We start from the raw sequence: 118,858 nt of genomic DNA, 5'->3' as shown, positions 1-118,858 counted from the left end.
GGTTTTACGAACATTCCTGTCTGGCTTAACCCTTGCACTGCCAAGCATGTACAAATTTGGGTATCTGACAAGTACCAGCTATTTTACCGAAATTTGCCGATATTGCTTCATGATATGTAACCAGTATTTTTTCCAATTTCAATCTCTATCTAGAACATTTTTGTTACATATTTTAATTTGCCTACATTTTAACTAACATTGCTATGCAAAAATTCAATGGATCTATACTTTGTGCAATGATAAAGCCGTGTGAAGCTACGATCGATGCGAAGCTAAAACGATCCTCCATAATTTTCCTTACTCTTACAAAATTATTACTTTCACCACTATCAGAGACAGTGCTGCTGCTTTAATTATCTGTATAATCACAAACATCTGAATTGGCTACGATGTCATCAACATAACTAATTACCTGTTTTCTGACTCGCGCGGTAATTAATGACCTCACACAAAAAAATCTTCGTTATTAAATTAGAAGTTCTCTAACAAAAGTTTAAAATTGCTTTGTTATTTTAGGCTAATTTTTTAGACAAGTCTCCGAACAACACAGTCAATTTCATAAAAGTCATGAAGACCGTGGGTTATTCTGTCAACGAATAATAAAATTAGGTAACTACGCAATTGCTGGGAAAGTCGCAATAATCCGTCTACGGCAGGCATCCCACGAAAACGCATTTATGCGTCTACGGCAGTAAAAGGGTTAAGGCAGAAATTCTAAAGTTCATTAAACTGAAAAACTTAAAAAAGAGTCGCATGAAAACCAACATTGTGCTGGAGCTCGAGTCTTATTCCTTCTTTACACAAACCTTTATCTATCTTTTTAATTATTAGTAATATATGTGTTTTAATGCATGTTCTGCGTTAAGGATATGCTATCATCTAGGATGTTTCTTGCCAACTCAGAAATCTAATGGCAACGCTATTTGCTAATTTATTGGAAAGCTGTTATTCTTATTTGGCTAATATATCCTTTAGAAATGTTGATATGTTGAGAATCATCAGTGAACTGCAAACCAATAAATACTCCTTTGACATTAGTTTGCAAATGTGTGATAATTTACTTTTGAAGTTCTGATATGAAACTACATTAGGAAAAAAGATTTCCTTACAACAATTGTCTTCCTATGAACATGTGCATTGATCCAATAGGAAAACACGACTCACTATCATTTACAAACATAAATTCACGAAATGGGGCAATCCATGACTTACGGTAACCGTTTTTTAAATTTAAAAAAAATTATTTTTTAATTTTTCTATCAAACGGTGATCACTTTTGAAAGATTCTACTTGAATGAAAGGGTCTTGACGGGGTGAGAGCGGTTGTTTGCAGGAGTAGAAGAATCAATTGTGAAGACAAAGAAAGTGTATTTATCGTCACAACAACTTGCCTATGTGAATACGAATTTTCATCTCTGGTATATATCGAGAAATAAATATTGTCCCGCTATCAAACCTAAAAATGATCTGTGCATTTCCCTTACCAACAAAGAAACACGTCTCGATCAGATAGCAGAGAAGAGGCAGGTTAAAGTCAAAGATCATAAAGTGAGTCGTTTTTATATGTTGCTGCTGAGTGAAAACATTAGACTCTTCTTAGAATGACATTCAAATAACATACTGTCCCCATATACTCCAAGTATGTATGTTTTTCTTTACATTTTGAGCCGTTTTGTTGCATTTTAAACAAAGGGTGAGCGATTGCTCTCGTCAGCCATAGGGGGTTCAGCAATGAAAACCGATTGGGAAGAACTGACATGCAGAATTTTTTTTAAATGTGTATATTTGAGTTTTTTGTGTGGTAAATGTTGCTAAACTGGTTCAGTGTGATCCCTTGTGAAACAAAATATAAATAGTGAGTTATTTTAGTTCTTAATGGAGATAATCTTTTCCTATGACACATCCTGAGCTGTCAAGTTCACATCACTTATTTCTATGTCAAAAAATTCATGCTTCCAGCAACACTCTTCTCTCAGATCACTATCTATTGATCGCTTCAATATTTGCTGTGTCTATAGACAACTAGGGATCATTCATAAAGCATTACGCTTTTGTACAATCGTGATACACTTCTACATTTATTTATATAATCTTAATGTTGGTCTGTAGTTCTTCTGTCCAATTATAGAGATAAAGTTTAAGCAATGAAAAATTACCTTCAACTGGATTTGAACTCGCGACAGTCAAACCGCAAGTTTACTAATCATCGCGCAACCATGAGGCTAGCAGTTTTTGTCACACCCATCGCTCTTACCATATACTGTGTATATGGTAAGAGCGATGTTACGTATGTACATTGCAATGTGCCTTCTGATTATGAGGCCTATGTTATAAGATTTTTTTGCCTTACCCGATGGAACACGATGTTTTCACGTCCTCGTCATGCGAGGACGAAAGTTGTTCGACATTTTTTCGCCATGAATAAACAAAATTCTCTTGAAATTGAAATTTGGCAGTCGGTGGACCGACTTTGACGAAGTAACGAAAATATTGATATGTTTTTTGCCAAAATCCGTTCCACAACGCCAGAAAGAGATGAGATGCGTGCTTGCTCTATATCCCAGTTTAGCATTATTCGTTGTAAACTTATAAGTTATATTGAAAACAAAATTGAAAGCAGATAATTGATAAAATTTTAGCCTTATTAACCTTGATAGAAGTTTAGTTTAGTAAAATACATACTAAAACTTAGCTTTAAGCATGTGTTTAGGAAGCTGAATTGATTTAAGTTAAATTCAACGCGTATGTTATATGTCTATCTTGAAGGTAAGAATTCTCCAAGGTATGTACTGCACGTAAGACATTGCAATGTTACATTTCCTTGCAGATCATAACCACAGAATACACTGAAGTTATGGTAGGTAACTATAGTTACTAAGGTTAACATATTGTTTTGTTACTAATTTTTAATATGTACAGCACCTATATAAAATTTTGATGATTGTTACCAGAGGGTGTTTGCATTAGATAATTACCATGGGTCTCTATACTACTCTATGCGACATTGTTGCTTTTGAATGCCAACACTGAAACTAATTAAAATCATATAATTGCATAACAAATAATTTTTTATTGTAATCGTAGCAAAACCAACTTAATTTAGCCATTACCTGCTAATTATTTCACATTTACATTTAAACACCTTTACATTTGTTTTATTTGTTCTCTTAACTTATTTCAACTACATAAAATACTTTTTTCATTATGTGAAATTTAAAAGCTACAGTTGTTTGAAAAAGTTTGAAAACCTTTACAGCTCTTATATTTTTTCTATTGATTTATTTGAACACATTTCTCATGATATGAAGTTTGAACACTAGAATGGTAACAGTTGTTATATGTTAAATAAAAATAAATTTTCAGTGCTAAGATTTTTTATTATCCAGACAAAGTCGAGCATTCATCTAGTGTACATATACATATATATTAAAATATTACTAGGTTCAGCCTGTATATGATACAATGTACATATATATTAAAATATTACTAGGATCAGCCTGTATATGATACAATGTACATATATATTAAAATATTACTAGGTTCAGCCTGTATATGATACAATGTACATATATATTAAAACACTACTAGGATCAGCCTGTATATGATACAATGTACATATATATTAAAATATTACTAGGATCAACCTGTATATGATACAATGTACATATATATTAAAATATTATGAGAACCAGTGGGCAAATAATGAATAATTCCCATGGTATTTACGTGGTCTGATTATCTTGTTGGAAATGGCGTGTTGAGAGACTCAACGGAGACGCAAAGCTATTGCGACATGGCTGCATCAGCTGTCATAATGCATTGTACTCATTATTGCTACCCTGGCACAAGTATTCATGATTGCTACCCTTGCCCAAGCTAGTCCTAACATCCGTGATCGTTTACATGTTCACTAATAATTGTAGTACACTAAATGTCACATAGACTAGACGTGGCCTTAATATAGAGAGCTAGCCAGGTAGTTTGAATGCAATTACTGATAAGCGCTGGTCTGTGTGTAGCCACAAATATTAGAGTGGTCACCTGTTAATAGTTCTAAGAAAGTAAAACCAATTTTAGTGCTATTGTTGTGTAGTGGTACAGAAGTTCACGTGTGTAAAAAATTTGACGTAGGTCTGGAAAGTTGACGTAGGTGATGGAGGTTGCGGTCGACAATGAAAACAACTATCAGTTCTGATTCAGTACACTTCGAAAACATCTGCATTAGTGTTTTCTGCTGGAGCGAAATATATGCGCGTTAAGAATTGCTTCAATAGAGCAAAGCTAGTGCTACCATAGTGTGAGGTCTACCATGCTATAGCGCGAGGTCCACTGCTGAATTATTCATCCTTCATAGATAAAACACATTTCATACATTTGTTTAAGCAATAAACACTTAATTTGTACTTATTTTAAAAATTGTGAAACTTGTAAAAATAATTGGATTTCTAATTACATCAAAAGAAACAGAATAATAGTAAAAATAAACATGTTATCAACATATATTTCCATACATTTATTCTAGCAATACACTCTTGGTACATATTCTATGATATCTATTTTAGGTCGAGGAAAAAAACTGATTTAAGAGCTCGATTTGCTTCAATTTGTATATGCAGGTAACATTTGTATATGCAGGTAACATTTGCATATGCAGGTAACATTTTTTGATGGATTTGTGATTTACTGGGTCGCAAGTTAGCTGTAAAATTTTCCAGCCTCCCCTTCGATTAGGTAACTTGTTACTTAATTGAAACTGATCATAGTTGTAGACCTCATCCTTCACCTGGGTAAACCCCATGTGGTGGTGGACCTCACCCTTCCCCTGGGTAGACCACATATGGTGGTGGACCTCACCTTCATCTGGGTAGACTACATATATTGGTAGACCTCATATTTCACCTGGACAGACGACATATGGTGGTGGACCTCATCCTTCACCCGGGTAGACCACATATGGTTTTGGACCTCACACTCTAGTAGCAATGGACAAGATATATTGCTCTAGAATGTTCCTATGGACCAGGTCTATTGCTCTAGAAATTGTCCATGGACAAGGTATATTGCTGTTGAATGTTTCTATAGATAAGCTATATTGTTCTAGAACACTTCTATAGACAAATTATAATGCTCTAGAGTCTAGAATATGCCTATAGACAAGGCCTATTACAATAGAATATTCCTACAAATGAGGTATGGTGCTCTAGAGTCTAGAATGTTCCTAAATACAAGGTATATTTCTATAGAGTGTTCCTATGGACAATGTGTATTCCTATAGAATGTTCTTATGGACAAGGTAGATTTCTATAGAATTTTCTTATGGACAAGGTAGATTTCTATAGAATGTTTCTATAGACAAGGTATAATGCTCTAGAACAGTTATGGCCAATTGGCAGATCTGGATCAGCATCTGGATCTTTCTAGCCTCTATTGTGGACTTTTCAACTTACCAATAAAAAACATTTTTTTGAAGTATTTATTTTAAAATTTAATTTACAAATTTTTCTGTAACTTTTTCTGGTTATTTATTTAGTCATCACCTAAAAGCTTGGAAAAGTACTCAATAATTACTAGGCTAGCTAGAAGATTACTTACTCACTTTGCCTCAACCTACCTATGTGAATCTTTGTTTTCAGTGAGTCATTGAATTTCTTAAAAAACAATCACAGAACCTGACTTACAAATACTCATGTTAATGAACTAGTAAGAGTTGCTGTATGTAGCATAAACCGCCGTTTGATAGATTTGTGATGTCAAAGCCCACTCACGATTTTCTCACTGATCTCAGACAAAGTTATTACGGCATGTTCAATCACTGATCCTTAGTCATCTTACATGTATGTATAAAAATAAAGTGTTATAAATTGTATTTGGCGCCTTGTTTTAAGATGTGCACAAATATTTGCATGTTTTTGTATAAAGCTGTTTTTGTATATAAGCTCGCTGTAAATCTTTAATATGACATATTTGGCGGTGGTGGATCATTGCCAAAATCATTTGGCCATTCTTACTCTAGAATGTTTCTATGGACAAGATCTACTGTCCTAGAATGCTTTTACGGACAAGGTCTATTGTTTTAGAACTCTTGTATGGACAACATCGGATAAAAAAACCACTAGCCAACCAACTATGGTCTGCATCTCAACCACAGACAATAGAAACAATATTGAGATGACTGTGAATAGCACGTATGATGTGCAAGCTGCAAAGTTAATGTATTTACATGCAGCGGTACCAATTGCGTGGCTTCCATTCTAACAATGCCTTCATCTGACAACAAGAAAACCATATATGGTTTGCACTAACCCAGTGGTACATAAATATTCACACTCTCTATAAAACTGGTTCAGCCAAATCGGGAAAGAGTGACCAACATATTGTGAGTCTATGAACTAGTTATGACCTAATCTCTCAGGTTATCATGAAGTTGGGGAGCTAAAAATGCATGCAGCTTTAACTGGGTTAACTTTTGCTCAAGTCTGTTTTTATTACTGATATTTTATTCCCTATTACAGTTCTTTTCTAGCTGGTAGCCATATATGCACACTCGAGTACACATACTCTATCATACAGAGACTCATGTGTTTACATGTATATCTATATATATAAATATATACTGATGAAGAAGAAAGTTGCAGTTCACTAGAAGAGAGTGCTCACTATTAAAATAGACCATTTATATAAAATATATTAAGAACTGAAAACTTTTAAAACTGTTTGCTACTTAAAGTTTCATGATTGTTACTATTCATCAGGAAAAACTAAAATGATCATTTTAGTTTTACCTGATGAATGGTAACTACCATGAAACTTTAAGTAGCAAACAGTTTTTACAGTTTTCAGTTCTTAATATATTTTATATAGATATATAAGCATTTATATACATAGAGTATTCATGTTTTTAAACTTTTTATGTATATAAATGTTTATAGTTAGTATATATAATATATATAATTTGGTGTATATGTATATGAATATACATATTGTTATATATACAAATATATATGCATATATATACGTAGGCCTATATATTGTAATATATATAATTGTTTTTTCACCCTAATTTACTCAAGTAGTTGATAATGTCTACTCAAGCACCAGTGTCCTATTAAAGACCTGAAAGTTTGAGCCTTAAAATCTTAATCATTCCTAATAACAGGCTTTTCTGCAACTCACTTGTGTTGGCTTCTGCCAGTAAAACAAATTATAATCTATATTTAGAAATATAAATCAACATGTGTGTTTATTTTAATTAGAAACGCTAGTTTACTAAGTGACTCAAATTAGCCATATTACTAATTTTGCCGTTTGCTAATTGGTAAGCGTACCTAATGCACCATCTACATTACCTGCCACTGTCTGTAAGCTGTTTTTTTATTAACCGTGCAAGCCTCATCGGGCATGCATCTAGTCTAAATATATAAATTTCCAAAATTTTTGTTGGTTGGTGGTCATTTGTCGTCCGTATTTCAAGTTATAGCAATTAATTGTTAAGAGGGAAAAATCCACTTTGCATTGGATATTAAATTGGAACCTCCAAATTCTCCAGATAAGTATTCTACCCCTTATACTGCGCATCCAACTGGCCATATTAATGAAAAATCGCGCAAATGCTCATTACACCAGTTAAAATATGCACACATAAAGCGCTTGCAAAAATACTATTGGTTACTACTAGCACCTTTGAAGATCATGATTGATTGCGTGATCAAGCGGCGTCACTGCTCTAGCTTAAGTTACCCCAGCTCATCGGGTATAAAAATTGTCAATGACCACTGCATTTCTGTCATTGTTTATAAGCTGTTTTTATTACCCATGCAATGCTGGGCGTTCAACTAGTACTATGGTATATACATATATTAAAAGAACCCATATCAATAATGTGGTATTCTGAACTCCTGGTATTACAATGAGTACAGGTTCTGCCCTTCAGAGATAAGCCCAAAGTAGGTTATCATAGAGTTATAGAGTTGTAACGGGCTACTATCTGTAGGTTACTATAGAGTTGTAAAGGGCTACTATCTGTAGGTTTCCATAGAGTCGTAAAGGACTACTCTCTGTAAGTTACCATTGAGTTATAAATGGTTACTATCTGTAGGTTACCATAGAGTTGTAAACTGCCAGAACAACAATTGAAAGTCCTTCAAAAATGAAACCAGAATCAAACAGTTGTTTTAAATGCCAAGATAGCACATTTCGCTGACCCGATTGTGATTAATAAAAAGGTCAAGTATTTTTTCTTTACAAGCCAGAAGACCAGCCACTGTGAGTGCAACATGAGTATATGTATATTCACTACTATAATATTGTAATAATAACTAGCGTAAAATCACCTACATATATGTAACTCTGTATCAATAAGTAAGCACTTTCTCAAAAACTGACCTACTAAATGACATAATTCAAGATGGCACTGAGTGCTGATGAAAATGGCATTGACATTATATGTTGTTAACGCAAATCCCTCTATATAAATAAAATAATACAAAACACACAAATAGATAGAGTTGTCCTTTCTTCTAAATTATGTTTTAGAAAATCACACAGTTTTAAAAGCTTTACAGAATTTTTACTTATGCAAAATTATGACCCAGACTGGAGCAGCCAACGAGTATAACCTGCAGGGAAACATTTTTTCTTCTAGATCACTACATGAGTGGGTCCGCTTCATCTAATGAAAAAAAGTGGTGGGCTCCGCTGCTCTTTAATTTATAAGGCAGCTTTTTGCAATTAGATTACAGCTAATATCTTTTTTCATTTGGCTATTTTATTTAGCAACACACACAACTTCTTATTCCATCTAACCTAACTCACTATAATTGTGATATTTTTACAACATAATATAATACAATATAATAATGTAGAATAATAGAATAAAAAACTAAATACTGTAACTCTATGCAAGCTTACTCATTCAACTTGAATTTCTTTAAAAATGTAAAAATCATTGAAAAACATTAAAAGTCAATTTTTGTGTTGAGTACGCAGGCATTAGTAAAAAAGAATAAAAAGGCTACTCATGTGTAACTAAAAAACATTGGTATTTTTATGCTTTTGTAATTAAGCAACACTCAGACATAAAATTCTCCTTTAGATAATTTTAGCCAGTTTGAGAGGCTTAATGTCTGCGATGTGTGTAACATAGGCCAAAAATTACAACACCATCTCACTGTATATTTAAGCATAGAAATCAGTTTAGGGCGCATCCACCTGCATTCGACTATGTTTAAGGTATGAATAGTCTTTCTACCAACTTATGAACAGTTGCCTACATTCATAAAAGGTGCCTGAGATAATATTTTACTAATTTTATGAATTGCTCAAGATCTAGTGTCTGGAGAACTCTTAAATAACAAAAGTAAAGCATCGACAGTTCTTTCTCAATTAAGCTAGATCGAGTAACGCAATGTTTTTCTGCATCATTGTAGACCTAGTTGGTTTAGGATGTGGTGCTTTACTAACAAGTTGGCATCCGTGGTGCACTCTGGTGAATCCTTCTATATCTAGTGCCTTACTGCTCTTAGCAAATCATTGCACTCAAATAGCATCCTGTTTCAACCACATGTAGATGACTCTAATTATGAACTGATTAATAAAACATAGACATAGAGACTAGTACAATAGGATCTGACCATAAATCCTTTTCATTGATGTCTTTTGAGTCTTTAGAACGATTTAATAAAAAATCATAAAATGTGAAACAGATGATTATGTTTTCGATATATTTACTATATGAAGTACAGCCTAATAAGTTGAGTACTTGATTACCCGGTGAAAAATAACTGACAAAATCAATAACAACTGGCAATAATAATAATAACTGACAATAATAATAACTGACAATAATAATAACTGACAATAATAATAACTGACAATAATAATAACTGACAATTATAATAACTGATAATAATAATAACTGTCAATAATAATAACTGACAATAATAATAACTGACAATAATAATAACTGACAATAATAATAACTGACAATAATAATAACTGACAATAATAATTACTTTCAATAATAATAACTGCCAATAATAATAACTGACAATAATAATAACTGTCAATAATAATAACTGACAATAATAATAACTGACAATAATAATAACTGACAATAATAATAACTGACAATAATAATAACTGACAATAATAATAACTGACAATAATAATAACTGACAATAATAATAACTGACAATAATAATAACTGACAATTATAATAACTGACAATAATAATAACTGACAATAATAATAACTGATAATAGTAATAACTGACAATAATAATAACTGACAATAATAATAACTGACAATAATAATAACTGACAATAATAATAACTGACAATAATAATAACTGACAATAATAATAACTGACAATAATAATAACTGACAATAATAATAACTAACAATAATAATAACTGACAATAATAATAACTGACAATAACAATAACTGACAATAATAATAACTGACAATAATAATAACTGACAATAATAATAACTGACAATAATAATAACTGACAATAATAATAACTGACAATAATAATAACTGACAATAATAATAACTGACAATAATAATAACTGACAATAATAATAACTGACAATAATAATAACTGTCAATAATAATAACTGTCAATAATAATAACTGACAATAATAATAACTGACAATAATAATAACTGACAATTATAATAACTGACAATAATAATAACTGACAATAATAATAACTGATAATAGTAATAACTGACAATAATAATAACTGACAATAATAATAACTGACAATAATAATAACTGACAATAATAATAACTGACAATAATAATAACTGACAATAATAATAACTGACAATAATAATAACTGACAATAATAATAACTAACAATAATAATAACTGACAATAATAATAACTGACAATAACAATAACTGACAATAATAATAACTGACAATAATAATAACTGACAATAATAATAACTGACAATAATAATAACTGACAATAATAATAACTGACAATAATAATAACTGACAATAATAATAACTGACAATAATAATAACTGACAATAATAATAACTGACAATAATAATAACTGACAATAATAATAACTGACAATAATAATAACTGACAATAATAATAACTGACAATAATAATAACTGACAATAATAATAACTGACACTAATAATAACTGACAATAATAATAACTGACAATAATAATAACTGACAATAATAATAACTGACAATAATAATAACTGTCAATAATAATAACTGATAATAATAATTACTGACAAGACATTTGCTGGTAATTTCTAACTGAGATGTTCAGTTTAGTAAACTAGGTCAAAGTTCTGATATAGCTTGTGAATCAGATGTATTTAAAATTTTTAATTTATTTTAATTTAGATGTCTATTTATAGATCAAAGTTCTAGTATATGAATGGGAGTAACAACTTTATGGGTTTTTATGATATTTTATCAAAACTTGGCTACAATGCTACCAACTCTAAGCATTGAATAGACAGCAATTAAATGCAGTGTACCAACCAATTAGTTTAATTTGTTGGGTCAATATCTGATTCCACATGCAACTTACAGAAAAATTCAATTACATAATCAAGACCTAACAGCTGACATAAAAATCGTACTTAATGAGAGTGCCAATAGCAGATAAATGAAGTTATAAGAAGTAATCCATGATAGCCAACCAATCAAACATGAATTTAAGAGCATTCACAGCAACAAGTGTGTATGATATTTGCCTGTAGCCATAGATATAGTAAACTGTATCTATGCCTGTAGCTGTTAATCATGAATTGGGAGTTGTGTGTTTTTGCGCACGCCTATTATGACTAATATGTATTACCCTAGGACACTTATATTTCGCTAGTATTTAGTTTCGTGAGTAGCATACAGAGTAAAATTTCGCTGCAACTTAATTTCGCAGCTCTGATGAGTGCGAAAATATAGTGATGTGAAAATAAATGCAGTGGAACAAACATCATTAGATTCCTCAGGTCCAGTTCACTGGTACGAAATATGTTTCAATTTGGGACTACAGTACTTTTCAGACTATAAAACGCACCTCTATATAAGCTGCATTTGCTTTATTTTTCAATAAACGATAATAAAACAATACATAAGCCGCACCTTTGAATAGGCCGCAGAACTAAAGACTATGCTTTTTAACGTGGCAGCAACTTTCCTGTTTAAAACGGAACAGTCGAGAACGGCACCGTTTCGTATTATCCGACGCTTTTTAACTTAATGCCTAATGGGACAGTACCGTGAGGCATTGTTTCGTATTTTCTTTCACCGCTAGAAGCCACTAATTGGAGATTCCCGCTAGTGCGCCCTAGCGGTTAAAGAAAAAGCCACAGATTAGCCGCACCCTTATATAAGCCGCATAGCTCAAATCATCAGAAAAAAGTAGCGGCTAATAGTCCGAAAAGAACGGTAGTTTTTATTTGTGAACCACAGGTAGAAATGTGTAGGCGATATCAATAATGCAATTTGATAGCTTGCTGCCATTTGTTTCCTGGACTATCAATGACATCAAGGTTCCTGACGCAGTGACCTATGTGGTACCGATATTAGAATTCAAGTATTTATAACACGCGGTGGCCATGGCTCCAGGTTGTTATTGCTTCGGGTTGGTAATAAAATTCATCACCACAATAATTATTATTCAATTTTATGACTTTCCCTATTAGACTGTCATCCTCATCAGTTACAAATTTAATGACTAAACTAATATCATCATCTTCCTAATTTGTCTAGGCTTTTCCAAAAAAACTTATTATCTTAATTTGTTTGGCCATGCTGCTCAGTCGGTGTATTAGCTATAATGAGTTTAGCAAAAATTACCCAATGAGCCAACCACACACGAAACTTGCCTGCATTTCTGATATGACGATTTTATTGTGAATATCAATGAACAAAGCCATTTAATTTCGCGTTTTCGCTTGTTCGTTATGATAGTTTAGTTTCGCTCATGAAATTTTCGCGAGAGTATGCTGCAGCGAAAATGCGAAAGTTAGATGCCGCGAATACATAAGTGTCCTAGGGTAGCAGACAACTACAAATAAATCTTACTATCATGTGTAGATCATTTCTAAATATGTATGTACATAGAAATATGTAATCGTAATAAGTTTACTTAATCACAATATGTTTGTCTGCACATCATAATGGTTGTGCATTATTAATTTCATCACTGCTGACAGTCTCATCTCTGACTGATCATTGTATGATACATTGGTGGTCCTCAATCAACATGTACGTCATTGATCCATTCTTACACTGCGTAGTAAGTCGAATCTCAGTTTAAGTCGGAATACCATAATTAAAGTACTCTATACGCCCTTTAATGTAAAGTATTGTATAGTATTATAATAAAATGCATCAAATGACATAGCAGAGTAATAGGGTAGCTGAAAGAAAACAACTCCTTACCACATCAATTGAAGTATATATTATTAAAAAAAAGAACCATTTCTTACCTTACTCCTATATGGTTAGCTTGCGCACTGTAAGGGATGTTTCTAGGGATAGAGAGGCAAGTTTATTGGAGAGAAGAAGTTGCTAAAGTAACTGGTGCAGGTGAGTTAGAGTTTATTAGAAGTGAGACAGACATTGGAGGAACCTACACATCACTGGTATACCATGTTGATTTTGATCCTCTAACCTCAACACTAACAATTTTTTATTTTAATGATTAAACCGCTACGCCGCTTGGTTATCTCTGCTGCTTTCATTGAAGCAGATCCTTCTACATGTTCAACTATGCGCTCTTGATCCATAAGGATAGTAGCCATTGTAGAACGACTAAGGCCAGTCAACTAGCCAATGTTTGTTGCAGTTTCACCATTTTTAGATCGCTTGATAATTTCTAATTCCACTTTCATGGTGGCCTTTATTTTCTTTGATGAACCATACCAATCTTTTCGATACCATCAGAAGAACCTAGCTTATGTTTTGGAGCATTAATGAAGGAAAAAGTTCACAGAAATGATAAAACTCATGAGAGAAATAAAGGCCAAACACGACCAAAATGGCGTGACTTTAAAATTAAGTGGCGCTTGGTTAAGTTTCATACAATGCTAAGCAATGTAAAACGGAAAGACATTGTAATGTTAGTTTAAATTTCTTATGGGGTGCATCGTAACCACAAAGCATCGCGTGTTGCAACCGTCATGAAGTAATGATCTACTGTATCACTCGACTCAATTGTAAAGGGTTTGTTTCTTTTAAATACACGATTATCATGGCTCAAAGATAATTCACAAATGCTAAGTCAATTAAATATTGAATATAGCAGAACAAATTTTCAAGCTTTCTATATGTAAACAAGGTGAAGTTTCAAGGGTCATCCAAGGGTCAACAGTAAGGATGATGAAGAGGTTTTGAGGAGCGGATTAGAACAGCTTATCCAGGTTTCCTTTTGATGTAAGAGATTATTGAGGCTAATCATAAATTATGATGAAAAAAGGAAAAAGAAGTGTTAAAAATGGTGAAACTGCACTAAAAGTTGTGTAAACACAGAGAAGCCAAGAGAACTGGCATTATATGAACAAATGACAGCACATTTGATGTGTCATCAAGAGTGTTTCACTACAAGACCGAAATAAAAAAGCTTGTTACAGGTCGCAATACAACAAGTGAGCAAATCCCCAAACACAATGCGGTGCTTTCAAAAGAGCTGCTTGGAGTCTTTGAACTAATTGTAATGGTTAATACATAACAGGGTTGTTGTCCATCAGAACTGTATTGCGTCATAGCAAGGGGGTTTGCAGCAATTTCGCAGTGCATTACAATTTTTTAAGGAGCAGTATACAGCTACGGCTATGGCTACCGCATTCCTATTGCAAACTGCCCACCATGATATACTGCAAACTTACTTCCATGCTGCGTTACCTGAAGCCCGACAGTTCATGCTACTGCGAATGCGCATTCTTCCAAACTTGAAACTGCATGTTTGTCACAACAGCACATCGGTATGAAGTTCATACTGTGGATCGGCTGACACTGCTGACTTTCCAAACATCTGTGCCGCATTCTACAAAATTGTCAGATTCCGTGTTCAGCAAGCTCATCAACTTGTGCTCAAATTCCCATGTCATCTCAAAATAGCGAGCCAGGCATTATCACCATTTCGATCAATGAAACTAGGGTCTTGGTAATGTATTTTTATTAACATTATATTTCAAAACCATAATAGATTTTTATTTCAACTTGATATTGTCATTCAATCGTGATCAATTTGTTTGTTCATTCAAACTCAAATTCGAACAGCATTTACATCTCGCAATCGTGTTGTGCTTGTGTCAAAGTGTATTCAATACTTGATTCTATGATGAGTTTTTACGAAAATGTGCTGTGCATACGTATATGTACAATGTAAGGCTAAGTTCCTACTGCATCTAGCACTGCGAAGTGCACACTAGTAACCCTCCTCCTGCACTCAACACTGCTCACTGGGCAGTAGGCAATACTGCCCCTGCACCAATACTGCTCACTATGCATTAGAACATAGTCTCATTGCATGTATACTGCGTACTGTGCATTAGTAAAATTTCATAATCCAGTTATGCCACATAGTATGTGATATAACAGTTATACCAGATAGTATGTGGTATAACTGTTATTAGTAACTTACTAATGCAGCTACATAGATATTTAGGCAAGAGTCTACTTCAACTGCAATGCATTTTACATCTAGGCGTCAGTGAGTACTTATCAATGAGCAGTTTTGTTTTTCCTGTAATGGTCGGAACCCTAATGCACAACTAAGCCAAGTGAAAGCTTTTTCGTAATCTAAACCCCAACCACAGATTTATATAAGCAAGTTAGCTATTACATGAGTGAACGCCAACATTTTATATAATCCAGCTAAACATATAACGACAGCAGATAGACCTGCTTAGCATGTGGTGATGGTCTCATAACTCCACAGTACTCGATAACCATAGACCTATTAACTATACTTATAGTTAATAGGTCTATGTAAATCACGATAGACTTATTAACTACATGTATACTTATAGTTAATAGGTCTATGTGATAACCTAAAATCTCGTAACTACATAGCAGGAAAATTTCACAAGACAATGTGTTTCACCAAGCAACACGATGAATGTAATGGCCTACAAACATCTGTGCAAGCTATGTCTGGAACTAACCCAAATTTATGCTGATTTAAATGAGAAGTTGTTGTAATGTGATGTTATGCATAAGTAATGTAATATCTCACAGTATTGTTTATAACTCTGTCACAATATCACGTGTCATAAACAACGTTATTGCGATAATGGGAGTTGTTCTCTTTTTTAAAGGTCGTAGCGCTGCAAAACACTGAAGCCTGTGGTCGCTCAAATAAGACATTGCCTGAACTTTGCTAATTTCCTTTCCGTGAGACAGTTGGTAGCGGCTAGTTAATCTGGTATATTATTACATTTCTAGCATCGCGAAGGCTAGACTTCGAGCTCTAACCGGCTCGCAAAGTTGCTCAACTATTTAACGGAGAGAGTTGCTGCTATCGCCTTGTGGTAAGGATCAGCCGATTGGCAAACATAGGATTAAACGCCGAACGCGAGCGCGTGCAACGAAAACACTGTAAAATACTATTTTATAGGCCACGCTCATAGCAAGCATTTATATGCTTTTAAAATAGCATATTCAGCATATCAAAGCTCTTTTCAAAACTATTGCGTTTTTCCCAATCGTTTAAGCTGGCTACTTGCGCTATTTTTGATGTCGTTTGCGATCTTTTTATTTGGGCTGTGAAGTATAACACTGGTGAACATGCCGATATCTGTTAGGTGAACTTAAAATTCGGATAGAGCTTACGCATACACTGTTAGCACGCTTTGATCTATCTTCCATGTATAAATCAGTTAAAGAAATCTTTTGGTCGTAATGGCTGTTGTACAAGGAGGGGAACATTTTATTTTGTCCAGTTCGTTGTTTCTTCTGAAGCATTGTGCTAAATGTGTGTAAATTGTTGACGCTCTTTGATTTGCAGGACTTTCTGCAGCTGTTATATGAAACACGAGCTTGACTTAGCCTTAACAACGCTCATCATACAATATACGCTTTTGCTATATGTTTTGGGCGATCCAAGGCCTGCCAAGAAGCTCAATTATGTTCATAATTGACCTAGAGCTACTTACCAGTAATCTAACCAGAATTTTCTCAAACTTCTCACTCAGATGTGGTAGAAATATGTTTTGTTTACTTTCAACTCGTTTTCAAGGACTGCCCTCCTAATATGTGAGAGGGTTGGAGTCCAGATGTAGCAGCAAATCACTGACCTGCCTACTCTCCTTGTTGCCAGAACATGACCATTGTCGCCAATGCTTCCATCGCCGCATAGCTAAGAAGTTGATAAATGCTGACTCTTCAACCACAACTTCTGGCTCATTTGTCTTTATTTTGCACTCATTAGGGTGTGCAGATGTGACATGCATACTGTGGGAAAGCATTTCCAGTGCCACACTCAACTATGAGGAGACGTTGCTGCAAACTTGGGTTCCGGTGTAGATGCAGACTAACATGTGCTTATACTAATCTCCATCTAAGAACTGACAGAGTAATGTTTAAGCGGAGGTTGTAGTTGCGAAAAGCAGCAGAAGTAACTGATGCATAATATTGTACAAAAAAACAATGTTTGTCATTTGGTTTTCTCTCATTTCATTGAACTGCATATTATTAGTGATTGCAATATTTATATATATAGTGCTTTATTGTTTTGTATATTTTTGTTTTATATATTTGTTTTGTTTTACCGCAAACGAACAATACATTTGTGATGCAGAATGTGGCACATGGAGTCACCCTGCCATAAAACTGGAAATAACTGTAATGGAGCTCATTTTTGAGCTCATTCTTACTCGTTTAGCTACTGTCAATACACTTCAGTTGCTTCCACTGAAATTTGCTCACTTCAAATAAAACTTCAAATTGTTGGCTGTGTGACAACTGCTTTGCTCACTGAAATCCTTTTCTGCTCCTCCGCCAGCAGCTCAATAGCCACCATAAATGCCTCAATTTGCTCAATCTTTTCAACCCTCAGCATTTTCATATTTGGTTCAAACCTTTCAACATATTTTTCTCATTTTTAATCCTATTAATTATTCTTTCAAGGCCACCTTTGGCCAGTATTTTTAATCCTATTAATTATTCTTTCAAGGCCATCTCTGGCCAGTATTTTTTTGCCAGAAGCTTCCACTAAAATAAGTGGCCTTCTTTTCAGCCACTACCACCAATTTTACCATGACTGCTGTTTTCGTTATCATGGTTTTTGTGTCTTGAAATACATTATCTTTTTGCTAGGTAACTGCACCTTTCATCTATTCAGCTATATTGCATACTCTAGGAATTTTTCTTTTTTTCATTGGTGGTGCTTCTAGTTCATACTGTAGTTGGAGATCTGCTAAACTTTTCTCTTATCACTAGGGCAGCTCCTAGTTCTGTACTTATCCATATGGTTGTTTACTACTCTACTGCCTTCGTGGCTACCATAACTGTTTTTGTTTCTAATATCTTTGTCTTCTGTGTCTGTTATACTGTAGTTATCGCCTTCTCTCAACTTCACATCTTGGTGTTTATGTTTCCAGAATACATAGCCTCACTCCTTTTACAAGAACTATTTAATAGCTGGAACATTTCCTCATCTCATGACCACAGAATTTGCATGTGTATCTGACTCTGGACTGTACTTCTTGCACCATATCTATGAGCGTTGCTTTCATCTTCATCATTTTTATAGTTTCTTCTGTCTCTAAGGCTATCCCTTGACAAACACTGTCTTTTTAAATGATAATATTAAAGCACTGCCCATCATGTCTTTTTTCTGTTACCCTGGCAACCTCAGTATTATTCTCTCTTCAAATGCCTCTATCACTTTCCGCTCTTGAAGTTGTGTTTAATTGCTGTTTTACAAGACTTCAATATCTTGGGTGACATTTCTCACATATAAATTTGCGTTTTTCACCAGTTTTCTAATTACTTTATCTCGAGCAATTTATTGCCTTAACTAAAGCGCATGTGCTTTAAGCAAGGCAATTAATGGCTTAAAAGATAAAGTATATTGATTTATAGATTATTTAGAGACGCATATTGATTTATTGGCATCATAACTAAAGCTTTATCACTCAAACTTTTGACCGAACTACCAACTCATATTGTCATCTACTTGCTTAGCAGCAATGAGTTATGCCATTTTTCAAGCATATCTGGTAGCAAAGCAGGACTGCAAAACATTGTTTTTTTTTATACGTGAAAATTATTGTTATGAAAATAAGCATGTTTGTAAATAATAAATATTTGTATTTACCTTACCAATACATGATAAAAGCAAATAAAAAGTTACATATATATAAAAGAAAATTTTTTTAGCTTTTATATTTCAGTGACAAATAAATGCAGCCAATGCAGGTGATGGTAAACAAGGTAGAGAGTTTTGTTTAACTTTAAGCATCAAAGCCCTTGTCTTTCATGATAAAAACAATGGTATTAGCGATGGATTCCTTATTTCGTCTATGCAAAATAAATTTTATTTGCAAAAACAAATACAATGGAATTATGTTGACTTTCAAACGAAACTTGGCATTCTTCATTTAGTCATCATTTGATTGTGCATTTTCAGCTACTCTGAGAAGTAGAGTACACTAGGTCTTGTTAGCCGTGTGCCCCATAATGGACTAGGTCTTGTTAGTCGTGTGCGCCATAATGGACCAGGTCTTGTTCGTCGTGTGCGCCATAGTTGACTAGGTCTTGTTAGCCGTGTGCGCCATAATGGACTAGGTCTTGTTAGTCGTGTGCGCCGTAATGGACTAGGTCTTGTTAGTCGTGTGTGCCATAATGGACTAGGTCTTGTTTGTCGTGTGTGCCATAATGGACTAGGTCTTGTTAGTCGTGTGCGCCATAATGGACTAGGTCTTGTTAGTCGTGTGCGCCATAATGGACTAGGTCTTGTTAGTCGTGTGCGCCATAATGGACTAGGTCTTGTTTGTCATGTGTGCCATAATGGACTAGGTCTTGTTAGTCATGTGCGCCATAATGGACTAGGTCTTGTTTGTCGTGTGCGCCATAACGAACTAGGTCTTGTTAGTCGTGTGCGCCATAATAGACTAGGCCTTGTTCGTCGTGTGCGCCATAGTGGAATGGGTCTTGTTAGTCATGTGCGCCATAATGGAATGGGTTTCCCCAAAATGACAGATTGTATTCCAAACATTGTCTTTTATGACAAACAGAAATTAGGATCTACTCATTGCTTAAAAACCAAAAAGTTATATTTCGGTGATCGTGTCATAATGTTTGACTGCACAAGTTTGCGTACCCATGCGCTTCTCATCTACTATTACTTCAATTGCCCAAATCATTTAATGTCCCATTAATTTTTCTTTCTCCATACCCCTACTGCTAAGTAGCAAGAGCTTTACTATTCAGTCTGACAGTTTCTGCTTTCTCGAGTTGGTGATTGCATGAAGCTCATACTCTGTGAAACATAATTACAATTACTTTTGGAAAAAAGGGTTAAAATTGTTGCAGTGGATTAGTGTTAGAGTGAAGGTAGGGTGAAGCTTTTCGAACAGTATAATTTTTCTGCTCATCTTTACTTGCAGATAAAACAGTTTGGCTCCGTATTACTGAATCGCAATGGCTCACCACCCAGTAAGTACTGGAGAGATTTCTTCTATATATATATATATCTATTATTTAGCAATGCTATTTTTGGCAGGTGAAATTAAATTTGCAAACTTATGCAAATATTTTGCATAAGTTTGCAAGTTGATGCGATTTAACTTAATTTGCATTAGGTTGAATTGCATAAATTTAGGTGGAGTATTGTTTACAGCATTACAAAAGTATGTATTGTAATTGTAGAGATCTTTCCTTGAGTAGTAAAGTATAGTTTACAGTCTTACAGAAGTATTGTATTTGTAGAGATATCTCTCCTTGGGTTATGTGGGGGAACTGTTTTCCTCTGAATAGGCTAGTGTTTTAATGGATACAGCCAAGCATACAAAGTGTAATTAAAATATCATTAAAAATAATGATAATTACTTTACAACTTCATAACATATAGAAACAAAACGAACGTATCTACAAAACCTCTGCAAAACAGTAAATGTAAAAACTAAATTATTAAAAAAATAGTCAATGAAAAAATATTTATATTAATACTTGACCTTGAAGACATGTAAACGGAATTGTAGATTCAGACATGCGTTGGCTTGCTGGTAGAGTGAGTGGTAGGAATAAGTGTTTTAACTTGTTCCAACTTACATAAGATATAGTTAAAACTAAATTTATTAAAATACTTTGCATAATCCTTACTTTATTTTTATTTCTATTAGCTTGTTTTATATTAGCGTACAGTGCGTATTTTAGCTGTAGTGCTTTAACTAATTTAGGGCGTAATGTGTTGGAAATCCTGTCATATTTTGGGATAACTTTTTGCTGAAATTTAATTTTGTATGTCTAAAAGATGGCATGTAGAGGTTTGCTCGCAATTAAATTTTCTCATCGGAATTCTTCGCAATCGTCAACGGCGTAATGGAACCTGTTTCCTCTGTTTGTAAATGGGCTTCTGACATCCTCATGCATCGGAATATTTTATTTGTAGCAATTGAAGCGGACATTCACACTGCAGCAGGAACATGAAGGGGACTACTATATTCAGAACCAGATGCAGTATTCAAGCTACAAAGCTGGAGGTCAAATCGAGCATAATGCTCTCTTAGATATAGACTCTGAGCCTCACACACTCCGTAATACTGGCATCATCTGCACCATTGGTTAGTTGATATAGATTATGAGCATCACACACCCCGTAATACTGGCATAATCTGCACCATTGGTTAGTTGATATAGATTATGAGCATCACACACTCCGTAATACTGGCATCATCTGCACCATTGGTTAGTTGATATCGTCTCTTGAGTTGATAGTTGATGGGCTCCTCCAGCCTGCCCTTTCTCTTTCTTCATACTTTGACTCTCCTATATAATACATAAATATACTTTAGAATATTTATATAATAATATGTTATGACCCATAACAACAGTTATCATTCTAACTTTCAAACTTCATATTCAACTTTTGTGCAGTTCAATTAATTTAAGAGAAAAAATGAAACAACTGAAAGTTTTCAAATAACTGTAATCTTCAAATTTCATATCATGAAAAGAATGTTTTGTTGAAATAAATAAAGAGAAAAAATAAAACAACCGTAAAGGTATAAAAATGTAAATGTGAAATAATTAGCAAGTAATGGCTAAACAAAGTCTGTTTTGCTACAATTATAATGAAAAATTATTTGGTATGCAGTTATATGATTTTAATTCATTTCAGTGTTGTAGCAAAAATATCGTATAAAGTGGTGTAGAAACCCATAGTAATTATCTAATTCAAACACCCCCTGGTAAAAATCATCAAAATGTTATATGTACTGTACATATTAAAAATTAGTAACAGAACAATATGCTAATCTTAGTAACCATAGCTCCCTATCAGGCCTGTATTCCCTGGTTGCAAGTTAGGTGGCAAATATTAGGCGACTAGTTATGAACACCTGGTGCTTTTGGGGGCGGTATAAGCCCCCAATGGGGTTCGGGGCAGCGCCTCGAAGCTCTGGCCCTTTTAAGTATCAACAACCCTCAAAGTATGCATAAATGGAATCAATTGTAAGCATCAAAATCCACATAAATGCATGTACAGTGAAACATGGATAACTCGCCCTCGGATATAGCGAACACATGGTTAACTTGAATGGATTTGCTTGGTCCGTTCCCACGCAATGATAAATGGCTCTATATAGCTCGAACTCAACACTGTTAATTCGAACTGTTTTTTGCCCAACGACTACCGAAACGGTTGCTATCGCTTTAGAAAATCACTTTATTCCAAGCCATAGAGGTAAACCTCAACTTTTTGTAATTCATAAGCGTCGTTATTACCACCATCGGCAAAATATTTTTGTCAACGACTTTTCTAAAGGTTTGGTGAAATTTGATTTATACCAAACATCCACGTAGCGATCGCCCTTCGGAAGCGAGGTAGAGTGAGGTAATCTTTGCATAAACTTCAAGAAAAATCGGCAAAATTGATCGTGGGTAAAACGCTCAAAAGAAAAAGATGTCTTCTCTTTTGAGCATTTCAACAACGATCAAGTTTTGCCAATGTCAATCTAAAAAACGTCCTGGCAATAACATCACCTCAAACAACGAACCAATCTCAAGTGATAGAAAAATCTCTATACTTTTTGATAAAAACGTTTTAAACTTTGCATTAGAAGCATTTAATTTGAAACAAGCCATTTGTGCTTTTGATTTATATTATAGTTTGTATATATACTGATGTCTTTTCTTTTGAGCATTTCAACAACGATCAAGTTTTGCCAATGTCAATCTAAAAAATGTCCTGGCAATAACATCACCTCAAACAACGAACCAATCTCAAGTGATAGAAAAATCTCTATACTTTTTGATAAAAACGTTTTAAACTTTACATTAGAAGCATTTAATTTGAAACAAGCCATTTGTGCTTTTGATTTATATTATAGATTGTATATGTACATGTATCTACTAATAAATAAGTAAATACAAGGACTTGTGACAGTGCTCTGATAACTTGAACGCTCTGATAATTCGAACACTTTTGCTCGGTCCCTTGAAGTTTGAGTTATCCGAGTTTCACTGTATATTGTTTATAGTTCATGGAAGACAAAACTTTTTTTATTCAACAAACAATAATAGAATTACGATATAAAACTCATGACACTACAGTTTTCTGTAAGGGACATTGACAGAACAAGAGCTATTACTTTTTTATTGCAATAGCTTTTGTTCTTTCAATGTGTCCATGGCAGAAATATTTTACAACGGATTGTGTACCTATTTCAACACCTTTATATATGTGTAATATTAGAATATTGTTTAGATGCGCCTGTCCCATTATAGCGCTCCTCGTCGATGTTTTAATTCAGTTATGATAAGGAAAATACCAGTTTGGGGGGTCTTCTTCACACCCCACTATAAGCTGTAAAGTTCAGTTTCCAAGTCTTAACAAAGTCTCACAAGATCACTCATTTGGCGAGACCACCACGAAGACAATGTCGAACGCTAGTTGCTAATATATTAGTTGTTGGAAATTCCAAGTTAATGAACTTAGACTGCAATTCGTAGTACATAGCCGCTGAAAATCGCTAAAATGTTGGGGCGGCTCAGCCGGCCCGCCGCTCCAGGGAATACGGGCCTGCTCCCTATGGTAACTTTAGTGTATTTAGTGTTTATGATCTGAAAGAAAATGTAACATTACAATGTACTACGTGCAGTATGTACTATAGGGATTACTTACCTTTGAGACAGATGCATAACATTAACGTTAAATTTAACTTAAATAAATTTAGCTTACACAACACATACTTAAAGCCATGTTCTAGTATGTATATTACTTAACTAAAATTCAATTTGTTGTTTTCACTGTAACAGATAATTAATAATGCTGAACTAAGATAGCAAGCAACGTATATCTCTTTCAGGCGTTGTGGGAGGGACTTTGGTGAATAGCATGGCGATATTTTTGTTATTTTGTCGTAATCAGTGGACCAACTGCCAAATTTTAAGAGAACTTTTTGTTGATATCGTATGGCAGAGCAAGTCGAAAAAAATTTTTTTGAGCGCGTATGGGGAAGACAGAAAAAACATCATGCTCCATATAGATGAAAAAAATGTTATAGTAGGGCATCGTGACTCGAGGGCGCACTGTATTAATTAATAATTGAGCGTGTGCAATCGCGAAAAGGGTATACGCTATATGGTAAGAGTGATGGGAATGCTAAAAACGGCTTAGCCTTGTAGAGGTGATCGTGTTTACAAACTTGCTGTTACAATCTTTGTGAGTTGAAATCCAGTACGCAGCGCATTGTTCATTCCCAGATTTTGATAGCTATTGCTGGACAGACGACAGACAAACTTTGAGATTTATATAGTTAGGTAGATGTATATATATTATTATATAAGTGTCTTATATATGTATATATATATGTACACATTAATGTATATATTATTATATGTAATATATTACTATATAACTATCCTATAGTATATTTATGTCTTCGTACTTTGGAGTCAAAGTATGAAGGACAATGAAAGAGCAGGCTGAAGGAGCTTATCAACTGTCAATATATAATGCCATTATACATAACGCCAGCATTGCCTTTGAGAAGTTCATGCCGCCCTGGCTCGTTTGTATGTGTACGTGCGTGTGTGTGTGCGTGCGTGTATGCATGTATGTGTGTAGACACGCTGACACTGTGTAAATGATTAACTTGAAGTGGAGGTGCAAGAATGCCAGGTTTTTTGACTTGCAAGGTTACTAGTTATCTTGATGAGGTGTTTGTATGTACATAACTAGAGATATACAAATAAGTTTGTGCAATGGAGTCCTTTAAACACTAGCAGCATATCTTTCAACCAGCTGCATATATTCTGATAGTGTTGTTGTGTTTCTTCGCTTAGGGCCTGTCTGCCGAAGTGTGGACATGCTACAGCAAATGATTCTCTCTGGAATGAACATAGCGAGGATGAATTTCTCTCACGGTACCCATGAGTATCATGCGGAGACAATCGCTAATGTTAGAGAGGCTGTTGATTCGTTCCATCACCCTCGGCCGACTGCCATTGCTCTTGATACTAAAGGGCCAGAAATTAGGACAGGCCTTCTCAAAGGGGTAGGTAAGACGCTGACAGCCAGAAGCGTGTTATGGTCTGTCATGTGTTAGAAGTGAAACATAATGAAAATAGCGGCTTTGTGCCTGCTGCATTGGAAAGGTTTCAATGGCTATATTATTACGGGCAATGAAAATTATACAACCCACTGCATAACTCCAATAATAACAGTTCTGAAATGCTAGCAAGAAGCCTGTGGGCCGGGTCACTAAGGCCCTTCCATCACTAATGGTGATCTCAAATTTCGGTCTAACGTAGCTGATGCTTCTAAGGTGTGCAGGTCTCATTCGAAGGGGATGAATTTTGCTCAGAGTGGAGCGGCCAGGTAGGTTCAAAGCGATGCACGTTTTAGTCGATAAACAATAGTGCATAAATAAAATGAAAAAGCTGATCATCTATTAGAAGGTTAGCTAGTGCGATAGCTAAGAGTAAGGGTCATCTATGGTAACTAAACTTGATAAAAACATTGCTATTTTTGGAATTAACGTTGCGTTTTAATTTTTTGTTTTGTTTTTTCGAGATTGAAATTTTGGTGACTATAAACAAAAATGAACTGGTAGTGAAAAAATGTAGAAATGTCATTCGCTAGCATTCAGTGGTCTAATCAAATGGTAGTTTTTATTTGTGTAGCCAAACTCGATTGAGCCCAAAGCTGTTCCGTAACAAGTTTGTCAGCTTCAGTTTCTTTGACTGATTCTACAACCAAATCTTCTGATGACGATGGATTTAGTATGATTGTCATTTGCCCCATGCTTTGTGTGGATTTCCTATGGATTACTAAGATTCTTCAATCTAGATTGGAAAGTTAATAAAAAAAAATCATAAATTGGGATTGTATTTTAGGTGAGTGGCCCAGCTTATAAAGGACAGTTATAAAACATACAAATTAGGGCGCAGCTAGCTGTGAATGTAGAGTTTCCCCTTCTTATTCTACAGCAATTAATTTATAAATAGATGTAGTCTTGTTGCCAGCTTTGAAGCAACCCCAAGTTAATAATCTGCACTGTGCTACAAACTTCTAGCAGTTTTGTGCCGCTCTTTGTTTAATTGTCAGACAGTTTTACTCATAATTGACAATCTGCTCTTGTGGTTTTCTCACTCATCCCACAATCTTTACTATAATAAAAGCTGTGTCTGTGCGTCTGAAGCCATGGATAGAGATCGAGAAAACATGCATCATACAGGATTTGAATTTGTGTCCTACAGTTTAGCAGGTTGGCATGTTTATCATTCGCCTTGCAGAATGTCGGAATAGTTTCACGCATACTTATTATCTGTGCTCTATTGGCACACCTGACAATCTCGGATCGATCCGTCTCAGTCAGAAACTAAGTAGGACTTGAGATAAGATATTGCATGATATGTTACTCGACTTTGTGACATTCAGCCTAGTAGTAAAACACGCGAACACCTTCACTAATCAACCTCTTTAAGGTACTTCGAAAAAATTGTGCAGATAATTGTTATTTGTGCTCTATCGGCGCACCTGACGATCTTTCACGGCACACGAAATTGTCGGTACTGGTAAACTACAATGAGAGAGTATAAATACTGATAATTATGAGTCACTCAAAACCTTGCTAATGGGTTTTTTATTTTAGCTTCTCAAGTTTGAGAGATAATTTGCTATATATTTTGTTAATTAAAAATGACAGCACTGGCGCTGTGAATAATACAATCATTTTTTTGCCTTTGAGGTCTGTAAGCAGCTCCATTAATTTAATCTTACTAATTGCCATAACCTAACCTCCTGTATGTAACAAAGCTTGAACTGTGTTGCCATTCTGGCTTAGACCTATAGAGGTTTGTCTTCCCTCTGTTAGTCTGACTGATCGACTAAAAGACCAGGGAATTATATTCTTCATGGTTCAGTATGCTATGCCAATTCTGTTGCAGGGTGGGTCAGCTGAAATCAACCTCGAAAGAGGTGCCAAAATAAAACTGACGACAGATGAGAAGTACTACGATATCGGTGACGAGTCATGTATTTATATTGACTACAAAAACATTACGAAGGTGCTGTCTAAAGGCGGTATTGTCTATGTGGATGACGGACTGATTTGTCTTGTTGTGGATGAAATTGGTGAGACAACTCTTTACTCAATGGTGTCTGTGTGACCAACATAATTTATTCTTTATGCACTGCCTGATTGCCTTTAGCTGATTGACTCAACTTTGATAATCGTAGGTGCTGACTACCTGATGTGCACTGTGGAAGATGGAGGGTTATTAGGCAGTAAAAAAGGCTGTAACCTGCCCAAGACTCCCGTCGACCTCCCAGCCGTTTCAGAAAAAGACATCTTAGACCTCAAGTTTGGTGTAGAGCAGAAGGTTGGTTGTCTAACCTACGCATGCCTATACGTAGGCTATTTGGTCACTTTAAACTGTCAGATAGTGGCGCCTGCAATGCTATAACTTGTGTAAGTTTTTCTATGCCTCTCAACTTCTCTTACTCTTTGATGTGTTTAGGAATTTGTTTACTTGTGTAGATTAAGCAAACATCTTCTCTACCTCAAATTAATCTTGTCTGAGCATTTGACTTCACAATATTAATCATGGAATTCACTCAGGCTTCTCCTCTCCCTTGCAGGTTGATATGGTTTTCGCCTCCTTTATAAGAGATGCAGCTGGAATTAAGAGGATCAGAGAGCTTCTTGGCCCGGAAGGAAAGGATATTAAAATCATTGCTAAAGTTGAGAATCACGAGGGTGTGCGAAAGTATGTAAATATGTAGTAGTATAACAGTATATTAGAATATGTGGTAGTCTAACAGTATATTAGAATATGTAGTAGTCTAACAGTATATTAGGATATGTAGTAGTCTAACAGTATATTAGGATATGTAGTAGTCTAACAGTATATTAGAATATGTAGTAGTCTAACAGTATATTAGGATATGTAGTAGTCTAACAGTATATTAGGTTATGTAGTAGTCTAACAGTATATTAGGATATGTAGTAGTCTAACAGTTTATTAGGATATGTTGTAGTCTAACAATATATTAGAATATGTTGTAGTCTAACAGTATATTAGAATATGTAGTAGTCTAACAGTATATTAGGATATGTAGTAGTCTAACAGTATATTAGAATATGTAGTAGTCTAACAGTATATTAGAATATGTAGTAGTCTAACAGTATATTAGAATATGTAGTAGTCTAACAGTATATTAGAATATGTAGTAGTCTAACAGTATATTAGGATATGTAGTAGTCTAACAGTATATTAGAATATGTGGTAGTCTAACAGTATATTAGAATATGTAGTAGTCTAACAGTATATTAGGATATGTAGTAGTCTAACAGTATATTAGAATATGTGGTAGTCTAACAGTATATTAGAATATGTAGTAGTCTAACAGTATATTAGAATATGTGGTAGTCTAACAGTATATTAGAATATGTAGTAGTCTAACAGTATATTAGGATATGTAGTAGTCTAACAGTATATTAGAATATGTGGTAGTCTAACAGTATATTAGAATATGTAGTAGTCTAACAGTATATTAGGATATGTAGTAGTCTAACAGTATATTAGGATATGTTGTAGTCTAACAGTATATTAGAATATGTTGTAGTCTAAAAGTATATTAGAATATGTAGTAGTCTAACAGTTTATTAGGATATGTAGTAGTCTAACAGTATATTAGGTTATGTAGTAGTCTAACAGTATATTAGGATATGTAGTAGTCTAACAGTTTATTAGGATATGTTGTAGTCTAACAGTATATTAGAATATGTTGTAGTTTAACAGTATATTAGAATATGTAGTAGTCTAACAGTTTATTAGGATATGTAGTAGTCTAACAGTATATTAGGATATGTAGTAGTATAACAGTATATTAGGATATGTAGTAGTCTAACAGTATATTAGGTTATGTAGTCGTCTAACAGTATATTAGGATATGTAGTAGTCTAACAGTTTATTAGGATATGTTGTAGTCTAACAATATATTAGAATATGTTGTAGTCTAACAGTATATTAGAATATGTAGTAGTCTAACAGTATATTAGGATATGTAGTAGTCTAACAGTATATTAGAATATGTAGTAGTCTAACAGTATATTAGAATATGTAGTAGTCTAACAGTATATTAGAATATGTGGTAGTCTAACAGTATATTAGAATATGTAGTAGTCTAACAGTATATTAGGATATGTAGTAGTCTAACAGTATATTAGGATATGCACTAGTCTAACAGTATATTAGGATATGTTGTAGTCTAACAGTATATTAGAATATGTTGTAGTCTAAAAGTATATTAGAATATGTAGTAGTCTAACAGTTTATTAGGATATGTAGTAGTCTAACAGTATATTAGGTTATGTAGTAGTCTAACAGTATATTAGGATATGTAGTAAACTAACAGTTTATTAGGATATGTTGTAGTCTAACAGTATATTAGAATATGTTGTAGTTTAACAGTATATTAGAATATGTAGTAGTCTAACAGTTTATTAGGATATGTAGTAGTCTAACAGTATATTAGGATATGTAGTAGTATAACAGTATATTAGGATATGTAGTAGTCTAACAGTATATTAGGTTATGTAGTCGTCTAACAGTATATTAGGATATGTAGTAGTCTAACAGTTTATTAGGATATGTAGTAGTCTAGCAGTATATTAGGATATGTAGTAGTCTAACAGTATATTAGGATATGTAGTAGTCTAACAGTATATTAGGATATGTAGTAGTATAACAGTATATTAGGATATGTAGTAGTCTAACAGTATATTAGGTTATGTAGTCGTCTAACAGTATATTAGGATATGTAGTAGTATAACAGTATATTAGGGTATGTAGTAGTCTAACAGTATATTAGAATATGTAGTAGTCTAACAGTATATTAGAATATGTAGTAGTCTAGCAGTATATTAGGATATGTAGTAGTCTAACAGTTTATTAGGATATGTTGTAGTCTAACAGTATATTAGAATATGTAGTAGTCTAACAGTATATTAGGATATGTAGTAGTCTAACAGTTTATTAGGATATGTTGTAGTCTAACAGTATATTAGAATATGTAGTAGTCTAACAGTATATTAGGATATGTAGTAGTCTAACAGTTTATTAGGTTATGTAGTCGTCTAACAGTATATTAGGATATGTTGTAGTCTAACAGTATATTAGGATATGTAGTAGTCTAACAGTATATTAGAATATGTAGTAGTCTAACAGTATATTAGAATATGTAGTAGTCTAACAGTATATTAGAATATGTAGTAGTCTAACAGTATATTAGGATATGTAGTAGTTTAACAGTTTATTAGGACATCTTTTCCTGATTTCTCCAGATTTCGGTTATTGCACATTCAAATATAAATCATAAATCTCATATATATATATATATATATATATATATAAATGTTGCATATGCATATTTAGGCACTTGAAAATGTTGCAAATACCTCAATAGCCTTACTGATTTTGAAAGATTGGTTAGAAAATAGACCAATCACCACTTGTTTAAATGCTGCTGAAAGTGTCATTGACTTATTCAACTGTTTCAAAACATGATTAACAGAAAGGTTTCCAACTACGATGTTTCATGCTTGTATGCATTCATTATGGTAATGTTGATGTTAATTCTTATTTGCAGCCTACAACATTTGTTTCAAGGTTTTAATCAGTGCTTTCACACTTTAATGCATTTGCATACTTACAAAAATTAATTTTGCATTAATTTTTTGTCCATTTTCATTTTAGAAGCTTGCAAGTAGTTGATCTTGGTTATCTCTTGTGTCAAATGTGCTTTCTCCTCCCTTTTATACCTTCACTGTTTGCATTATAGTAAAACGCAAACACGAATATACTGTGAAGTTCCTTATTGCTCTTGACAGTAGTTACCTTTGTTTCTGATTGGCAACTGTAATAGTGTGTTCAGCGTAACTTTTATATAAATATTTTCCATGACAAGAATTATGGCAATCCATCGTTTTTTTTACGTTATCAAGCCGTTTGCACATACGCTCGTTCACGAAAAAGCCGCCATATTTGTAGAAAACGATCGTTTTTCTTTTATTTACTATACTTTTTGGTGTTGTTTTGATACTATAATAAAAAAATTGCAAACAAAAGCATCGCTTTCACAAATTCATTGCAAAAGCTTTGTGTTTCTAACGACAAAATTGTCTATAAAGATGGCCGACAACGATAAAATGATGTCACAAAAAAATGAAGGATAACTAATTGAGTAAAAGCATCCTGTGATCTGACAAAAATCTTACAAGCTGCTAGTGCAATTGTCTGATGCTCTATATACTACAGAAAAAAGCCATTTTTCAGGTTTGATGAAATTTTGGCAGAGGCTGATGGTATCATGGTAGCCAGAGGTGACCTTGGCATTGAGATACCCCCGGAGAAGGTTTTTCTTGCGCAGAAGATGATGATAAGTAAATGCAATGTGGCTGGCAAACCAGTCATTTGTGCCACTCAGGTATCAGCTCAAAGTTTGTCTCACATGGAAACACTAGCCACTGGCAATTAGCTCTTTTATGGGCTCCTTTACAGAATACGCATCTAGGCATCGCTGGCTAGGACACGCTGTCATGTGTATTATACATTGGTTTTATCTTTGTCTAGACTAGAGACAACCTGCTTACGTGTATTTCATCATCTCTATGCTAAATTGAACTTTCCCCATTTTGACACATTAAATCATAGTTCATCACTCAAACTTAGTTACCAAGGAGACGATACATTAGGTGATCAGTGAAAATGAAATCACGAACTGATATCGTGTCAGCAAATCTTACTTATAATAAGAGCCGGGTTCGATGCTGTTTGGCTGTTGGGAAAAATATTTCATCGTTCGGGATTTAAATCCATGACGCTCAGGTTGGCCGCCTGGCATGCTTCCACGTGTGCCAGTCGTTCAGCTTCCCACATTTTGCAATAATTGCGCAGATAATTATTAAACCAGAGGCCTGCCAGGGTATTAGTACTGTTAATCAATGGGTCTCTAGTTGTTATGATACAATTTTTAATAACAATCACATGGAGAAAACATTGTTCATGGACAATAGTTAGCTCATGGTAACAGAAAAATAGTTGTAGTGGTGTAAAGCAATAAATTTTTGCGTAGAATCAGAGCTTGTGGTTCAAATATTTAAAGATTTGGTTGATTCTGAATTGGTTTATTACGAGCTGTCCTATTTTGTTAATTTTTTAAGGTCACAGTTACTTTTTAGTAAGCCAAGATTTGGAATAGGAATAAATAAATGGGAAAAACAGAAATACCACAGTCATCCAAGGATCGCAAAGCACTAATTGCCATAATTTCAATTACTGTGGATATGATCAGATAATATAAATACTGGAACATGTGCTCATTATTATAACATTTACCCTTTAGTATGTGCTCCTTCTGGAACAGTTAACTGGTAGCTGTGTTTGTTGTTGCTCATTCTCTAGTGCCGACCAGCTGTACTACCATAGAGTATTTCATAGTGAGCTTCTCTCTAGATGCTGGAGTCGATGGTAAAGAAGCCGCGGCCGACAAGGGCTGAAGCGAGTGACGTTGCCAATGCAGTCTTAGATGGTGCGGACTGCGTTATGCTCAGCGGCGAGACTGCCAAGGGAGACTTCCCACTAGACTCACTTAGAATGATGCATCGCATCTGTCGTGAAGCTGAAGCCGCCTTCTTTCACAAGGTAAGCTTCTCTTCTGCTTGTGTGGCACAGCCAAGTTATCTAAACATGTCGTAATATACCAAACAGCGGGTACGTTGACTGTTGCAGATAATCTTTGATGAGTTGAGGCATCTCGCACCAACCATGGTCGATGTGACGCATACGACAGCAGTGGCAGCTGTTGAAGCTTCACTGCGATGTCTTGCCAAGGCCATCATTGTGTGTACGACGTCGGGAAGGTATGAGGCTAGTTGCTTTTAGTTTACTTCGGGTCAGAGATTTTGTACTTAAGCTAGTCAACTCTTTTTTTATTTAGTAGAAGAACATAATTTACATTACTTTACTGTCTTTATAAAAACGCTGATTGGTCAAGCATTCAGCATAATGGAGGGACATAATTATATTCCTTATTTTACTTGGATTTTAGCGCAGGGAAGGATATGGTTTACTTCAAGCTAGTGCTTCCCCAAACAAAGTGTTACAGGGGGCCGTGTTGTCTATCGAGTCGAGGCTTGGCCCTGTCCTGGCGTCAGCTATCCTGTTTAGCTAGGCGTGGGCCCTGGTGATGGGCCACCACACTCTCCCCAGTGGAGGCACTGTGGCCCCAGTGGAGCCGGGCTCCACACTCCACGTGGCAGACTTCTGCATCGGTGAAGGCTCAGTCCTCTTCCTTAAAGGTTGACTTGCACCAAAATTCACATTAGGTTATTTGGTATCAAAAGATTCACCATGTCTTACTCTGTTGTGTTGTAGGTGCCAAATATATGGAAATGTGATTACAAGCTTTTAAAAACTCAAAAACAAGCCGCCGTAGATTGGAATCTGTTTATTTATCTGACGTAGTCATTCCAATTTGGTTATCGTTTTGTCACGTATGTTCTCACGTGAATTGAAAGGCCAATAAAAAGCTTAATGTAAAACTTATCGTAGCACTAGTTTATGACAAACACTTCGGGTTTTACCGAAGACCCCGTATCAAATATAGATGCTCGCTACTTTACAGTTTTGCTCCGGTTTGGTCTAATCGGCGAGTCGTAATCTGATCATGTGACCCACTACTTCGCAAATAATTTTTGCAGCACTTTTCGATTATCACAGGTGACCAACAGGCTCGTCATGATTATCAGACAATGATATGTACTCCTTCAAGCTAAGGCTAAAAAATAAAACGAATTTTTACGGTAAGTTATAAGATATCACAGCTAAAAGTGACAGCATTAAAATGACGATAAAACAGGCGGGTAAGAACAATAGACATGGTTTTATTGAATGCGTGAAGTGTATTTGTGAAATATTTCAACGAATAAGGTTGCATGAAAGTGGAAACAGAAACCATCTAACACAGCTGCGTCACATTTGAGCCATTTTGGAAAGAGAATCCAAACTACGGCAGTCTCGTGTGGCTGCGATTAACTGTCAGTTTTTGAGCTTTTAAAAGCTTGTAATCACATTCCCACATATTTTGCACCTACAACACAACAGAGTAAGACATGGTGAATCTTTTCATATCAAATAACTGTAATGTGATTTTTGTTGCAAGTCAATCTTTAAGCTTCCGGGCTCTATTCAAGCTAGCGGTAAACATTACCAACTCCTGTCAGCGACAGCTATCCTCTAGTAGCTGGCGGTCTTGCTCCTCCTAGCAGTGGGTGGTACAGGGGTTCGGCTGCAGGTGGGCATCCTGGCGCGCGAGTCAGTCACTCTGAGCGTGACTCGGGTCGTTCTGGGCTCTCCTCTGCTCCCCTCGACAACCTGATAGTTTGGCTGTACAAGGGCCGATCCAGCTGCTCGGCAGAACTAGGCTTGCTCTATTGTAGAGAAGCATCTTTGAATCGCTGAGTTGGCTTTGGCTCCAGTGATTCTATCGGCGTCTTTGGTCAGTGCGCTTCCTCAGGCTGGTGCCTGTGCCCTCCGACCGACTGGGCTTCGACTTTTTGCGCTGGCCGGCGAGCCGCGGTCAGAGTGGGAATACATGGCTTTATCAGTAGACCATCCTCTCTTCTTCAGAAACAGCTTCCACTTGACCTCGTCAATGAGATATGTGGCACTCGCCATCTCTATGTACAGTATATGTTAGTACAAGTAGTGGGATACTGGTTTTTATAGAAGTAGTATGTGGCTAGTACAAGTAGTGGTTCACTAGTTATTATACAGTCATACTTTTAAGATGAACCTATCTAAGGACGTTTGCCTTTGTCGCCCATTCAACATGTCGCGATTAGGACGAACCCAGGTGTCGTCACAAAGGTTTAATGCGCGACCACTAGCCAACTTGTCCGAATGTCTATTTTTATAGTTTTGATAGATAGCAAAAGCCTTTTTAAATAGCGTCGTTTCAGTCACGCTGTCACCGGCCAATTGTTTATCTTATATCCAATGCCTGAGCGGTCTCTCCATCAGCGGTGGTGAAGATCGCCGCGCCGTTTAGAAACTACGGTTAGTACTTTTGCGAGCTAAATGCCCTGAATATAATCCTTCTGTTTGATAATTGTGGATGTATTTCTGTCATATTGCTGAGCTAGCTCAATCATGCATACACATTTCGCATATTTTTCAATAATTTTCCGTTTAATATCAATTTTTATCATTTGCTTTTTCTTTGCATTATTTTTCATTTTACTGGCAAACTTTCGGTCTACGCACAGTACTTTTAATTCACATAATTCTGCACTGAAAAGCGTGCACAAAAACACGGTACAAAAGTATAACCTGTGCAGTTGAAAAATACAGATTGATGCTGTTGTCATAAAACACCTCCGGCATACTTGGCAACTGACTCACGTGCTCGTATCTCAAATATGGCTCGTATGTTAGTGCTAAAACTTACTTAAAAGCTGGCTCGTATCTCAAGTTTCTCGTACGTTGGAGCACTCGTAAGTTGAAGTATTACTGTAGAAGTAGTATGTGGCTACTATACTAGTTGGTTATAGTTACAATATACACGTAGTTGGTTTACTAGTTAGTATAGTTACTATTTTCCACTGCTACAATTTGTTGTATTTTGCTATAACATAAATGAAAGCTTAAGTTGAAAGCGTCTTTAACTCTTTGGCTAGGTTAAAGCCTGCAAAAACATCTGAAAATCGTGTAGTTCATTTTTGAAAATTCAATAAAATCGGTATTCTATGAACATGCCTGGCTCAAATTGAAATTTATTTCTATTAGTAAAATCTTTTGTACCTAAACATTCATTTCTATGTGTAGTACTACAAAAAAGCTACGACTATGTACAAGTGTCCCTGTATGAAATGCTTGGAAGAATTCCTCTCGGTGAGGTCCAATGCTACAGCGTAGCAGTGCGAGCTACCATAACGATCACTTTTCTCTGTATATGCAAAAGTTTTAAAGAGTTTACATCACTTCCATCATCTGAATTATTTTTATACTGATCAGACAAAAGATCGCTAACGATCGTAGGATTAATTAAATTTTTATTTTATCGTTTTGAACGTTAAGCCGTAGGCTGACTGGTTTTTTTAACTTTTATTTTTTTCAAAGGAGTTGCAATTTCTTTAGCTTTTAGCATAAGGCAACACTTCTCATATAATTTTTTCATATTGTAGTTCGACTAATATCTTGTTGATGTTATTTCAAATTTACTAGCGTTTATATCCTTTGTTTAATGTTACTAGGCAACAGCTTTATAAACGTCTACCGAAAGTGAGATAAAAGTCGTTTCCTCACACAACCAATAAACGACATTTAGGTCGTTTCTCCAGCCAAAGGGTTAAGCTAGAAAGTAAGCAACCGGAAGTTAGAAAACTGCCAAACAGCTTCTATGGACTGAAATTGCACCTTTCATTCTTTCTTTCCAATCTCTTTTTAGAACCTCTCACCTTATCTCATCTTACCGGCCTCGTGCTCCCATCATCACCATTACCAGGAATGGACAGACTGCAAGGCAATGTCATCTTTATAGGGGAGTTTTCCCTGTCCACTACAAAGGTCTGTGCTTTGTCTACTCGTGCTATATCGATTGCATGTGTGTTAATGACCGCTGTCGTAACTTGCACACTGCGACTCTTACCTCATTCATGGCCTTTTGTCATGCGCTGACTGGTGAGTGAGAGCATTGTGCCTGTTTATTGCTTATGTTTACTGTTCATCATTGCAGATGGTAATAATCTGCATTCTGGTAATTTTGGGTGTCATACGGTTGCTCTCTCCTATTGCTTTTTCTCTCTCAACAAAATGAACCTTGTGTTGTCGCTGTGTCTCTTTATAATTTACACTGTGAACTTTTTCTATGTATAGTTTCTTATCGCTACTAGTGAAATAGAGTGTGAACACCCGCACCAAGCCTGTAACCTTTGTTCTACGTGTAGGCTGCTTTCCTAACCGTGTGGTAAGGGTTTTTGCTCAATTAGTCTGACAAGTATGATGGGTTGCATGGGCTGATATGTTTAGCAACATAATGTGTAGTTAATATATGTAGCTTTTACTTTCAATTGTGTACTTTTTAGGGCACCGGGTAAGTCTGAATCGATTGTAAATATGTATAGCGATACAGGTAAAACTGAATTGATAGTAATTATAATTATATAAATTTCAGTGTTTGTCTGTCTGTCATTTGTGTGTCCAGTAATAGCAATAAAGTTAAAAGATTGAAAAATTAGCTTCGCACTGGATTTTAACTTCCAAGTCTGCAGACAGGCTGCTAAGTGGCTACATTGCTATATAAAGGAATAAGTGTGGTCATACTCATTACATTGGTTAAAATACTCTTGCTTCAAGCGCTTGCGAAAATAGGATTTGTTACTACTGGCACGCTAGTGTGCTACTGGCACGCTTGAAGATCGTGATTGATTGCATGAGAGCTCTTAGTAAGCTAATTTACTAGCTTTTAAGTTAATTATAGCTAGCTTAAGTTACTAGCTTAAGTTACTAATATACATTGGGTAAATTACTTGCCGCTGTTTATTAGCTGTTTTTATTACCTGTGCAACGTCGGATATTCACCTAGTTTTTAATAGAGGTAAGTCTGAGTTGATTGTAACTATATATATTTATAAATATAACCTGAGGTGTTCTTGAATTCAAAATGTTTCATGGCATGTTATGTCATTCTCATTTATGATTGGGCAGAGATTGCTATTATTGTTCTGCCCTAGTACGGTGTTCCACCTATTACATTCGCCCCTACCTACCCTGTTTTTTGTATTATTTCTCTGAACCAAAATCTTCGTCACTCAGTTTCTTTGGACACATGGTGAACGCAAAACAATCATTACAGTAAATTAAAAAGTAGATGAAACAGACAATGCGTAAATACAACAATCTTATGATCATACTGTTACAAGATGGACTTGTGAACTAAGGGTCTACCAGCCGCTTTCAGTGGAAGCTTATGTTCCTAGTCTATGTGCTCCACCTTGAATTTCATTATATTTGTTCCTAGATATTAACCTGGGTAACTTTAGTCACCACCACACCTGATCATACTCATTAGGTAAGGTGGTGGAGAAGACAACTAAAAAATGCAAGTAACTTCATATGAATGGCTGCTCGTAAGGTGCTTTGCTTGTACAATGAAGCACTCGTATCGCATGTTCTAGTTGTAGTAGTACAGTAGTAGTATAAAACCCGCCAATGATCATACTGACATTTAACTTCAATGCCCTCGTAAAGTTTTGTTGGACACTGGCTTGCTAGTTATGTTCAAGTCTGCTCACTGGTGTTTCTGTAGAACCCCGGTCACCGGAGTGGACTGAGGACATGGACAATAGAATCCACAAGGGCATGCAGGTTGGAATGGACAGAGGCTTCTTGAAACCAGGTAGTGTTATGGACTCTTGTATGGTAGTCATCGCTAGTTCTTGTTGCCCTTGATTCTCTTCTACATTCGTTTTCAATTTCTGTTTTTATATCTTACATTTATCATTCACCTTTGATGGATGCTGCAAAAGTACCAAACATTGATAATTAGCCACTATAGACTAATTCTAACCACCCGCTTTGTTATTTGCATGTGTCTCCAAAGAAAGTGCAAATTGAACTGTTTTTGGCAAAAGTGCACTTCATCAATCACATGACCACAGAAAAACAGCCCTGATGCAAATAAGTTTTCATTGCAAGATTTTACCTGCAGACTATTGAAGCCATTCAATAATATTGATATATGTGCAGCTGTTCATGCTTAACCATGTGACAATCTGGAAGGTGGCCCAGCAAATGAAAAGTAGTGTGGCAGAATTATAACCCAAATATAAGTAGTCGCACAGCAGCATGGCCAAATGATTAGGCAATCAAAAGTAGTCATACAACAGCATGGCTGAATGAATACCCAATAGCCAAAGTAGTCATGCAACAAAAAAGAGTAGTCAATCAAGTAGCATATAGTCATGCACAAATCTATTGAGTTCTGCTTGTATCCCTGCCATTAGACATGCTACAATATCTATTTGATATATCTTATTGTGAGTCAGACTTATGGTATGATTGAAATTACAAAGTATTTAGTTATTGAGCTTTATTTTTATGCATTTAAAGGTTGACTTGCAACAAAATTCACATTACAGTTATTTGTTATCAAAAGATTCACCAAGTCTTACTCTGTTTTGTTGTAGGTGCAAAATATGTGGAAAGGTGATTACAAGCTCTTAAATGCTAAAAACAAACAGTTAATCACAGCCACACGAGACCGCTGTAGTTTGGATTATCTTTCCAAAACAGCTCAAATGTGACGTAGCTGTGGTAGATGGTTTCTGTTTACACTTTCATGCAACCTTATTCGTCGAAATATTTTCACATATATACTTCACGCATTCAATAAAACCATGTCTATTGTTCTTACACGTCTGTTTTATCGTCATTGTAGCACTGATATCTTATAACTTACTGTAAAAATTCATTTAATTTTTAACCTTAGCTCGAAAGAGTACATATCATTGTCTGATAATCATGACGAGCCTGTTGGTCACCTGTGATAATCGAAAAGTGCTGCAAAAATTATTTGCGAAGTATTGGGTCACATGATCAGATTACGACTTGATGATTAGATAATGCCGAAACAAAACTGTGGAGTAGCGAGCATCTATATTTGATACGGGGTCTTCGGTAAAACCCGAAGTGTTTGTCATAAACTAGTGCTACGATAAGTTTATACTGACTTTTTATTGGCCTTTCAATTCACGTGAGAACATCACGTGAGAAGACAATAACCAAAATGTCATGATTACGTCAGAGAAACAAATAGATTCCAATCTACGGCGGCTTTTCGTTTTTGAGCTTTTAAGAGCTTGTAATCACTTTTCCACACATTTGGCACCTACAACACAACAGAGTAAGACATGGTGAATTTTTTGATACCAAATAAAGTGTGATGTGAATTTTATTGCAAGTCAACCTTTAAGCTTTATTTGTGAGCAACATTTGTAACTTTTGCAATGTTGCTGATGTACATGTATACTCAAGATACGATGCTAACGATTTACTTTTGTTGCAAAAAGAGTGTTCCGACTAATTGAAAATCTACATCATTTTCAAGCATATCTTATTCCAACGATTGATCTTTCCAAATCTTTGCATCTTCCTACTTCACCTATGCTAAATGTTTATTTTACGTCAGAGGTTTCAAGGTCTTTCATGGTTTATCATTTTTTACATGAAAGTTAAAGGTTTTCAACTCATTTCAACTTAAGTGATATCCACAAATTCCTCCAACATACAACGTCCAATAATTATCTTGAAAATATCATTGCCAGCTGCTTTAACAATCTTCCGCCTAATATCCATTCTCTTAGCAGCAAAAGTGATTGTAATTGCTATATGTCAAACCATTTGTTTTGGCTGCTCTTTTTTTGTTTCACGGTTCTTGTATGGCATAATTTGGAAAGCTTTTCTGTTTGAAATTAAATTATTGCCAATAAAATAATATTTGTATGTATCCCTATGCTAAGAGAATGAAGGCATCTCATTGGTGGTGTTGCTAATTCGTAACAAATTTTCAGAGATTTATAAAATGTAAACTGTAATAGCTTGTGTAAAATTCTGTTTTTATTATTTTTAAAGTAAAATTATGTTTTTAAGATTTCTGCTGCATCTTATGCTTGATAGGAAGGAATTAAATATGTTCTTGAAGGGTTAAAGTCTTCTCATGCCAAAACAATCCTATTTTTTCAAACATATCTTGCCAATATATACTCAAGTTTGACACATGTTTGAAGGTGACAATGTCGTAGTTGTGACTGGCTGGAGAGCAGGTGCTGGTTTTACGAATACAATGAGAGTGGTGACAATTCCACGAAACATGAATGACAAGAGCATCATGCCTATCTGCAGTGGTACCCAAAATCCTATGGAAGGTCTGTCTCCACATGATGACGCATGAAGACCGGCATTGCTTTGGCATGCTATTGTCTACCAACTTATCACTATTGGTTTTGTTGATGTTTGTTAGAGTTCTGTGACCTCAAATATTGCTATTTTTATGTCGTTCATCGGTCAAGTTTGTGCTGTTTGTTCATCTCGATTGATAATCCCATAATATATATCAAAGTATGAATGTTCATAGCTGGGCATTGCTTGGGGCTTTTCTCTATAGTAGAATATCAAGCTTAAGAGACAAGAGAAAAAGGTTTACTGAAGCACCATTTAATGCTCAACTAAATCAATTGACTAATAGATCTATCAGCATCCTTTATGAAGCGTGAGATTATCCCAAATGTTAATAAACCGGTGAGACTTGATGGCACTTTGTCGGTCTCTATCACATCACGCACCGCATCCAAATGTAAAATGTTGAACAATGATATGAGTTATGGAGTGAGATACTTCCACAGCTTAACTTTGATCTTGCGATGCTTGACTGCTACTATTAACGCACCAACAATGAATCGCAGTGAGCGTTGGTTACGTTGAATTGTTGAAAACATAAATTGTTGGAAAACTTGTTAATTTGGAGTTGTTTTTTCTATTATGCTAAAATATGGCAGTTCTGAAATGTGTACAATTGTTTGAATAACTGCTGTGTCACAAGCTAATCGCTTAAGAGTAAATATGGGTATTACTCATATTACATTGGTGTTACTTACTATTGGTTAGCACTTTCACTAGTGTCTCTACCAATACTAATTCATTAGTTCATGCAACCAAAGAAAAAGACACACACTACACTTAGTCAAAACAGAATAAGACAATGCAAATTCAACACTGATGTATGTGTGGATGCAGAAGAATTGTGCTTAGCGTAATTCCCTCAAACGCGCACAACAATGTCGGCTTATATAATGAGGAGCGAGTGTACGCCTGCTTGTATGTCCGGTTAGAGTTGCCCAAATTCTGGGCTTGGTGTCTGAAACTGAAACTTCAGATACGGTCTACAGATAAACTATTAAGTGCAGGATAGTATTTGAACCTACCATGTTAACAAAGATTATAAACTGATGGCTTCTATTACCCATCTAATGAATTCCGGGCATGATCAACATAGACATAACTAATAAATTTTCTTGCTTTTGTTTTGTTTTATTTCATCAACCGATATGAAAACAGAAAAACAACAAAAGAAATACCGTAATGATGAGGCCCAAACTGCGCAGTAGCATTGCTAGTCAAGGCGCTGGGCCAAAGGTTACCAGTGAGCAGCCAGAAACTATCTAGTCACCGCTCAACAGGTAGAGCTTGAGGGCACGTCTAAAAGTGGGCCCACTCACAACCCTACGCAGTTCATCAGGCAGAGCGTTCCATTGTGCTGACTGCTGGTAAGACATTCTGCGGTGACCCAAAGCAGCGATGGCCCTTTGTTATACGAAGGATGTAAATAATAGGGTTCATATTTTGCATTTACATAGATGAAATTTATTACAGACAATGACGAACAGAGAAAGTAGCAATGCGACGTAATACTTGTGTTTACATGTACTAGCATTACTAAACTAATTTGAGTAGATGATCCATAAAGTTAGCTGCTTGTTCTCTTTTATGTGGTTGTGTTGCAAAGCTAATTTGTTTCCTGCTAGAAAAGTCTTCACTGAGGGACCTGAAACACTGGCAGTAATTGTAAACTACAGGAAACAGTGTCTGATTTCATCTCAACCTGTTTGTAATGCACAGTATTTAAATATATTTCTTTTTTGTAAGAATGAAAACAAACTGTTAGGAGTACATGTGACTAGTAAATAACTACCAATAATCCAAACGTTCCTATCCTTCCAATGCAAAAAACGACTTTGTGCAGGTAAAACTGTTTTTAGAGTTTGAGCTACTTGTTATGCTTAAGATTCTTATTGGAAGATATTGTTGGAATCAGCTGCCATTCAGATTTAGCGCCAGCTAAATCTTGCTTATTTCTCACTGTCCAAAGCTTAATCAAAGTACCATCTCCTTAGTTGGAGCGTTTAACTGTAATTTTCAAGTGTTGTAACTCTGATCAATAAATATACGAAAGGGCTGATGTCACTGTTTTGTCAGATGACAGCTACCAAAAGAATGTTCAAGAGGGTGATAAATAATTCACCGCTGTGGCCCTTACAGATGTTGCTATTTCTGCCAAAAATTTTGACATTCACATGCAACGACTTTCCAATGTGTTAGAAAGGTTCTGACAGACAATTCTAAAACTCAAGCTAAGCAAGCGCAAAGTGCTGCAAAAAGAAGTAAAATACTTGGTACATGTAGCCAGCCATCAAGGAGTCAAAACAGAGCCAAACAAGGTGAATACCATTAGTGAGCAGGTAACTCCTATCTGTCAGACCCAGATCAGGATAGTCCTCAAAGTTGTTGATTAGTGCATAAGTTGCTGCCTCAATTATGTGGCTGTGGCCAAACCCTTGAACAACCCACAACAATGAGCGTGAAATATATCTGGACATAAGAAGAAAAAGATTCATCTCAACAGATAAAGCAATTCATGCTCAAAGCACTCGTGCTAGCCTCTCCTGACCCCACTAAGCATTATATCTTAGACACCCATGCAAGCTTGAACGGCATAGACAGCCTTGTCACAGGTCCAGCAAGGAGAGGAGTGGTCTGATTGACTACTACTCCAAGACCCTCTTAAACAGGCAAAGGAACTACTGCGCCACACACAACTGCTGGGTGTAGCGACGTGAACCATTTTAGACACTAATTGTATAAGCAGCTGTTAATCCTCTACACAGATCCTAATTTTCTCCAATGATTATAGTGCTGGAAGGAACCTGGCCAGCAAGTAGCTCAGTGATTAGAGATTCTCACAGAATTTTAATTCCAACTCCAACATTGAGCAGGCACCAAATTTAACAACGCAAATGAATTAGTCAGATCTATGGACTACGAACAATACCACATCATAGAAAAATAGGACAGCGGCTCTAGATGGGCCCAAATAAGAACAGACCAGACCCTTACAGACTCCTCGACAAACCAAGTAACCATCGAAAACTCTGTGCTCCAAGAAGTCCTCGCCTTGCAGCTACAGAAAAGCGGCAGCATGGCCAGAATCATCCAGGCCCTAAAGTCAGGAGGCAATACAAGTTGGCAACTTATAAGCTCACCCCACTCTCTCATGAACTCATTCATACCGGCAAGCCATGCACCAGCAGCCCAGCAGTTGCACCAGCATGATACCCGATTGCACCAGCAGACAATTACACCATGCATATGTTATAATGCCATAAGGGACACTCATTGTTCTTACTGCCCAGATGGTAGCCATAGTTATTTCTTTCTGTCAGGCCCAGAATAAGATATTTCTGACCAGAATTATTATTTGATTAGGAGTTGCTTTCTCTTCGATAAAAGGCTCAGTGAGACAATAACTAACAAGTTGCGTGAAACATCACTTCACCTAATATCTTCCCTAGTGTCTGAACCAGTATTAATTAAATTAAGTCACATAGTCTAAGCAAAAGAGCTCAAACTAAACATAGTAAAAACAGAATGAGGTGACAAAGCAAATCAGGTGTAGATAAAAATATGGATGCGGGATAATCGTGCAAAATATGATTTCTTCCATTTCTACACGCAACAACGCCATAAGAATATGATCTGCGCAAAAAACTTTTAATGTTTGTGGTAGTATTACAAGTTACATTGACCAAGTGTTTGTTTGCCGCATCCTTTTATTTTTGTATTCTTTATTTATGCATGTAGTAGAGTAACAGTTAATATGCCCGAGGCGTATCCTTATAGCGACGAATACTTTAGCGTTTTGGGAGTCCTTTTTCGGGTCAGATATAAAAAAGATAACGATTTGTGAGTTTCTAGCCGCAATTCCTAAATCGGTTGCGGAATGTACACAAAAATAAATTTTGGCGCCTACAATATAACTGAACGTTGACAAGGTCGTTTCTACGGAACTACAAAACTGCTAATGCTAGTTGTACCGCGTAGTTGTAGGAGGCTGTTGTTGTAAATGGTTTTTAGTATACTCTTGAATAGGGCTTGTACATTGATACTATTATTATTACAAACTATTACATATGTACTACATTGCAAAGCAGTTATTTTATATGACTACAGCAAGTTTTGGCTTGCCCATAAAACAGTTATACTTTTTCTTCTAATTACAATACAAATTAGAACCTGACTTTTCAGCAATTATTAGCCTAGCTACAAAACAGTTATATTTCTATTTAATACACGTTAGAACCTGACTTTTCAGCAATTATTAGCCTGGCTACAAAACAGTTATATTTCTATTAAATACATATTGGAACCTGACTTTTCAGCAAATATTAGCCTAGCTACAAAACAGTTATATTTCTATTAAATACATGTTAGAACCTGACTTTTCAGCAATTATTAGCCTAGCTACAAAACAGTTATATTTCTATTTAATACACGTTAGAACCTGACTTTTCAGCAAATATTAGCCCAGCTACAAAACAGTTATATTTCTATTAAATACATATTGGAACCTGACTTTTCAGCAAATATTAGCCCAGCTACAAAACAGTTATATTTCTATTAAATACATATTGGAACCTGACTTCTCAGCAAATATTAGCCTGGCTACAAAACAGTTATATTTCTATTTAATACACGTTAGAACCTGACTTTTCAGCAAATATTAGCCCAGCTACAAAACAGTTATATTTCTATTAAATACATATTGGAACCTGACTTCTCAGCAAATATTAGCCTAGCTACAAAACAGTTATATTTTTATTAAATACATGTTAGAACCTGACTTTTCAGCAAATATTAGCCTAGCTACAAAACAGTTATATTTTTATTAAATACATGTTAGAACCTGACTTTTCAGCAAATATTAGCCTAGCTACAAAACAGTTATATTTCTATTAAATACATGTTAAAACCTAACTTTTCAGCAAATATTAGCCTGGCTACAAAACAGTTATATTTCTATAAAATACATGTTAGAACCTGACTTTTCAGCAAATATTAGCCTAGCTACAAAACAGTTATATTTCTATTAAATACATGTTAAAACCTAACTTTTCAGCAAATATTAGCCTGGCTACAAAACAGTTATATTTCTATAAAATACATGTTAGAACCTGACTTTTCAGCAAATATTAGCCTAGCTACAAAACAGTTATATTTCTATTAAATACATGTTAAAACCTAACTTTTCAGCAATTATTAGCCTGGCTACAAAACAGTTATCTTATTTCAACTTCATGGACTTGAAGAGCAAGTATTAGACTGGCTACATAAAAGTTTTATGACATTATACAAACTAAAGCTTAGAGTTATGAGAAGGTATTATCATTGTATGTTGTATGTAAAAGTTATATACTATTTAGATTTACATAGCATTTCTCAACGAAATATAATATGTACCAAATAGAAAAACCATTGAAAAAGTTGAATACACCAAGTTGCAAAATTGTGTAAAGAAAAAGTATACACTGAGTACAGCTGAGTACACACTGCCTTGATGCATATTCCACTAATGCAAACAAACTGACTAGAAATACAGGATGGCTAAACTATATAAATGTATGCAACATAAAAGTTAATAAAACAGTAGTTACTACTGGATCAGGGCATCAAATAAAAGGTAATACACTATAATAGTCCAGTGTGAACAAACAATAAAATTTTGTTTTAAAACATATTGAAGATATGCCAGTTATCCGCATACATGTGTACATTGGAAAGCATAACAGGAAAGCATATGTTTAGCTATGCGTAATGGATTTTTCCATACCATAATATGCTGGAGATGGCCTACTATTGTCATCTTTTGGAGTCAACTTCTTACACCATGACTCGTAAGCTTCTAGTACAGCTGGACTCAGTCTAATAAGTTGCCGACTAATGACCGGATAGTCAGAGCTACTCTCTTTAAGATAATATAAAATGGTCTCATTTACCATCTGAATACCATAATATGTTCCAGATATATGCTCCTGTCGACAATGTTCGTAATCTTCGGCTGGAACTACATTAAATACACCATAACTAGTATGGTGTGTTTTATAGCGCTTCAGGTACTTGATTTTATAATACATAAGCTGAGCATCTAGTGAGACAGCAGAAAATTCCACAGGGTTTTCTGTAAGCTCCTTGCCATTCCAGTTGGTAGCTTCATGATCTTCTGTTGTCGTGAAACACTTCACTGCTCCAACTCTGGTGGATTCTTCCTTGGCTATTACACAAATAAATAAATAGAAAACATTACAGACTACTCCACAAAGTTTTGATCTAGTTAACCCTTTGCTTCCAAAATCCATAAAAGCCCGGAATACGAGCATTGTCTCAGCGTACGGATCTCGAAATAATTCGGCCTTCGATAGACCTTTTTTAAAATATATTATTTATTAAAAAAACAGCATTAAAATGAGTAATTTGATCAATTTCCGTCGGCTTTGTAATACTGTTTTGAGGTTATAAATAATACCTAATACGCATGTGCAAGCAATACACTTTGCAAAGATGTGTTCTTTTATGGAAATCTATTCATCATGAACACACGCGGTTGTTCAAGCTCTGCTAAAAAAGTTTGTTTAGAGAAAGACATCGACTGGTTTGGAAATGAAGAAAAGGATACCAGGTTGGAATAATGTGGGGTAGACGATGAAAGTGAAAAATAAGATCAACAGGGTGAATTGGATTGCAAAAGTGAGAGTGAAACGGCCGGCGATGAAACCGGGAGTATTTACGGATTTCAAAGAGGAGCTGACTTAAAACAAAAAAATTACATTTTGCTGACAGCTTGGCAGGAGTAAGTTCGAATTTTTAAACAGGTAAGTATTTTTAATATTTAAAGCTTTTTATAACATCGGCCATTATAAATGTTATATTTAACGAAACGAATAAACATGGCCTCCAAAAACATTGCGATGCTTCGGAGCCTGTTGATGGTAAAGATATTTGGCGAGTTATTTATTTAGTTTTGCATATAAGTATTTTTAAAAAGCCTACTCTGTTGTCTTACTGGTCCACAATCCTTTATTATCTACGCTGATTTTTAATAAAATTAAAAATAGAAAGAAAAATAGAAGCAAGTTTACTTTCTACTGTGCATTTTGCTGACAATTTTGAACAGCCTGCTAGCAATAGATTTTTCAAGTTAGAAGATCTTTTTGCCATGATATGCGACCGGTTATATTCTGTTTCACTGCCTGGTAAATTCATATCTATAGATGAAAGCTTGCTGGCTTGGAAAGGATGACTTGGACAACCAGTTTCTTTGCAAACTCTTGCAAACATATGACACTGTGCAGATGCTTATCATAAACCATTTTCACAGAGTTATTGCTTCCAAAAATGTATTTGTTATCGATGTTTTATGATAGAAAGGTGGCAACATTGACACATCACAATGTTGATAGAAATATTCACAGACGAATAACTTTGCAGGGACGATCTACAGGGAATAAATGGCTGCCTGTTGAGAAATTTCTAAGCTTTCAAATGCATATTCATTTATAGCTCTATTCCAATTTGCATGTACGTTATAGCGAAGTTTAGGCGACATTGTCAGGCCTCCATTTTTCGCTGGTCTTTTGGGTCACGCACTGAGAATTTCGAGTGGTGCTCCCGCAATGCATCGGAGCTCATAACTCCACTTTCAATGCTCTTTGACGACCAATTTTTTTTGCAAATTGTTGAGAACCTATGAATCCGTGCATGTATTATTTATACAACATTGCCAATTACCTTTATCAATTAGGAAAATACAATTGAAAATGGTGTATAAAAAAAATTAATAGCTTCAACAAATTGAGACTTTTGCTGGAAAGCATTTGCAAGCTATCTGCATAGAAAAATATCAGCTTGTAGAGAAATTTCTCAGCTTTCCTATGCATATTAATTTATGTAACTATCAGAATAGTGATGTAAGTTACTGCAGTTTTTATGCAGTCATGCCGAAGGCTCAAATCGCCCTAGTAATTGCCTCCGTACGGTGGTATTTTCCCGCCCGTAAGCGCGCCGTAGCCAAAGGGTTAAGAACATGCATTAGATATATATAAAGCAGGTAATGTCCATAGATACCAACACTATACTATTTAAAGATATCAGAATAGTATTCTCATGCTCTAGATTGGTGAACACAGTAAAATAATTTTTATGTATTATTATGATACAAATATAAAACTTGTTAGCCTGAATGTGACTTACATCTTCAACCTACCTGCTTCAATAGAGAGCTTGATATCCGCCAATGCTCGACCATCTTCCTAACATAAATAAAGACAACTGGTTAAAAATGAAATTCAATGCAAAAATGTTAAAAAGTTGTTAGTTCAGGTTGAGAAAATTAAACCAAATAAGTGAGGAAGTATCTTAACATCTATTTACATACAAGATATACAGATGTGCTAAATCTGCTGGGAATAGTTATTGTTTCACATACCTTTATACTTGCCAATAATTCTTTACGGTATGTGGAAGGATTTAAAGACATATCACCATCTTTTCTATTTTCTAGCTCAAACGATTCAACATATCGTTGCGCATGCTGAAAATATTAATAACATTATAAAAATGGAGATTCTTAGAATTATTCTTTAGTAAGTTTACAACAACAAAAATGTGCCGAATATCTAGAAAGTTCAAGATTATTGCATAACCCCCTACAAGGAATCACACTAATTTTGGTGAAAAAAAATTGTGGTTAACAGTGAAAATTGACAGAATAGGACTAGGTTCCTTAGTAATAGTTAATGTGTAGATAAATAATCCAACCAGACGTTTCCTACTAATAATTGTTGAAGTCTTGAGACCTCTACGAATGAGAGTGTCACTCACCTTGATAACATACAGTCCACAGCTTCACCTTGGTAACATACAGTCCACAGCTTACACAATCTTTCTGTTGCATAGCCGTCACAGCATGTTGTCACTATCTGTCACAGCATAATCAGCAAACCTCTCATCAACAGAAACAAGCTTCCTGTAAATATTGTTGCTAACAGTGAGCTTTTGGATTAAACCATTTATGCTAGAATGCAAAGGCAATAACTGTTGCTTTTTGTAAGATTTACCGACAAACCTAGTGAAGAATTTCATGCTCACCTTTTTTCAATGGTCTGTTGTCCTTTGTAAGAAAGAGAGTCCATTGAATGAATTTTTCAAAGTTTCCTATCTACCAGCTGCAAACAGAGTACCGTATACAACTTGTATATAAAGCTATGCAAGCTAATGCAAGTTGCATGTTATAGATACACGCAGAGCAAGTATTTCCGTGTCTACAAAACAGTTACCTTATTCAAGTTACATGCTATATAAAAGATGTGCTGTTTTAAATTTTTAAAACAATTATAATAACTATGCACAGCCATGCAACACTAATTGTTCTCAAAATTAATATCTTGACATAGTCTTTTAGTATAAAAGTGCAGCATAAGAATACTAACCATTAGGGAGTAATGACTTCGCTCAGAATCATGTCTTGGTACTATAATAATGTCAGCAGGCTGGTCTAATGCGTTAGTGAGACTATCATGGATCAGTAGAGCATGAAACTGAAAATAAACATTTGATAAAGATAAAAAAGTTAACGAATAATACAATATGGCAAAATCTTTTCTGCTCCGTTAAGCGTTGCATAATAAGTTTATAAAATATATATTTTGTTGATGTAGCAAAAATTATGATAAAATTAATCCCATGATGAACTTTTACCGCTGATTAAATGAAATAGAGATACTTTGACAGCATCACGTCACATCAACTTTAGATCACAACCTCAGAAAGACATACCTTGATTGTTGATTTCGACTTGGAAATCGCCAGTTCTATGCCAACATCTACCACCTAAAATAATTAAAATAAAATCTAAAACTTGATCCAATATTTCGAAGGAAAATTACAATTAGAAATTTAACAGACTGCACTAGAAGACACTGTTGCCACACAAACTGTCATCAAGAACATAGTTGCTTATAAAACATCTGTCTAGGATCTATTTTTAGCAGCGTAACATTTTATTAAGAACAGTAAACCTTTTTGGTATTTTTTCAATGTATTATGTTTTTATCACTCTTTTATATGTATACCTTATATTTCTAGTATCTAGAATAAATCTAGACATTTCCAGCACCAGCAAAACACCAGTAACCATTCTTTAATGCCAGTAATCATTCTTAATTTACAAGAAGAAGAGTTTTGACTGCAAGCGTGCAGCACGATGCTGGCCCACGATGCCGCTCGCATTAAAAATGCAAAAAAGAAACAAATATTGCCCGCTAGAGCAGGACGTTTAACACTGATGTCAAAGGTTTCTTTTAAAAACTATACAAAACTATTTTCTTACGTCAATGGTACTACTGATTACATATAATCGCCAACACAGCTACACAGTTTTCAAACCGAGTTAGGAACTGCGGTCTAGAAACTCACAAATCGTTATCTTTTTTATATCTGACCCCTTTTTCGCAGCACTGGTCGATCTTTCACCAACGTGTGGCCATTCGGGACATAGTGCGTTTGGTACATTTGCCTGCCAACTCTTATACCAAATAACCAGAGTTAGTTACTAGTCTTTATGATGATTGTGAAGTCTCTTTTATTTTTATGGTTAGCTTTGCTGTATATTGTTCAAGTTACAGGAAAGCTTGATGAAATTAACTTGAAGGTTGGTAGCAATTTTGAGCAATCTTTAATTATTTATTAAAAATAATCGAGTCGTCCTCGGTCACTGTGACAAATAGCGGAGATAAAACGAATTTCATTTTGCACTGTTAGCAACTATCATTAAGATAATGTGCAGCCAAGTGCTGCAAAACCTGAAGACTGATTGATTAGTCAAATGAACTTAGAGATTGACTGTCATAAAGTGAAAAGTAACCGTGTTGAATTATTAATTAACTTGATTTGTTTTGTCAGTATAGTTGTCCCAATGTTAGCAGCAGGTTCATAGCCTTTCAGTAAGTAACAATAATTTTTAAATTGTATCGTGTTATTGCCTTTGGTTGGCTATACAAAAACTTTGCCATATTAAAGGACAATGTTTTATTTTGTATACTAGGCTAAGTAGTAGGCTAAGTCATATTTATTATACTACTGCAACTCCTAGGCCCTGCTCATCACGCACTATGTAATTTACCAAACTTGAGCAAATTCGATATATGCACAACTAACAGACCGTAGAACAGTGCTTGATTGTCTATGTGCTATACAAAATCTGGTGTTTATGCCAGTCAGACGAGTATATGTTATCTAGGCTAGTTCTCTCTATGCTAAGGCTCTGCTTGAGAATACATTACATGTTATTTTTTACTAAATATTTGAGCTCATCCAAAATTGTTTTAATATTTATAGCATGGGTAGGTATATAGGGACAGCAAAGCTACTTGTACACCCCTTGAACAGAGAGGCCAGAAAATAGGATGAGTTGGAAGGCTGTGTGAGAGAGCCTTTCTGGCCATAAAGTTTTATAACCATCGCAAAAGAAAAACTTTTAAATTTTGATCTACTCTGACAATAACATGTTTTATTGTAGAATAAGGAAATCATGTAACACTAGGTTACACTTCAATACAACTGTCATGAGAGCCACTCCCCTGACTTGCATACTTGTTCTGCCATAAGCAACAATTATACAAATTATACAATTTTTAAAAAATTATTTATTAATTTGTGCATAGCTTAATAGACTAGCACAAAGTTAAAATGGAACTCTTGCAATTTAAAAAGTTTTGCACTGCACTTTCGTTTTGTCCCAAAATAAAATAAACTCTTATGGCCTAACATGGCTCTAAAAACTAGATTAGATTAGATGGACTCTTTTTCAAGTCTCTTCAAGGTGATTAGTTTCCTCATTGTTTTGGTAGAACCTTGGCAATTGTTCGCTCAAACTCCCGGCTTTGGTGACGAGCCTGTTAGAGCTTCTTAGATTTTTTGACAAAAAAAGTGGGTGATTTCTCAGATCATTTGCTATTTTATACCTATCATCAAATATTTTTGTTTCAGCTACAATTGTTTCCAAGACAAAGTACTTTTGATAGTATTATTTCTTGCTCTTAAGATAAAGTCAAAGTATGCTGGAACAAAATTCCTCTTTGCCTATATACACTTTTAGTGGTTTTACTAGCTGACATACTCCATAAAGCTTGACTGAATTTTGCCTTCAACTCCTCCTCTCTGTATCTCTCTTCCTTTTTAAGTGTCTCTCTCATATGATGTAGGCCTATATATCTGAAAAAAAGGCTGATGATCTTTTAAAAGATAGAGGTAGATATTGGTCAAGGCTTACATGGAAAATCAGTAAAAATTGTAATAAGCAAGCCATGTGCCCCGCTATGGGCTGAAGGTGCAGCAACGACTGCTTTGACACGACTTTAGAAAATGCGAAAAAGTTAACAGACGGAAAAAAGTCTTTTTGAAGAGGATTTTAAGGTTAAAGAAGAATTATATTTTGCTGAAATGGAACTAGTTAGTCTGTTGATGCAGAGACTCCAGTATTCTACAATCGTCATGGGTGCTAATCACAAAAAGTAGCAAATTATCATTTTCAAGCTGTTTGTAGACCTTATTACTGCAAAGGGAAATTGAAGTGTTTGACCTAAAGACCATGAATATTAAATTGTTTAAAGGTCATAACATGCTACCTGCATACTGGAAATTTTTCTGCAACAGAAGACTTGTAGGTTAGTAAAAATGAACAGACTTCTCAGCTATGCAGAAAGGCCCACAAGATTCTGCAGCTGGTGGTAGTGCATGCAGATAGATGTGACGTGAACGCTATGACTGTTGATAATTCACTGTTACGAGGTCAAATGTCACTGTTATGAGGTCCGGATAAAATGACGAGCGAATATTCCATCACGCCGAAAAGAGAATAATATAATTTGCCATTCACATCCAGAAGACTTCGCTGAAAACCATTCAAGAAGCAAACAGAACAGCTTTGGATGGAAGGATTAGAAATTATATTACCACCACCATTCTATGAAGCATTTGCTACCGTAACGTCTTTACTTACCAATGATGAGGATTGGTATTTAGTTTGTTTTGAATACATAGTATTACTACAATTAGAAATGTACTCTCATGTAAAGCTCCTTATTTACCGGATGTTGGAAATAAGGCGACAATTCACCGTAACAGTGTAACGCAAAGGCTGTCAGATCATGAGGAGTTTAGGACTTTGAACGATATTTGTGAAAGGGATGAAAATAAACCATGGTGCCAGTACTCAAGTGAAAATTTGCTTGCGATGTATAAAGAAGATTGCCTATTGACCTGAGACCAAGGACAGAATGACATAGTGATCAGACTAAATGTTAGTGGAGATCGTAAAAATGTTATCGAGGGTATTATTCAGCTCTCGGTGTAAGCCAATCAGAATAACTTTGTACAATCGCTTTGCGATGGTGCAACCACATATCATGAAAGGTGTCAGCTGAAGAACAATATTCAACATTTACCATCATTGGAATCAAAATAAGTTTTTAGACAATAATTTTATATTGTAAGAAACTCTAAAATGTTGCAGAGCCTTACTAATCAGCGCAACTAGATCCGAGCTAACACTCGAAGTGCTATTTTGGTTAGCAAATCTGCTATCATGCAATCTGTGAAGATGATTGTGGTTGAAAACATACATTTGTAGTTGCAGTCACTTCCAGACTTTTTACAACAGCCATTATAGGATATACTACATTTTATATAGCATTTTTGGGAATATGTCATTATTATATGTATTATGTTGGAACTCATCTTTAAAGCCGAGTTATGCAGTCAAACTTTTACATTTAAAGTTAAGGTTATTAAATTAAAGTACTAAATTAAATCAAACTTTGTAAATAAATATTCAATTATACAGATAGTTCTGTAAACCCTTTCATAGCAACAGCTGAGAGATCAGTAGCTGTTTTAAGCAACCAAAACTACCAACTAATGAAACAAAGAGCTGAGGACACACTAGGTCTTATTTACTCTAATGTTGTACTAAAAAAGATCTTGTGTGATTCGATCTAAACTGATATCACTGGTAAGCTAAGTTTGGGGAAGATGTTTGTGTGTCTGAAGGTTGAGCATACATGTATTATTGTTTGATAAGTGGTCACTCTTCTACAGTATATTCATCAGATGGTGTCTCCATTAATAAAAAGCAAACAATTCATGATACATTGCTACCAAGAGGGTGTCAGCATTTACAATTTGGAGTAAAATATGAATTAAATAGTTAGGCTTGTTTATCTTTGCTCAAGATCTTTTATCAAGTTGGCCGTTTTTTTATCTTTGCTCTATCTTTTACTATGGACAGGAGCTTGTGTGTATGCAGATTGTTATAATACGCTAGCAGTCGATGATTTGATAGTTCTGATGCTAGCAATGGCGTTAGTTCACTTCAGTAATGTATGATAGTAACTATTGCCTCTGGTAACAATTCATTCTCATAATGAATAGTATCTACATACAGTAGGCCTGCATATTGAACACAATATCTCCAACGATGTCCAGTCAACATTTTTATCGATGCTATCAGCTTGCTTGACAATTTAATCAAAGAAGTTGCTATAATCACCGATTTCCACTTGTTAGTGAAAAATTTACAAAAACAGCACAACAAACACTTTTTGTCCAGGTTGAACTTTAATCTTCTGTAACTGAAAGGTTTGATCAGCATGTTATGATCGATTTGGTTGGGACTTGACACGTGTGTGCTTTGTGATTATTTGTAGTTCATTTTATACGACCGATAATACGATAAAATGCTCTTTCAACTTAAAATTCAAGTGCGACTTTTCAATGTATCAGTAAACTACAAAGTGAACTATAAAATCACACCATACATTCAGATATTGTTGCTTATTGACTACTTGCTTTAGAATGGACGTGGACACAATGTCTATAAACCCTTTAAGTATTGCTACAATATTATCCTCACGCTTTGAGTAAGACCAAAAGTTTCGTTTATCTAATCTTTAGTCTATTATCATGATATAATATTCACCAAAGCTTTACCTGTGTGTCAATGATTGAATAAATATCTTATTGAAAATGCAGAGCGAAAATATGTGTCACGTCGGTTATGCTATCTGGCTCTTGTCAAAACTCTGGCAATGGTTAAATTCAACACGTTTTGCTCTGCTTTTTTCATAGCTGATGCCAAATGACATGTCAGATTTCTCACATAGGCCATGTTAGTTCAGGGAAGCGAATCTTCTTTCACCACTTAATTTTTTATCCATAATTTTCACCTCATTGCTCAAGGTCTGTTATTCGTTTGGTATCCTTAGCTAAAGACTGTCTAAATACCCCACCCATCTTTTAGGATGACCAACGTAACTTGATACACCTCATTAGTTTCGGTATGTTTCCTGGAGGATATTTGAAAATCCGATTTGCTATTACTGTGGACTGGCCCCAACACTATCTCAAGGTAAGAACTTTAAGTTTTGCTTTCAGATGTAATCATGTGTGCCACACTGTCTATAAGAATCCTTTATTGTGTAAGTTAATCTCTTGCATTGTACCAACTTGGCAGCCAAGTGGTCACAACTCCAATTAGAATTGGAAGTCTTGCTAATCTCAATGACTGCCGGAACAGAAGTTTTGCATCGAGTAAACAGCGTGATGTGAGAATTTCGCAAACAATGCCACGTAATAACTTTTTTCATTCTAATTTATATTTGAGCTAATTTAAAATTTGCCTCCTTTGGTTTGGCCTCTGCACAAGATTATGTTTAAATACTGATGCTACATGCTTTCACTGCTGCTTCATGCAAGTGCATATTGCAAGCAAACACTGAAAAAGAGGCAGTTTTCCATTTTTTCTAGATGGCAAATTTTGCAGATGCTATTTTTGAAATGTTTCTGCAAGTTGGTTAAAAATAACAGCATTGAGAAGCATCTAACTTTGCTGACCAACAATAGCAATAACTATATAATCAACAATAGCAATAACTATATAATCAACTATAGCAATAACTATATAATCAACTATAGCAATAACTATATAATCAACTATAGCAATAACTATATAATCAACAATAGCAATAACTATATAATCAACAATAGCAATAACTATATAATCAACAATAGCAATAACTATATAATCAACAATAGCAATAACTATACAATCAACAATAGCAATAACTATATAATCAACAATAGCAATAACTATATAATCAACTATAGCAATAACTATATAATCAACAATAGCAATAACTATATAATCAACTATAGCAATAACGATATAATCAACAATAGCAATAACTATATAATCAACAATAGCAATAACTATATAATCAACAATAGCAATAACTATATAATCAACAATAGCAATAACTATATAATCAACTATAGCAATAACTATATAATCAACAATAGCAATAACTATATAATCAACAATAGCAATAACTATATAATCAACAATAGCAATAACTATATAATCAACAATAGCAATAACTATATAATCAACAATAGCAATAACTATACAATCAACAATAGCAATAACTATATAATCAACAATAGCAATAACTATATAATCAACTATAGCAATAACTATATAATCAACAATAGCAATAACTATATAATCAACAATAGCAATAACTATATAATCAACTATAGCAATAACTATATAATCAACAATAGCAATAACTATATAATCAACAATAGCAATAACTATATAATCAACAATAGCAATAACTATATAATCAACAATAGCAATAACTATATAATCAACAATAGCAATAACTATATAATCAACAATAGCAATAACTATATAATCAACAATAGCAATAACTATATAATCTACAATAGCAATAACTATATAATCAACAATAGCAATAACTATATAATCAACAATAGCAATAACTATATAATCAACTATAGCAATAACTATATAATCAACAATAGCAATAACTATATAATCAACAATAGCAATAACTATATAATCAACAATAGCAATAACTATATAATCAACAATAGCAATAACTATATAATCAACAATAGCAATAACTATACAATCAACAATAGCAATAACTATATAATCAACAATAGCAATAACTATATAATCAACTATAGCAATAACTATATAATCAACTATAGCAATAACTATATAATCAACAATAGCAATAACTATATAATCAACAATAGCAATAACTATATAATCAACAATAGCAATAACTATATAATCAACAATAGCAATAACTATATAATCAACAATAGCAATAACTATATAATCAACAATAGCAATAACTATATAATCAACAATAGCAATAACTATATAATCTACAATAGCAATAACTATATAATCAACAATAGCAATAACTATATAATCAACAATAGCAATAACTATATAATCAACTATAGCAATAACTATATAATCAACAATAGCAATAACTATATAATCAACAATAGCAATAACTATATAATCAACAATAGCAATAACTATATAATCAACAATAGCAATAACTATATAATCAACAATAGCAATAACTATACAATCAACAATAGCAATAACTATATAATCAACAATAGCAATAACTATATAATCAACTATAGCAATAACTATATAATCAACAATAGCAATAACTATATAATCAACAATAGCAATAACTATATAATCAACTATAGCAATAACTATATAATCAACAATAGCAATAACTATATAATCAACAATAGCAATAACTATATAATCAACTATAGCAATAACTATATAATCAACAATAGCAATAACTATATAATCAACAATAGCAATAACTATACAATCAACAATAGCAATAACTATATAATCAACAATAGCAATAACTATATAATCAACAATAGCAATAACTATATAATTAACAATAGCAATAACTATATAATCAACAATAGCAATAACTATATAATCAACAATAGCAATAACTATATAATCAACTATAGCAATAACTATATAATCAACTATAGCAATAACTATATAATCAACAATAGCAATAACTATATAATCAACTATAGCAATAACTATATAATCAACTATAGCAATAACTATATAATCAACAATAGCAATAACTATATAATCAACAATAGCAATAACTATATAATCAACTATAGCAATAACTATATAATCAACAATAGCAATAACTATATAATCAACAATAGCAATAACTATATAATCAACAATAGCAATAACTATATAATCAACAATAGCAATAACTATACAATCAACAATAGCAATAACTATATAATCAACTATAGCAATAACTATATAATCAACAATAGCAATAACTATATAATCAACAATAGCAATAACTATATAATCAACTATAGCAATAACTATATAATCAACTATAGCAATAACTATATAATCAACAATAGCAATAACTATATAATCAACTATAGCAATAACTATATAATCAACAATAGCAATAACTATATAATCAACTATAGCAATAACTATATAATCAACAATAGCAATAACTATATAATCAACAATAGCAATAACTATATAATCAACAATAGCAATAACTATATAATCAACAATAGCAATAACTATACAATCAACAATAGCAATAACTATATAATCAACTATAGCAATAACTATATAATCAACTATAGCAATAACTATATAATCAACAATAGCAATAACTATATAATCAACAATAGCAATAACTATATAATCAACAATAGCAATAACTATATAATCAACAATAGCAATAACTATATAATCAACAATAGCAATAACTATACAATCAACAATAGCAATAACTATATAATCAACAATAGCAATAACTATATAATCAACTATAGCAATAACTATATAATCTTGCTAGTATTTGTGATCAATTGCATGCAGTAGACTTAAGTTTTTTAGCAATATGTTCTCAAAATGTGCCCTAAACTATTTTTGTTACAAGATTATTTTCACTACAATTATTAGGCTATTTTAAGCAAAGTTATATAGTCTTTTAACAAGAATACCCTGTGATAATATTGCATTAAGTTCTTTTACTTAGATGAGTAGGTGGTTGGCTATAAAACTATAATAACAAATAATAAGTAATAATATAATAATAATATTATAAACAAATAATAACTAATAAGTCTTTGTTTGTCATTGACCTGACCTTAGATAAGATCATGAATTATTCCACGAATAAATAACTCCTGGTACAATAAAGTTGTCTGTCTCGAGATGAGTCGAATGAAATGTGTAGATATAGCCACGTCATACCTTTGATAATCTTTTATTGTGCTAATTTATTTTAAAGGCATACAAGCTGACTATAGACAAGACACATCAGTCCTCTTCTAAGTATGCACAGTATGGGGTGAGTTTATTGTGGTGGCTATTGGACTCTCCCATCTCATCCTTACTTGCATGCACGTATTGGCACTGGTATCAACCCTTGTACTGAAGTATTTTAGCCACTGATACTAAATTTATGTTGGTGAGAGATGAGCGTTATTGATTCAACTTTATGAATCTTAAAAAAATGTGGCACAAGCACTAGAAACAGTAGCAATATCACTCGCTTACTATCGATTCTAATGATTGCTGTATTAGCTACATGTATAAGTATGGCCATTTCCTGCATAGTATGGCCATTTCCTGCATGGTAGTATAAGATATTTTTTTCATTCATTTGAGTTCATGCGCGCTTTGGTCAAGTGTACATGTATAGTCAGTGTGATTCCTGCTTGTTTTCAGTACTTAATAGCGTGTTCTGTGTTTGACGTTTTCAGGAAGGGGTTCTAGATCCTATAAATGCTTGCAATCAATCTGGTTCCACCAAAGCAAATACTATGAAATTTCACTTTCGAATATCTGACAATAAAAAGGAAGGGTAAGCCATCTCCCATCTAATCTATTAGCCATTTGTGCAATCATGTTCAGTATGCGCTCCTATATACAGCCATATCTTGACTTACGATCAACTTTACATACAAACTTTTGGACATATGTCAGGAAGTTTGAGTAAATATTTGTTTCAACAGAAGAATGTCATATATTTTCAGGAAATATATGACTTTCAATTAGGATCTCAAACTATGACCTTCCAATCTATGATTGTCAGAGTTTCTCAACCTGTAAATCAGTACAGTAATTCCTTCTATTTATGGCTTCACTGTTTCACGGGCTTCAGGGCTACTCAAGTTTTTTCATTTTTATTTAATAATGACAACTTATGATTGAAAATCGTGGTCGATTTCTGGTTTTGAAATGAATAAATGAATGAGTCAGTACAGTGTACAGCAGTGCAGTATATATTATTGTCACTCTGCGACTCCAGTGTGTTATTTTCACTGATTGTGGGTTTCACTTGGATACCATCGCAATGCACTGTCATTGTCATCACTATAGCATGATTGCGGAGCTCACAGTGCATTCATATGAAAGTATATTTGCAACTAGCTGGTTGACGTCAGTGATAATACTACTAATTCTTACAGGATTAGCTCCAGACCACTTCAGTTATTGAATGGAATTTAACCAGCCTCCTTCCTAAGCACTAATAATATTAGTAATACACGTATAATAGGTATGCACATAAGCCTTCCAATAAGCACTCTCAATCCTTTTGCTATCTTGAAGCTGATTGGCTTGAGAATATTTAGCATTTACTGCTTTTGTGCTTCTCGTCTTAGCCATGCTTTTACAGATTCTTATGAATTTCTTACGGATTTCAGCATTGTATATAGAGTGTACATGTAATGTACATGTGCTCATTGTACATGTGCTTACTGTTCATGTGCTTACTGTTCATGCGCTTACTGTTCATGCGCTTACTGTTCATGCGCTTACCGTTCATGCGCTTACCGTTCATGCGCTTACTGTTCATGCGCTTACTGTTCATGCGCTTACTGTTCATGCGCTTACTGTTCATGCGCTTACTGTTCATGCGCTTACTGTTCATGCGCTTACTGTTCATGCGCTTACTGTTCATGCGCTTACTGTTCATGCGCTTACTGTTCATGCGCTTACTGTTCATGCGCTTACTGTTCATGCGCTTACTGTTCATGCATAGTCATTGCAAAAGTTTAGAAAGCACGTTAAGTACCTCAAGTGTTAAAATTATGGTTCATACTAAGAAAAAGGCTAGTTTGTATTGCACAGAATCTTTCAATAGGTCTTGAAAGTAACTTCCATAAAGTAGGAGGTTTTACTGTACATACTTGTACAAATCTCTTTCACATGGTCTCAACCTACTGCTCAAATAGTATGGAACAGTGTTTCATAAATTCTTATTACTGTTTAAAATCATGGATTCTAAAATAGCTAGTACAAGTGGTAGTAACACGATGAGCTTTACGCAAATTTGTTGTTTTTATGTTTGAGGTGATCTGATAGCCAGAATGTTTCAAGATTAAAATCGACAAAACCTGACTGCGGTTAAAACACTCGGATTTAAGGGAAAGTACGATTATGAAGTCTATAGTTGCACTTCAGCAAAGAAACCGGTAGAATAGAGACGCGTAACGCTGCAGCTTGAACATAATAGTTGATATCAATAACGATAGAGACAGTCAGCCGTGCAACTAGTGATGTCATTTCAGCATGTATTTTCTCCTGAGCGTTTTAACATCGATCAAGTTTTGTCAATTTTAATCTGATTTGTGATTTATTTTCATCAACAAAATTAGTTGCGCAAAAGAAAAAAGCTGGAGGAGTGGTGAAGCCCATAATACGCAATAGCATAGCTAGTCGTAGCGTTGGGCTTGTCGTCTTCGGTTTTATTCACATGTTAAAAGATACAACCTGAGTTCTCTCTTGAAACCGTCCACCTTCTCTATGCCTTTAATAGACTTAGAGAGTTGGTTCCAAAAAATGGCTTGTTGCAATTCCACCCTGCGATGACCTGCACGGGAAGAAGATTGTGGGAGATTTAGACAGGAATTTGAGAATCGGGTTTGATATGTTGTGCAAGGGATGTAATTACAATGAAATTCTTGATGGACTAAAATTGTAATGCGATATGAATATAGTGATATCATAATATAATAATAATATATAATCTTAAAACATCCCGGCTATCAGATGACCTCAAACATCAAAAACAATAGAAAATGATAGAAAAATACTGATACTTTCTGATAACTTTACTAAAATTTTTATGTAAGTTCATCTTATAAGTTATGTAGACATTTGATTGCTCTATCAACTTACTATTCTCATCTAAAGTTACATTGCTCTATCAACTTACTATTCTCATCTAAAGTTACATTGCTCTATCAACTTACTATTCTCATCTAAAGTTACATTGCTCTATCAACTTACTATTCTCATCTAAAGTTACATTGCCCTATCAACTTACTATTCTCATCTAAAGTTACATTGTTCTATCAACTTACTATTCTCATCTAAAGTTACATTGCTCTATCAACTTACTATTCTCATCTAAAGTTACATTGCTCTATCAACTTACTATTCTCATCTAAAGTTACATTGCTCTATCAACTTACTATTCTCATCTAAAGTTACATTGCCCTATCAACTTACTATTCTCATCTAAAGTTACATTGTTCTATCAACTTACTATTCTCATCTAAAGTTACATTGCTCTATCAACTTACTATTCTCATCTAAAGTTACATTGTTCTATCAACTTACTATTCTCATCTAAAGTTACATTGCTCTATCAACTTACTATTTTCATCTAAAGTTACATTGCTCTATCAACTTACTATTCTCATCTAAAGTTACATTGCCCTATCAACTTACTATTCTCATCTAAAGTTACATTGCTCTATCAACTTACTATTCTCATCTAAAGTTACATTGCTCTATCAACTTACTACTCTCATCTAAAGTTACATTGCTCTATCAACTTACTATTCTCATCTAAAGTTACATTGCTCTATCAACTTACTACTCTCATCTAAAGTTACATTGCTCTATCAACTTACTATTCTCATCTAAAGTTACATTGCTCTATCAACTTACCATTGTCATCTAAAGTTATATTTTTCTCACTGTTGTGTCTGAAGTACTTTCTCAGTCTCATAGCTGTGGTCTATGTTCACTTTTTACTCTCTTGATTTTCCACCTTTATGGATTCACTCCGAGTTTTTTTATCTTGTTTCTCTTATTGCAAGGGCTTTGATTGTGGATAAATCACCAGAGATGCAGAATGTTACTTTATTACCTCTACCTCTATGCGCAGAAAAACCTTGCCATTCTCTGCTAAATGTATCGTCCAGCAGCTCTCACAGTTCCTCAACTAATGGAGACACCTGTGTGGAGCCACAGACGAATTCTACGAAAGCAGGAGTAACGGGTAGGCAGAGAACATGCAATCATGTATAACGTTACCATGGCTGGCTTTGCTTTCTCTTCAATGCAGTGGATTCCAAATCAGAAATTTAAGAGATTTAGTTGATACTGTCCTGGGTTGTCGGGGTGATCAGTTTGCCACCACAGTGATATGAAGCTACTGATGAATATGGCTAAGTACTTGTTTGAGGGATCAGACTATCACTGTTTCCATGATGCGCAGTGCTTCGGAGTTGCGCTATCTCCGAATCATGGAAACAGCGTCTTCGCACTGAAATCACTGCGCACTGATCAGTGCGAAGCCAGTGCAAATTCACAGCAAGGAAACAACGACTGCGCAGTGGGTGCGCATAGCTCTCATGCCGTGGAGACGGATTCTTCGAGGGCCTTAAACTAGTACAAAGGTTGTCCCACTAATCTTGTTTTTTTTTCTATTGTTCCGATTTTCTTTCACCTAAATTTAATTATGGTCTGCATTCACGAGGATGATGAGGTGATTACTTTCCTGGACTTTGTTATCGATGCCAACACTTTTTGAAAAACAGGTGGCAAGTCATAAATTAACGTTTAAATAATATGTTACTTAAAAATACTTATTAAAAATATATTACTTTGTAAAGAGTGTGTTAAGGTTTGTAAAACCTTGTGAATGTGTATTGTAAATAAAAGTATAATGACGACAGAATCATGAAAAAGACCGTTTATGACATTCGGTATCCGTGATCGATTCTATTTTTCCATCAGGCGATTCGATTTATACAATTTCTCTTCTGTGCTAATTTGCTGAAAACCACTGCGCAGCATGGAAACGTACACTCCCCTCGACTTCGGAGGGGGCTGCTTCGCAGTACTGCGCACCATGGAAACATAGTGAATCAAAATGTGATTATTAATATTATTATTGGCACATCGCCAGGCTCTGTGTCAACTTCCCCCAGCGGGCAAAGGCCTTTTGATGTTAGCCAGTGTTTTATGTTACAGAGAAAGGCAGTCTCCGCGTCACCCTCCCTCTACACACAAATATTTCAGGCCACAATCTGACACTGACCGTTGCCGTGAGTCTTCTTGAATTGTTCTTCTGTTATTTTTCCTGCAATTGCTCTGAAGCATGCTTGAAACCGTTCTGTTCATCCTTATCGTTTTATTTACTCGTATTCATTCCTATTCTTTTCATTTGTTCATATCCATTCCTATTCTTCTCTTTTATTCATATTCGTTATTTTTCACTTTTACTCATGTTCATTCTCATTTTTCTAATTCCGTTTGGTTTTAAGGATTGTGCTGCCCACTCATTTATAATGGTGGCCCATATTTTCTTCATCAATTTAACCATGAATAAGCTCCGCATGTCATCATTGTTTGTATAGGACTTAAAATCATACACATTTTTCAGCCCTATAAAAGAGCTGCTGTTTGCTCCAAACCTCCATCCTCCTGCAGCCTGTTCTGAGTCTATTTTGAATTTCTTCCTTTATGTTTATATTTTTTTTCATCAACTCTTTGAGGAGCTTATGCTATTTTAGTTCTCGTACTTGTTTTGCATTAATTTATGCCCCACACCTACTTTTTCCTTTTGTCACTTCATCATATAATTCTATGTGTTAGTTTTCCTAATGCATTTCTTCCTAAATAGCTAATGACATCTCTAACTGTCAAATTACTGTTATTTTATTAATGTTCATGCCTGTCACACTATCGGCTCTTTCAACGCGCTTCCGTAAGTTTTAACTTTCTACGTTTTTACATGCCTGCCTGCTTTCTATTTGTTGGTTGCACTTTAACCATTTTGCTCTACTTTCAGTTTCAAGTGAAGGTGAATGAACGAGATGCGGGTCTCTATTCCATATTCTACCACAACAATTACTGTGTCGGTGCATCTAGTCAGGTTTCTCAAATCAAAAAACTTTCTGTAAGTTACAAGTGGTTTTATTTTTTATCTGTGTAGGTAGCCATAGCATTTGTGGTTGGTTACACATGCTGTCATACTCATGAATGTTTATTCAGAGTGACAGGTTTATACAGAGTGACAGGTTTATACCGTATGACAGGTTTATACAGAGAGATAGGTTGATGTGGAGTGCCAGATTGATACGGAGTGATAGGTTTATACGGAGTGATAGGTTAACACGAAGTGATGGGTTGATGCGGAGTGATAGGTTTATATGGAGTGATAGGTTAATTCAAAGTGACAGATTTATGCAGAGTGACAGGTTTATACAGAGTGACAGGTTGATGTGGAGTGCCAGATTGATACGGAGTGATAGGTTTATACGGAGTGATAGGTTAACACGAAGTGATGGGTTGATGCGGAGTGATAGGTTTATATGGAGTGATAGGTTAATTCAAAGTGACAGATTTATGCAGAGTGACAGGTTTGTACGGAGTGACAGGTTTATGCGGAGTGACAGGTTTATTTGGAGTGACAGGTTTACACTGAGTGACAGGTTTATGCGGAGTGACGGGTTTATATATATAGTGACAGATTTATACAGAGTGACATGGCAATTGCTTTTGTATATTGACTGAAGGATTAACTTATTTACTATTCACTTACACCCTAATATCATGTTCTACTCTACTATCAGACTCTAATATCATGTTCTACTCTACTATTAGACTCTAATATCATGTTCTACTCTACTATTAGACTCTAATATCATGTTCTACTCTACTATCAGACTCTAATATCATGTTCTACTCTACTATCAGACTCTAATATAATGTTCTACTCTACTATCAGACTCTAATATCATGTTCTACTCTACTATTAGACTCTAATATCATGTTCTATTCTACTATCAGACTCTAATATCATGTTCTACTCTACTATCAGACTCTAATATCATGTTCTATTCTACTATCAGACTCTAATATCATGTTCTACTATACTATCAGACTCTAATATCATGGTCTACTCTACTATTAGACTCTAATACAAAGTTATCATACTTTTAAGCACAAAGACATCAAAAACATTTTGCCTGATTAACAGAAATGACATGTGAAATTATGTCTTTGGAGTTGCTTTTCAGCAAATCTTTTCATGAATAATATTTTTGCGCTCAGTCAATTTTTCTGCAGTTAATATTTTGTATCAATGCTAGTACCATGCCATATAACTAGTTAGTATAGGTACAATTTTCATGTGTCTTAGCTTGTATAAATGTTATGTTTTGTTGTTCCAAGGAAACAGTGACTTCATATTTTTAATACAACAAATATGAATTGAATTAAGTTGATGAACTGACTGGAAGGGAATTAATCACTAGAGGTGGAACGAGACAGGTTTTTTAAGTTCGAGACGAGACTCGAGACAGTGTCTTGTAAAAATTCGAGACACGAGACAGTAAAATAATGTGCATTTGGCGATGATTTTACTACACAAGGACTAGTGTACTTAATATATAAAATTGATAAACCTCTTTTTAAATTGAATTTTCACCTGGTGTAAACGATTTAAATACAACATTTTAATTGCGATATGCATGTAATTTTTGTAAACAAAAGTGACACAAACAGCTCTAAAATAGCGAAGTTATAGGTATATTTCTAAGAGTTTTGAGCTTGATTGATACTAATTATTATAAACATACTGCTTTGTACATGTGTATTTGTTTTAAGTTTTGTTTGTGTATTAACTGCAGTATGTGAATTATATTTAAATTGTGCTCATGAAATTATATGCATTACTGTATATATTCTTATATTGAACTAACGATAATGTCATTGTTACCCGAACACGGACTATGGTCGACACAGCCTTTAGTTTGTTTCTCCGTGTACGGGCAGGTTTTACCCACAATTGGTAGTATACAAAAGAGGATCGAATTTTATGAAGGGCAAATGGTTTGGACACGATACGATAAAATGCAGATATTTTACCCGCAACAGTCTTGTTTATTAAATTGGATTATTCGGAGGGTAATTAGATACGACCCGGTATCTGTTTAAGGACACAGATCCAGACTACAATATATTCAAAGGGCCGTTGTCCGGACTACATGATTAGACTCGGCGGCCAACTTAATCAATAACAACAGGTAGTAACGAACCTGGTATAAGCAGTTGCCCGCAATCCATTACAATATACCGTATAGAGTTGTTGTTACCGCGAAAGCCATGTTTTAACAGCCATGCGCAGGCGCTTTAGTTCTATATCCTTTCTCGAGTTTGGTAATAGTTAGGTCGAGACGAGACCGATACGGGACGAGACAGGTCGATACTCGAAATGTCTTGTGTCTCGTTCCACCTCTATTAATGACGCAGATGAACTACTTGTTTGGCCCTGATCATCTAAAATTATTGATAAATGAGCACTTGTTTACCGCTGAACAACCAATGGAATCTGCTATTAGTCAGCCTGTTTTTAAACTGCCTGGGTGAATAAAGAAATAGGTACACCTGGAGTTGAGGCAATGTGACATTTGCTGCTTACATATGACATTTTGAAGCAGGTGCTACGAGACAGAAGTTAATTATCGTACATGTACCTTGACAAGAGCATCTTTAGTTCTTGAATTTGAGTACTTACAAATTGCGCTCAATGACTTAATTTTAGTGATTGTTATTTCAAGTTTGGATTTTAGGCGTGCATTGTGGGAAGGAATACTAATCCAGCTACATACTTAAATGCAGGCGACATTCCCAAGCCTTACCTCTATTTCACTATTGGTTTCATCTATGTAATCATCAGTTTTGTCTGGCTGCATATTCTCCGCAAAGCAGTGTGAGTGTCAATGTTGATTATATTGAGCTGTTTGAACTGAGAATCTGCGCTTGGAAAATGACTTTTTGTGACACATATGTATGGTGCAGTCAAAAATGGTACAGCCAAATATGGTACAGTCAAATATGGTACAGTCAAATATGGTACAGTCAGATATGGTACAGTCAGATGTGGTACAGTCAAATATGGTACAGTCAAATATGATATAGTCAAATATAGTACAGTCAAATATGGTATAGTCAGATATGGTACAGTCAAATATGATACAGTCAAGTATTGTATAGTCAGATATGGTACAGTCAAATATGGTACAGTCAAATATGGTACAGTCAAATATGGTACAGTCAAGTATGGTACAGTCAAGTATGGTACAGTCAAATATGATACAGTCAAATATGATACAGTCAAGTATTGTATAGTCAGATATGGTACAGTCAAATATGGTACAGTCAAATATGGTACAGTCAAATATTGTACAGTTCCATATGGTGCAGTCAAATATGGTGCAGTCAAATATGGTACAGTCAAATATCGTAGTCAAATATCGTACAGTGAAATATCGTACAGTTCAGTATGGTGCAGTTCAATATGGTGCAGTCAAATATGGTACAGTCAAATATCGTACAGTCAAATATGGTGTAGTCAAATATCGTACAGTCAAATATCGTACAGTCAAATATCGTACAGTCAAATATCGTACAGTTAAATATGGTACAGTCAAATATGGCACAGTCAAATATGGCACAGTCAAATATGGTACAGTCAAATATGGTACAGTCAAATATGGTATAGTCAAATATGGTACAGTCGAATATGGTACAGTCAAGTATTGTATAGTCAGATATGGTACAGTCAAATATGGTACAGTCAAATATGGTACAGTCAAATATGGTACAGTCAAATATTGTACAGTTCAATATGGTGCAGTCAAATATGGTGCAGTCAAATATCGTACAGTCAAATATCGTACAGTCAAATATCGTACAGTCAAATATCGTACAGTCAAATATTGTACAGTTCAGTATGGTGCTGTTCAATATGGTGCAGTCAAATATGGTACAGTCAAATATCGTACAGTCAAATATGGTGTAGTCAAATATCGTACAGTCAAATATCGTACAGTCAAATATGGTACAGTCAAATATGGTACAGTCAAATATGGTACAGTCAAATATGGTATAGTCAGATTTGGTATAGTCAGATATGGTACAGTCAAATATGGTACAGTCAAATATGGTATAGTCAAATATGGTACAGTCAAGTATGGTGTAGTCAAATATGGTACAGTCAAGTATGGTGTAGTCAAATATGGTACAGTCAAGTATGGTGTAGTCAAATATGGTATAGTCAGATATGGTACAGTCAAATATCGTACAGTCAAATATTGTACAGTTCAGTATGGTATAGTCAAATATGGTACAGTCAAATATGGTACAGTCAAATATGGTACAGTCAAATATGGTACAGTCAAATATTGTACAGTTCAGTATGGTATAGTCAAATATGGTGTAGTTGTTTACCCCTTCTCACTTGCAGTACTTGCCACCACTCTATCAACAGAGTTAGCTTTGGTTCATCCGTTTCTATTGTGTTTTAATCCGTGTTTTTATTTGTATTCATAGTCTGTTTTTATCAGAAGTTCTCAGTGATATATGATAGTGTAAGCAGTAAGGTGACTCTCACTGCGTAAAATCTTATACCATTTAATCCATGCAATATTATAGTTGGGTGCGACAGATTACATGGCACCTTTCTTGTTACAGGTCACGGGTGTTCAGAACACATTATGTTATGTTGGTTTTATGTTATTGCAAGGCTCTTTCTGCATTCTTTCACGGGGTAGGTCTGTCTTTCGATTTTAATAAAATTATATTAGTTGTTAATGATTGATAGGAGTGTGATGAACAGATTCCGTTTGTCTGTGACATATTTGACCCACAGCTACAGTACTCTCGGTTAGACGCATAGGTCCAGCACTCAATATCCTCACTTTATCTTATTGGCCCAACACTTGACACCTTCATTTTAAGGATAAACTTATGCAAAGTCTTAGTTGATTTTATCAAGAAGTATTGGTTTTTGTTGATCGTTTGGAATTGTTTCTAATGTTTAAGGTGATCTGACTACCAGGATGTTTCAATATTAAAATCAACAAAACTTGATCGCGGTTAAAATGATCAGATTAAACGAAAGTGCAATTATGACGTCTATACAGTGGAACCCCGGTTCTGAAACATAATCCATTCCAGAAGGTTGTTCGAAAACCGAGTTGTTCGAGATCCGAAACAATTTTCCCATTAGAATCAATGTATGTAAATTTTAATCTGTTCCAAGGCGAGAAAACAACTTCAGTAAAGTATTCTACATTTCACACCATAAGCTGTACTGTATACTGCATACTATAAATAAAAACGGGTGGATATAGATCGTGTTTAACTTTAATAAAAGGTTTTCTATTTATGATGATGGAAAAAAGAAAACAAAAGTAAACATTTCGTATGTTTAGCTCTTAAAACATCGAAAACATTAGAGGTTAAGATACAATACCAAAAATTGCAGAAATTGATTAATGAAACAGCAAAGAAATGCAACAGATCAGTTACATCAAAAATCGTAGGAAAAAAAAAATATAAACAGCAATGGCATGTTTACTTCACATCTTTGAAGGAGAATCCTCCTCCAAAACAATTTAGGGTAACTCGACTGGAGGGGCTATCTCCCTAGCAAATTTCTTCGGTAGAGGAGATGTTGTCCCAGATGGTTCCTCCCTTTTTGTAAAGAGTTTATTAAGTTGAAATTGCTTCTCTCTTTGTCAACGAATGTTTTATGCTGTTTCCGGAGCTGTTCCAATTCCTATGCGCATGCTCCGGTTTGGCCGAGAACTGAGTTTTCGTTTGAGATCTGAGACGAACAAATCTAGGTCATGAACTCCAGACCCTTGGATTAACTGACAGGTCAAGCACTCAGCAGTTTGGATATTCTGGTATATACATTTACTAGCTGTACCACCCAGCGTTGCCCGGGTAATACAAAAGTCTCTGGACAGAAATTAGATTTGTATTTAACATATAACAGCATTTCCCATTCTTACTTTCAAACTACATATCATGAGAGAAGTGTTTTTTGTAGTTGAAATAAGTTAAGAGAAAAATAAATACAACTGTGAAGGCTTTAAAACTTTGTCAAACAACTGCACCTTTCATGCTAGTAGCCTGGCATATTGCCAATGGAAAATTCCACTAAGCTAGTTAATAAGGCTAGGCTTCTGCATTGTTGTCCAGCTCCGCTGTTCTAATAATAGCTATAGCCGGAATGCAGACAGACATGCGACACACGGACATACTTTGAGAAATATATATATAGATTAGATATAAGCAGACGCACAAAAATTTAGTAGTTAAGAGTTCAGATATCATAATTGATACACCGCTTATTAAATATAGCAAAACTTACAAAGGCCCACTAGTATTCAGTTTGTGCTTACAACAACCCACTTGACTATGATGGAACTTGAGTTAGTCTGTTGAGATGCAAGCCATCGAAGATGAATCACTTACAGACTTGTGCACACTGTAATAATACATATCATGAAATATTATTTTAACTATCATAATAATCTAAAAAGAACAATGACTGAATCTAGGGATAGAAGTGCATTGCTTATATTGTTTCGGCCTGTGTCTGTGTATCACAAGGCAAAATAAACATGATTTTACTACTGTTTGCAGACAAACATATATTATATTGGGGAGAAAGGACGAGAGGAGACTGCCTGGGCAGTAATATTCTACATATCTTATTTGTAAGTTTTGGCATGTTTTGGTGTAATTATTACGTATGCAATGAATACAGCTTTATATAGCTTTATACAGGTTTATATAGCTATCATGTTCTCCATGAGTTGAAACCTTTTTACAGGAAGTTCCGGTGCTTTGACACAATAATATTCCCTATGGGTCTGTAGACACTTGAGGTCTATTTCGATGATAATTGGACAGGGTTTACTGCATTTGGAATAAAGACTTTGTGAATGATACGGTTGGCTTCTGATCTGTAATTAGTATATAGAGTTTGTGAATGATATGATTTGGATCTGGTTTGTATTTAGAATGAAAACGATGATGCTTTTCCTGACTATACTATTGGTCGGTTCCGGCTGGACATTCATAAAGCATATATTCAGTGATAAGGAGAAGAAACTCTTCTTGGTAGCTCTTCCTCTTCAGGTCTTAGTTTATGTTTCACACGTGAGTACTCTATGCATATATCTATGTATCTGGTTCATTCTATACCTTAGTACTTCATGCATATATCTATGTATATGGTTCACTCTATACCTTAGTACTCCATGCATATATCTATGTATCTGGTTCACTCTATACCTTAGTACTCCATGCATATATCTATGTATCTGGTTCACTCTGTATCTTAGTACTCCATGCATATATCTATGTATCTGGTTCATTCTATACCTTAGTACTCCATGCATATATCTACATGTATGTATCTGGTTCATTCTATACCTTAGTACTTCATGCATATATCTATGTATCTGGTTCACTCTATACCTTAGTACTCTATGCATATATCTACGTATATGGCTCACTCTATACCTTAGTACTCTATGCATATATCTATGTATATGGGTCACTCTATACCTTAGTACTCCATGCATATATCTATGTATATGGGTCACTCTATACCTTAGTACTCTATGCATATATCTATGTATCTGGTTCACTCTATACCTTAGTACTTTGTGCATATATCTATGTATATAGGTCACTCTATACCTTAGTACTCTATGCATATATCTATGTATCTGGTTCACTCTATACCTTAGTACTTCTTGCATATATCTATGTATATGGTTCACTCTATATCTTAGTACTCCATGCATATATCTATGTATATGGGTCACTCTATACCTAAGTACTCCATGCATATATCTATGTATATGGGTCACTCTATACCTTAGTACTCCATGCATATATCTATGTATATGGGTCACTCTATACCTTAGTACTCCATGCATATATCTATGTATCTGGTTCACTCTATACCTTAGTACTCTATCTATATTTCTATGTATCTGGTTCACTCTATACCTTAGTACTTCATGCATATATCTATGTATATAGTTCACTCTATACCTTAGTACTTCATGCGTATATCTATGTATATGGTTCACTCTATACTTTTTTGCTTATGTGCCGCACCCAATGCGGTATTATGCAGATCAAAGCCTAGCTCTATGGCGCCTTACAGTGCCTCGCCTTGCGCGTTCACAACTCGAGTTGTGAACACGCAACGCGACTTTTCAAAAGTAAGGTGCAATATATTGGTATTACGGTAGCATAACCGTAGATCTAGTTATATTAACAATGGTATATCAATAGGCACCCGTTAGCTAATAGAAATTAAACTATGTATGTACTGTAAAACTAGAGCTAATGGTGAATTATGCTAAGCCGAGTTTGCAACTCGAGTTGTACAACTCGAGTTCATCAAAAATCCAGGCCGAGTTCTTTTAACAGCAACTCGAGTTCAACAACTCGGCTTGAGAACATCTCATCGTTTCATTTTCTCTAGCTATATGGAATCTATTTTGGTGCATCATTAAATGCCGTTGAAATAATTTCTATGTTCATTTTCGGTGTTCATTCAGTTTTTTGTCAGGTTCTAGAGAGGTAACTCTTTTTCATTTGAAAAAGAAGTGGCCTACCTCCCACATAGATTGTTTTTAGTTTGCTTTTACATTCTACAATTGTTTTTGTCTCGTTATATGTATAGAAATAAATATGCGCAAATATCGCCAATATATGTGTCATGATCACAGAAACCATGGTTAAGTCGGGATTATAAGATTTAGAGTTATCTGCATTAACAGAAGGAGAAAATTCTCACAATTATTTTGCAAAAAAAATTTTGATTCTAGCTTAATGACAACAGATTTTGTGGTCAATAAACTGAATGCATGTTTACCATCAGTGCGAAAACCTAGTTGCAGAGAAAACTGGTGTTAAAGTCTGAGAAACGAAAACCGATGCACAGTTTTGTTTGCATTTCAAAACGTCATAGCAACCAATATTAAGAGGTTGTGATATTTATCTAGATTTCTGTATTTGTATCAAAAGAATTATGCTGAATTTAAAAATCTAAACAGATTTTGGCTGGTTGTCATAGAAATGGCTGTATATCTATAAGAAAATGTATTACCTAATTTTGCAGATATTGAAAACGGCTTGGCAGTGCTGCGATATTGAGCACAACCGTAGTATGATCAACAAAATGTTAAAAAATAATAATAGCAGTAACATATTGCACATCATTGGTAACTTCATACTTAGATCTTGCAAATTCGAATAATTTTTCTTATAATCAAATCTTATAAAATCGAATAATTATTCTTATAATTAAATATTGTAAAAATCTTATATGAATGGTTAAGAATATATCATGGTCATTCCCTTTACTTACACTGCTTTTGGCATCAGTTGGAATACCAAAGTACTCATTATAAGTGTTCAAAATGTCAGAATTATCCCTCAAATCGGCAAAAAAGAAACGATTACGTTTTTCGGACGCCATTTATCAGTAGGCCTACTTCCTGTTTAGCATAGCAACGGTTTTAAGGGGTTTTTCCGAGGTTTTAAGACATTTATTATCTAAACTGACTTCAGATTCAGAAAGATCACTCTTTGATTAGTCCAGAAGCATGTGTTATCAAAATCCTTACCAAAATTATAAATTCAGTTAGTGGAACTTTAAAGTCGAATAACTCAACTTCGTAATTTGCGACTTAACCATGGTTTCTGTGACCGCGACCCATATATATAATTTAAATGTGTTTATATATTTAATTTATTAGTGTTAAATTTCTTTAAATGTTCTGTAAATGAGACACCCCAATTACTCACTTTGCTTTTTTTACAAACCCGTGTTAGTTTTGCACATAGAGTAATGGTAACTCTATGGTTTTGCGTATAACACAACTCGAGTTAATCATAAACCCAGGCCGAGTTGTACAATTCGGCAACTCGAGTTGGACAACACGGCAACTCGAGTTGTTCAACTCGAGTTGTGAACGCGCAACGCGAGGCACTGTAAGGCGCCATATAGCTCCCTTCCTGAATCACAATTATGTAATGTCGTTTGGCGTGTATAGACGTTTATGTCACCTAAATGCTATTCACCTTTTGCTTTTAATATATATTCACCTATTCATTGTAACCAATAGGTAATCATGAGCGAGACAGAGGTGGCCACCAAAGCGTACTCTACTTGGTACACTATATCAATTCTTGTTGATTTGCTCTGCTGCATCGTTATACTAATGCCCGTTATATGGTATGTATATATCTTTGATATACAATTTCTTTCCTATGTTTTCTATCATATGGTGCATCATATGGTATGTATTATATGTTTTAGTCTATCTCTGTGATGTATCATGAATGACGTCAGTCGTGCTTTATCTACTATGTTTGTTATATTGGTCATATGGCCTTTAATACCAATGGTAGATGATACATATTATACTAGTATTAACCCCAGCGTTGCATTTAATACCAAAGGTAGATGATACATATTATACTATTATTAACCCCAGCGTTGCATTTAATACCAAAGGTAGATGATACATATTATACTGGTATTAACCCCAGCGTTGCATTTAATACCAAAGGTAGATGATACATATTATACTAGTATTAACCCCAGCGTTGCCTCGAGTTCCTTTTCTTTTTAATCAGACAGCCGACAGCATGAGTGTAGATTTTTAATACAAATTCCTACACTGCTTTCATGACAACAGTCTATTAACCCCTTCAATGGAGGCAATTGTTTTCAATGTATGGGTAGGCGCTGTCTTGAGTTTCTAATCAGGTGTGTGTCTAAGAGCTTCTCAAGAACCAGATGCTGTTTTGAACTCAAATATTGTGGCAGCCCATTGGAAGGCATGGAATATGTGTGTGAATTCTGGACGAATTAAGCCAAGATATTGCGTGTGGGAAGGCGTAGTGCTTACATACACTAACAGGCACACACATACAATGACAGAATGGGATTTATTAGTATTGTACGTGTATATATGTTATGTAAGTTATATGTTGTGTACTATACATGGTAAATGCTATATACAATAAATGTTATATGTCATGTGTTATAAATGCGATGTGTTATTTGCTATGTACATGTATGTTGCATGTGTATTCATTTCCTCTGTGCTGGCTTTATGATTGCTATATTGTATTTGTAATATAATTATAATGTCTAAACACCTGTTATAAAATTGAGCTGTTTGTAAAGTGTTTGACATTACAATTATAGGTCAATAAGACACTTGACCGACGTGTCACACATAGATGGCAAAGCTGCACAAAATCTTCTCAAGTTACGCCTGTTCAAATTTTTATATGTAACGGTAAGTTTCATCGTGCTCTATAAACGTGATGGAATGCTTTCTGCCACTTGGTCCTCCTCATGTGCCCAAGACATAATCTTCACATTTATTGGTTGCTCTATTTAATTGAAGATCTCATTCTTGTATTGTAGAGGTAGTCGTGTACTGTAGAGGTAGTTGTGTACTGTAGAGGTAGTCGTGTACTGTAGAAGTAGTAGTGTACTGTAGAGGTACTCGTGTACTGTATAAGTAGTCGTGTACTGTAGTGGTAGTCGTGTACTGTAGTGGTAGTCGTGTATTGGAGATTTCGTCTTGTGCTGTTCGTTTCCTTAATGTATAAGTGCCTCTACATGTGGTACACTTTTACCATCACAAAAACACTGTATTATACTATTTGAGTTAACTGCTTTATTGTAGGTGATATCATACATCTATATATCAAGGATAATCTTCTATGTGCTCGACGTAAGTAGCTTACTCTGTATTAACTTACTCCGTGTTGTTTAGGCTTGCTTAAAAAATGCATATTTCAATAAGAGTTTAACAAAATTTTATCTGAAACAATGAGGTTTGTTTGCATGGCTTAGTTTGCTATAACTTTGTGTAGTGTTATTTCTTTGTTCACTATGAACTTATTTATGACGGCTCTATTTACGACGGCGCTATTTACGACGGCTCTATTTACGACGGCGCTATTTATGACGGCTCTATTTACGACGGCTCTATTTACGACGGCTCTATTTACGACGGCTCTATTTATGACGGCTCTATTTACGACGGCGCTATTTATGACGGCTCTATTTACGACGGCTCTATTTACGACGGCTCTATTTACGACGGCTCTATTTACGACGGCGCTATTTACGACGGCTCTATTTACGACGGCTCTATTTACGACGGCTCTATTTACGACGGCTCTATTTACGACGGCTCTATTTACGATGGCTGCAATCACTGTTTTCATGACGCAGTTAATCTGCAAGTTGGCGTCGATCCACAAGTCATCCGCAAGTCAAGCGAGTTTTTGGTTGTTATGTTATATCTTAATATAATATCATAGATATAATTATAATATGATATTATGGATGGTGCTTATGTGATATCATGTCATGATAATATGATATCATGGGAAGATCAAACATAAGTACTTGTGGGTTACAATCATCTAATAGAGCCCAAACTTATGGAACTCCGTATATTCTCTAATATTGACAGCCCTCACTTTTGCTGACACTCCACTGTTTTGGCCAGTCAACAAGTTGCAGAACATGTGTATGTTTGCCGCCCTTTCCCTAACATTTTGTACGACAGTAATGACTACGTATTGAATTGTTCTAGCAGGTTAGATCTGTGTTGCTATTAAACCAAAAGCGCATAGAATGCATTCTAATTTGTCTATATTTCAGCTTATTCTTCCTTACCAGTGCGGGTGGGTAGTAGATCTCTTCGGAGAAGCTACTGTGCTCATTTTTCTCATCACTCTCGGATGTAAGTTTAGACCCTCTGATGACAACCCTTACTTCCAAGTTCCCGAGTTTTCTGATGACGAAGAAGAATACCCTGAAATCCCGTAAGTTGTGATATAGCTCCCAGTTTTCCTTGTTAAGTTTCCAGCCATGTAAATGTATGTTGTTGCCGCGTGTACAGACGATTCTTATGTGGCCAACAGCCTATTAAAGTTGTTGCATTCAGTTGAACATTATGTTGTAGAATCACAAAGTCGGGTCTTACGACGGAGACTAAAAGGAGGTTTGTGTCTGCCCAAGATGAAGAACACTTAGACCAAAAAGAGGCCAGCATGTCTCAGAATAAAAATATTGAATTGGGTGATGAACTGAACACTGGCCAGAGAGTCACTGGCAATACTCTCCTATGAAATAGTTTATGGATGAAAAGACCAATTTTAGTCAAATGAGTTGATATTATGTGCCAACAATTATATGATATTTATTAGAATATTTGCAGCAGCTGGGTTGCTCTTCCCACATTTTGTTTTATTTAAAGCATATAAAATATTAAAGCCGTTATGAAAGCTATGCATCATTAGTGATAAGAATGAGCTATCTGGTAGTTTGAGAAATCAGTGCAAGTATCATATAGGAAATCGTTTGCTTCTTTTAGAGCTAGAATTCTTGTACTAGAATCGCCAAGTGCTATTTTCTCCATTCGCGATCAGTCCAAAGATATGGTTCGCTTTTTACACCTTGCTGAACTCAGTTGCCTTTCTGAGGGTTGAGGCAGCGGTTTGAAGGATATAGGTCACAATAGACATGTTCTTTCTCACATGTTCCCATTTCTTAGGATCAGTATTTGCTTCAATGCGATGCAGTGAGTCGGTTATTGCTGGGAAGACAGCGCCAGAATATGCGTCAAATTTGCTTGGAGCCAATAGGAGGTTCCTGCATAAAACAAAGATATTAAGTCTAGCATAACTTTGTCTTAACTTGATAACAGTAGACACTCTTATAACGTAAACCTATAAGGTAAATTCTATATAACAACAAAAATTTGGTAAAGCTTTTAATTTGTTCGACGTATAGAATTCCTTATAATGTAACGTGTCAAGTCTGCAAATTCTTAAATTTGATGTGAATAACAAGAATTTCATAGTTAACCCTAAAAATACCGCCCTTGAGAGAGAAAACAGCATATGTATAGGGCTCTTCGTTATATATATAAGGTATATATATATATATACCTTATGTATATATACCTTATGTATATATACCTTATATATGTATATATACCTTATGTATATATACCTTATGTATATATACCTTATGTATATATACCTTATGTATATATACCTTATATATGTATATATACCTTATATATGTATATATACCTTATATATGTATATATACCTTATATATGTATATATACCTTATATATGTATATATACCTTATATATGTATATATACCTTATATATGTATATATACCTTATATATATATATACCTTATATATATATATACCTTATATATATATATACCTTATGTATATATACCTTATGTATATATACCTTATGTATATATACCTTATGTATATATACCTTATGTATATATACCTTATGTATATATACCTTATATATATACCTTATATATATACCTTATATATATACCTTATATATATACCTTATATATATACCTTATATATATATACCTTATATATATATACCTTATATATATATACCTTATATATATATACCTTATATATATATACCTTATATATATATACCTTATATATATATACCTTATGTATATATACCTTATGTATATATACCTTATGTATATATACCTTATATATATATACCTTATATATATATACCTTATGTATATATACCTTATGTATATATACCTTATATATATACCTTATATATATATATACCTTATATATATATACCTTATATATATATACCTTATATATATATACCTTATATATATATACCTTATATATATATACCTTATATATATATACCTTATATATATATACCTTATATATATATACCTTATATATATATACCTTATATATATATACCTTATATATATACACCTTATATATATATACCTTATATATATATACCTTATATATATATACCTTATATATATATTCCTTATATATATATTCCTTATATATATATACCTTATATATATATACCTTATATATATATACCTTATATATATATACCTTACATATATATACCTTATATATATATACCTTATATATATATATATACCTTATATATATATATATACCTTATATATATATATATACCTTATATATATATACCTTATATATATACCTTATATATATATACCTTATATATATACCTTATATATATATACCTTATATATATATACCTTATATATATATACCTTATATATATACCTTATATATATATACCTTATATATATATACCTTATATATATATATACCTTATATATATACCTTATATATATATACCTTATATATATATACCTTATATATATATACCTTATATATATATACCTTATATATATATACCTTATATATATACCTTATATATATATATACCTTATATATATACCTTATATATATATACCTTATATATATATACCTTATATATATATACCTTATATATATATACCTTATATATATACCATATATATATATACCTTATATATATATACCATATATATATATATATACAGTGAAACTCGGATAACTCAAACTTCAAGGGACCGAGCAAAAGTGTTCGAATTATCAGAGTGTTCAAGTTATCAGAGCACTGTCACAAGTCCATGTATTTACTTATTTATTAGTAGATACATGAACATATACAAACTATAATATAAATCAAAAGCACAAATGGCTTGTTTCAAATTAAATGCTTCTAATGTAAAGTTTAAAACGTTTTTATCAAAAAGTATAGAGATTTTTCTATCACTTGAGATTGGTTTGTTGTTTGAGGTGATGTTATTGCCAGGACGTTTTTTAGATTGACATTGGCAAAACTTGATCGTTGCTGAAATGCTCAAAGAATAGACATCTTTTTATTTTGAGCGTTTTACCCACGATCAATTTTGCCGATCTTTCTTGAAGTTTTTGCAAAGATTACCTTACTTTACCTGGGATTCGTTAAGAGCAACACTCCGAGGCAGTTCAATTAAAAGTTTTACGAGGTTTTACGGTACATTGTATATCACTCACGCTTTTTGAATGGATACTTATTGAATGTACACACGTATTTTGTGTTTAGGTCAAACGATGAATAGTTTTTTTTAGCTAAGACAACGTATACGTTTGATTACAACATTTTTTAAGACGTTTTAAACATTCAACGTTCCGACGGTAATTCAACACGGAATCAACGTCGGAAAACTATTCATCACGGGCTAGCCGGGTCACGCACTCAAGGATTTTCGCCACGCAAATACAAAACAAAAACAACATGCTGTTTTTGTTTTGTATGTGCGTGGCGAAAATCCTTGCGCCCGTGACCCGGCTAACCCGTGCTATTCATCGTATAGAAGTATAAATCAAATTTCACCAAACCTTTAGAACAGTCGTTGACAAAAATATTTTGCCGATGGAGGTAATAACGACGCTTATGAATTACGAAAAGTTGAGGTTTACCTCTATGGCTTGGAATAAAGTGATTTTCTAAAGCGATAACAACCGTTTCGGTAGCCGTTGGGCAAAAAACAGTTCGTTATAACAGTGTTGAATTCGAGTTATATAGAGCCATTTATCATTGCGTGGGAACGGACCAAGCAAATCCAGTCGAGTTAACCATGTGTTCGCTATATCCGAGGGCGAGTTATCCATGTTTCACTGTATATATATATATATATCTTATATATATATCTTATATATATATCTTATATATATATCTTATATATATATCTTATATATATATCTTATATATATATCTTATATATATATCTTATATATATATCTTATATATATATCTTATATATATATCTTATATATACATATCTTATATATATCTTATATATATCTTATATATATATCTTATATATATACCTTATATATATATCTTATATATATATATCTTATATATATATCTTATATATATATCTTATATATATATCATATATATATCTTATATATATATCTTATATATATATATATCTTATATATATATCTTATATATATATCTTATATATATATCTTATATATATATATCTTATATATATACCTTATATATATATCTTATATATATACCTTATATATATACCTTATATATATACCTTATATATATATATATATACATCCTTATATACTTTCTCAATCTAGTTCGCCATTAGAGATCGTCAGGTGTGTCAACAAAGCACAGAAAATATGTAGCCACGCAATAACTCTAAAATATTTCCAGGCGATCGATCGGTGCAGGCGTTGGAGGGTTGATATACCCAGCTAAATGTCACAAGTTTTCATCTTGCCAAAAGTGATTTTTCATCCTAACCTCGAGCCCTGGTGATGTATAGACCGCTGATCAGACAGACACCGCTCCTAATACACATAGTAAAACTATATTTTTAATTATTTTAGACAAAATATTTTAGAATATTCTTTTTTACATATTAGGCATTGTCTAGAAAAAATAAAAAAAACAATGTAAATTGACATTGAAGGTGTGCGTTCTCCTTGACTTATTGTAAAATTACCATAATCATGAACCATGAACCTAGTGAAATTGATAAGAAAAATTAAAACACTTGTCGATACAAACCTTTAATACTACAGTTACTGTATAGTCTTTCTTAATTTAAGACCGTACAGTAACTGTAGTATTAATGGTTTGTATCAAGATGTTTGTTAATTAAAGACGTTGGCTAGTTTTTTTTGGAAAGGCAAAAGGAGTGAGTTTGGGAAGATTTTAGAATTACAAGTATTGTAATGTTTATATAACATAAAATTCCTTTACGTTGTAGGAGTGTCTACTGTATGTGCACTATTTCATTTTAATAAAATGAATAACAAAGCATGATGAGTAAATGCCCTGCAGCATGCGCTCCCAAGTATGTTAGCGCAAATAAAGATAACAACATCAACTTCACCAGTAGAAGGTAGGAAGCCATTTTGGAAATTGTGGTCAAAAGGTGTCGAAGTAATTACATGCACAATAAGCTTATAGAATGGCACCTGGTCAAGTGGTTGCTTCACAAATCAGTTTGTCCCAAACACGACTTGACAAGCCATTGAATTGTCAGTATGTTAAGGCTGGCACATTGTGACTAATGGATGAAAAAGCAGCATTACTATAGTACAATATTGTACCCTCTAGCAACCGGCTAAATCCGTTCATACAATTTGCCAAGGCAAATTTACTAAAACTTATGACATCAAACTCTGGCACAGTGCCCACTAATGTTCTCTCAATGTTACTTCAGTGTTTCGTACAGTCAAGCAAAACAGTGTTGATGTTGACTGATAACAGAAAGCTAAAATATAGATTTTTCTTTCTGCATTAAATGAGACACAACTGCTGTTGGTAAGGTTAGACAACTCTACTGTAAGCTTACTTGTACAATGGTCTTCCTGGAAGGCCTTGTGGATCCAGAAAGCTTCTTTGTAAATTCATCAATTTGTCATTGACTTCTCTAACTAGATATGGGCTGCAAAGAGGGAAGAAGGTGTTACAGCTACCCTCTGTGACTTCTATTGATAGCATGGCACTAGGAAGGGCTTGTATAAAATGTATGCGCGCAAACTGCCTTAGAACTCTAACCAATGGAGTGCTTCATCAAGGATATTTCAACAACATAGAGGAAATTTGTTGTCTCGCATCCTAATAAAACACTAATATGCAGTTTAGTTTTGTAAATGCAACAATAATAATACTTTGCCATTCTGTCAGTTCTCTTTATGCTGATTGTTAAAATTGACAAGGGGCTGTCAAAATATGACCTCTGAAATGTGCTTAACGACCCTTGAACCCAGATTGAGGGCAGAACTGCTGCTTACAAAAATTCTTCTGAGAAACTGACTTTTTCACACTGCATCTTCACATTGGTGATTGGAAGAAAGAAGTTATGATGCTGAGGAGAATTTTGAAACGTGAGACACTGTATGGTGAGACGCCAAGAGATTAGGCGCTGTGTACTGAGGCGCTGAGATGAGACAGTGGCAGAAGAATGCTGATAGATGAGATGCCTAAAATTAGTGTGGTGATCATTAGATGCAGCAAAACAGAAAGAATGAGTATGAGATGGAGTACAGGCTACTAAACCAGGTTACCGGACCACAAAGCTTTGATCTAGTTTATTCCAGGAATTCAACTCAGCTACTTATTTGCATTTAATAGCATAAAAATCCATATTTCTAGCTCTCTACACAAAAGACAAGCAGGCAATGATGAATATCGCCAGGTTGGCTTATGTTTTTGAAAAAAAACTATCTCTTAGCAGTTATATTCTCTTTGTTTTAATGTTAGGAGTGGCTTACTCCCACTTACCGGCTTGTATCTAGCTGTCTGATCTGCTCTGTCAACTCTTCCGCGTCTTTTTGAAATACACTCACTGCGTGCCGGAAGTACTCTGCAATGAGGATTATTTTAAGAGCTACTCGAGTTCTGAAATTCAGGTAATTTTACAGAATTCTAAAAGTTAAATTGGTTAAAATTTAATTTGATCATTTAATTAACCTTCCCATCCCTACAAAACTGTATTTGTGTCAACAAGCATAAGCTCCGATGTGTTACTTCTCTTAAGTTAAGCTTCAATAGCAGCTACCTGCTATCCCTGTCACTCACCAATAGCAGCTACCTGCTATCCCTGTCACTCACCAATAGCAGCTACCCGCTATCCCTGTCACTCACCAATATCATGAGTAAGATTATTGGCCACCATCAGTGCCTCATGTACTTCAAAGATTTTGTCACTTTCTTCCTTTAGATATCTAGAGAAGCTTTGAACATCAAGGGGGAGGACTAATGAGTCAGATAGATCTCGGACTACTTCTGACAGCACCTGAGCCACTGCTCGAAATTTCTGGTAAATAATTAGAATGGTCATTAATTCCAACGTAGAAAAAAATAAGCTGGTTTGAGAGTTCAACTGAAGTTGATGGCTCATTTATGTCAGAGAGATCAACTGAAGTTTATCTCTCTGACGGAGATGATTTTGACTTCTCTGATGAAAATGAGTCATAAACATTGTTCTAACAATTAACACCAGTAACCTCATTACTCTTGAATTGATGTCAAAACAATCGATAGGTGCGCATCCCTTGGTCTGCTTTTTGTGTGATGAGCTGTAAAATGGCTGCACATTTCAAATGATGAATGTGCATTACCTCATATCTTCCATCTATATATCTCTCAAAGTTTGTGTTTATGTCCAACTACAGCTATTAAAATCTTGGAATTTAAAATTACGCATTCTCATGGATTTGAACTCACAAAAAATGCAACTACAAGTTTTAAATCCACGCAGTCTACCGCTGAGCTATACAAGGCATATTGATCAATGACATCATATACCGTATAGAGTATGCACACACTAAATGATGTATTATTTGAAACTCTATGAGTTTTATTAACTTTATGAATCATGATGCTTTTTCATGTTTTCTTGAACTTCCGTTTTCAGTTTTTTGTACAGTTCAACAGCTATATTGCAGTCAAGGCCAATTATTTTCACACTGTCGCAAACGAATGTATTATATCCGTAGGAAGAGCTTCGACATTCTCTCCCGTTCGATCAGACAAAGACAGTACAATATCTCATTTTTACATTTGTACCAGTATCGAAAGGTACCAGTATCATCGTATTCAAAGTTTTGATGGATAGCTTCTGGTGGAACAGTAACCTTTTTTATACGCACATACGCACGCGTGCGCACACACACATACACGCACGCACACACACACTTCTATGCAAGAATTGCTATTATTAATTCAACATATTCATGATTTTTATTTTGTTTTCTCAGTTTGTATTAATTGTATCATTACTAAATCATCTTTTATTGTAATCGTAACAAAACAGACATAATTTAGCTATTACTTGCTAATCATTTCATATTTACATTTGAACCCTTTAATAGTTGTTTCATTTTTTTTCAATTTATTTGACCTGCACAAAACATTTTTCTCATGATATGATGTTTGAAAGTTACAGTTGTTTAACAAAGTTTGAAAACCTTTATAGTTGTTTTTTAATTTTTTTCTCAATTTATTTCAACTATACAAAACACTTTTCTCATGATATGTTGTTTGAAGATTAGAATGGCAAATGTTAAATACAAATTAATTTTCTGCGCAAAGACTTTAAATTTTATCACCCGGGCAACGCCGGGTACAGCTAATATGTGTATATAGAGAAGTATTGAAAGGTTGGTTATCACCCGGGCAACGCCGGGTACAGCTAATATGTGTATATAGAGAAGTATTGAAAGGTTGGTTATCACCCGGGCAACGCCGGGTACAGCTAATATGTGTATATAGAGAAGTATTGAAAGGTTGGTTTGCTTAATATTTTTGGGCAAACAAGAAGGAATTTACTTGTGTTTTTTTAGCAATACTCCAAACTACATTATGTATGTATATATAAATCTCAGTGTTTGTCTATTTGTTGGTCTGCTATCTGTGTGTCCAGTTATAGCAATAAAGTAATAAAAATGAAAAATCTACTTCGCACTAGATTTGAACATGGAACCTAGGGGTCTGCAAACAAACATTCTAATATATATATACTAGTTGAATGCCCAGCGTTGTCCGGTAATAAAAAAGTCTTTGGACAAAAAAATTTATTTTTATTTAACGTATACAACATTTACCATTCTAACTTTTGAACTTCAAATCACGAGAAAGTGTTTTTTGCGCGATTCCAATGAGTTGAGGGAGAAAATAAAACAGCTGTAAAGGTTTTGAGACCTTTTCAAACAACTGTGACTTCTAAATTTCACATCATAAAATAATTTTTTGTTGAAATAAATTAGAAGGAAAAATAAGACTTTAAAAGGTGTTCAAATGTAAATGTAAAATCATTAGCAAGTAATGGCTAAATAATGTCTGTTTTGCTACGATTAAAAGGAAAAATTGTTTGGTATACAATTATATGATTTTAGTTTGTTTTAGTGTTGGCATCATAAGGCAAAATATCATATAGAGTGGTATAGAAACCTACAGTAATTATTTAATGCAAAAGCTTCCTGGTAAAAGTAATCAAAATCATCATCATTAAAAAATAGCAATAAAACAATATGTTAACCTTAGTAACCAGGTAACTATAGTTACCTGCAATAACTTTAGTGCATTCTGTGGTTATGATCTTCAAAAAAATGTAACATTACAATGTACTGCGTGCAGTATGTACCGGGGAAAGTTTTCACCTTTGAAACAGGCGTGTAACATAAACGCTGAATCTAACTTAAATGAATTAAGCTTGCTAAACACATATAGGAAGGATGTTTTAGTATCCATTTTAGTAAACTTCAAACTTTCAACTAAAATTTTATCACATCTGTTTGGAAATCCGTTTTTATCATAACCGATAACTCTGAACTGTAATAGTAAGCAGTGTATATCTCTTTCTAGCGTTGTGGGTGGTATTTTGGCAAATAGCATATAAAATATGCGTGGACGCAATGTATGTATCAATGTATGCAATGCAATGTATCAATTAATACGCCATTTAGCGTGTGCAATCGAGAAAAGGGTATACAGTATATGATAAGAGCAATTGAATTGTAAGAACAGCGTAGCTTGGTGGTTAAATGCATGGTGAAAAATTTGTGGTTGCAATCTTCGGGGTTTCAAATTCAGCACGAAGTAAGTTTTTCATTCTAAGATTTTAAAGTTATATCTGGACAAACAGATAACTGAATAGACAGGTAATAACAGACGACAAATTTTGATATTCATATACATGTATATAGATATAAGATACATACTTGCGAATGCCTGGTATTGCACTAATAATAAAAATGTTTTTGCGCAGGAAATTTACTCTTAATCAACATGTACATTTACCATTCTAAATTTTAAATGAAGGTGCTTGTTTATTTCTGTGTATTGTGTTTATTCCTATGTAATTCATACTGTACCAGCTGCAGTACCTACTACATCTCTATATAGCAATAGTCTTGCCATAGTTTAAGTATTTTTATTCACATATTGGCAAATCTTTTTCTTCAGTTATGCCTTAACGCATTCTTCCAGCTGAATAGGTAAGCGTAAAAGTATGAAAGATTGACAGGTGTAATAAATATATGCACAGTTTATTCTAAGGTATAGCTAGTCGGATAGCATATGTGTGATAAATGTTGTTCTTCAGAACTGGAGGTGCTGAGCTTAGATCCCGTGTGCAACGGATTATTTATTATAAAAACTTACGGTAGTCGTTATAACTGGACATACCCAAAGACGAACAGACAGGCACAGATTTACGGAGAAGATATACAGTAGCTCCTATAATGTAAATTCCGGATAATGTAAAGAATTTGTGTGAAGTTTTTGCTTCTTACTATGTGAAAAGTTCAATGTTATGTAAAGTGTAAAGTCAGGCAACTTGAATTCGATTTGAATATTACTCAATTTCATCGCACTCACGAAAGAAAAACTATGCACGCATAAAGTTATATCTATTATGTATACAACTTTCACGACATTTTAGTTTGCCATGATAGATTGTCATATGTGTCAACAAAATAGAGTACAGCTGCTGCGCAATTGCTCATAAATACAAAGGCGATCAATTTGTGCAGGTGTCACAGCGTCGGTCTACCAATTTGAATGTGACGAGTTGGAGTATCGTAGAAAATTTTCTTTCATTTTAACCTTGACCCCTGGGTACGATAGATGTCGAACAGGTAGTACCGCTTTTTTTGTAGTAAAAATCTTTTGTTGATTTGTTTTATTGTAGATATATAAAATATTTGTTATTAGTTTTACTTTGCAGAATACACTTTGCTGTTTAGAAAAAAATAAGCAAATCGTTGCAAATGAACGCCAAAGATGTCGAATGCCATGATGACGCTTCCCATCAACTTATTGTAAAAATTAAAAAAAAAAGTATAAAAATAAAACCTGTAAGATTGATCAGAAAAAAGAGCAAAGTTGTCGATACAAACCGATAACAATGCAGTTACGGTACAGCCCACAAATTAGTAGAGTTAAGTCAAGTTTTTCAATTTGCATGGCCAAAGGGGTGTGTTTGAAAAGATCTTGGATTGGATTAGGCAATTTACATGTATTTTACTGTTTTCGTAACATAAATGACCTATAACGTAAACGTTCAAGGAACAGATTATTTACGTTGTAGGAGCGCCTACTGTATGTGATATATTCTAATATCTATATAATGAATCCATTGTGCACATAACTATTACATCGATTAAAATATGCATAAAAATAAAATGTAATGATTATTAAGCTGGCTTCACAGCTCTTATTATAGTAAAAATTTAGACAAGCTCAACTTACTAGCTTAAGTTACTGAAATTAGCCAATTTGCTAATTTTACCGGTAACCACATTACCTGCCACTGTATATATGCAGTGTTTTATTACCCGTGTAATGCTGGATATTCAGCTAATAAGTTCCTAAAAAGCATAATAAAAATTCAAGTAATCTTTCAGTTTGCCGACTTTCCAGTGATTACAATAGAAATATACAATTGCCCATATTGTTAAACTGTGGCATGCAATAAAAATAAATTAAGTTACATGTTCCTACAAAACTAGGTTTGATCATAATGCAACATTAACCATTTTTGTACAGGATTCCTTTTCCTATTTTACAAAATGTTTGAATACAAGATAACTCTATAGTGATGACCGTTGTTTCCGAGCATTGAACTCTTTTAATTAGGCTAGTAGATAGTTGACTACCTAAATATAATGATAAGATCTCACTGGTTTCAATCCTAGACCAAAAATGAATTTATACTAACTTTTTGCAGGTTTTATCAGAAAGTGTAACTACACGGCTTCCTTACTCATCTTGTTTTGTTGTTCCACTCCAGTGATTCACCTATTATTACACGTGTGGGCGCTGTGTGCTCACTGACAGCATGTTTGTATAGTCTATGGTGTAATGGCCTATGACCATAGGTATGAGAGTACTAATCCTGATTTCATCATTCATGGTTGAAAACAATAATTAAAAATAGGTTAAAAGAGTCATTTTTGTACCAAAAGAAAAAGTAAATCTGAACCACACTTCCAATTGCGTACCAGTTGCAAAAGTTTTTTAGTACGCCGTTTTCGTTTATTTTTGCTTGTTTAGAAGATTGCCAAAAGTATATAGTAAGAGGCAGCACTTCAAGATTCAACAGATAGTATAACACAAACTTTGCCAGAAGAACCACGAATCTTCTGCTTCAACATTTAAATGCTGACTATATGCAGTATACATAGTTTTATTATATTGTGGTCATCATTAGCAAAAGACCATCTTCGGAGCTCAGCTTGATCTGTTACAGAGAGCACAAGGTATGTTTTTGGTTGCATCATTATATTATAGCTTTTTATGATCATTATATGTCAATTTTTATAAAGCCTTAATCATTTGTAAGTCTTTGTTTCACTTATATTACGTATATCTTGTGTCAGTAGAATATCTATGCTAGACTTTAACCTTCAATTCATGAATGACACAACATGAATGTTTACACTAGTATATGAATTTCATATTATTTTCTTGTATTAGCTAATGTGTGTTTCATTAAGTGGGATAACATGTTATTAACAGAAATGTTAACTTCTCGAACAAATATTATGAATTAGTATTGCCTTTTGGATTATACACCTGGTCTGTGTGTGCTTTTATTCTATTATCAGTGGTGGTAGTAGGATTAGTAGTGCTGCAAAAAAATATTGTTGTTTGTAAAGTTTAGCCATAGAATTATTGTCCCACGAACAAACGAGTAGAAGCGAAGTATGAGAGTTTTTATGATAAATGCATGTGCACACAACTTACGAAAATTAATCATCAACAATAAGACGAACCCTTGTCTAGAAATTTCATCAACAAATTTCACCATCGTTTTGTAGAGTCGCTAAAGTATAATAACGATACAAAACACATTTAAGCCTATTTAAATATGTTACCAAGTCTTTGTAAACCGTCGGCATTATCTTAAAACTTACCCATCTGATCGGATTATACACAAATAGACAGATTAATTTGGACGAAAATCGCCACAAAATGCCTGTAAAGCTTGGTTTAATAAAAGTTAAGACCGGAAATTGAAACATGCGTGCGCATTTCACGAAAAAATAACGTGCACATTTCACCAGTCTATAGCATTGTCGGAGGTTTCTGTAATTAACGTAGGAGTACTGAAATCGTTTCATTTTTGCCGATTTCAAAGTAACTGACATTTTACAGTAGACTCTTGAGTACTTCGGTATTCTAACTGATGTACAACGCAGTGTTAGTAAAGGAAATGACGATGATATTTTTTTCTAACAATTCTTATGAGATTTTAAGATTATGAGATTATACTTATGAAATTTTAAAAACTATGACGTTTTTAAATGTAAACAAAATTGTTTATTGGTTTTATATTATTACTATATTAATAATATTGGTTATTCTAATAATATCAGTGCATTTCACTTCTAATACTGGCCAATATTGCATTTCTCCTATTGCAGGGGGAGAGATATAAACATATAATCTTTTCCTTTCATTATTGCTATTTGTTGTATATAACACCCAGTACATTACAGCTACCATTGCAGTTATCCTATTGCACTGCAGTGCCATTTGACTGCTAATATTGCATTTCTCAACCATCAGTACCCTTTCTTTTTTTCCAATATCTCTTTGGTCGCGGGCTGTATGACAGTGGAATTTCTAGTTTAAAATGTTCCATAAATGTTGCAGTTTTTACGGTGAGAACTGTGTGAGATGAAATAAAGTTCCATCAGCCATAACCACTCTTCCTTGTAACGGATTAACGCTACAGAAAGCATTGGTATTTTTTATCATTTGCCATTGTTTTCGATGTTTGAGGTGATCTGACTGCCAGGATACTTAAAGATTAAAATTGACAAAACTTGATCAAGGTTAAAATGCTCAGCAGAAAAATATGTGCAAATGACGTCACTAGTTGTTATCATTCCATAGTTGATATCGGCTATTGTGTTGAAGTTGTACGGGTCTCTATTCTGTTGGTCTCGTTGCAATTACAAACGTCATAGTCACACATTCAACTGACCTGAGGGCTTTAGTCGTGATAAATTTTTGTCGATTTCAACCTTAAACATTCTGCCAATCAGACCATTTCAAACATCAAAAACGATCATAAATGATAGAAAAATATCGATACTTTCTGATAAAATATACTAAAATTTTGTGTAAGTCCATCTTCAAGCCGTGAAAGTAGAAAGTGAAACAAACTCATCGTTTTACTCTTAGACACTGCTGCCAGGATTGGACACCGCTGCCAGGGTTAGACACCGCTGCCAGGGTTAGACACCGCTGCCAGGGTTAGACACCGCTGCCAGGGTTAGACACCGCTGCCAGGGTTAGACACCGCTGCCAGGGTTAGACACCGCTGCCAGTGTTAGACACCGCTGCCAGGGTCAGAGCCCAAGGCAGTGCTCTATACTGGTATCCATGAAGTATAATACTCACCTGAAATCCTGGATCCATGATATGATCAACAAGGTAGAATGTCTCATAGACTGTATGGTAGAGAGGGTAGGAGGATAACTTCCATTTGTTCTAAAACAGCATTATCAAAACTGATTAACACTGGATTGCATTTCCTTCTGCTGAAATTGGAGGATGGTTATGATGACAGTTTATCTTGTGTCTGTGAGTGTGTGATTTTACTATATCTGTAGTTTAAAAGAGATGTCTAGGGAATAAAGAATTATCAGTGTTAATCCGTGGAGCACAAGATATGCAAAGACATTGCTAAAACTTGGTTCTCATATATTCCGGAAACACTGATGGCAGGATCGCAAGGCTATCTGGGGTGAAATGGGAACCTACATACAGAGTACTTGCGGCGGTCGACACAAGAGTTTAACGCAGTTCAACTTTTGCAAGGAGCCGCAGGCAAAACATTCCCGAAAATGTGCTGTGCGTGTGAAGGTCAGCACTTCGAAACGGCATAGCGTGTGGCCATTTTTATGTGATCACTAGCGACGCAGCTTTATGTGAATATAGGCCAACGAGTCTAGCGCCGCAATGGTTTTGCTGCACGAGATTACCGACGGGAAACAGCATCGCATTGAACATTGTAAGGAAGTAATGATATCACTTGCCCACACTGACTCTGTGAGGGCACCAAGATTAGGATAGTAGAGCTGGAACCAAACAGTCCATCCATCTATTTGCTTAAGTTACCATGGGTTATGAAACTCTTCTGATTATTTTGAAATCATTGTACTGAATTAATATTTTTCGTAATAGGTTGCTTTGCACCGTTCTTGAACCCAGGACGACCTTCAGTTGGTCAGACCGACATTCTACCACTTGCCCCACTGGATAACATTCCGAAGTCATTGAATAATCATTGGTGTAATAAGAGTCATGTTCTTTGACAGTAATAAGTTCTCATGCGAGGAAAGGGTTATAAGAGCATATTTACTATGACTTATTTAATGTGCAAAAGTAGAACCACTTGATGCAATGCCAGACTTAATTGGTAGTCTAAATCGTTTCGTTTTCTTATAAACGTACCATGATATATCTGATTGAAAACTCAAGAATCCGTATTCGCATGTATTATGTATATACAATGTACAATTGTACAATATATGTACAATATATGTACAATATATGTACAATATATGTGCAATATATGTGCAATATATGTGCAATATATGTGCAATATATGTGCAATATATGTGCAATATATGTGCAATATATGTGCAATATATGTGCAGTATATGTGCAATATATGTGCAATATATGTGCAATATAGGTGCAATATAGGTGCAATATAGGTGCAATATATGTGCAATATATGTGCAATATATGTGCAATATATGTGCAATATATGTGCAATATATGTACAATATATGTACAATATATGTACAATATATATACAATATATGTACAATATATATACAATATATGTACAATATATGTACAATATAAGTACAATATATGTACAATATATGTACAATATATGTACAATATATGTACAATATATGTACAATTATATATGTACAATATATGTACAATTATATATGTACAATACATGTACAATTATATATGTACAATATATGTACAATATAGGTACAATATATGTACAATATATGTAGAATGCTCTCAATGAATACATTCAGGGATGATTGTAGTCATGTAACAATTTGCCGAGCCGAATGCTGGTACTGCATAAATTCCTGTTTGAGTTAAAACTGGTTGACCACCAACTTATTCCACTTTACTGCAAATGTTCTACAAAGTACTGTATATCCTCGCATATAAGTTTATCTTGCATATAAGTTGTCCTTAGAAATTTTTTTTAGACGATTAGTAATAATTCTTACCCTATCCCAAGTGTAGCGTGGCTCCAGACAAGATATACCAAGAACATTCTGGAAAGGTGAGTAGTCGCTGCCACTCCCAATGGCTAGTACTCTGTAACACATCAATGCTATGGGGTTGATGACAGCCACATGTTGTTGCTGTACAAGAGGCTGTCCTAGAACCTAGGAAGCTACTCTTAAAGATTAATTTACACACAAATTATGTAGATTTTAACAGAAAGTATTGACGTCTTTCTATATTTTGTGATGTGATTGTTGTTGATATTTGAGGTGACCTTACTACCAGGTTTTTTCAAAATAAAATCGACAAAATTTGATCATGTTTAAAACGCTCAGAAGAAAAATACGTATCAAACTGACATCACTAGTTGTCATCATTGGGATAGTTGATATCAGCTATTGGTTCAAGTTGCAACGTTACAGGTCTTTATTCTGTCGGACTCTTCACAACTATAGACGACATAATTGTGCTTTCACTTGATCTGAACATTTTAGCCATGATCAACCTTTGTTGATTTTAATCGTGAAATATCCTGGCAGTCAGATCACCTCAACATCACCGATGACAGTTCGGTTAGGCTGTCCCTTTCAAATGACTCCAGAGAAAGCTAGCCAAAAAGGCAAACTGGCAAGGCTACAGGCCACGGGCCAGAGACTTGATGTCACTATGTACTGATCCATCACCACCGAAGGCAAAGTGCTGGCAGAACAGCTAAAGTTAGGAAACAAGAAGCTGGACATCTTGAACCACATGCGAGGATTTCTCCAAATCCGGCCAGATGGAGTACTGGAAGCTCGGGTAGCTCCCAAAACCATTCAAGATGCTGTGCCATCTGCCCTCCAGCCCTGCAGGAAATCATTGTGTGACAGGCACATGCTCTGGCCCACTCTAGGGTGGGACGGACAACAAGCTGACTCCAGTTTACTTTGTACTGGTCGGGCCTGACAGCTACAGTCATGAAGCTAGGAAAAAGCTTTGGGATGTGCTAGACCGCTAAACACAGTTGCATCAAGACAGCCAGTGGAAAACAAAGACTATATGTGAGCAGACCTTGGCAAAAGGTAGCTGTCGATCTGGTTGGACCACTTCCAATCCCCCAGAAAGCAATAGGTGGATGTTGGTACTTACGGACTACATCACCCAGTGGCAGAATTTCTTAGCCCAATCACAGCAAATACACATGAACCAGAGGGCGCAGTTTGAAAGCCAGTTAATGGCAGAACTGTGCCAGCTCTGAAACATAGAAAAGACACGCACACCACTTCGTACTACTCCCAGGTAAACCAAACAGTGGAGCGGAACAACCATGGACTGGGAGACTTACTGCGAATGCTGCTGCTCTCTCAAGGACAAAATGAGTGGAAGATACTGATTCCCAGCTGAAAAAGGCAGACGGATGCACCCCCCCCCCCCTTTGCTACTGGAGAAACAGCAAAGATGCTATGTCTGGAGCAGGAACTGAGGTTGCTGGACTAGCTGGAGAGTTACCCCCCCCCCTACCCAACCAAGTTTTTTCGACCAGGGAGCACGCAGTGAAAGTTCAGAAAAGATTCAAACCATGCACGGGGGCCTATAGCAGAACAAGGTTAAGCAGTTTTACAACAAGGTTAACAGGTCAACAAGGTTAACAGGTTAAGCCACTCCGAAAACTACAGTAGATCGATATGACGACTGGGCGTGCCACATGCTTGAGGGAAGTACACAAGTGGATTGGAGACCGGAGTCACCAATGGGGAGGAGAGTGTGAAGGATGGTAACTCGATTCAGTTTAGACTAACGCGACGCGACTCAGGCCAGCCTGGCACAACATAGGACAGCCTGGGCCAGCTTGGCGCAGGTCATACATAAGGAGGCGGAGCCTCTTAGCAAAGATTTGTATAGAAGGCACAGGCACGACAAGAAGGATCAGAGCCCATTTGCGCTTGCTTGTGAACTGTTGAATGCCTTACTCTATGATCATAAGCATAGTGAATACATATACTAAACTCAAAGTGCACTGAGTTACTCTTACATGTGGAACTGGTAAAGGTGACAGCACAAATCCTTAACAGTACATTACCTAGGTTTATCAGGCTGACTGTCAGAAGGAAAGTAGTGCAGCCACGAGTCATAGACACTTGTTCTTCCTGCTTGCACTTCCTCTTCATCTGGATTGGGAATCTAGAATGGTTTCAATAAAAATCTTATTTATATATGTATCCCAAAGGAATGAAAAGTTATAAGAAATGCATCCTCTAAACTTCTAAATGAGTTTGTGACTTTGGTGAAGGATACTCTTTACCGGACAATAGTTTAGCAGCTTAATCAGATGTTGGTGCCCTATCTGACATGGAAATAACTTAGACTTTCAGTGATCACTACTTGCAAGAGATATCTGTTCCTTGTCTCCCAGATGTCTATCTCCTAGATATTCTGAAAATCCATTACCTTTTTAGCTGCATCATAGACCATCGTATGCAGCAATGGTGACGCCTTGAACCTCATGAAGTCGACTCCTTCCATGAGCACATCGGCATTGATATAAGAAACAGCTCGTTGACCCAAAACTTTGGAGAAATGCTGTGAAGAAGGCGTACAAGATGATCGTAATGTTTCTTGCACCGAAATGGTGCAAGATCTTTGATAATGTGATGCGCAGCCAATGCATAAAGTAAAACAGCTAAGTACTAAGAAACAAGTCCTTGACAACTGATGTCGCTTATAGACCATTAATAACTATTCATAGACAACTATTAACTATTCATAAACAATTTATAACTATTCATAGACAATTTATAACTATTCATAGAACACGGGCAGCAATTGGTAGCATTCAAAGAACGCACTTCATATGACAAAAATTAACAGCTTTTTCATCCAACTATTTTTTTCCTGCGCTTTAAATTGAAAGTTACTTTTTTCCGAGTTGCTTTTAGTTCGACGGCCTGCTCCTGCTCACCATGCTAAAGAGACTTACATGTATTTCTCTGCGCCATGCGCATGCTTGTGTTATTGATTTCACCTTGGGCGCTTATTTTTACTACCACACATGCCCTATGTACTTACTGCTTGTAGTTTACATATCCTATGAACTTGATTTTCATATCTAGCATGCTCTAGTAACTTTCTTCTTTTATTTAGCATTTCATATCCTAAGTGCTAAAAATCATTCTCTTGGTTTTGAGGAATAGTTCGACATATTTTCTTTCCTCACAGCTTCCAAGCGTGCAATTTATCTGAATAATACCTCTGTAAACTCAAAAGAGCCAAGCAGACCCTGTTCCTCCGCTCCCCAGCTCGCAAACACTATTGTACGTCTCGGTCTCCAGTTGTTAGATTTCATCACAGTTGTAATGGCTCTAGAAACTTCCATCATGGCTGCTGCACTACTACTCGGATCAAGCGCTCCGTATACCCAAGCGTCTCGGTGAGTGCCAGCGACCACATATCGATCTGCAATGAGACAAGTTCCAGAAACCTAATGCCCCTTCTGCTAGAGTTTATACAGTACATTATATCACTGTAATACACTATATAATATAGGGTTTTATACACTTTATCTTATATTATAATATGGGTTGGGGCAATGGCGGAAAATGTAAATGAATTAAAGTACAAATCAATTGGTATGTTAAAATTTTATTAATATTTAAATTAATTAATTTCGAGTATGGGAACTTGCATCAACAATTGAATTACCAAAGTGTTTTCTGTGTGATTTCAATTAAGCGTAATGTACCAAATTAGTTTGGAGATTAATTGCATTAATATTTAAATACCAAATTAATTTGTATTCAAATTAAACTATCTTATTAATTAATACATGTTTAACATCATTAATATTATTGTTCTTTTAAATAATTTGTAAAATAATAAAATTAAATAGCGATTGAATAGAATAAGTTACTAAAATTAGTTTGTCAAATTACTGTATGAATTTTTGATTTAATAAACTAATTCTTTTTTTTTTAATTTTCCCTAAATTATCAACTTAGCATCTGAAAAAGCTGCATTAATATTTATATTTTGAACTAAATTACTATTTAGTAATTAATAGTTTAATGAGTAATTTAATGAAATTATTACAGAGCATGATTAAAGAAAAACTTACAACTATATATTTTTTCAAAAGTGTTGGTATTTTTTACCATTTGTGATTGTTTTTTAATGTTTGAGGTGCTCTTATTGCCAGGATGTTGCTATATTAAAATCGATAAAACTTGATTACAATTAAAACGTTCAAATAAACCAAAAGTGTGATTAGGACGCCTATAATTACAAAAAGACCGACAAAAGAGAAATGCTTAAAGCTACAGTTTAAATTCAAATAGATGATATCAACTATAGCAACGAAAGCAACTACAGATGTAATTTTACACGCATTTTTCTATTGAAAGTTTTAATTGCGATCAAGTTTTAGCAATTTTCATCTAGAAACATCCTGGCAGTCAGATGACCTCAGACATTAAAAGCAATCGCAAACGATACAAAAATACCCATACTTTCTGATAAAATTTACAAAAATGGCCACAACTCTTATCTTTCTTACTGCTTCTGGTCAGGAATATATAACTACAATAACTCACCGTTAAATTTCTAAGCTTATTTGGTCTCAAAAGGATTGATAAGTTGGAAGGGTATGTTGAGATCACTCAACCCTCGGCTTATAACCACCGCTATAAGTACAAGTAGAAATTTGAAAGATTGCTAAAAGATAAAATAAAAAATGCTTGCATCTGATAATTTGAGCCCATATGTCCTAATTTTTAAGCTCATTATTCATACAAAATTTTAAATACTCTTCACATTTTTCATATGACATTAGGATTAAATAACAAACTTCGTGTAGACAAACAGCACACCCCCCTAACTAACTGTTGTTAACAGTCTACCGAGGATAACCTTCATTAGCTAACAGGAGTTTATGTATCATGGAAGTGAACGTTTTTATCTGGTTCAAAGTATCTGGAGCTATGTTTTGTGAGCCAGGAAGTATTGCATGCTTGTGATACAATGAACACTTAGAGGAAGTATTGCATGCTTGTGATACAATGGACACTTAAAGGAAGTATTGCATGCTTGTGATACAATGGACAGTTAAAAGAAGTATTGCATGATTGTGATACAATGGATACTTAAAGGAAGTATTGCATGCTTGTGATACAATGGACACTTAAAGGAAGTATTGCATGCTTGTGATACATTGGACACTTAAAGGAAGTATTGCATGATTGTGATACAATGGATACTTAAAGGAAGTATTGCATGCTTGTGATACAATGGATACTTAAAGGAAGTATTGCATGCTTGTGATACAATGGACAGTTAAAAGAAGTATTGCATGATTGTGATACAATGGATACTTAAAGGAAGTATTGCATGCTTGTGATACAATGGACACTTAAAGGAAGTATTGCATGCTTGTGATACATTGGACACTTAAAGGAAGTATTGCATGATTGTGATACAATGGATACTTAAAGGAAGTATTGCATGCTTGTGATACAATGGATACTTAAAGGAAGTATTGCATGCTTGTGATACAATGGACCCTTAAAGGAAGTATTGCATGCTTGTGATACAATGGACACTTAAAGGAAGTATTGCATGCTTGTGATACAATGGACACTTGAAGGAAGTATTGCATGCTTGTGATACAATGGACACTTAGAGGAATTATTGCATGTTTATGATACACTTATACACTGCTTGTGGACACTTAACTTTTAAAAGAGTTTATCTGAAAGTATAGATACTTTTCTATCATTTGAGATATTTTTCCCTGTTTTAGATCATCTGTCTGTTAGGATGTTCCAGTAGTAAAATCGAAAAACTTGATCGCAGTTAAAACGCTCAGAAGAAGGGAACTTCTCCAAAAATGACATCAATGGGCACCCTTCTTGTTTGTCCTTTCTATTATGACATCAGCTACTGCATTAAAGTAGCAGTGTTACCCATCTCTGTTGATTATTTCATTTTATATTTGTCTATGACTTTTGGAATAAAACTTCAGTATAACCTTAAATACATTGCTATAGATGTTTTAAGTGAGAACGTCTCACTCGCAATAACCATAGAGAGTGTTAGATTTAACTATAGAGAGTATTTGTGATAACTAAGGAGAGTACTTGTGGTTACTGTAGATAGTGTTGGTGATAACTATAGAGAGTGCTAGAGTTAACTATAGAGAGTGCTAGAGTTAACTATAGAGAGTGCTAGAGTAAACTATAAAGAGTACTTTTGATAACTAAGGATAGTACTTGTGATTACTATAGAGAGTGCTAAAGTTAACTATAGAAAGTACTTGTGATAACTATAGAGAGTACTTGTGATAACTATGGAGAGTACTTGTGATAACTATGGAGAGTACTTGTGATAACTATGGAGAGTACTTGTGATAACTATAGAGAGTGCTTGTGATAACTATAGAGAGTACTTGTGATAACTATAGCGAGTACTTGTGATAACTATAAATAGTGCTAGTGATAACTATAGAGAGTTCTAGTGGTAACTATAGAGAGTACTTGTGATAACTATAGATAGTACTAATGATGACTATAGATAGTACTAATGATGACTATAGAGAGTGCTAGTGATAACTAAAGAGAGTACTTGTGATAACTATAGAGAGTACTTGTGATAACTATAGAGAGTACTTGTGATAACTATAGCGAGTACTTGTGATAACTATAAATAGTGCTAGTGATAACTATAGAGAGTTCTAGTGGTAACTATAGAGAGTACTTGTGATAAATATAGAGAGTACTAATGATGACTATAGAGAGTACTAATGATGGCTATAGAGAGTGCTAGTGGTAACTATAAAGAGTACTTGTTATAGCTATAGAGAGTGCTGGTGATAATTATAGAGAGTACTAATGATGACTATAGAGAGTATGTGTGATAACTATAGAGAGTACTAATGATGACTATAGAGAGTACTAATGATGACTATAGAGAGTGCTAAAGTTAATTATAGAAAGTACTTGTGATAACTATAGAAAGTACTTGTGATAACTATAGAAAGTACTTGTGATAACTATAGAGATTACTTGTGATAACTATAGAGAGTGCTTGTGATAACTAAGGAGAGTATTTGTGATAACTATAGAGAGTACTTGTGATAGCTATGGAGTGTACTTGTGATAACTATAGAGAGTACTAATGATGACTATAGAGAGTACTAATGATGACTATAGAGAGTACTAATGATGACTATAGAGAGTACTAATGATGACTATAGAGAGTACTAATGATGACTATAGAGAGTGTTAGTGATAATTATAGAGAGTACTAATGATGACTTGCCCTTGTAATGCTTAAGATAAGTAAAAATAATTGTGTGCATTCTGATTAGCACAGCATAGGTTTACTGACAAATTACTTTATTATAATAAAATTTAATATGTGTACAAACATGTCAAGTTGTAAATGTAGTAGCACCAATATAGACAAGGATGATTAACTATTTTCCTTCTCTCCAAATGGGGAAATTTTCTATCGGAAATTTGAAATTCCTTATATGAGTTACTGCACTATGAATCATACATTTGTTCTGGGGATTTCCCTAGATGGCCTAGAAATTTCCTCACATTATACACTGCCTAGCTTTCATTTTTGGAATATAACCAGATATATTTGACAACATGGCTTCGACATCATTGGACAGGAAAAACAGATCATTCAATAGAGATTGGACTGAGAAGTTCTTCTTCCATGAAGTAGCTAATAAACCAGTGTGCCTAATATGTTCTAAAACAATATCTATAAACAAGCAATCAAACCTCGCCAGACATTACAACACATGTCACTCAGACTATGATGGAAGATATCCAATTGGAACTGTCAGAAGTAAGGAGCATCTACAGAAGTTGTTACGGCAAGTGCATGGTCAGACGAATAGGATGAATTCTGCAACTTCGATTCAGAAAAGATGCACTGCTGCTAGTTACCAAGTAGCTTACATTCTTGGTAAAGCTATGGCTCCGTATGGTGAAAGCGAGACTATCAAAGAATGTATGCTGAACACTGTTCAAACACTATTTCCTGACAAAAAAGATATCCATGAGGACAAGCACAAGGAGTGCAGCTCTCACGCAAAACTACCACTAACCGAATTGAAACTATTGCAGAGCACCTAACAGAGAAAGTCGTGAATGACTGGAAAGATTGTACTGCTTTTTCCATAGCTTTGGATGAAAGTACGGATATTAATGATGTTGCACAGCTTTGTATATTTGTTCGATACTTTGCCAACAATGCGTTCCAAGAACAATTTTGTCACTGATTCCACTAACCAATCGTACCACAGGTGAAGATATTTACAAAGCTTTCAGGACATTAATGGATACTCATAATATACCTCTGGATAAAATAATAGTAGTAGCAACTGATGGCGCACCTGCGATGGTGGGGAGACAATCAGGTTTTGTAAAACATTTCATGGATGTTACTCCTACTGTAGTTCTATTCCACTGCATAACTCACGAGACTATGTTGTGCTCTAAGTTGAATGCTGACACCAAGAGCCTATGCTGAATGTTATGAAAATGATAAATTTATCTTAAAAACAAGTCAGTGTTGCGCCATCGACAGCTGAGAGCCTTCTTGCAGAACCTTGAAGCAGAATATGATGAGCTTCTTACTCACAATAATGTCTGGTAAGTTACACGCACGCATATAAAATGAATGTAAGAGTCATGTGCAACTTGTTTATAAAGCTTGGCAGCACATGCAACTGGATTTCTTATGTTGTTTTTAGGTTATCTGGTGAAACAATCACTCATATTATATCTATATCAGTTTCAATTTCTACTAATGATTTAAATTTGCCAACTTGCAGGTGGCTGAGCAAAGGCAAAGCTTAGAGTCGAGTGTGGATGCTCAGAAATGAGGTGGACAGCTTCCTTAGTGAGATTGATACAGAAGAAGCTAACACATTCTTGGAACTTCTGCGATCTGAACAGAAGATGGTGGACATAGCGTTTCTAGTTGACTTCTTCAGCTACATGAATGATCTGAATGTCAAGCTGCAAGGGGATGGAAAAGATGTTATTCATCTTTGGCAAATGATATCTGCTTACCAAAGAGAGTTGGATATATTCCACAACGATATTGTTAGTGATTTGGATCATTTTCCAACGCTAAAAGGCTTTATGCACACATTGGAAGATCCTGACATTGCCGATCATGTCAAACCACAAACATTCATAGCTTATGTTATCGATGAAATGAATCGTAGTTTCAAGGCTTTCAACGATTTGAATTTCCTAATCAATTTATTTGCTTGCCCTGATGATAAGGAAAACCACAAATGGAAACAGCAATTGCGTACATTTATAGTGGAGGTTATTCCAGCATCGATGGAGCTGGAGTTATGTGAATTTTTATCAGACAACTGTATTTGAGAGCAAAACAGAACCCAAGCACCATCGCTCTTCTGAACACAGCTCATCGACAATAAGAAGTCTCCTCTGCTGTCAAAAGTTGCCATAATACTGCTTAGTGTATCTGGCAGCACATACTTGTGTGAATGTCTGTTCAGTAAACTGGTGTTCATAAAAAATAAGTACAGAAGTACTCTGACCGACCAGCATACTAAGCAGCTTATAACTGTAGCGGTAAGCAAGATAGAGGTGGATTATATGGAGCTAGTAAACAGCCGAGAGTAGCCTCAATTATCCCACTGATCTGATATGAAATACTGAGGATGCAACTACCTACTACGCCACTACGACAACGCAGCAATTTCTCATGGACAGGGATAAGTGTACAATTGAAATGTGTGTTCAATGTACAATTATAAAAAATATAATATTATATGAATCACAAATTAACCTTGTTGTGCTTATTGCCCTATTAATGCTATATACCAGTATAGCTATATAGTGATATGGTTTGACAGTTTCCAAAAGGTTTGATCATGTGGCCCTTCGTTTTGGCGGACTTCTGAATTTGGCCCTCATGCAAAAGAAGTTGCCCACCCCTGCTATAGAGAGTATTTGTGATAACTATAGAGAGTACAAATGATGACTATAGAGAGTGCTAGTGGCGACTATAGAGAGTGCAGGTGATAACTATAAAAAGCATTTGTGGTAACTAAGGAGAGTACCTATAATAACTATAGATAGTGCTAGTGATAACTATAGAGAGTACTTGTGGTAACTAAGGAGAGTACTTGTGATAACTATAGATAGTGCTGGTGATAACTATAGAGAGTATTTGTGGTAACTAAGGAGAGTACTTATGGTAACTATAGATAGTACTTGTGATAACTATGGAGAGTACTAATGATGACTATAGATAGTGCTAGTGGTGACTATAGATAGTGCTAGTGATAACTATAGAGAGTACTTGTGATAACTATAGAGAGTACTTGTGTTAATAACTACATGTATGTGGATTGTAAACTGGTTCTTAAAATATTGCTCTGCTTGCAACCTCATTTGTTATTGACCTACCCTGCTCCACAGAGCCAGTGATGTAACCAATTACATTATAAGTGCGTCTGCGTATGTTGCGGGTGGTGATGTGCGCTGAGACTTTCATGTCACTGTTTAGGAATGATCCACCGAGTTTGTACACCAGGCCAGTTATCGAGCCTCTCCAATCTTCAGGAACTGTCTCTCCTCCCAACTGTCTAAACCAGATTGTCATATAAATAAATATCGGACATAAATAGTGAAGCATTCATTCTGGAGAACAATGGAACATCAAGTATGCTTCTAGCAACACTCTTTTTAGGCTATTTTTTATTGTGGTGCCATACTAGGCCATGATGCTACATTGTGCTATTGAACATTACCGTAATTGGATGTGATACCAGACATTATGCAGTGCCACTATTTAGTATGTTACTATGCTGTGACTCGTTGCTAGTTTATGATTTAATGCCTCACTATGATGTGATCCACTGTGGTATTATGAAGTAGCATGCTACAATATGATGTCATTATATGATACATTGTCATGCCATAATGCAACACTATGGTTCAAAACCATGCTAGTATGTGATAACTTGCTAGGGCGTGATGCTATACTATTATGTGGTATCACTCGATGATATGATGCCACACTACTATGTGCTACTGCATGTCATGTTGTACAAACAAATTTACGAACTGCATCAGTTGTCGCGCATCATCATAGCTGACTGGATGAGCTGGAATCTTGGGTAAGCCTTCTGTAGGATCAATCCGATAGGCACTATCTGTAATTGTGAAATCAACATAATCTTGAACAATTTGTTTTTATTAACGGTGCAATTAACTCTATTAACAATATGCATGCATGTTAACTCTATTAAAAATATGCACGCAGTGTAGTTCTGTTCATATGGTTTTTGCAAATTAACTACATGAACACGTACATGCATGTTAACAGAATTAACATTTGACATGTGTGTTAAATCTATCACCCTTGTACATATATGCTAACAATCAACACTGCGTATGAATTCCAAACCCAAATAATCAGTACTTAACAAGTAAACTACCTTATTCATAATGTATTTTGTCTATTTGTCGCTTGTCGTAAAACTATGAGTGTAATTTCTACAAAGCTTACATCATAAGGTTAGCCTAAGTACCTAAAGCAGGATAGAATGGTGTTAAAGGATCTCCAGCAACATCCATAACAGTTCCTCTCTGCACTCCTGTTTTTGGTATCCACCAGGAGTCTGGGTAGGAGCTGTTATCTGTTGGTGAGGTGAAATCGTAAGGATCAGTGTACAGTATTATTGCCTTCGCTCCATATTCTGCTGCCATGGACACCTGCCAGAGAATTGATACACTAAAGCATAAATAATAAGCCTAAGGCTAGATTCATACAGCCTTATGCTCCATATTCCGCTGCAATAAATGCTGTTGGAGAATTAGTACAATAAAGCTCAGGAAATGATTTAAGAATGAAAGCTACGTTGAGAATTTACCAGACTAATGTTACCCCTCTGAACGATAATAACAGGGAGCAGCTTTATCGTTATTAACCTTTATTAACCTTAAAACTTACATGTATATACAGTTCTAAGGCTAGTCATTTGAGTTTTTATAGATAAATCTACTAGAAACTATTCACTATGATAACAAGTCTAACGAGAAAAAAGGAATAATTTTACTCAGCCAATAATTGTTTTGCGCTAACAGACTTGAGACCGTTATTATTCTTTATGTTTTATTTCTATAATTTTTTTTATTAATTTATAAAGTTGTCAAATGCTTTATTTCATCTATTAAACATGCAAACAGAAAGGAATATAGAGAACTGTTGAATCATGGAATGATAGAGGAAATGTATGGGCATTAAGCAAACAACTCCAAACTAATTACAATGCATCACACTAGCTGTATTTGGAACATAGCAGCTTCTCAGCTGTATTGTTTAATAAATAAAAAATAAAGTAAACATATTTTATGGAAAAAGGCCTCTTAAACATATTCAACGAGTTTTTAAGACTGCCCACCTACCCATAACATGCATCAACACGTAGTAAATCCGCCTCAGACTTTGGTGAAGAAGTCAGCAGTGTTGTCATATATTGGAGCAAATACATGTATTTTTATTTTAAAAAACTTTCAACTTTGTTCAATTGAGTTCAGAGCGCAAAAGCAATGACATATTTTAGGTAACTACATATAGTGTTAAATATGCTAAAAACTAATCTATTCAAACTTAAATCAACACAACAAATACAGTGCTCGTGTTTGCAACACTTAAACAGCAATTGTATTCTGGCCTGAATACTAATTCAAGCTGTTTCAAGGACAAACACGTGTTACTACTTGCACTTGTTCAATGACACTTGGCAATAACATGCCTTTACTGATAACACCCTTTAAACCCTTTTAGTGATAGCCATGACTGCGCATTGCTTGAAATGCAACAGGTCATAAGGTCATTCGCTGAGGACTCCAGTTTACCCTCATCATGAAGCATTTTAGTTAGTAAAGTAGACATGCGGGTGCACAACCTTACTGATGAGACTTGCATTTGTCATCGACCCGCATTACTGATGATACACAAGTGTACCTAACAAATATATTTCATTTCATGAAGAGATTAACTTTCATTAAAAGTCAATTTACCAACCCCATAACTATTTTCGCTAATGTTCAGATTTTCCCCGTAGTATCTAATTTTACCTTAACTCCTCTGAAGATCTTGCCATATCGGGCTATCACTATCGAGTCATTAAGCTCTATAGACTTGTTGTTTTTGAGCCAATAAAAATCTTCTTCTCTGCCGTAGTTGACATAGAATAGCTTTTGTGAAGTCACATCTCCTGGCGGTGAGTAAGCATTAAAAGGGGGTACAATATTATCTTCTGGTTGAATATCTTCTGGTCTGAGAATAGCTTCAGCTGGTTGGGATTCAAAAAAGGTACTTCCATTATCTGGGAGAAATAGAGAGACAAAAGTTTATAGTGATGGTAGAGGAACATGCTGCCAGGCATAAAACTACGAAATAAAACATATTCTATCCAAAACATTTTGATAGCATGAAAATCTCTGATTGTGTATCTCAGCTGTTGCAAGCTTTTCAGTTTTACCAAGAACTGGATTATGGGAAGCCATTCATAACGCACCCCATTTTAGGCTGATAAGATTTGGATCTCCTTCCATGGGATAAGAAAGCAAGACATCATAGCTATTGATGTCCACACGATCAAGGCCTTGGTCCAGCCACTGCTGTTTTACTTGCTCCGCTTGCTCCAAGTCAGCAGATGTTCCCGCAAGGTGGGGATGGGCAGTGTATTTCCTTTAAATACATGAGAGAACTGTTTAGTATGACTTTGTGGTCTACATAATAAGACTGTTTAGTATGACTTTGTGGTCTACATGAGAGGACTGTTTAGTATGACTTTGTGGTCTACATGAGAGGACTGTTTAGTATGACTTTGTGGTCTACATGAGAGGACTGTTTAGTATGACTTTGTGGTCTACATGAGAGAACTGTTTAGTATGACTTTGTGGTCTACATGAGAGGACTGTTTAGTATGACTTTGTGGTCTACATGAGAGGACTGTTTAGTATGACTTTGTGGTCTACATGAGAGGACTGTTTAGTATGGCAATAAGAAACCTTCTCAAGGTCCTGCAAGTTATTAATAATAGCTTATTACTCTCTCTAGTTTACCTCATAGACCTCAACTATGTCATAAATATGCCTTCTCAAGGATATACATAGTTTTTTTAACGCAAACGCCTGCCACCAATCATTAACAACTTTTTACACTGGTCAAATATGTTTGGCACAACAACTGTATGGATTTAATGGATTTAATAACCAAAGCCTACAAATTCTGCGTTTTCAGTATACTCTTCTATGGTTCCAAACCTTTGATCACCTAAAGACCCCAAGAATCTTAGCTCATTACATTTTACCTGAGAAACCTCCTAATCCTTTTATGACAACTCTGAAAGCTGGTTCACACTACATCACCGTATGGCGGCGTTTTCCTTTCGGCGTTCATCGTCGATTATGTGAACCATAAACCGATGCCATTGACGAAGCAAAGCTATTACATCGGGAAAGTTTGCAGCATTCATACTTCTCCAATATTTCGCCGAGCATCGATGACCGCCTTTTCATTGTGAACCATTTCAGCGATAGTGATTCGCGATCGCAGATGGCGTGATTTATTTATTTCCGCCTATGATAGTTCCTGCAAGACTAGTATTTGATTGTAGCACTCGAAACCAAAGACGTATCTTCACAAATATTTAAAAAGAAAAATAAGAACACAACGTCACAGAGTATTTGCTGATGCAAACGCGAATGGGTTTGGGATAGTGTGAACATCGTTATCATCGACGATCACCAAAGTATTGTGGCATCAACTCCGAGATATGGCGATGTTGTTTGAACCACCTTCAAGAAGACAAGATGATCAAATAAAACATTTTATGTAAGCTAGCTCCAGACCCCTCTCCGCAAGCACCCGCACACACACAGGTATGTGTATGTGCGTGTGTGGGTGTGCATGTGGGTGCCAGACCAGGGTTGTGACCATTTAAAAAAAATCATAAATTTGTCATTGATGAGTACTCTCTGATGCCCAGATGTAAGATGCATTGCAGTTGCAGTAAATTCTTTGCTTGATATCTATGTAATTGCAATAACAGTGCAGTAGCAGTAAAAAGCGTGTCAGAGCCATGCAGTATAATTGCATTGCGTATTTTTACTACTTCGTGGTATTTAGTATACATGCAATACAACTGTCTGGTATTGCACAGTAGGCAGTATCGATGTGATGACAGTGTCACCTACTGCACAGTGTGCAGTAGGTGCACAGTGTGTAGTACTAGATGTAGTGGTAATGTCGCTAGTGTAAATTTTACAGTGCGATATACAGTAGAAACTGTTGCATTACACTGTTTAAACATGCACAACACTTTTGTGTGAAAACTCATCAGAGAATGAACTATCGAGTTCCCCTATCTACATTCTACTATCAAGAATATCCACAACACAATTACATGGTGTGAATGCTGCTCAAGCATGATTATAATTGGGCAAGCAAAATGATCTCAATTAGTATATTGTATGCGGTTTAAACCAAATTTAGTTAATGCCAGATTCCCAATTCAAAAATGATATTGAACATAACCTGCAAGTTTACGAGCTTGCTACGCATAGCCTCTGACAATTTTCTACAATGCAATACATATGCTTGACCTTGACGAACCAGCAGTATCAGTTGATCCGCAGTATCAGCTTCATACTAACGCGCAGTCGCGGTACACATGCAGTTCTAAGTTTCGAAGAATGGCCATTCGCAGTTTTCATGAAGCATTGGGCTTATGGTAATGAGTCACGGAAATAAGTGCGCTATTAATCACAATAGGCAACTTTTAGTCGAAGAACAGTTGCAGTAGTAGTAAACGTTTACTGCGCATTCGAAAGTATAATGTACTGTAAAGTTACTGAGTGATGCACCACAATGATGCAGTGTAATTCTATAGCGTCACAACCCTGGCATGCGCGCAAGCACACAGGCACACACACGAACACACACACTCGCACTCATGCGCAAACACCTACACACCCACACATCCACGGACGCACACCCACACGCATGTGCACACATGCCCACACATCAGCGGGCGCACAACCGCACACATGTGCACACACCTCCGCTAGAGCACACCCGCACACATTTTTTTTTTATCGTCTATTATTAGGGACAAAATGATAGCAGCAATCAGCTGCTCAGACAGACCTCTTTATAGACCAGAAGGTTAAAATGATGACTCCATACAGGCAGTGAGCCTGGCATTTCTAATAGCTACACAATATTAGAATATAAACAGATATAGCTTACTTCAAGTTTTGACGAATGTTTTCAGCATTCACTTCTTTAATAAGCAGATCTGATATCGCAGGGTTCGGTGCGTTGCTGTTTTCAAATGTTGCCACCTCTTTCTTTTTGTTAGTTGCCCCATAATGTCCTGTCGTATAAACATCACATATAACATTTCTCCTTTTGCTGGTTTCTTTCGAAAAAGATTCAATGGCCTTTTCACCATCCGAGTATAATATCTTCTCCTAAAGATATCTGGATGGTCGAGTTACACGGTATTTTGTAATTCAACTGTTTCACTACTGACAATGTACGCTTTGCGTATTGTACTCAGCTGTTTAATCCAAAACAGATGACAAAGTATCTTTATTGTGCTCTTGTAGCTAGTAGGAGATGGAATCAGTGCATATAGGAGACCAGATAAAGCTATTACCGTATGTATTCGCAATCACTCATGCATTCCTCGATAGAGCATGTGTAGGGAATCTAAAAGTGTCCCTCGTCTAGTTTCAAAAAGGACTGAAACCCCTGACTATTGGCCTTAGCTACCAATATCCACTTGTACTAGGGAAAGGCACCCTCCTTAGTGCAACACATCTAGTACTCGTGCCAGCATCAAACTTCATGAGTAATTAAATTGGGCATTGGTCAAGCAAGAGCAAGACAGCGAATGACAATGGATCAAATTTGCTACCTGAAAAATTTGATTATAAGTCAGCATCCAATTCTGCATCTAGAATTTGTCTTGTGCGCTTACCTGCTAAAGCTCCAATCAAAATGCCCACAAGAAATATTACAAGAAATATGGCGAGATTCCTCAATAGTATCCGTCTATTCGAGCCACATCCCATGTTTGCGCATGAGAATAAGGAGGCAAGTGACACTTCTGCTTCTGATTTCTGATCGGCTATCAATGGAAAGGTCAAAGGGTAAGGATTAGCATTAAAGGTTGACTTGCAACAAAATTCACATAGCAGTTATTTGGTATCATAAGATTCACCATGTCTTACTCTGTTGTGTTGTAGGTGCCAAATGTGTGGAAAAATGATTACAAGCTCTTAAAAGCTCAAAAACGAACAGCTAATCGCCGCCATCACGAAACTCTAAACCGTGAATATACGCAAAGGATAAAGAGTTTATTTAAAGGTTGACTTGCAACAAAATTCACATTACAGTTATTTGGTATCAAAGATTCACCATGTCTTACTCTGTTGTGTTGTAGGTGCCAAATATCTGAAAATGTGATTACAAGCTTTTGAAAGCTCAAAAATGAAAAGCCGCCGTAGACTGGAATCTCTTTATTTCTCTGGCGTAGTCATGAAATTTGGTTATTGTTTTGTCACGTGATGTTCTCATGTGAATTGAAAGGCCAATACAAAGCTCAATATAAACTTATCTTAGCACTAGTTTATGACAAATACTTCGGGTTTTACCGAAGACCCTGTATCAAATATAGATGCTCACTACTTTACAGTTTTGTTTTGGTTTGGTCTAATCGGCAAGTCGTAATCTGTTCATGTGACCCAATACTTCACAAATAATTTCTGCAGCACTTTTCGATTATTACAGGTGACCAACAGGCTCGTCATGGTTATCAGACTATGATATGTAGGCCTACTCCTTCGAGGTAAGGTTAAAAAATTAAATGAATTTTTACAGTAAGTTATAATATATCAGTGCTAAAAGTGACAGCATTACAATGACGTCAAAATAGACGCGTAAGAACAATAAACATGGTTTTATTGAATGTGTGAAGTATATTTGTAAAAATATTTCGACGAATAAGGTTGCATGAAAGTTTAAACAGAAACCATCTAACACAGCTACGTCACATTTGAGCCGTTTTGGAAAGAGAATCCAAACTACAGCGGTCTCGTGTGGCTGCGATTTACTATTCATTTTGAGCTTTCAAGAGCTTGTAATTACATTCCCACATATTTCCCACATGTGAATCTTTTGATACCAAATAACTGTAATGTGAATTTTGTTGCAAGTCAACCTTTAATTTTCTTTCCCTGTTGTAGAAGCTTTCATCACTTCATTCTTGTAACAGCTTGACTCGTGCCGTAGTGTGACAGACAGTCCGCTCATTAAAAGCTAAGATGTTTATAATATGGGTAGCCATGATTGGTTGGGTAGTTGGTCTTTCCTAGGAGCTTAACTTGACTGCTGATGAGCACCTGCTCTCTGTTTATATCGCATAAGATGGAAAGAGGATGTTCCTTACAAACTCAAATGCTGAAAATAATTTGTGAGTAGGGCACTAGCCAGTATGTGTAAAAGTGTATCTATTTAGCAATGGCCTAGTAATAAATAACATGTATGGTATAGTGCAGACACTACACATTACTACACAGTATTACATGTGATATGTATGGCATTGAACAGACACTACACATTAATACACATTACTACACAGTACTACACAGTACTACACAGTACTACATGTAATATGTATGGCATTGTGCAGACACTAAACAGTACTACACAGTACTACACAGTACTACACAGTATTACATGTAATATGTATGGCATTGTACAGACACTACACAGTACTACACAGTACTACATGTAATATGTATGGCATTGTACAGACACTACACAGTACTACACAGTACTACACAGTATTACATGTAATATGTATGGCATTGTACAGACACTACACAGTACTACACAGTACTACACAGTATTACATGTAATATGTATGGCATTGTACAGACACTACACAGTACTACACAGTACTACACAGTACTACACAGTACTACCCAGTACTACCCAGTACTACCCAGTACTACATGTAATATGTATGACATTGTACAGACACTACACAGTACTACACAGTACTACACAGTATTACATGTAATATGTATGGCATTGTACAGACACTACACAGTACTACACAGTACTACACAGTATTACATGTAATATGTATGGCATTGTACAGACACTACACAGTACTACACAGTACTACACAGTACTACCCAGTACTACCCAGTACTACCCAGTACTACATGTAATATGTATGACATTGTACAGACATTACGCAGTACTAAACGTCATATGTATGGTATAGTGTCTGGTAATGGTTTATTCCAAATAACTCATTGGTGTTGACCTGAATACGTCATTCCTAGCGATTGTGGCAGCTAGACATTTATTTGACAATCATTATCTCATTTTAATAGCATCGCTGTAACATATCCAGGGCAGACATTCATTTACACAAGCTGTGCAATGCTGACTGTTCCATTTACATTAGCAGTCATCACTGGCTTGCATCGCTGTGAACTACATTGTATGTCTAAAATAACCAATATCATCATGCGTCTGCCTTCAAGGTTTATTCTCAATACCTAATATGGTAATATATATGGTAATAATAGTACTACTGTTATAATACACCTGTCAAATAACCGCAGTTGAGATTTTTCCTGTTGAAAAGATAAAATGTATACTTTGACTAATGTTGTGTGTCACCTATCCCGAGTTGTGTTTGGCAGTGTTTGTGTTGTCATCAATACGCCATCATAGCCTTCTCTAGATATATAAATCTTAAAGTCTGGCCAGTCTGTCCAGCTATAGATACTAATATCTAGGAATCAAAGATCTGCTTCGTGCTGGATTTGATCTCAGATCTTCCCGTTCACCAAGCGAAAACCTAACCAATTAAGCTCTGCGAGATGCAATGGATACATTGGGCGATATAAATCATTATCTCGGTTAACATACGCATAGCACTCTGTGTTACGCAGCAATATCACTAAAGCTTGCTCTCACGGCTCTTATCCATCGTTTTTTCTAAGTCATCGCCTGTTTGCACATGCGCTCGTCCACAAAAAAGCCGCCATCTTTGTAGAAAACCATCGTCGTTCTCTTGATTAATAGTATTTTTCGGTATTGTTTTGATACTAAAATAAAAAATTTGCAAACAAAAGCATTGTTTGCAATAATTAATTGCAAAAGCTTTGTGTTTTTAACGATAAAAGTTCTCCATAAAGATGGCAGACAACGATAGAATGACGTCACGAAAAACAATTAGTAAGTTTAGCATTGCGGATAGTAGCTTACTCAATTTATTCATTGGGCAATGTGCCAGGCTAATGGCAAGTGGCAGGCAACTAAATTACCTACCACTGTTTACAAGCTGTTTTTAATACATAATAATAATATACATGTAATAGTTTTATATGAAAGAAACATTTTCATTTATATAGAGTCAGTATTTTACATGTGATTGCTATGTGCACAGTGTACGTTACTCAAATATAATATATGGCTTGAAATTTAAAGTGAAAGTCTTATTTGCACCAGACTTTATGCCGAACTCTAAGTGTGAGATCAGCGCACCCTCACACACACACCACTGGCAGTGATGGTTCTCAGACAAATATGTAATATTATATTTTTTTATTATGTGGTCAATTCTTGTCCAAATCTTGATAATTACCTTTTTTCTTTTCCTAAACTTTTCTAATATTGTTAAAAACTAGATACCTCAAATTGGAGGCCCCTATTTCTTCTACTGAAAGGCTCCAGAGCCAGCGTACTCTATCGACCTAACTGTTCAACACAGCCTTACACACATACAGAGTGTAAGTAGAATAATGAAGGGATGAATTTTGGAACTAGCGAACTCCATGGTTTAACCAAATGACACAATCTTGGTCAGAAACTCTCTTGTCAAAGTCTGACACAGTCATGAAAACAATTACACCCTCAAACGTGGTTGCTAAATCAACTAAACACCTCAAACACGGTTGTAAAACTAGTTACACATCCCAAAGACAGTTGCGAAAGTAACTGCACCACCTAAACACAATTGTGGCAACAACTATGCATCTAAAACACAGCTGCGAAGGCCAAAGACAGAGATATTAAAATCTACTATAAAAATACACATACCGATCTCAAACTGCCTCACATTTTCACACTTCTACTCCTCACATTTTTACACTTTCTCTGGCATGCAAACAAGCTTCAGCTCTCATTCATCCTCGCATTCTTGCATGTTAACTTAATTAGGTTTTAGTCACACACAAAATGCATGGTTCAAGTAGGACCAGCGATTATTACTATAGCAACCTCAGTTGTCAGTTCAGATGCTCAGCCAGCCTGGAGGATGTAAAGAATAATGCGGCAGAAAAAGTAATCACGCACTGATTTATCTGTCTATAATTACTTTCCTTTTTTATGACAAAGTGAAGCTACACTCCAGTCTATTAATTACATATGAACTTACATAACATTTTAGAAGCATTTATCAAGAAGTATCGTATTGTTCTATCATTGTTGCTGTTGATGTTTGAGATGATCTGACTGCCAGGATGTTTTAAGATAAAAATCGACAAAACTTGATCACGGTTAAAACAATCAGAGAAAAGTTCTGAAATGATGTCACTAGTGGCTATTGTCGCTATCCTTGATATCAGCTATTGTATTCAAGTTGCAGCGTTGCACGTGTCTTTTCTGTTGGTCTCTTTGCAACTGTGTGTGTCATAATCACACTTTCGCTTGATATGAGCCTTTTCATTGCGATAAAATTTTGTTAATTTTAATCTTGAAACATCCTGGCAGTCAGATCACCTCAAACATCAAAAACAATCGCAAATGATAGAAAAATACCGACACTTTCTGATAAAGTCTACTAAAATTTTGAGCAAGTACACCTTAAATAAGAGTCTAAAGGAGCAAACAGCTTGTAGGTGTAGTAATTGGATTGCTTACGTATAATACTTCCTGTGAAAGACACTCGACTCAGCAAGAAGATTTCACCGCATCAGACTGGGCAGTATACTTGCTTCCAATGAATGCAAACACGAAGCTGAGTGTATGAATGCTGGCATCTGAAGCTAATATTTAATGGACTGATTATAGCAAGGCCTGCACACTCGGCTGAGCATTCAGAGCAATTCTTTTCTTCTGGTGGCATCTGGCAGTAAATGGCTCAAGTCTCTCAAGAACCCAGAAAGGTTTTTATAGATGTACATTAGCTCGCATGACCTTTCACGAGCTCGTACAAACTCACACGAGAACTCATGAATTAGTGTCAGAAAAAGACTGGAGAAAAATTCACGAATTATTTTCGATTTCTCGATCCTTTGGCAGGATATCAATCGAGCTGTTTGTTCACAACTTGGCTAACCAGCAATAAGGAATGTCGATCATACACTAGGTACAACTACTCACTTGTAGATTTTGTCTTAGACCGAAAATGATTTTCTACTAATTAACCGCTGTATCTGTGCAGTAGTCTGTTGAAACATATTACGAGATCATTATGCTGAGACTACCGTTGCCTGCTACGAACACTCTGTTGCAAGTGTACTCCTCTATGGTACAATGTCGGTACTACGAATAGTGTCGGTACTACCAATAGTGCCGGTACTACCAATAGTGCCAGTACTAACAATAGTGCCAGTACTAACAATAGTGCCAGTACTACCAATGGTGTCAGTACTACCAATAGTGCCTGTACTACCAATGGTGTCAGTACTACCAATAGTGCCTGTACTACCAATGGTGTCAGTACTACCAATAGTGCCTGTACTACCAATGGTGTCAGTACTACCAATAGTGCCTGTACGACCAATAGTGTCAGTAC

General features: G+C 35.0%; 4 protein-coding genes across 8 annotated transcripts; 2 read left to right on the top strand and 2 right to left on the bottom strand.

Moving 5' to 3' along the window:
- The first annotated feature begins 16,451 nt into the window (after positions 1–16,451).
- On the top strand, positions 16,452–41,849 carry LOC137401047 (pyruvate kinase PKM-like). Of its 3 annotated transcripts, XM_068087387.1 has the most exons (14): positions 16,452–16,517; positions 20,598–20,646; positions 21,602–21,773; positions 25,498–25,709; positions 27,604–27,790; positions 27,896–28,038; positions 28,298–28,425; positions 31,996–32,146; positions 33,175–33,363; positions 33,451–33,581; positions 37,169–37,287; positions 37,457–37,477; positions 39,029–39,118; positions 41,508–41,849. In XM_068087387.1, exons 2-14 carry the CDS (start codon positions 20,632–20,634, stop codon positions 41,669–41,671), a joined length of 1,722 nt encoding a protein of 573 aa, XP_067943488.1. In that variant the 5' UTR covers positions 16,452–16,517; positions 20,598–20,631; the 3' UTR covers positions 41,672–41,849. The 3 variants fall into 3 exon arrangements, with proteins under 3 accessions (XP_067943488.1, XP_067943489.1, XP_067943490.1); XM_068087388.1 differs by lacking the exons at positions 16,452–16,517; positions 37,457–37,477 and having other exon boundaries at positions 20,523–20,646; XM_068087389.1 differs by lacking the exons at positions 16,452–16,517; positions 20,598–20,646; positions 21,602–21,773 and adding an exon at positions 21,849–21,897.
- Positions 41,850–46,909: 5,060 nt separating this feature from the next.
- Positions 46,910–51,874, bottom strand: LOC137399905 (uncharacterized). Of its 2 annotated transcripts, XM_068086166.1 has the most exons (8): positions 51,738–51,874; positions 51,442–51,495; positions 51,096–51,203; positions 50,755–50,831; positions 50,488–50,632; positions 50,093–50,197; positions 49,871–49,916; positions 46,910–47,881 (listed from the first exon to the last, which is right to left on the bottom strand). In XM_068086166.1, the coding sequence occupies exons 6-8, from the start codon at positions 50,141–50,143 to the stop codon at positions 47,412–47,414; spliced, it is 567 nt and encodes a 188-aa protein (XP_067942267.1). In that variant the 5' UTR covers positions 50,144–50,197; positions 50,488–50,632; positions 50,755–50,831; positions 51,096–51,203; positions 51,442–51,495; positions 51,738–51,874; the 3' UTR covers positions 46,910–47,411. The 2 variants fall into 2 exon arrangements, with proteins under 2 accessions (XP_067942267.1, XP_067942268.1); XM_068086167.1 differs by lacking the exons at positions 51,442–51,495; positions 51,738–51,874 and having other exon boundaries at positions 51,096–51,344.
- Positions 51,875–52,189: 315 nt separating this feature from the next.
- LOC137400104 (protein GPR107-like) lies at positions 52,190–79,892 on the top strand. Its single transcript, XM_068086414.1, has 16 exons — positions 52,190–52,315; positions 56,963–57,070; positions 60,882–60,941; positions 61,357–61,457; positions 64,708–64,889; positions 65,867–65,940; positions 66,687–66,794; positions 69,472–69,611; positions 71,375–71,450; positions 73,340–73,413; positions 73,720–73,858; positions 76,852–76,961; positions 77,943–78,036; positions 78,433–78,480; positions 79,422–79,585; positions 79,726–79,892. The coding sequence occupies exons 1-16, from the start codon at positions 52,226–52,228 to the stop codon at positions 79,889–79,891; spliced, it is 1,734 nt and encodes a 577-aa protein (XP_067942515.1). The 5' UTR covers positions 52,190–52,225; the 3' UTR covers position 79,892.
- Positions 79,893–79,984: 92 nt separating this feature from the next.
- LOC137400103 (glutamate carboxypeptidase 2-like) lies at positions 79,985–118,066 on the bottom strand. Of its 2 annotated transcripts, none has more exons than XM_068086411.1 (17): positions 117,982–118,066; positions 113,015–113,164; positions 112,279–112,405; positions 109,541–109,713; positions 109,098–109,348; positions 107,546–107,729; positions 107,080–107,167; positions 106,419–106,597; positions 99,206–99,411; positions 98,407–98,538; positions 98,039–98,139; positions 95,979–96,069; positions 94,108–94,197; positions 86,338–86,509; positions 85,975–86,056; positions 85,043–85,135; positions 79,985–80,414 (listed from the first exon to the last, which is right to left on the bottom strand). In XM_068086411.1, the coding sequence occupies exons 2-17, from the start codon at positions 113,106–113,108 to the stop codon at positions 80,213–80,215; spliced, it is 2,265 nt and encodes a 754-aa protein (XP_067942512.1). In that variant the 5' UTR covers positions 113,109–113,164; positions 117,982–118,066; the 3' UTR covers positions 79,985–80,212. The 2 variants fall into 2 exon arrangements, with proteins under 2 accessions (XP_067942512.1, XP_067942514.1); XM_068086413.1 differs by lacking the exon at positions 117,982–118,066 and adding an exon at positions 117,160–117,229.
- Positions 118,067–118,858: the final 792 nt, after the last annotated feature.

This window comes from Watersipora subatra, chromosome 7 (genome assembly GCF_963576615.1).
Source record: "Watersipora subatra chromosome 7, tzWatSuba1.1, whole genome shotgun sequence".
Taxonomy (NCBI): Eukaryota; Metazoa; Bryozoa; class Gymnolaemata; order Cheilostomatida; family Watersiporidae; genus Watersipora; species Watersipora subatra.
Note: the sequence above shows the minus strand (reverse complement) of the source record. Positions and strands in the feature narration are given on the sequence as shown.

Excerpts from the sequence above, each read along its gene's own strand:
- LOC137401047 (XM_068087387.1), top strand. Across the intron at positions 25,710-27,603 it reads GGACAGGCCTTCTCAAAGGG|GGTGGGTCAGCTGAAATCAA; the intron begins GTAGGTAAGACG and ends ATTCTGTTGCAG. Across the intron at positions 37,478-39,028 it reads TGGTAATAATCTGCATTCTG|AACCCCGGTCACCGGAGTGG; the intron begins GTAATTTTGGGT and ends GTGTTTCTGTAG.
- LOC137399905 (XM_068086166.1), bottom strand. The coding sequence starts at position 50,143 with ATGTCTTTAAATCCTTCCACATACCGTAAAGAATTATTGGCAAGTATA. Across the intron at positions 49,917-50,092 it reads AATTATTGGCAAGTATAAAG|GAAGATGGTCGAGCATTGGC; the intron begins GTATGTGAAACA and ends TATTTATGTTAG. Across the intron at positions 47,882-49,870 it reads CAAGCTCTCTATTGAAGCAG|CCAAGGAAGAATCCACCAGA; the intron begins GTAGGTTGAAGA and ends TTTGTGTAATAG.
- LOC137400104 (XM_068086414.1), top strand. The coding sequence starts at position 52,226 with ATGATGATTGTGAAGTCTCTTTTATTTTTATGGTTAGCTTTGCTGTAT. Across the intron at positions 52,316-56,962 it reads TTGATGAAATTAACTTGAAG|GATGACCAACGTAACTTGAT; the intron begins GTTGGTAGCAAT and ends CCCATCTTTTAG. Across the intron at positions 79,586-79,725 it reads GAAGAATACCCTGAAATCCC|AATCACAAAGTCGGGTCTTA; the intron begins GTAAGTTGTGAT and ends ATTATGTTGTAG.
- LOC137400103 (XM_068086411.1), bottom strand. The coding sequence starts at position 113,108 with ATGGGATGTGGCTCGAATAGACGGATACTATTGAGGAATCTCGCCATA. Across the intron at positions 107,168-107,545 it reads ACCATTCTATCCTGCTTTAG|ATAGTGCCTATCGGATTGAT; the intron begins GTACTTAGGCTA and ends TCACAATTACAG. Across the intron at positions 80,415-85,042 it reads CCAGGAAGACCATTGTACAA|GAACCTCCTATTGGCTCCAA; the intron begins GTAAGCTTACAG and ends TGTTTTATGCAG.